Source organism: Panulirus ornatus, chromosome 52 (assembly GCF_036320965.1).
Source record: "Panulirus ornatus isolate Po-2019 chromosome 52, ASM3632096v1, whole genome shotgun sequence".
Classification (NCBI taxonomy): Eukaryota; Metazoa; Arthropoda; class Malacostraca; order Decapoda; family Palinuridae; genus Panulirus; species Panulirus ornatus.
In genome coordinates, this window is record NC_092275.1 from 8858464 (window position 1) to 9002642 (window position 144179).

The 144179-nt window shown below is 40.4% G+C and overlaps 3 protein-coding genes across 4 annotated transcripts in view; 2 read left to right on the forward strand and 1 right to left on the reverse strand.

Moving 5' to 3' along the window:
• Nucleotides 1-9816: 9816 nt before the first annotated feature.
• LOC139765043 (kielin/chordin-like protein) lies at nt 9817-29746 on the forward strand. Its single transcript, XM_071692125.1, has 22 exons — nt 9817-10050; nt 13286-13429; nt 13543-13677; nt 14357-14509; nt 15170-15386; nt 15688-15879; nt 16180-16374; nt 16484-16675; nt 17302-17496; nt 17990-18181; nt 20622-20816; nt 21062-21253; nt 22207-22401; nt 22694-22882; nt 23900-24094; nt 24214-24405; nt 24660-24854; nt 25629-25817; nt 26581-26676; nt 28649-28840; nt 29288-29461; nt 29649-29746. The coding sequence occupies exons 1-21, from the start codon at nt 9924-9926 to the stop codon at nt 29448-29450; spliced, it is 3735 nt and encodes a 1244-aa protein (XP_071548226.1). The 5' UTR covers nt 9817-9923; the 3' UTR covers nt 29451-29461; nt 29649-29746.
• Nucleotides 29747-32660: 2914 nt separating this feature from the next.
• On the forward strand, nt 32661-91205 carry LOC139765045 (kielin/chordin-like protein). Of its 2 annotated transcripts, XM_071692127.1 has the most exons (41): nt 32661-32965; nt 33820-34003; nt 36238-36294; nt 36694-36888; nt 39537-39593; nt 40112-40297; nt 41654-41917; nt 43576-43797; nt 44746-44967; nt 45810-46031; nt 50265-50486; nt 51313-51567; nt 52020-52064; nt 53220-53474; nt 53929-53973; nt 55132-55386; nt 55839-55883; nt 57048-57302; nt 57761-57805; nt 58995-59249; nt 60358-60555; nt 60736-60996; nt 61865-62086; nt 63003-63218; nt 64912-65127; nt 66807-67022; nt 68705-68920; nt 70612-70827; nt 72502-72717; nt 74607-74861; nt 75911-76108; nt 76311-76571; nt 77594-77857; nt 78154-78417; nt 78845-78889; nt 80559-80816; nt 82077-82293; nt 82900-82935; nt 84688-84885; nt 85139-85285; nt 90470-91205. In XM_071692127.1, exons 1-37 carry the CDS (start codon nt 32809-32811, stop codon nt 82291-82293), a joined length of 7182 nt encoding a protein of 2393 aa, XP_071548228.1. In that variant the 5' UTR covers nt 32661-32808; the 3' UTR covers nt 82900-82935; nt 84688-84885; nt 85139-85285; nt 90470-91205. The 2 variants fall into 2 exon arrangements, with proteins under 2 accessions (XP_071548228.1, XP_071548229.1); XM_071692128.1 differs by lacking the exon at nt 78845-78889.
• Nucleotides 91206-142407: 51202 nt separating this feature from the next.
• LOC139764973 (uncharacterized) overlaps nt 142408-144179 on the reverse strand; it is a 7603-nt gene continuing 5831 nt past the window's right edge. The window contains exons 6-8 of the mRNA XM_071692024.1: nt 144033-144179; nt 143187-143351; nt 142408-142970 (exon numbers count right to left, since the gene is read on the reverse strand). The exon at nt 144033-144179 is cut by the window's right edge and continues 2 nt beyond it. Of these exons, the coding sequence (XP_071548125.1) occupies nt 142833-142970; nt 143187-143351; nt 144033-144179 (450 nt within the window). The 3' untranslated portion in view covers nt 142408-142832. The remainder of the gene's footprint in view (nt 142971-143186; nt 143352-144032) is intronic.

Sequence of the window (144179 nt, forward strand, 5' to 3'; positions counted from 1 at the left end):
GTCTGAACTGTGGCCTCCCACACACGTCTGCACTGTGGCCCCCCACACACGTCTGCACTGTGGCCTCCCACACACGTCTGCACTGTGGCCTCCCACACACATCTGCACTGTGGCCTCCCACACACATCTGCACTGTGGTCCTCCACACACATCTGCAGTGTGGCTCTCTACATACAAGTGAAATGTGGCCTTCCATGTGTATCTTCAGTCCAGATAGACAGATATAAACACGCAATGAAACTTTATTCTATTCGTATGCTCTACGAAAACGAATATGTACCCACATATACGGGCATATGTAGATCACATAACAGATATACATCACCGTCTCTATACGTGATTAGAAGTCACACATTAGCAAGCCTTTAAAAGTGAACCATTATTTTGTTCCTACAATGTCTAAATGAAAGATGCTTGCCTCGATCAGGTTTGATCTGTTTCTGGAACTTAAAGGGAGAGTTTTCATTTTGTGAACAGATGCAAATTAAAAGGATTTAGGAAATAGGTTCAGGATATTGAAATCTGTGTAACAAAGGATTAGGTGCGATGATTGAGGGACCCTAGTTTTCTTTAGTGATAAATCTATAGAATCAAATTTCTCTTAAGGTTTTTCACCCTAAAGCCGTTCAGATGACTTTTGTAATATAAACAGTTTATATCGAATTTGGATAAGTTTTGGGAAAGCAGATTATTCCATTGACTACTGGGGTTGGAGGGTAGGTATCATATATGCCTCTATGTATCTCAGCGATGTTGAGTTATATATGTATGTATGGATAAGATTGTGTCTGATACGCATGTGTATTTCAACATATGTAGGTATTAGTGTGTGTGTGTGTGTGTGTGTGTGTGTGTGATTATTATCAGGGTGTTAGGGGAGAGTCTCAAACACGTGTTGCCAAGTGTCTTAATATATGTATCATGTCCTCTAGTGTGTTACACACACACATACACACACACACACACACACACACACACACACACACACACACACACACACACCAACCTGAGTCACATGCGTGTAACTGGTTGTACTTGTGTGTAATCTCCTAACTGCTTACAGTAAGTGGAAAGCGTTTACACTAATAAGGCTTCGTCTCTTTGCCTGTATTTCTGTTTTACAAAATCCTGCACTTCTTAATGCTTTCTACACTCACTGGTCTTTCAATTGGTGTGTCACTCGTTTAATTGCCTTATTACTGAAAAGTAAACCCTTTACCTACACAAGACAAGATAACCTGTTATTGCTGAATCCAAAATAACCAAATGTTTCCAGAAAGCATAATAACCTGGTATTACAGAAAGCATGATAACCTGGGATTAAAGAAAGCAGGATAAACTGAGATTATGAAAACATGATAATTCGGTGTTAGAGAAAGCAAGACAACCATGTAATACAGAAAAAAATGACTTGACATTACAGAAGACAACTTGGTATTACAGAAGACAAGACAACTTGACATTACAGAAGACAAGACAACTTGACATTACAGAAGACAATACAGCAGGTAGTGTGTTCACAGACACATGAATCCCGAGGGGTAAGAATTAGGCTTATCCCTGATGCTGTCATGTCCCTCAGGTTGTTTGAGTGTGATGTCAATTAAATGTTTTATAAGTGCATCCGAGGCCTCAACGTCCTAGCAATAACTTACATCATCGAGATCTTCACGAACTGTACAAGACAAACATATTTTTTTCCAATGTAATCATTGGCTCGTAGAACAACTTCATAACTCTGCCTTTGAAATGATTGATATGTTTCACGTGAAAGGTATGACTTATGATCTTTTCCTTCCCTTAGCTGATGTAATCTTAACCTTACATTTACCTTTGACTGTTGTTATATGATGATACTAATCGATGCTCTTGTGTTCAGAGGAAACAGTCAACTTTGCATTTGACTACACTTTGCCTTCGTTTGTTCATTGATGGCTAAGAATGAATATTCGATCACCATCCTTTTCCTACCTAGTTATATTATCTTTGCTACTTACTAAGAGGCATCAATGGGTACAGAGATAATCTCTCAGGTAGATCTAAAAGAATATCAGTGATTTAAGGTGAATGAATATCCTAAAGGTTATTCTTCAGTGGGGTCATCTACCCACTGCCTCGGTCGCAGTTCGTGGTACCTCCACTGGTGTGAAGCGAGAGAGAAAAGCTGTATCGCGTCTCAGCGTTTCCCCATAAGGACTCTTGGTTCTACGTACATGACCTTTTCTCCGATTTAATCCAGGACTAGATTCTAAGAAAGAGTCCTGGTGTTAAAGGAGGACCTTTCTACAGGTTCCTAAAGCCCATGGCTGCGCTACTTCCAGTAGAATGGAAATGTAAACTCCTTTAGTGTGAAAAGTTATTTGACGAGACTGTACACCCCCTATGACACATCCTCTTCAAAGATGACATTTCACTTGCTGTGTAACCTCTTGCAGGCGGAGTCCGGTAGCACCTACTTATGAACACGTATGGGTTAATAAGCAAGATGGGAAACGCTGGAATTTGTCAAGGAATCTAAAAGTGTAAATATAATAGGATCGAGTTGTGATCCCATCAATGCCTTTCTGGTTAATTGCTGATTTATATACATTGTGTATATGAATCGTGGTAATTACTAAGTCATCTGACTAGGTCTAATGACCAGTCAGCAAGTCTCGGTGCTCGTCTCCAGGTCAAGTCATGTCCAGCCATCAGATACGTCTAGTGTAATATGGAACGACAAGACACCATAACCCATTCCCAGGTCGTAGGTCAAGTGTTATGTCCAATAATCAGATACAGTAGTTTTCCCCCAGGTCGTGTAGGTCAAATAATATATCCAATCAGCTGATACAGTACCTGTTTTCCAGATCATTTAAGATCATACAGTCTGCCCAATTAGATGCAATAGCTCTTTCCCTTATGTACGTTAGGTTCATTTTTCTGAAGTCCAGTCACCTGGCATCGTAGCTCAGCAAAGGTAATTAATAAGCGACTTATGGTACAGAGTATAAGCAAAGTATAAGTTATAGGCATTAATTATTCAGAAATACGACACAAGGAGATTTAGATCACAATATTTAGCACTAGGAGAGAGAGAGAGCGTGTGTGTGTGTGTGTGTGTGTGAGTACTATATACGCTGAAAATCATGAATTACATAAGAACTGTTACTAATGTTCCACATCGATAATAACTTATAGCAAATTCTTGGTAACATTTGTCGTCGAAGTCTAAGAATCCCTCAATAGTTCATACAGTAGCTACCTGAGCCTAGCATAACAAACGCCCGTCAAGGAGTAGTAGGAACTGCTGTCCACTGAGAAAATATATTCTTTTCACACGAGCTTCGGATGAAACTCTGGAAGACATATCGGCGAAAGATAGAATCTACTCACCAAAAGGCAACCTGAACCTTCGCTATGATACGTTTTGTGAATATCAACATAGAAAAGAAAACATGACAGGAGGAAAATATACAAGACTTATGACGAAAGATGATAAGACATGGTTGATGCATGTAAGAGGAAGTTATATCCACCACTCCAGGCAGAATACAGCTCGACACAAGTATAATAAGAAGGTTGTGTAATGTACGACGATTGGCAAAGACGAAGTGTAATGGCTGAATCAATTGCGATCCAGATTTATGGTTTAGGATTGGTGTCTGACCGTGATTACAGCCACTAGTTGTGAGAAAGGAAGGGAAGGAGGTGGTGTAAAGGGTGATGGTGTGGTGGAAGAGGGATGGAGGTGGTGGAAAGGGGAAGGAGGCAGAGAAAGAAGGAAAGGAGATGGTGAAAAAGGGAAAGCGGCAATGGAAAAGGCAAAGGAATAGAGGAGGGAGGCGGAAGGGTGATGGGAAATGAGGCTAGGGTAAAACATGGGGAGAGAAAAATAGAATGGGAGGGGAAGATGCGGAGAACGATGGCTAGGGTCAAGAATATATGATGGGAAAGAGAGAGAGATTAGAGGGGAGAGGAAAGTCGGTTAATAGTTCAATTTTAGCATCGAAGTCTCCTGTCACGGATATATTCCTTTATGTAACTATATGTAACATGTAACATGTGTAACTATATGTAACTTTATGTAACATGTGAGGAAACGGAAAAACAAAGGGAATGAACAGGATAAAACTAGATTAATGTAAGAGGTTTAGAGCTTCAGAGGTGGCCATTAGAAGCCGTTAAGAAAGAGGCAGGTCATATCTGTCTGCAGAGCTCATGTGAAAGCGAAGAGTCCCAAAGAGAAGTGGTGTGAGGAAAGAAACAAATATCACAACGGACCAGGTAGAGGTATATGAACCTTTTTTTTTTTTCATTATTGGTGACCGACACGAAGCTTCATTACTGGGGGTATATGAAGACTGAACATTAGACCTATCAGAATCACATACATAGATCCTGTGGTAAGCGAACAACTTGACACAAAATATTGTAACAAATCCAATTTTAGATTCCTGGGTAAATGTGTAGATTTCCATACCCTAAGGTTATTTTGTCAGAGACCATTACAAAAAAAGCAATCTTGAAGTTGAATAACAGTAATGACACCATTAATGTCCCAATCAATAACTATTCATTGCATGCTTCAAGCGAGTGCATGAAACCAATTCTAGATCCAGTAACTTTATGTTTGGACGAATATAACAAAAAGCAATTTATGTAAATGACCTTAGAATGAAACTATACCATGATAATATATTTTAATGAGGAGTCTGTATTGTAATCGACGGCAATGTTCTCACTGCACACCTCAAAGCAAATACGTGTACATTAAAGATTGAATATATATATATATATATATATATATATATATATATATATATATATATATATATATATATATATATATATATATATTATATATATATACACATCGTTCTTCAAGTATCGGTGAAGCGGCAGATTGCTAGTTAGGGTGGTTGGCCAGCGATGGCAAGAGCAGGTTCGACCCAGCGCCACTCCACCACGACATAACCGATGTGTCCATCTACAAACTTGAGGGCTTATTTGACGACATAATATTACCTTCACGGATGAATATCCTTCTTTAATCGGGGACACCGCGAGTCGTGGGCTGCCGAGCGGGGAGTTGAAGTCGTAGATCAATTCAGCAGAGATTGTAGAAGAGAAAAATGACGACGAGGTTATGTGGTGAGCAGTGGAGATGGATAGAAGGGAGCGCGAGGATAGGTAATGGTGATAGAGTATGTGATGAACCCAACGTGTAGATGGATGAGTGTTTACACCTACTGAAGGATGGGAAGCCGTGAGGCGAGGGTTACGGGAGATTAAAAAGCCTGGCCGCGTAGGTTAATAAAAGTTCCCTGAGGTGAGGGGGAATGTCCAGGTGAGGAAAAAAGTCCAGGTGGGGTGGGGAAAGCGTCCAGGTTGGGGGAGGGGGGGAAGGTCCAGATGTGGGTTGGGGAGGGGAACGCTAAGGTGGGGAGAAAAAAAACGTCCAGACTGGGGGGACACGTCCAGGTGGGGGGTTGGGGGGAAACGTCCAGGTCGGAAAAAATAAAGTCCAGGATGAATACGGGATTAATGAAGCTCTACTACTTACTCCACAACACAGCGACTCAAGTTCGAACATCGAGACGTGGCGAGTGGCTGACGTCGTGGATGGCTGACGTCTCTGGCGGCTGACGCTCACAAGTGGCTGACGGTGCAGGCGGGAGGTGGGAACGTAAGCAACTCACGGAATACTTTACAATTGTAATGTGCGAGTTTATTATGCTAAGAAGATTTAGGCGAGAGCGTTGTGCTTGCAAGCAGGACGGATGACAATGTAAATGGAATTTCGCCATTTTGGAACACAAGGTAGGCTAGCTGGCTGGTGGTGGTGGCGCTGTTGCTTGTGGCCGTCAGGTGATATTAGCGTGTTAGACAAGGCGGATGAGACCCTAAAGTGCATACTCTGAGTATGAGAGATGCTGTTGCATCACTCGCTAATAGCACCATCTTCCTTCTTTGCCTCCTTCCCATCACCTCCATCCCTCTTCAACCACACCTTCACCCCTTACACCATCTCCTTTCCCCTACAAATGACCTTCTTCCCTTCCTTTCCCACAACCAATGGATATAAACAGTTAAAAAAAAACAGCAACATAAGATTTGTACGCGATGGAAATGTACACATTTCGTGTCATATGTTCGTGTACTGTGTTAAATTTCTCTTACGTCATTTGATATCAAGGTTTTACCAGTCCTGACAAACTCGTGTCTCTCAATTCGACATCAATTTGGACATGAATGAATAAAAAAGTTTGAGCTCTTTACTGAACGCGATAACAGAACTGTTCGAGATAACCTGTCGGGGCGCGTCAGGCAGGGTCGTAAATAGTGATAAATGACTAAGATAATAAAAAGCAGATTTTATGCATAATGTTAGTTGAGCCTGATAACACAGGATCACCCATGAGACCTACACGTTTACACGAAATAAAGGCTCATTTATCCTTTTAGATGACTCACAGTCCTCGTAATTGCTAGTCTCTGCGCTTGAGGCTATGAAATTTTTGAGCATTAAGAGCTGATATCATCTTTATCATCTTATATAGGGACTATTTTGTTCTCATCAACTACGAAACAAATTTAAAACTACTTCCAGTAACAATATGGGATGGAATTAGCGTATATCTTCATAAGTCTGAGACCCTCGCTTCATATTCAGTGATTACATCCCCCTAGGAAAGTTATTTAAATGCGAGTTTCAAATGAATTCTTCATACTGCTCCTAACTACCCACCTGAGTTGAAAACTATCCTTATTTGAATCACGTGACTTCAAGCTTGTTTGGTTTGTTTATTCCACCTCGCTATAGAAATTTACCATTTCTGAGGAACTCTCGGTCCATATTCTCCTTCACTACCTGCTTTGAAAGAAGACACGTAGAGATCGATGCCTAATCTTTGCCGCTAAAAGGCCACTAGAGTCATTGCGAGTTTCTCTTCAATGTCCGGGGCATTGGAGCCAGTGTTAAGGTTCAAGCCATCCACAGATCTCCAGCGCCGAGCACGCAAGACAAATATAAGCCAAGCAAAAGTCAATCATGAACACTGTAATGTGACGGACTCTAAAGCCTGAGTGGCAGCAGTTTCGGCTAGAAAACATCTACACCCACCGAGTGAGTATATTGGTTCAAGTACCTCGTATTGGCGTATTAGAGAGCATCAGATGCCATCTAGCGGCCGCTCGGTACACTAACCCTATTCTGATCTGATAGCAGGAATTATGAGAGGATCAAAAGCTGCTGTACTTGTGATTCTAGCTCCTAGTGTGTCTGCGCCCTTAGGCGAAGGATAGTGTTTTATGGTCTATTTAGTGACGCAAGTCCCTCTTCTCCTATAAAGTTAAATGGTGACCCTTTTGATTGACGAAGTAGTGAAACCTGACATGGAAATTTGTGAAGACATCTTCAGGAGAATAGAAGGTCCAACAAACAGAGAAGAAGTCTGTGGGATGTTTGAGATTACAGGAGGGTAATGGTATCACAACGCATGACCCCCTCAGGTCCACCACATGTTTACAAACAAACCAATTAGGGCTAACAATTTGTCCTGCCTGTTAAACAGAGTACACTACCTTCCTGAAACCACTGAAGTAAATTACCAGTCACTGAGCCTCATCACCTCTACCCATCACCTCTGCACGACCCAGAGCCTCACCAACATCAGGAACAATTTCAACAGACTATGTTCAGCACGTCTGTGTTACACAGCTTCGGGAGGGACTCTTTCTTCATCCTCTGCTCCCCGACACCAAGCTATGATCACAATTTCGTACACAAACTTTGTTCATTACCTGACGCTGTCTAACACGTTATTGAACCCACCCAGTCTCTCAGCGTTTCCCTATCACCTCTACATGCTCGATAACCCATCTATAATATTCCTTTTTTCTGGGTCATATCCTCTATTCCCTATCCCCCTCAGCACTCTACCGTTATCACACGTCCTTAGCGCCTATCCATCACCTCTTGCTCTCTACAACACCCTGCTTACATCAGCCTCCTTCTCAACCACCATCTATATCCTAAGCTCTGCCTAACAACACGCTATTTTATCATTATCCTCCAGCAGAATCCATCTATCTAAACCGTTAACGCCCCATCATTATTCACCTCTCCTCCTCACTCCTCACTATGTGCAACACGTCTTGTTCCCTCCCCTCTTCATTGATCCATCCCCACGTTTTCCTATCTCCATCACAACACACGCTCTCCATGTTAACGTAAACTGGTCAGCCATAAAGGGAAAATGTTGCCACGAAAATTGGTTCGACCCGAGGAATAGAGTGATTAATTATATTGTTGTGGTGAGGGCGATCGTCGCTACCACTTGGAAAACCTGCCACCACCACCTCCTCCTGCCACCACCACCGCCTCCTGCCACCACCACCGGCTCTACCACCACCATGCGAGCCCTTCCACCACTACCATCACCAGGCCTTCCTCCACCATCATAAGTTCCCCCTTTCTCAATTATCACCACAAACACCTCTACCATCCCCTACTTTCAACACTATCACCACCAGCACCGATGCCCTCCCACCCCTCACTCGCCATGCTCCCCTCTGTACTATAATCTACACAATGTTATCACGTTCGGTACTACATGTTTTCTCGTTAACCCACCAGCACGAAAATGGAAGTGAGCATTTTGCGTCTTGTGTGTTTAACTGATGATGATACAGTGATGGGCAGTGGAAGATCAAATGTCGTTGTTGTAATGACCACAGTCAATACATCCTGTCTTATCTGTTTTCATAAGTTAGATAAATTAGTGTTTTAACAAGCATCGTCAGCGCCAATATCTCATCAGACAATCTGTGGCCTAAATTGTAGGTCTTTTAAATCTTTTGTTATAGTTTCTATACAAACGTCTCTATAGCTATAACCTTTCCTTTCTTCATAACGCACCCCAGATATGGCCTGGAATAACGTTACAATACCCTCTCATTACTACAGTTTACAGGTGATACAGAGGAAGAATCTAGAAAACGAAACTACTCTTTATTCATTTTCAGATCATTGGATGTCCCCCGTTCGTTCACAAACATGCTACATAAGTCGTGGTAACCTCTGCCTCTTATGTGCTAAATTATACAGAAGACATTATATCGTAATGATCCCCTGAAAAAAATTTTAATGTGCGCAGAAATCGGCCGCTTGGAAAACAGCAAGGGACCAGCACTGTCCACTAGTTTGCCAGCGTTTACGAGGAGTTCCCGCCATGGCGAAGCTGTAGGTGATCACCGTGGTGAACCTCCGTTCGAAACGTCTGAAGCAGCGTTTGAGCACCGTCTCGAGCCCTTACGCAACCCTAACGTTATCTGTCATCATAAACGGAGCCATAAGACTTAGTACACACATGACCACTATTACATCAACGTTAATTTATATCTGTGTAACATTACAGTCCATTTTGAAGAATCTATAGACTGCCAATGTTGAGTAATTGTTAGTATATGATTTGGAACCTCCCATTGCTTAGCAGCAATACATATATTAAACGAAATAACATGAAGAAAAAGAGATTATCCAAAGAGCAAAATCTATGACCCTTGCAGATTTCTTTTCAGCAAAATAAAGACGAAAAACAAGATGATAAACTTCGTAATTCAACCAATGACAACGGCAGGCGTGATGCTTGGGCAATAATAGATACGAAAAGGTTTACTCTGTCTCTTTTTTTGTTCACTTTGAAAACCATTTGACGCCAACTCCCTATGCTGTCGTAGCGAAGCAACTAGCGCCCAGCTCGAGGTGTTGAAACCACTCCTTGGGGTTCGAACCTTAGTGGACATAAGTTCTGTTGTAAGACCACGAGGAAAACGCACCGCCAGTCTTCCTTTACACCGGTGATGGATCGCGCACTTTTAAGCTACCACTGCGCTCCCTTTGGTTAAGTTAATCAAGGTTTAAGTTTAGGTACGTGAAGATGAAGGTAGATATAAAAAACGGGTACATTATGAAGACCTTAGTTAAGAACTATGGAAGTTTGGCCCTGCTAGTTCCTCTGTTTCTGGTGTTTCTCCTTCATGTAGCGGATTCTCTGCCTGTGCCAGGTGAGCTGATGAAGATTACCGTGACATTAACTTGCAAATCTAACTTTAGTGTAGCTCAGTTAGTAGCGCTAGTTCTAATAACTAGTCGATCGTAAATAACATGTCATGTTAGACGGATGTTTGGGAACAGAATAGCTAAACTTTAGGGTATTTTACTGGTTGTAATTCATTCTTTCCTCTTATGATTTTGATGGCTTTAGTTAAAGATTCTAATCTTCCATTTTAGCCCCCGCTGATATTTTAAATGCAGCATCTTGGACCGGGTAATTCACAATTTTAGGGGAAATCTTAGTTTCCGCCCTGCAAATTTTTTAATGGACGATGGTATGTTCTAATTTATCTTGTCTAACCTTGGGAGTCGGGTGTTCCTAGCCAGGGTTTTCAAAATGACTATCAATTGCATACAAGATAGTCATAACTTCCGTGGGGCTGGTAAAATACGCATTTTACTTTTTTCTTTAGCAACATATCGGAACTTTATCTTTAGCTACATAACGAAACTTGCTTTGAATACGGAATATTCTTTGAAGTGTCGGTAACAATTGGAGAGTAGAAGCATTATTAGTAAGACTCGTTCAGCACCAGTAAATACATTTCGAGTTCAGACAGTCCTAACAAGGCTGTTTGTGATGGTGGAAGAGAACGAGCTCGTTAATGTGGTACGATGACTTAGATTTTGCAAAGAGGATAACCTGCATGCTTCTCGTATAGCTAAGGAGGTGGGAATGTCAGTCGAGGATTTGAAAGAAGTATTTAGTCTGTGCTTAAACGTATCTACGATCCAGCTTCCAACTACTGGAACTGATCGACATGCGGTAAGCTAACTGTTTTCATTATACAGCAATTCAAGCGATTCAAAAGAATACTGATGCTATACGATCTTATAGTCTCTCTCTCCTACCAGCTTGTACGGGAACTTGCATACATTTTATAATTCATTTTCATCGTCTATATTTTCCTGATAATTTATATTCACCACTCTCTCCTTGTGATTACATTAAATGTAAAATGCTCAAGCTTAAGTACATTAGCTTAAATTACACGAATCACTGCAGTGGTGTAGCTAAACGGGTATTTTACCTAAATCTGACTCTACTTGGCAGCTGATAACCATTTTTCTACAATAGAAATGACTTGGGTTTTCCCACATAAGACTTTACGTTCCCATAGATGTGTATTGACTCCATAGGATTCGCTTCACCTATTTGACCAAGACGTTACACCGTCTTGTACTAGGACGGTACATGAATTGACGTAGACTGGTATAAAGGTGTGAAGTTAATGTAAAAATTTAGTTATACATCAAAAAACCTACAGAACTTCTAAAACACAGATCAGCCGAAGTTAATATTTACTTTGAAAAATGCTATATTTTTTTCTGGCTGCTTTTATTGAACTGTCTGTTCCTCTCGTGGGGTACCCGAATCTAGCGAACTCTACAAATGAACCATGTGTGAACAAGCCTTCCAAACCTTTGACATACGACAATGTCTCAACTTTGAGATAACTAAAAACTCTCTGCAGAATAAGGAAAATACCTAAGTAAGGTGGTGGGTTTCTTGCATTCTGTTTATAGTTTCACATTTTTTATATTAAATCCACGTTTGTTCGTGTTCATACGGCCCCTGCCGCAATCTGCTTGTGATCCTGTTCAATCTCCCTTAGTCTCGATTTACCACAGTAAATTCAACAAATTTACAGGAAATTCTAATATTTTTGAAGTCGGGACGCTAAAGTAAGTTGTACATGGTATAAAAATTGACGCAGGGAAGATAGCATGAATAGCGACGCGATAATCTGCTTGTTAAAGGAACTACACCAGCAGTAAACACTTTAGGCTGTTGGGTTATTTGCTTTGGTATTGGTTTGTGCGAAAGATGAACATCGACATGAACTGAAGAAAACAACGCTAAGGCAAATACACTTTCATCACTATGTATGATTGCTTTCTAACTGTAAAGAATATATTGGCAGGATTTTCTATATTTTTCTCCGCGCCAGTAAAGTAGAATTTTTTTTAAATAACTGGAGTACTACTAAGAGGGTAATTTTGATGAAAAACGTGACGCATGAAAATACAGAAAATCCAACAGTAACTTTTGAAAAAGTTTACTTACTTTACTGTCGCTCAGCTGCTGGGCTCTGCTGTGTATGTTGCAACGAGATCTTCTCTGTATACTCGCGTGGTCTGTTGTACATGTAGGCAATTTGCTGATTGCGTCACGAAAGTATATAAAGAGTTTAACAACCGCGACGAAAGTTAACACATCGAAAATAGAGTAGACACACACTGATCATACACTTTGCCGCTACTGAATCAAATTTCTGCATGTGACAAGCCTCCAAGGGTCGCCCTGGGCTGAGCATGCGCAAAAGATACTACTATGGCATGAACGCTTATTGAATGATGTCCAGTTTGCCAATACGAAACGAAATGCTTTGCTTTATAGTTAAAACCATATCGACCTTAAATGAGAACTTGGCAAATATTGTCTAAGAAATAGACTTTGAAAAGTTTCGCGGTTACAATTATCCTTTGAAATATTATGGAAACAGTGTTTAAAAGTTTACTTCTAAAAATCTTCTTTGGACTTTGAAAGTCGTCTTGTAAATTTTGATAACTTTTCTGCACGTTAGATTACATATTCTCGAGGAATTTTGATAATTTCTGTAACTTGCGTCGATTGTCGGTACAACCACAGATAAGAATTGCCCAAACACCTACACACCTTCAGGTACAGTGCAGAAATAATGGCTGTTTGAGTAATATATATGTGCGACCCAAATGCAAACACCACAGGGCATTGTGACTGTGGTATTTAATAAAGACTTATTCTAACATCTCGTAATCATGGTTGCAAAGGGAATTAAACATTTGGTCTTTTTCGATATTATATCGACGAAAATTGTACAGCAAAACTTAAAACTACTTGAGTGTCCATTCATGAGGTTTAAACTTCTTAAGTGTCTAGGGTTCGAAATGTGGCTTAAAAATGTGTGACTCCCCGGGGAACATCTACACGTACATATATTTTCAAACTTTGTAATTGCTGCATCCACTTCGTTTTGTAAAATAGTTTTGGGGCCTTTTCAGAACTTTTTTGAAATCCTCTCGACCACAAATACTTTATCTTCCTGAATTTGTAGGATGTTGCAACATATACTAGTCGGTATGCGGAGGTCGTAGTGACCTCGAAGCTAAGATGGACATTAATCTTAACCTTTGATATCCCAGATGGCCTTGTGGAACTTGAGGGCTCCCATAAGTCTTGTGTGAACCCGGAGGAGTGCTGCAAGTTCGGCCTGTTCTCCAAGGAATTCGCCGACTGTTGCCAGAGGAAAGAGTGTTGTCTCATCGACTGCCATGAACACCAAAAAGGTAATGGTGCAGTAGCTATTCCAACTCCCTCAGCGTACCTTTGCATGAATGTTTGTAATGAGACATATGTAGTCAACATTGAAAGTAACGAATCTTTTTCGCTGTTATTCCAGGCATCAATAATGACGTTGTGGACGAATACTGTGACGAAGCCTGGGAGTGTTGTCGCTTCAGGCCCCAGACACAGGAGTTCAACCAGTGTTGCTCTGCCCACGGGTGTTGTCCTCGATGCAGCCAGGTGTCTAGAGGTGGGTGCTGGAGGAATAAGGGCCACTGGTGAGGTTGTCTGTAGGTAGGTACTGCTGGAGAAGATCCACTAGTGAGGTGGCCGGGCGTGTAGAAGTGGCTGCTGGGCACAGTGGAGTGGAAGAGTAGTTATCCAGGCTGGAGTGATGATCTGTAGTCAACAATCTGAAATGAAATTCGACAAATCTACATTCTAGATATGATTATAGTTACACAAGTTTTGCCGTATGAATCCCTAGAATTTGATTAAAATGAGTTCCCCCAAATAATTTTTGGTTTCTAAAATTCTAAATTTCTTCTGTTGTAGATTACATTAGTTCTAGTAACTTTGCACTTTTCAAATATAGCGCTGGAAATCTTGTGGCAATTTGTGGGTTGTCTGTCAAGGAAAGATTTCTTGTCCATTTGATGTTGCGCTATTAGGGGAAACTTTCCTGGAAGAGATTGAGAACATAAACTGAGCTAAACCGAGAATTCGAAACCTTATTATATACCAAGTCAAACTACTTTGGAAATTGCGTCTCCTCTTATACCTCAATATATCATTGAAACTTCAGGGCGTAACGATCGAACTTTAGACCTGGAACTTTACAAACGTTTTATGTATGTAAACCCAACATTGTCACACAGACGAAAGAAGACTTTGTGAGACAATGATGCCAGAAATGTTCCTATTTACAGGCTGTTGCTACAACGGTCTGCGTTACGACTGGGGAAGCATTGCTGAAGGTTTCCCAGACATGTGCCTGAACCTGGTGTGCGCAGCTAAGGTTGCTCTGACTCCGCCATTCTTCACAGCTGTCATCGTGCCTGTGAAGCTACACTACTGCACAGGTAAATAGAATCCTGAACCTTCATATACATATAGTGGAGCGATTAATGCGTTCTGATAGTGTATAAACGTAATGGTAGACGCATGCGTTTTTTTTTTTTTTCGTCCCCATGTACAGATAACTTGGTTTTGCTACATATACACTGTTGGTAAACACCCAGCTACTATCCTTCTTGGCAAAGATTTGTACTGGCAGCTTTCCTTGACTTAAATATATTTTCTGATAACCTTTAATGAATGAATCATTTTGGCAGCACTTACTAACACTAGCTAAACCATCTTTGATGATCTTTAAATGATGCTACTGAAGCACATGAAAACTGTACATGAAGGTATTGTATCTGCGATTCTCGTGATCAGTCGTGTAGTCTTTGTAATGCCCAGTTATAATTGACTGAAAAAGTATGTCCTAATCAAAACATCTAGAAGTATGTAAGTAGACCAGAGTCTGTCTGCCCAGTTTCTTAAACAACCTGTGTCCTTGACTGGGACCATTTTGAATTCGTACTACTATAACGTTATTAGACTAGCCATACAAACTGCATTTGAGTAAAAAAATTTGTGGGTAAGATTAAAATCCCCTTCTACGTGAGCATGATTGTTGCTGCTGCTCAGAAAGATGAAAAGAAAAACTAATAAATCGATAAATCCTCACTTTGAAGGGTCGTGGTGTGAAGATTGCCTCGACTACCACTGTGTGGACGAGACTGGACTGGTTCGTGCTCAGGGTTCCACTTGGTTCCCGGATGAGTGCCGCGAGTGTCGCTGCTCCAACAGTACTTTAACCTGCCAGAAACTGGAAGTGCATTGCCCTCCTCGGCCCTACAGCCACTGTGTCGAGATCCCAGGCCTCTGCTGCCCAGAGTGGGACTGTCCAAAGTGAGTACATAAGCCACTCTACATTTCAGCAGTTTTAAGGAAAAATACAGGTACAGGATTTGATACATTTGTGATTTGTCATAATTGTGGCTTTTGTAATATTATGGGAATGTATGTATATAATTTGGACTTCATGGGTGCCAATAGCTATAAACCAATTGGCCAGAATAGGAACGAAACTTTGGAATACCGTACACTTCATTCTGATACGGAAATTTTTTTGCGTCTAATTTTATAGATTTAAAGATGTGGAATGATTTAGATAACGTTACAAATAAATTTTAATATAAAACTGTTTCAGAGGATGTATCGATGAAGATGGTCAACACAGGGAACTAGGAAGCTCGTGGTTTTCCCATCCTTGTATCTTCCATATATGCGAGGAGGAAGGAATTGTGACCCGCATACAAGACTGCTTCCTGGACGACCCGATACACCCAAGCTGTGAGGTGTACACTCCAGAGGGCGAGTGTTGTCCACATTGGCACTGCAGGTATGGGATCTTGACGAATCTCCACTTTTCTCAAACTTAAAACAAGGCTGGATCTAATGGCTAACGTAAGACCTTTTCATGCTGCTTCATGTAATGTTGAGTGCTTTTCCTTTTCATACATTTTCGTCATAAATATTTCCTCATAATCTATCAATATTTATGAAATTCTTTGGTGTAGTCCTTTATCATGAACACATTTTCTTGATATTACAATTGTCATTTTTAAAGTAATATTCGGAGTATTTGAACCTCTTTGCATCAAGATGGCTGGAACACGGTTCTAATATTTAGCCTTTACAGCGGATGTGTTGACAAGGCAGGAAACTATCGCGAGCCTGGCCATGACTGGAGCTCGGGTGATCCGTGCATCACCTACAGGTGTACTGACGGACAGATTAAGGAAACGCACGTTCAATGTACGAAGACACCAGCTCCTCATCCTGGCTGCTACGAGTACACGCCAGTGGGAGATTGCTGTCCCAAATGGAACTGCAGGTGAGTTTGAATTGTGTGTACATATGCCTTAAAACTACATTAATAATCTTCGTAGATTTTCTCGACAAAAATTCACAATGGATTAATTACAAACTACGACAATTCTCAGTCGGTGTGTAGACTACACTGGTACATACCACCCACTGTACGATGAATGGAAGAGTGATCCGTGCACCACGCACTTCTGCACCGAGAAGGGGACACGAACAAGAAGAGTGGAGTGTCACCTGGGTCCAGCACCCCACACAGACTGTCTCAAGTACACTCCTAAGGGAAGATGTTGTCCCGAGTGGCAGTGTAGGTAAGTGAAGCCAAATCTACTTCAGATTCACGGGAGATGCGCATTTGTTATGCAGTTGACATTGATAGATGTCAAGAGTTGGACTCGCGAAAATATAAAATCCCCCCACAAGTACCTAAGTAATGTCACCGTCACTACACCACACCATAAATCTATACTTTGTAACAGGATCCAGTATTCCACTTGATGCATATACATTGCTCATAGCGCCTTTTTCCTGCCTCTAATCCACAGGACAACTCAAAAATCTTCACCATTGTCCCTTTTATAGAGTATGATTAACACTGCTTATACATCCGCTTGTATTCGGAGGAATATAAATAGCAGTATTCCACTTGTGTTCTCTTAAGTTTTCATAAATGATCGTTTCAAAAGGAGTTTAATTTCGAATAGAAAAGACGATGAAAAACAAACTTTTGTTAACTTGTTTGAGGGTAAAGTCCTTGACGATTATCGCCACCACTAACTTGTAGAAATTCTTTCATTTGCATCTCTCGTACAGCTGTTTGAATGTACTTAATCACAAAAAGCTTTAACACCAATTAATCTTCATGTAGAAGAGCTTCTGTTCTTTGAGGTAACACTGTGCACACAAACTTTGATACGAGCTACAATTACTCTTGCAGTGGATGTTTTGATAACTACGGCAAATACTATGAACTTGGCCACGAGTGGAGCGCAGTCGATCCTTGCAAAGTCTTCTACTGTACTAAGGCAGGGATAAAGACAAGAAAGGTACACTGCGAAAAAACCCATCCTCCCCACGCTGGCTGTTACAAGTATACCCCAGTGGGGGAGTGCTGTCCTAAATGGAACTGTAGGTAGGTTGGAAGTTAAGCGTAAAGCTTCTGTTCAAGATGCTCATGTCAATGAGCACAGTGTTTTATAAAAGCAAATTGCCTGAAATGGAGTCTGTCGGCGCTAAAACGTTGTACATAATCTCAAATATGTTTGTTATATATGATATAAACTATTTGCTATCAAACCTTGAGAATCGAACCCTGGTCCACTTGTGCTGCAGTTTTTCCAGTTTGTAACGAGCGAGGCATTTTGGGATCTATGAAATTGAGAAAAATTTGAGAAATTGCTAGTTGGTGACAGAGTTTGGAAGTGTGTGAAATGAGAAGGTTGAGAATATATGAATAAAAGCAAGGTTATTAGTTAGGTTTATTGTGCATTATAAATAGCTAGAGAATAGATAAGCGAGACATTTCTTCGTCTGCTCCTGGCGCTGCCTCGCAAACACGGGAAACTGCAATGAAGCATGAAGAAACTGTATATAGCATAGTGTTATCTAGTTTCTCTTATTTGCAGTGGTTGTGTCGACTACAGCAACACGCATCACCCAGTCCATGATGTATGGAAGACTGATCCGTGCACCACGCACGTCTGCAAAGAAAACGGTATACACACCTCTCGTGAAGAATGTCATCTGGGTCCCGCACCCCACCACAGTTGTGACAAGGTCGTCTTGCCAGGAAAATGCTGTCCTCGGTGGAAGTGTAGGTGGGTAATACAATGGCATGGCCATCCTCTGGCTACTCATTGACTTCAGTGTTGCACTCGAGTTAATTCAATAGGTTAAATCGTTGGAGTCATCAGATTCGAAAGACGGATGCTGAAAGCTTTGAAGGGGTCCTTAAATACTTTGTGGATCTTCCTCTACATTGCTTTTTTCTTAACGTTATCCATAATGTGATTGATCTAGTACCGAGACAAGTGTCTACCTATCATAAGTTTAACTTGACCACCAATATCGACGTAGAACAATATTGCTGGCTTCCGTTTGTTAGTTACGCTCGTCGAACTAGATGTAATTATTAGGACTGTTTTAAGTTTGAAAGATTGATTGATTTATTTTTCTTCCAAAATTATGTAATTAAACCGGATGGATCCTCCTTCCCTGGGCTCCGGGCTGGGTAAAACTAGATCAAGCCTTGAGAATACATGGACGGCAACCGAGCACTCGAGCGCCGCTTCTCCTTGTTTCTGAGAAAAATCCAAGTAATTAAACTGCACAAAGAGCGTTTACCTTATCCGCAAGTGTAGTCTTATTCTTAATTCCTCTCTTCTTAATTCTGCTTTCACTTGAAATCTAATCCTTTAGAATCATGACTGAATATTTAGGACAAATATACTTTTATGATCTAAAACTAGGAAGTCTAAAAGGTTTGATGTCTTGTTAAAGATGTTCATTTTGACAAGCTGTTCATTTAGCACAAATTGCATTATTCTCCCAGAAATGGAAAAAAGGTTCGTGTAAGCTCGTATCAAAATGGTGCTTTTTACTACAGTGTACATGAAGATGAGATCTGGTCATTGACATCAGTCAAGTTATAAAACTGACGTCAAAAGAGTCTTGTTAAATGGCAGCAATAATGAGATTTCTCTTGTATCAGTTTCTGATTAATTGCTCAAATTCATGTGTATGATAATCGGGAAGTTTATCTAGAGGGGAATGTTGATCTTAAACATCGTGTGATAATGTTGACTTGGATTGTAATTTCTGATGACTGAAAATGGGTTTCAGATTGGCGCTAGATTGTTTTGCAGTAATGATAGTTCACACAAGTACAGTTACATCCTGTAGTAGAGATTATATGATTATCATGTCCACATTTACCCAGTCAGACTCTCCTCTCGCCTTCCACACGGTGTTTGATGCCTCCAAAACCTTTATCTTTCCTCCCGCCTTGTGACCGCCCACTTCAATATTGGTATATAGTTCACGTGACGTACACTTGACACTAGTCTGTGCTTGAGATTTTTCATGCGTGTGTGTAATAAGTTGAAGTACATAAGATATGATGAAAATGTTGTGCAACTGGTAAATTGATAAAAGAATATACCAACTTTAAAGTGGTGAAAAGTTTTTAAGATGGCTGGATTCCAACACTGATACTATTAATGATCACTTATCACAAGAGTTTTCTTAAATTTTGACCATTTTGCTTTAAACAGATTCTTTTTAAGGCGCGGAAAAATTTTAAACTTTTCCAGATTGACCATGAAATAAACTTGTCACTTTTTTTTAATATATTTCCTATACTTGTCATACGAGGGTTAGTCTTGATATCTGGATGTGGATCAGTAAAGATTTTTCTGGGGTTATCTAGCTCTGTTAGATATGAACTACAGTTTCACTAATGCCCTACTGTCGTAGTGAACACTACCATCACATTCTCCTCTTGATCCAGTCACCTTCCGTGTCCTAACCTCGTCTTGTCCTCTCCTCTTCCCAGCCCTTGCCTTAGATTCCTTGCCTCTTTCTTGTCCTCTCCCTTCCGTCACTCCAGTGTTATCAATCTGTAATTTTCACCAGCTGATGCAAGATTGAAAGCCTACAAAAAAAAAAAGGCCAAAATCTGCTTCAACTTTACGACCTTTCGTAATGTCACGTTCTGTGTTTTTATTGGATTTCTGTGGATGAAATTTCTCGTATGCACGTTTGCTGGTAAACTCCACTTGTAGAATGCTCTTATAAATGTATTGAAAAACTTCAAATAAGATTTGGAGAACACTTTTCCCCAGATACAGGCGACCCATACCTATGTACCAATTCCTCCTCCACTAGAACGTATATGAAAATTTCTCTGGACTTTTTTTTTTGTTACAACAGGAACTCGAGACTGTGTTTTCCACCCACTGTCGTAAACTGACCTTGTGTATAGAGATATGTATTTTGTTGAAATGTCTTCCACTCCGATGTGTTGGCAGACGTGTTTCTATGGGTGCTGCTTGTCTTAAGTTAGCTAAAATAATTCTCCATGAAAAGGCACTGTATATTTTTGACTTTGAGCATGAAAAAAAAAATCGTGGCTCTTGAAGCTTCTCCTAAACGATGTAGAAATGTTCACAATCGTACTGAAATTTTCAAATTATATTTACCATTGATATAGCCGATGGTCTTTTACCTTTATGTTGACCAGCCCAATTGTCATTGCAGTGGATGTTTTGACGATTATGGCCACTACCATGAATTAGGTGACAAGTGGAGCACAAGTGACCCCTGCAAATTCTTCGTTTGTACCAAGGGAAAGATTCAGGTGGAACCTGTAATATGTGGGGAGACTAAACCACTTCACTCTGGCTGCTTTGAATACACACCAGTGGGTGAATGTTGCAAGAAATGGAACTGCAGGCAAGTGGCAATTATCTAGCTCAGTGTATATAACCATTGTTAAAGACTATGATACTAAGCAATATTTAAATTTTCTTTAGTATTTCGTGCAAATCTAGGAATTCGTAAACATTCTTGATTTTCCTCATTTTTTTCTTCGTATTCGAGCGCTTCATTGTAGTTTTGATTTGGTATGTTTGTATATATAAACATTTGTAGTAATACAATGTTATCGTTCGTTAAGTGGAACAAGAACTACTTTCCAGTGGTTGCATCGCGCCCGATGGTGCGTTCCACCCTCTCCATGACGTGTGGACGACAGATCCCTGTACCTCTCACGAGTGCACCAGGACCGGGATAGTGACGACACGTAAGGACTGCTACCCAGAACCTGCACCACATCCCAGCTGCGAGGAGTATATCCCTCCTGGCGGATGCTGCTCTAAATGGAGATGCAGGTGAGTTTGTCCACCCAAATGCTTCCCTGTGAAAAGGATGGAAAAAGGAAGAATTTGAGGCAGTGTGAGCTTGTATAAAGGTACGTGAGGTGAATTGAAGTTTAGTGTTTGTAGTAAGCATTTCTCTACCACTTCAGTGTTTGTAGCAAGCATTCTTCTACCACAGTATGTGTAGCAAGCATTTCTCTACCACTTCAATGTTTGTAGCAAGCATCCTTCTACCACGAACAGCATTTGTAGCAAGCATTCTAATACAACTTTCATCTCTCTCTCTCCATGTCACGTACCTTTACCAGTTTCCAATCCCTTCTGTAGCCCCGTCCCTCGAGGCTGACTGCGTCATTGTACAGAGTGAATGGTATAGACACGTGTGCTTCTGATGGCTCGGTTATTTCAATTTTCTTGAAGTATGATATACAAAAACGAGAGTCTAGTCTTGTTTCCTGGTTTTTCTGTATGGCTCGGGTGTGTAAAGCCTGAACCCAGTTTGGCTGGGTTTAACTTCCCTCCTTTACTGCAGGTAAACCAGTTGTTCGAGATAGACCACAGGAACCCTACTATGATTGAGGCAAGGAAAAATGACAGTTCTTTTGGTCATAATTCTTATATCCACACGTTGTATAGCATGCACATGTTGCGCCACTTCGGCGCTTCTCCATTTGTGGCCAAAAGATGACGTAATGTCGTGCAGGGAAATGTAAAGACTTGTCAGTTTTGTATAATTACTTGAATGTACCCAATTTGCATTAATCAACATATCCTGTATATTGGAGATCGCATAGATGTTTTCTCATTAAGGCAATATGTCGATATGACAGAAAAAATTGTCATAATAATGGTACGTAGTTACAGCCCGAATTTCTAGAACTTTGTATGCTTACATCATGCACACAAGTCCATGCCGTTGATTCTTGCCTACTATCATTAATCTACCATGCAGCATAATTTTACAGTGGATGTTTCGACGACTATGGCAACTATTATAAGCTGGGTCGTGAATGGAACACCAATGACCCTTGCATCCTACACGTCTGTACCAAAGGAGGTATCAATCAGAAACATGTCCTGTGTGAGGAGACGAACAGACCCCATACCGGCTGCTATGAATATACTCCAGACGGTGAATGTTGTCCAAAATGGAACTGTAGGTGAGTTTGACTTAAGATACATAGAACTATACCGAAAGTGTTAAGTTAAACAGGGTACATATAAAGTGGTTTGTCTAGACTAAATACATCTGCTAGAATATGTTCAAAGTTCATATCTATCAAATTTATTTTACTAAACTTGTTTTGAATAAATCTATACGCGTTTTTGCGTACTGAAAGTCTCTCTGTAGATTGCGTATATGTGCTTTAAAGATGGAATATATTCCTTAGATTTAGACTTGTCAAAAGTTACCACAAGGTGAGGATTTCGCATTATGATGATCTATTACAGCGGTTGTGTTCACGCTGGTACGTACCATCGCTTACACGATGTCTGGAGGTCTGATCCCTGCACCACACACAAGTGCACGAAAACTGGCGTTGAAACCTCGCATAAGGAGTGTCGTCCTGGACCTGCACCACACCACAGCTGCCACAAATTCACCCCACCAGGAGAGTGCTGTTCTCAGTGGAAATGCAGGTAACTCTGCTTCCCACTCTGACCAAGTGTGTAGTGATGAAATGCAGTATAGTTATTTCCTAGTTTGTTCTACGTTTTGACTGTTAAGATGCCATAGTTTAGCATAGGCAAGCGAAATGTTGATTGATTTGTGGCACTTAATTCTCCCAAAAACTAAAATATATTCTGGCGAGTTGTCCCGTATGAATAGATGAACTGTGTATTTTAGGATGCAATTAAGAGGATTATGAATTGCGAAGATTATCTGAACGGGTTTGGACCTTGATCATTGACGTTACTTTGGCCCAAGTGGTAGTGATCACTTGTTGCTGTTCTCTAGTGTGTGAACAACGTTTCACTCGTTCTTAGTCCACCAGAATACCTTGAGGAGTAACTCCAGGTGAGGAGAAGACTATGCAATACGCCTGACAAACCTATATTGTCTGTTACGCTATAGTGTCGAGAGTACTTCCCATTAATTCGGTTTTTAAATTGACTACATTGTGCAACTCTAGAGATCTGTGTAGGTAACTCTGGATTTAGTTTTGAACTGAAAGCGGTGTCTGCTAAACGTGCAGCTTTTAATGTAAAGAAAAAAGTTTGTCTACATATGCTCTAGCCTACTTTATACAAAGGATGACCCCATGTTCTTCGTAACTCCAGCCATTCAACATTGGCCAGGCCAAACATGCATAATGGTCAAACGACAAACGCATGAAATTAGAATTCTCAAGTACTGTCTGACTTTGGGACGCAGAGACTTTAAGAAATGTGAGGCAGGATTAAATTGCTTGGATTCATTTGGTCGCAGTTAAGGTGTGAATTTAGGTATATAAAACCAGCATGATTTCCATTATACTAGTGACTATGAAAATTAAAAAGATTGACTTTGTTTTACGTAATAAGACGAATGGCAAGTCTCCATGTATGCATGGGTTTGTCTCTATATCCAAAATGCGTTTGTCTAATAGTTCTGTCCTAAACGAGAGAATGCATTGCATCAAAAGTTCACCCCACAAGATAATTATATTTTTCCAGTGGTTGTTTTGATGACTATGGGACTTACTATGAGTTGGGTCATGAGTGGAGTACGAGCGACCCTTGCATTTTCTTCGTGTGTACTGAAGGAGGAATAGACAGAAAACCTGTGGATTGTGAGGAGACTCTCAAACCTCATTCTGGGTGCTACATATATACACCAAAGGGAGAATGCTGTCCAAAATGGAACTGCAGGTGAGGTTTCTGGTCAATCCATGATCGTAACTAGAATCTGAACTCGATCACCAACATGTATGTTTTAAGATTCTTGAAATTAATCGGTCTCTATCCTTATACAAGTTTCCACTTTGCAGTGGCTGCGTTGACGACGCTGGTACGTACCATCCCTTGTACCATGTCTGGAAGAGTGAGCCCTGCATATCTCTCGTCTGCACGAGGACTGGAATACAAAAGAGCCATGAAGACTGCTACCTTGGCCCTGCGCCACACCACACCTGCGAAAAGGTTACTCCTCCTGGCGAATGTTGTCCCGAATGGAAATGCAGGTAAAGAATACAGGCAATCACTATTTGCATATCGTGAAGCCACGACGGCAGCTAGAAAAATAAATTTTGCCTAAGTCTTGAAGATCTGCTATTCTTAAGAGCTAAAGTTCTGTTAACCATCAATTGATAATTATATTTTAGTACAAAATAGATTTGAAAGTATTGAAAAGCAGACATTCAAACTGCTATATCAGCTTCCGTGATAGTGCACACCACTATCCTTATTGTAACCCACATCTCTCCCTACTCTGCAGTGGCTGTTTCGACAAGAAAGACGTTTACCACGAGTTAGGTAGTGAATGGTATTCTGATGATCCTTGTGTCATTCTGGTGTGTAAGAAGGAGGGAATTACCATGAAACACGTCAAGTGTGAGGAGACGAGCCCTCCTTATCCTACCTGTATTGAGTACAGTACAGTGGGAGAATGTTGTCCTAAGTGGAACTGCAGGTGGGTGATGGGTATAGTGTGTGGAAGATACCTTCTCGTGAAAGAGCTCTGCTTTCATTCATCTAGTTTACTTTAAGAATTCTTGCGTATGTTAAGACGTTCAATGATCTACTATCATGTGTAGCAAAAGTAAATTGATAATCTAAAATAACAATGAACGCGGGCAAAGAAATTTCAAATTTATCATATAAACCTGAAATATGTATATAGTTAACTGCTACACTCGTCAATTTGGTTTAGAAGTACTGTGAAATACTTAACCGATGAGTTCAACTTTATAAGTTTTGTAAAATTTTTACCAGTTCTGATGACCGATAAAAAATGTTCTGGTTCATTTGGCTGCTAAGAGCTTGTGTATATACTGGTCGAGTGAATACCTCAAAAGCTCATACTGGCTAAGCTCCTACGTAACGCTCTAACAATCATTCCCCTCGCCCTGGTATTTCAACACGCTTTACACTAAGAATAGTTTTGCGAAAGCGATGACTGAGTGTTGCCTTCACCCAATGAGGCATACATTTAAAGGTGTTGCTTATAACCGAATTGTTTAGTCTTTATCGCATTTTCTTTGTTAGTCTACCTGTTTAGAAATTAGACATAAGGGAAGGAAGCGGGTGAATAAATTTTTCACTTGTTTAACTAGGCAATAAATTGCCTGTACTAATATGTTAAGATAAAGGTTATATATCGAAACTAGAGACCGACCCTTGGTTCTCTTCATTTCATGATCTACACCTACACGCGCATCAATCGAAATTAAAACCATATTTACAGTGGATGCGTCGATACATCTGGCCAGTATCATCAGCTGTACAGCAAGTGGAAGAGTGGCCCTTGCATCAGCCACGAGTGTCGACCAACAGGGATTAGGACGATCCTGGTGAAGTGTATAGACCAACCTCATCCCAACTGCGAGGAACTGCCACCCCAGACTGGCGACTGCTGTGCCAAGTGGAAGTGTGGGTTAGTACAATACATCTCTAGATACGTTTTTCCTAATCTTGTGTACTAACCGATTTCCGGTAGACTCGTTTAACTTTGGGGAAGCTTTAGGTGTCTTCTGTACTAACCAAAGTCCTTAAACTAAAGGAAATGTTGAGATCTGGAAGGTTTTGGATATCTACAACTGTGTATTTACTATTTTTGGTAAACTAAAAGAAATCTTCGAACCCTGCGTGGTGAAGATATTCCTAGTATAATACGTGAACTATAATTTTAATCTAGTCCTTGGAAAAGCTTTTGATAACCACTGCAAACTGGGCAAGACTGATGGTTCATCTGAACGAGACTGTAGTACACAGGCTTGCCATTGAAACTGAAGCGTGGCATTTATCAGTGGTTGTGTATACCTTATTTTCTACCACGACGGGAACAGGAGAAAAATGACAAAAGCCTCCCCACCCTTTTACTGTTCTAAAAGACACTTTATGAAAAGATGAAAACTTCGAACCCCCAACGATTTCTGAAGAAAAATTACCCTGCCATTATGCAATGTTTAATGGTGCTTGTTAAAGGCAATGCCAGTATTGCTGTGCTTGACACGTCTTTTCGTAAAAGAATCTTGTTACTGAAGTGACCACAGCTTCAGGTACTACATAGAACTGTTCTTGGATATATTTCCATGAAAATGTGAATTTGCCTAAACGGTTTGATTTTGAATAACACTTGTTACAAATACGTTCGGACCTGAAACGTTAGATTTTTAATGTAAAGCTGCTTGTTTCAGACCAGACTGCAGGACAGTAAGGTGTAGTGGACCTCCTGCCGAGGACTGTATACCATATAAACTTCCCCTGGCTTGCTGCAACACTTGGAACTGCAGGTGAGTGACGTGTGAAACTTTTATCTGGTCGAACATGTTTGGGGGTTCTCGTCTACAGGCGAGACGGAGATGGTAGCCTCCATTTTCGTTGATGGTTTCTTGTTTACCAATGCCTCGTATCGTTGGACTGCCTTAATTTGATTTTCTGAATCTCTTAAACCTGTTCCAAGAGGTTTGGGAAAATGAAGACTTGATGTTAGCCTAAAAAAAATGCAAGGGAAGTTGTCGTACATCAGAAATTGTTCACTGTAAGTGTGACTAGGGTGTGGTACAGTCTTCAGCACCTCTAATAAGTATTTTATACCAAAGTTTGACCAAGAAGTCTTGTTCCCCAAAGATACTTCATATTTTCTATGGTATCTTAAACTCGCCTAGAAGTAGCCTAGGGTATTCAATCTTGCTACAGTCAAAGCTCACGATATGAGGATTCGTGGGACTGGTTAGTTATTGAAGTACGTAGCAGACTGTAGTCTTTGACAGCTTAGTTTTAATGCGCAATTTCCGGCAAGCTAATTCTAGTAATGATGAGACGTGTTATGCGTGTTCCCTCCTAGAGTACTTGGTTGTCTTATCCCTTTCGATACCTTTACTGGGAACGGAGTCTGATCGCTTCCTACATTTTCGCTTAGAGTTCCAGTTCCTCTTTGTTTCCATAAACACTTTTACTTTCAAATAAGGGATCTTGATTGATAAGAATTTCACTCTTGCTGATATCAAAGCCCATACTTTGAAAATCATTAATTCTATCGCATGGCACTTCCAACGAAGAACCTAATCTAAGAGAATCTCGTACTACACAAGAAGCATTAAACAAGAAAAGGTTGATTTTGCGAACAACTGCTTTGTCTTAATATTTTCATAGACTAGCCTGGAACTAATTTGTCTGGTGGTGGTGCTCCTGTGGTGAATACGGCTATAAGTCTAAACCATATAATCTGCATTGGTCTGCTATGGTTTAATTAAACCACATGGATAGGAGTCTGGTCGAGACCCACCATATCTGTAAACCCTCTTGCTCTGACGTGTTGAACCAGAGTGCTGTTGACCCCGGAGGGGATTTCAATTAAGCAATTCACGTAGTGAGTTGCATATCACAACATGGCTTGCAAAGCCAAATGTATTTATATAGCAAAGTTTTTAAATGGATTGTGCAATTGACAGCGGAGAAATACAGTATTCACACAGTACAAAGTCTGTTACGAAATGATCGGCTATGTCGTCCATATATTCGATTTTTGTATGAAACACTTTGAAACCTTGAAGACTGCACTACCCTTGAATACAATGTTATGATGGCACCCTTGACCAACATTCCAAAGGCAAGGCCTTCATATGCTCAAGGGTCGTACCATGGTGCTCAGTGGGTCGTAACTTGGTGTTCAAGGGTCGTAACATGATCAATGAGCTATAACAGAACACGTACATAACTAAAATGGCGTTTCATTTATCAGTTTCTAAAACTAATTTGTGGACAAACTTTGACTTGCAGATAGTTTGAAAAGTTCTCTATAAAAATACAAAGCCAATTTCCACTAGGGCTAATTCCTGCTTGTTCTCGTGTGAGCCAGAAAGTATTAGGGATTTACAATAACATGTTGTTGTCGCAGTAATTTTTGTAAACGTTGCCACCGATTGTTTCATATTTCTCTGATAGCTTTTGTATATTTGACGATTATGGAATAACGAGTTTTAAAGGTAAAAAGACTCGTCCAATGGTGGGGAAAAATGTCTGATTAGCTTTGTCTGCTTTTCCAACAAAATCTTAGATGAGCATCTATAATCATTGCAGAAGTGGGTCTTCAAACTGATTGAGATGACGGGCTTCATCCTCGTAAGGTCAACATGACGAAGGCTGGAAAGCATTGAGAACTGCTAAAGATTATGCATATTGCTACCATTTCATTATTTATAGGTTGAAAATTTAGCTTTTTTTTTTTTTCTTTTTTTCTTGAAACTTTTTACTACCTTACAGTGGGTGTTTCGATGAGGCAGGAGACTACTACCCGCTAGGAAAGAAATGGCAGCTAGACCTATGCACCAAACTGGTGTGCACTGAGGCAGGCATCAATGTGACTCACGAAGTCTGTACGCATTACCCGCCTCCACACAAGAACTGCGTAGAGTATACACCAGAGGGAGAATGTTGCCCAAGATGGAACTGCAGGTCAGAAGTATTGTAAATTTTGATATATATTTACCATGCGTTATCTTGCCATTTAATGGTTTACCATACAAGTAAGTTTACACTGTGGTAGAGTATATGGTGTTGGTGTACCTTATTACTGTGATAGTCAGGTGTGTTCATCAGGTATGAGGAAATGTGTATGATAAAGGGTCTGGCTGTACAGAAAAAAAATCGTGTTGAAATTGCAACATATGCATAGGTTTTTGTTGCACCTAATTTTTTTGGTTTTTAATTAGTTTGCATAGTTTTCTTTAACCCACAGAAACTGGTTACTTCAAAAGTGAATTAATGCCTCCAAATCAAGAATATAGCTATAATTCAGGGCATCTGAGACAAACTCTTTGCAGTCTACCCAAGCATAAAGTTATAGCAAATATCTACTTTGCCTTCTACCTGACCTGGTACTTATCAGAATATTTCCCACAGTGTCCATATTGAATCCTTATCGTCTGTCGACCTGGAGGTGTGTGTGGACAAGGACGGTGGTAAGCACAAGATAGGAAAGAAGTGGCTAGATCCTTACGACTCCTGCTTCCAGTACGAGTGCACAAAGCTTGGCCACCTCCAGAGATACAACGTCTGCGACTGATCTGTGGCTTGGTAAGGAAGGATTGATCTATTCACGTATGAAATGAATCTAGTCTTTTATACACGTTTGCTTCAAAGTTCAGCTTGAAAATGAAAGATCCCGAAAACTACTTGCAAACTTCTCAACGTTAATTTCTTTGCAAAGTATAATTTCATGACTTATTGTAGTCCGTTTCAAAGATTATTTTTTCTTTTCCAGATGTAAGCAGATATGAAACAGAGGCTTCCAGGTACAAGATATAGATATCTTCCCTCATATGTATCATAACTTTTTAAGATAAAAAAGTTTTAGAACAAGGTATGTTTAATTTATCCCAGATCTTAGATTTCAGCACGAAATGTAAAATCTTTAAATATATCCATTTGAAATAAGACGCTTAAATCATAATAACCTCGGCAATGAATTATCCATACACTAAACAAAGAAATACTATGTAAAGTAAACTTTTCGCCAAAAGTTTACTCAAAATTCAAACCCAATTGATAGTCTGGAGTAACTGAAGTCAGAATATAAATGCATAAAACTAAAGGGTAACAAGCCAGTTTCAATACGGAAGTAGTTGAATGGTCCAAAGCAGCCATTTCTTTGTCAATACTGGTGAAAACCAATTCCAGACGCCCATCACTGTGTACCATACGTTCTACTCGAAGCAAGTATAGCATCCTATTGGCATCTGTTCTATTCGACACTATCAGTTCTAGCCAATAAATTCCATCCAATGGCATTATCAAATCTACCCAGCACCTCTGTAATCACTTCCATCCAGCAGCATTGTCATTTTGGACATCCATATCTTCAAAAGGCAACCCTTGAACCAACCCTGGTGTCACCCCAGGCCTACACCCCTTCGCCCTTCCCCGCACCACACGCTCGCGCGCACGCATCATATCCATCTACATGGTTCAGCCGTGCAAGTAATAGAATATCTCCAAAATAGGACACGATATAGTTGTTGGTTAATGGTGTGAGTTGGGTTGTGGGGAGAGAGAGAGAGGGGGGGCCTAGACCTGTCAGTTATGAGTGGATGTGAAGACTATAAAGGCATTATTTTGGCCAAAACCATTTTCTTTATATCTAACCTTTTTCGAAGCGAGTAATTGGAGAATAACAGGTTTCTTGGAGAAGAGGACACGACCCAACCAAATATTAAGACTAGATTTTGCCTAAAGGTATGGGATGCGCGTAGCGGTCATGGGAAAAAATTCGTTTCATAGCGTAACCGTAAGTTACGTGTTGAGTGATACGTGTGAGACTTTAGTTTTTATGGTTGGAAAACTGAAAGCCATTATCAGACGTGTGTTAGGGAATAAGAGACACCCTGGGACCAAAGAAATGAAACTTTACAGCCACTAAAGTGATGGCTTACTAACGTTTTCGATCCCCCAGCTGTGGTAATCGAGGGAACTCCTTGGCAGGTGGCTGTCTACTACCAAGAGAAAGATCGTAATATATATTAATTGCAGCATCTCTCCAATGGATTACACTTGATGTATACACATTATCTTGCAATTAAGAGCACTCGGAACTTAAGCATGAATAGAAATGCAATCCCGGTAACGTGCAAGCATTTTCAGAGTCTGCAACAGGAGGGAGAAAACATCGTTACATAACTTTTATCACCGTTTACAATGATCATTGGATATTCACAACATGCAAGTTATCTTGCAGTTGTGGACTGTGGATTCCAGAAAGTACGTGTAGATTTGTGTTCTCGCTAAGGTGAATGTTATTTGATGAATGTTAACTACATGCATTAAGTGGTTAGGAATGTAGGTAATACTGTAGTGGGTAGGTATGATGGTGGTTGATCATGTAAGTAGGAAACTCGATTAGTGAGTAGGTAGGTAAGTAGATGGAGACAGGAAAGTTGGTAACAGGGACTCGCACACTGTTCTGATGAGAAATTCGATGCCTTAATTAGATTAGCAAATAGGCAGAGGCGAGATCGAACATGACATCCAATAAACCACTCGCTAGATAGCAATCTCTATGGCAGTAAGGGAATACATCTCGACAATAAAGATCTCATTGGCTGTAATACGGTAAACTATGAAATCATAAGCGAAAAATGGTGTACCTTAAGAATGAAATGGAGCGCGCCAGAGTTTTGAAAGGAACGAAATGATACGGAAAAATAAGTTATGGCAAATCTCATTGTTTTGCAACGGTTCTGGATAGTTGTACAAGCACTTTGTTACAAATGGGAAATATTGCCGTAATGCGCATGTAAACGGCAAGCAACACCCTGTGTATAGTTCATTATACAAGACGTGTCCTTTTGGTACAAAATTATCCCGTTTGTTTACGGATACCTAACATGCGAGTCAGGAAGTTACGTGAGGAATTAAAGCGCACATCTGTGAATATTGACTCTTCTGTTGTGATAAATAGTCTACGATAACACTTTTGTTTCATAATAAGTGAGCTGTGTTGACCGCTCTATAAGTAGGGAGGCAACCAGGGTCGTGATGAGTCGTCATACCTTTTAAGTGGATGTGTAAACCTTCGTTCATATTCATTTTCTAACCACTTCAGTAGCCTGAAGCGTCAATAAGTATTCATAGCAAAGTTTCAGGACGTGAAGTCACATCAGAACGGTTATATAGAATATATATTCTGTGTGTGTGTGCAAGACCAGGAGAAGACTGTTTTAAGGATGACTTAATATATTCGGTGATAATTACTCTCCGTAGGTAGAGTATAGGTGTACTTTCGATGTATTCTACTATTGGTTAGGTAGCCCACGTAAATAGATAAGAATTGATATATATACAATATATATGATATGTATGCAGATTGAGAAATGTCATAATGCCAAAATTTTCCTATAACGAAAGTTAGGTTCTATTCATTCAATATCCTGTGTGGTCTGTTCATTGACCCGTGCCTTAAACATGTAAACAAACAAATAACTGTTTATGCACATTTGAACGTGAGTATGGCGAATAATTTCCCTTTGATATTTGTTTTATTCCCCTAAACCGTGTTTTCCCCCAGAACATTATATAATACCAGTGCCAGGCGCTGTATATGAGGCTGTGTTTGACGTAGCGCGTGCGACCCGTGACCAACACTACCACTTGTTTTGTGCTGAGTGTTGCTATACCCAGGAAGGTGTTGCCAAACACTCCAAGGATCAAGGTCACTCAGGTTCTGTGTCAAGTTGACGGTAACGTCATGTTAGGTTAGTGTCGCCCTGTACGAGTGGTTAGTGATCGCCTTCTCTCCCGCTAAGTGACCTCGGATTGATCCTATTCATTCGTTGGTGAAGGATATTCATCCTTGAAGGCCGTAGGGATTCAAAGGTCATGCAGTAAACCCGTGACCCAGGAGAAGCCAGTGTGTCTACAGCGGGAGGATGAAGGTGGTGAGGGGATGGTGGGGTGCATCTCGACTGTTGCTCAGCTTGACCGTGGTTGTCAGTGGCGGCAGCAGCGCCTTCGCGATCCACGAAGAACTGGACCTCGATCCTCGGGCGTTACCTGCCGTGATTACCGAGGCAGATAGTGGTACAGGTGAGCCGCTGACCCCCACGGCATGACAGCCTGTGGAGGGGAGAAATGACGGGGGATCTGCTCACTTATGACTCCCCTGTATGACTACCTGGATGGCATGACAGGTGAGCAGTCTACCCCTTAGCTCCCGGGCAAGCGTCTGGTCTGGCTAAGCTGGGTCATTATTTGTGTAACAGGTGAATTTTTTGAACACTACTTCACAGGGCATCTTGACTGGATTGGCCCATTAAGACTGTCTGGATATGAACCAACATTTCACTCGGTCTGTTAGGAAAAGACAGACCACCTCGCACTGTTTAATGAACACACGCACTAAGAAATCCGTTAGAAGGGAGACTTGTCTGTAATTTCTTCTGTTCTTGGATATTTCTGTGATTAGTTATTAAGTTCTTTCAGACTGACACATGAAGGACTGGAACCACAAGAACCTCCTCCGACCCTCTTATAAATGCTTACAATCCTTTCCTTCTGCACTCGTTGAGTCTCTCTCTCTCTCTCTCTAAGATCTTTTAATTACTGATTTGTCTCTACAACTTCTTTGCGTTATTTGCTCCCTATTCAGAAGTTGCCGCATGAGACAAACTCCATTCACGCGCGCAGATCACCACCATCTTATCACACGAGAGATTTTTGTCCATGTTATCAGGACAACTGAAGCCAATCCTCTCGAAAAAAAAAAACTCCCCTCCACTATCATTATGCTCCTAAATTCTCTCGTAAAACTGTGGTTATTTATTGGTGTGAACTTTATTACTTTGGAAGCTTCGTTTTCACGTTTTCAAAAGTACGTACAAAAAGTGAAACTCAAGGTCTTTTTTTTTTTATTTCTAAAAAATTCGATTTGTTTCTCTCAGAATCGGGTCATTGTGCTGGAGGATATGGGGAGGGAGAGACGTGGAACAAGGACCCGTGCACCCAGTGTACTTGCTCCGACGGTGAGGAGAAGTGTGAGCCGAAGGAATGTCCACCTCCCACCACCTGGCCCTGTGACCCAGAGACACTGCATGACCCCTGCTGTTCATTCTTCTGTCCCGAAATGTGAGTCCGAAAAGCACACACACACAGTATCAGTAGTACCTCAAAGTAGTTTCACAGAGAAAACTTGTGTATCATCTGTCATGAATTTCTGCTCTTGGAGCGAGATATGTGGATGTTACTCAGGATGATCGCATGACGAATAGGCATTAACATACATCCCCCACCATTACGTCCAGTCGTATGTCGGGACATAAGCACATTCCTCCTGTAGTTAATGGTGCTCATAAAGCAGCCAAAGGTAAGATTGGAGGTGATATCACCAGTGCTGAAGTATCACCTTCAAGTGCCCTACTGTTCCTTTGATAAGGGTAACAAACCACGACGTAACTCTGGCTAACTTCTTGAATACGACGGCACGGTCTTTGACGACGAGGTTACGACCTTTGGGGTGTGATGGACTGGCCTTTAACCTACATCTGAGGTCAAAGGTTAGCCCATCATTCTCAAAGGGTCGAGATTTCATGCTCAAAGATCGTATCGCCGGGCTTTAGTCTGGCACTGTATTGTGATCCGTTGATGTAATGTTTTCTTTACCGCAGCGTAATGGTATGTGCTTCAAGTCTATGTCGACCTGACCTGGGGGTCGTCAGATTACCTTACATGCAGTGGCACTTCAGCGATGATATTAGGAAATCATAGAAAGTTATATGATTTTTACCTATCTTATATTCCTTTTGAAAGTATTTCTCTTCATACTTGACAAACACAACTATTCCTTTCATGTCTATGATCCTTGTCTTACTCCATGCGATGATAGAGGACCTTTCCAGTGACTCCATAACCCAATGTGTAATTCCAGGCCATTCACGTCGTCTTTCGTAGATCATGACTGCTAGAAATTGCACCTTGATCTTTCCCTGTCATAACCACTTGCCACAAACACATGTCTTTGAGTATGTAAGTAATTGCTTCAGACGCATGTTTTGAGCGTGCTCCGGAGTCCATCTACCCTGGAAAGAAACAGCTGAGGTAATAGATATAAATGAATATGATCACTCCTGCCTGACGTATGTATGAGTACTGGAAAGATGTGTTGCGGGGTTTGAAATTTTTCACAAGCTTACATTAGCCCCTCCAGCCTACGCACTTTGGCAAGCCGCTAATGTACCCATAACCAGAGTTGCAATGGGTTTGCTTTGATCACATTACTTGAAAATGACTGTCACTGATTCTCGTTGGGATAACAAGCAAGGAGAGCTAAGACGATACAGATAATTTTTGTCTTTGCATACAATACGTTTCAAAGAGCCACTGACGAAGAACATCAGTAATCGTAAAATGCTATACAATATTAGAATAAAATCTTCTGTATCAATATTTCAAAATTTTCTCTTCATACACAAAGGTATGGGGAAGAAAACAGATATTCGAGCGACCTAGTAAAGTCTTATCACATAACAGTCTGATAAAGGGATTATCCTCCTACCATAACAAGGAGATAAATAGGAGACTAGGAACGGCGCCCACAGAGAGAAGAATTGAACCCCAGACGACGACAACAGAACTCTCGGTGAAATCAGCAGTTCCCAAAAAAGAACAACAGAACTCCCAGAGGAAACAACAGAACCCCAGACAACAACAACAGACCTCCCAGAGGAAATAACGAAACCCAAAACGACAACAAGAGAACTCGCCCAGAGAAAATCGCTACGTGAAATGTTGAGAAAAACAACTCGCGGAAGTAAACCAACAACAGTAAAAGGAAAAGCAACAGTTACATCAAGAGGAACAACAGAACCTCTAAAGATAACAACAGAAGGAATTACAGAAACCCCAGATATAATAACTGTAACCCCCAGAGATAGCAACGGTAACTTTTAGAGAGCGCAACAGTACCTAGAGAGATACACACACAACCGTTTGTGGGCACATCCGAAGTGACACTTGACACCGTAAGGTAAGGACGCTTCTGGTGAGCTGTTGTCTTACTGTGATGATGAATCAAGCTGTCCTGAACACCAGCTTAGATATATGAAGGTCCGAGTCGATATTAAGGTAATGCACGAATACGACGACACATTCGGGTAAGCATGTGAAAACACACACACACACACACACATCATATATATGGAAATGTGTGCTATATGGCATACCAGGTATAGGATCACATCCTATGCTTGTAATCTCGATATTGTCTATAGGAAGCTTGTAAGAGGATGATAACCTGGTTACGAGTATATGAATGTGTCGCTGAGGTGTCTTCCATGTTAACCATATCCTTCTCTTCTCAACAGTGAACAGTCAACACCAGCAATATCACCTACAACGCCGTCTTCGATATTTTGGGGAGGGTAAGGACGATACTCCACCTCTTATGCTAAGGTTTTCCGACGATACTGCAACACTTATACTCGACTCTTCCGTCTTGGTTCACTTTATAAGGCAACAGCTCAGCTTTATGAAGAGATGAAAGTACCTTTCCATCTAAGTAAACTTACGTAATCAGAAACACCATAAGGTTATATCATTTTTTCATATTTGATAAATGTTTTCGTATTTATTACGTGTTTATATGTGATATGTTTATCAACCTAATACTGTATAGATTCATAAAGATATAACCAACTTTTGAATCCTAGCTTTCTAATCAACGAAAATATGATACATGTATGAATTCATTAGTGAAGGTGATGTTCTTGATTAGCAAAGGGTTGTAGTTCTCCCTGGATAACACACACAGTGTTCGCTAGGTGTTGTGTGGACGATGATGGCGAAGTGCACGAGGAAGGTGAGAGCTGGCTGGACTCCCGGGATCCATGCATCCACTGCTCCTGCCTGGAGGATGGGGTGACATGCCTCACTGTGGATTGTGGACCTGCCCCAACCTGGCCATGCGACCCGCCCACACTCCCTGGCCAGTGTTGCCCAACCAACTGTGAACCACTGTTAGTTCCATAGTTCTTTTCTACATACATCCTCCTGTAATATCTCTGGCTAAGGAATATGTGATTGTTTGACTCTCTAGAACGATCGTCGATCGAGCCCTAAGTTTAGATACCCTCAGCTATTCTCCTGATTTCTAATACTGACCCATTCATAAGAAGCTCCCATCAAAATTACTTTCAAATTCTTTAACTCCTAAACCCTATCTTTTCTCAAGACCACTAGGATACAATTCTTCCAAATTTCTAAACTCTCAGAAACCGTCTTTCTAATCACAATTCCAAACAAACCTCCAATAAATTCGCCCTAGATTCTTCAACTCGCCAAAAAAAACACCTGCTTCATGGTGTATCACTCCAAGAAAATCTTACCAAATACTTTCCTTCAAAAATCTTGAAAACTATGAATTAATCTTCAATCACTAGGTCTGACCCGAGAGGCTATTGGAAGGGGACAAGTACACATATCCTCTACTGTATCATCCTAAGGGGAATTATAATTCAGCCACTGTCGGCGTTACCAAACGTTTGTTTGTCTAGGGAAGCAGCTCAGGTATGATGGCTGGTGTCAAGGTAAAACAACACTTGGGATAAAAAGACATTCATTCAGAAATCAAAATGACTTCAATAGCAGGCTGTCGGCACTCTAGGTCAATGGTGTGGCACGATGTGGGCAAACTGCATGTGCTGAGTTGATTTGCACTCGTCCATATCCATTACATTTATATATATATATTTTCTTTCTTTCATACTATTCGCCATTTCCTGCATTAGCAAGGTAGCGTTAAGAACAGAGGACTGGGCCTTTGAGGGAATATCCTCACCTGGCCCCCTTCTCTGTTCCTTCTTTTGGAAAATTAAAAAAATTTTTTGCTTTGTCGCTGTCTCCCGCGTTTGCAAGGTAGCGCAAGGAAACAGACGAAATGGTCCAACCCACTCCCATACACAATGTATATACATACACGACCACACACGCAAATATACATACCTACACATCTCAATGTACACATATATATACACACACAGACACATGCATATATACCCATGCACACAATTCACACTGTCTGCCTTTATTCATTCCCATCGCCACCTCGCCACACATGGAATACCATCCCCCTCCCCCCTCATGTGTGCGAGGTAGCACTAGGAAAAGACAACAAAGGCCCCATTCGTTCACACTCAGTCTCTAGCTGTCATGCAATAATGCCCGAAACCATAGCTCCCTTTCCACTTCCAGGCCCCACACAACTTTCCATGGTTTACCCAGACACTTCACATGCCCTGATTCAATCCACTGACAGCACGTCAACCCCGGTATACCACATCGATCCAATTCACTCTATTCCTTGCCCTCCTTTCACCCTCCTGCATGTTCAGGCCCCGATCACACAAAATCTTTTTCACTCCATCTTTCCACCTCCAATTTGGTCTCCCACTTCTCCTCGTTCCCTCCACTTCCGACACATATATCCTCTTGGTCAATCTTTCCTCACTCATTCTCTCCATGTGCCCAAACCATTTCAAAACACCCTCTTCTGCTACAACCACGCTCTCTTTATTTCCACACATCTCTCGTACCCTTACATTACTTACTCGATCAAACCACCTCACACCACACATTGTCCTCAAACATCTCATTTCCAGCACATCCACCCTCCTGCGCACAACTCTATCCATAGCCCACGCCTCGCAACCATACAACATTGTTGGAACCACTATTCCTTCAAACATACCCATTTTTGCTTTCCGAGATAATGTTCTCGACTTCCACACATTCTTCAAGGCTCCCAGGATTTTCGCCCTCTCCCCCACCCTATGATTCACTTCCGCTTCCATGGTTCCATCCGCTGCCAGATCCACTCCCAGATATCTAAAACACTTTACTTCCTCCAGTTTTTCTCCATTCAAACTTACCTCCCAATTGACTTGACCCTCAACCCTACTGTACCTAATAACCTTGCTCTTATTCACATTTACTCTTAACTTTCTTCTTTCACACACTTTACCAAACTCAGTCACCAGCTTCTGCAGTTTCTCACATGAATAACCCCACCAGCGCTGTATCATCAGCGAACAACAACTGACTCACTTCCAAAGCTCTCTCATCCACAACAGACTTCATACTTGCCCCTCTTTCCAAAACTATTGCATTCATCTCCCTAACAACCCCATCCATAAACAAATTAAACAACCATGGAGACATCACACACCCCTGCCCCAAACCTACATTCACTGAGAACCAATCACTTTCCTCTCTTCCTACACGTACACATGCCTAACGTCCTCGATAAAAACTTTTCACTGCTTCTAACAACTTGCCTCCCACACCATATATTCTTAATACAGTTGGTAATATATATATATATATATATATATATATATATATATATATATATATATATATATATATATATATATATATATATATATAACTTATGGATAATTTGCTATCATGATCAAGATATTTGAGAATGTGTGTTATATCGCGCACCAGGTATATGATTATATCCTATTCTTAAAATCTGGAAAATTGGCTATAGGAGGCTTGTAAAAAAATAATATTCTCAAGCCATTAAGAATACTGGTTACAAGTATATGAATGTGTCGCCGAGGTGTTTCCCATGTTAACCATATCCTTCTCTTCTCAACAGTGAACAGTCAACACCAGCAATATCACCTACAACGCCGTCATCAATGTTTTGGGGAGGGTAAGGACGATACTCCACCACTTATGCTAAGGTTTTCCGACGATACTGCAACACTTGTACTTGATTCTTTTTCACTTCCTTCAAGTTCACTTTATCAGACAACAGAACAGCCTTAGGAGTGCTGATTAACTTGTATATGAAGAAATGAAAGTATCTTTCTAGTTTCAGCATACTTTTCTATAAGGTTATATTATCTTTATATATTTAGGGGATAATTTCGTAAGTTCTTCACAAAAGCCAAATTGATATATGTCTCTCCATCTATTAGCTTTATGTCCAAAGAAATTATTAACTATTGATATGTTCATCAGTGTAATGCACTGTGCAATCTAATTGAAGGTGGACACAATTTTGAATCCTGACTTTCTAATCAACTTTTAATGCCTTAATCAAATCATAATGCAAATTAGTTTCCCTGCAAACGATTCCTTTAGATTTATGAATTCATCAGTGAAGTGATGTTCATGATGAGCAAAGGGTTGTGGTTCTCCCTGGATAACACACACAGTGTTCGCCAGGTGTTGTGTGGACGATGATGGCGAGGTGCACGAGGAAGGTGAGAGCTGGCTGGACTCCCGGGATCCATGCATCAACTGCTCGTGCCTGGAGGATGGGGTGACATGCCTCACTGTGGATTGTGGACCTGCCCCAACCTGGCCATGCGACCCGCCCACACTCCCTGGCCAGTGTTGCTGCGAACCACCGTTAGTTCCTCAAATGTCTTATATATATATATATATATATATATATATATATATATATATATATATATATATATATATTCTTGTAATTTTCTGGCAATGGAATGTTTGACTGTTTGACAGTGTAGAACAATGGTCAAATCCCAAGCTTATCAAATACCCTCATATTTTTCTATATTCTATCCTTCATTTGATTTTTTTTTTTTTTCACGTTGGAGGCTCCAGTCACGGACAAAGTCCCACACCGAGGCTTGGCCTTGGTTATAGAGAGGTTAATGAAAGGGTACAAGAAGGTAGAAGTATTGACGAGTTCTGGCGGAAGTGAAAAACCTGCCTTATACAATGTGACAGGTCATAGTTATTGGGAAAGACATGAGAGGAGAGAGAGTTCCAAAGCTTCGAGGAGCAGGTAAAGACATGAGAGGGGAGAGAGTTCCAAAGCTTCGAGGAGCAGGGAAAGAAGCAGTAATCACAACTGCCTACCCATGAGTTGCCAATGACCACATAGTAATCATGTAACGCAGCAGCTTGCCGAGTTCTGCGTGGTCCAGCCAGTTGAGGGGGTACAATAATTCTATTTTTTCCTCTCTCTCTCTCCATTAGGTCACCATGAACATTAATCACAGCCTTACATCTACCATCGAAGTGGAATTTAGGAATAACTTGTAATACTGAACTCTATTGTTCTACCAAACGTCCTTCAATTACCTTAAAGAATGCCTGTATTTTCTAAATAGATATCCTAAATCTACTATTCAAAAATGTAAGCGTCCACGGATACTGTAGGAGAAGATGTATCTATATGTATAAGACATTAGGTGCTTGGCATTTCATAGATATTCAAAAGAGTAAATTCATTTAAAATGAAACTGAACACATGCTTTCATCCGAACGATATCATAGATTAAGCAATTCAGTAAGTTCTCATCGAACAAAGAGATACAAAAAAGATATAGTTACTTTCGCAGGGAGTCACGTCAAATGCTTATAAGTTTTATGTTACGTTTATGTTGTAGTTATCTCTATAAAGTCTGTACAATGAGGGCTACCAGGCCACTCCAGTTTGTGCTCACACCGTGGGTGAGATGTCACCTTTGGCAACGTTCCCTGGCCAGTGTGGCCATAACTACTGTAATACAACGTTAGTTCCTCTAGAAAACGTTTTTGTCATTACTCCTAAGAACAATGATTCGTATCCTAGAGTCCATGGACCCCTCAGGGGTACATGATCTCATCAGATAGTACGTGATATAAATTTCCAGAGGATAAATGTGTATGGCCAAGGATGTGTTTTCTCAATGGACTTCAGATGGAAAAGGAAAAAAAAAATCAATGTCACTCCTTATTTTCACTTGACAGTGTCACTACCACGACCGAACGTCCACAGCGCAAAGGCCTCCGTCCGACACCTAAACTAATAGGTACTGAGACAGAGTGTCGGGATACGCGTGGTAGAACCCACGCTCTACATTCCACCTGGCAGACGGATCCCTGCACCACCTTTACCTGTACGGAGGACGGTGTCCTGGAGGAGGTGCAGGAGTGTGAATCCACCTCTACAATGGATCCGAGCTGCCAACCGGTCCACACTGAGGGAGAGTGTTGTCCACAGTGGAACTGTAGGTAGGTTTCTCAAACAACTGTGGCCATGGATGTCATCCAGTGTTTACACGCCTTATCTTTAATTTCTTGCATAGAAACACAAAGTCTTAGTAAACGAATTCCTTTTTCTAGCAATGCACAGACAAAATTACTGGTCTTGACATTCACCTTTTCTCAATAATAGTTTTGTATTTCACTTCTTATTTACCTCTCTTCTTGTTACCTATTTTGTATTTCGTATTGAACTTCAGTGATTGTATGTTAATCCCTCCTTCGTTAATTTCACTTATGATTCACTTTACATTCGGCAAGATGATTCGCTCTTCGTTATTTATTGGGCAGTTTGATCGATTGATCAACTACAAAAGAAACTAATAATTTGATTGAGAGATTTGGAGACTTTCTTTTTCATGAGAGAAGTCGTTCACTGTCATAATTGTTCACAGAAGAATAATTAAGATATTTCTCCACATACAAAGAATTGTGAACAACAACAGTACAACCACTAACCCACAGCGCCACCAGCTTAACAAAGATACTGGTTATCTGTCTAAGTTTCTGATAATGTTTTATCCTTCCTACAACTAAATCTATGAACAGAAATGCATGACAGACCCAGACTTTCGTGACCACCTAGTTATCATAAATAGATATGGTGTTTTAACATTTATATGTGATCTATCATACAACTTCCAGTATATACATTGGCACCAGAGCGGATAGATCTGAAAAAGTTGAAAGAGTTGAGTAACTTATCACATACCTCCATATTTCTCCGAGTCAACTGTTCAAGACTGTCAATGTTATCATGTAAGATATAGAGGAGCACCTCAGAATTCGGTTGGTTTCCTACACAAGAGTGAGGGAAATGTCTTGATGCTATGTGTCAGCTTCCGATCTCAGACTTATACATTATCCGTTGCTCCAGTTGTCGGTAAACAGATCAGGCAACAAATGATGCTATGTTTCATTCCTATAACAGCAAAACACGTTCAGATAATTCGACGATACAAATAAGATGTCATTCATAAACGATTAAGCTCAATCAACTTATCTTACTTAACTTTTCCTAAATATTCATGTCGAATAATTTTCATCTATCTTAGATTTTGGTCGCTCCTGCTCATACCACTCGTGTATCAATGTCTTTATACATAACTTTCGCCCAAACATCTCAGTAAAGAAATCACTTCGATTTCATTCAGTATCTCGAGAGATTAATGAACTTTAGTAATCAATATTTTCTCCACACATACTCAAGAATATCTTTACCTTTAAAACTTTACAATGATGTAATTGATGAATATGATCGGAGAAATAGATATCCTTTTGAGAACATTGATCATATTCTACTTCAACATTATATATTGTACTTGCTATGTCACAGTTCCTTGGATGATTTAACAGAAAAATTAAAGGATTGCTTGCTGCTATGGCCACTGCATAAACATTCATATTTTCTTAAGTATCCGAGAATAAATGAGAAGCTAAAGTACATCAGTTCAGTCACTGCATCACCCATCTGTCTGGACGAGTTCCCTTCATGAAGCTGAAGCGGAACTACATACAGTTTTAGCCACTGTGACGTTTGCTAAATCTCAACTGATTATCATACGTAAACACAGAAGACTAGGGTAAAAGAAATAGATTTTATTTCAATATTCATTTCCATTTGACAGCGTTGCTACCACGACCGAACTTCCTGAGACAGAGTGTCTGGATATGCATGGTAAAAGCCACGCCCTACATTCCACCTGGCAGATGGACCCCTGCACCACATCTACCTGTACCAAGGACGGTGTCCTGGTGGAGGTACAGGAGTGCAAATCCATCGCTCCAATGGATCTGAGCTGCCAACCAGTCTACCTTGAGGACGAGTGTTGTCCACGGTGGAACTGTAGGTAGGTTTCTCAGACAACTGTGGCAATGGATGTCATCCAGCGTTTCCTGGATTCTTGTCGATGTCGATTCTTGTTGATGGTTCTATACATAAGAGTGAGGGAAATGTCTTCATGCTATGTGTCAATTTCCTATCTCACACGTATTCCTTATCCGTTGTTTCAATTGTCGGCAAACAGATCAGACACCAAATGATACTATGTTTTATTCCCACAAAAGCAAAACACGTTCAGATAATTCTACGATACAGATGTCATTCATAAACGATTAAGTTCAGCCAAATTATTTCACCTAATTTTTCCCCAATTCTATGTCTAATCTTTTTTATCTGTTTCAGACTCTGGTCACTCATGCTCAGATAAATCATCGTGTATTCATGTCTTTATATATACTTTTTTGAATTTAATTTTGTCCCAAACACCCTACTGAAGAAAGTTACAGCGATTTCACTCATTCTCTGGTGAAGTTAATTAGGTTATTCTATTGATCTATATTTTCTCGGCACATACTCAAGATTAACTTTACCTTTAAAACTTTACAATAATGTAACTTATGAATATGAAAAAAGAAATAATGATCCTTTTGAGAACATTGATTAGATTCTTCTTCAATAGTATATATTATATCTTTTATGCGTTACAGTTCCTTGGATAATTTGATAAAAAATTGAAGGATTGGGCACTGCTAAAGGCCATCGCATAACCAATCGTATTTTCTTAAGTATCCGAGAATAAATGAGAAGCTGAAGTACATCAGTTCAGTCATTGCACCACCCATCTGTCTGGTCGAGTTCCCTTCAAGAAGCTGAAGCAGCACTAGATACAGTTTTAGCAAATGTTTCGTTTGCTTAATCTCAACGATTGCAATACTTAAATGATTTATCATGCGTAAACACAGAAGATCAGGTTAAAAGAAATAGATTCTATTTCAATATTCATTTTTATTACCAGCGTTGCTACCACGACCGAACTTCCTGAGATAGAGTGTTTGGATATGCATGGTAGAAGCCATGCCCTAAATTCTATCTGGCAGACGGACCCCTGTACCACATTCACCTGTACGGAGGACGGTGTCCTGGAGGAGGTACAGGAGTGCGAATTCACAGTTCCAATGGATCAGAGCTGCCAACTGGTCTACCCTGAGGAAGAGTGTTGTCCACGGTGGAACTGTAGGTAGGTTTCTCAGGCAACTGTGGCCATGGATGTCATCCAGCGTTTACCCGACTTTATCTTTGATTTTTTGTTTTACTCAGAAACAACAGCTAAACATATTCAGATAATTCGATGGTACAGATAAGAAGTCCTTGATAAACAATTAACTTCAGCAGCTTATCTAACTTATCTTTCCTAGATCTTTGTCTAATCTTTATCATCTATTTCGGATTTGCTCACTTTAGCTTATATCACATATAGATAAATTACTATAAATATTTTTTTTTTTTTTATATATATTTCGATTTGACTTTGTCCAAAACACCCCAGTGAAGTAAATTACATTGATTTCATCCAGTGTCTAGTAAGATTGATCAGGTTATTTCAGTGACCGATGTTTTTTTTTCACTCGGTGATATCTTTACTTTTGAACATTTTCAAAACTCTATAACGATGTTATTCATTTTTGTGATCGAAGAAATGATATTCCTTTTGAAAACAAAGATTATAGTCAAATTCAATATCATATGTCAATACATTTCTCTTATGCATCACAGATCCTTGAATAAGTTGAACGAGAAATTCAAAGAATTGGTACTGCTAAGGCCATTGCAAAACCAATCATCTTTTCTCAGCATCCAGTATTGAATGAGCAGATAAAGTATATCACTTCAGTCATTGCACCACCCACTTGTCTGGACGACTTCCTTTGAAGAAGCTGAAGCAGCACTAGATATAATTTTAGCCACCGTGTCGTTTGTCAGTTCTCAACGACTACAATGCTTTATTGATTATCATGCATAAACAGAGAAATTCAGGTTAAAGAAATAGATTATATTTCAATCCTAATTTCCATTTGGCAGCGTTGCAACCACGACCGAACTTCCTGAGATACTATGTCTGGATATGAATGGAGAAAGCCACTCCCTAAATTCCAAATGGCAGATGGACGCTTGCACTACCTTCACCTGTACCGAGGACGGTATGCTGATGGAGGTGCAAGAGTGCGAAACCACAGCTCCGATGAATCTGAACTGCCAACTGGTCTACCCAGAGGAAGAGTGTTGTCCACAGTGGGACTGTAGGTAGGATTCTCATACACCTGTGTACATTGATGTCATCCATCGTTTACCAGACTTATCTCTAATTGCTTGTCTTAATCAGAAGCAACACTTAAACACGTTCAAATAATTTGAAGATACAAACAAGAGGTCTTTGATAAACGATTAAGTTCAGCTAACTTTTCTAACTTTCCCTAGCTCTTTATTCCTGATCTTTTTTTTTTACATATTTCGGATTTTGCTTACTTTAGCTGATACTACTTATAGATAAATGACTGCGTATACGAGTTTTATATATACCTTTTCGATCTGTCTTTGTCCAAAACACCTCAGTGAAGTAAATTACTTTGATTTCATTCACTCTCTCGTTAGTAATCATCTTTTTAGTGATCGATATTTTTCTTCACTCAAAAATATCTACTTTTAAAACTTTATAACGATGTTATTCATGAATGTGATCAAAAAAATGATAATCCTTTATAAAACAATGATTATATTCATCTTCAATATTATAAGTTATATTTTTCTTACGCGTCACGGTTCCTTGAATAATTCAAACGATAAATCAAAGGATTGCGCACTGCTGAGGGCCATTGCACAATTAATCATCTTTTCTTAAGTATCCGACAATGAATGAGCAGCTAAAGTACATCAGTTCAGTCATTGCACCACCCACCTGTCTGGGCAAGTTCTCCTCAAGAAGCTGAAGCTGCACTAAATACAGTTTTAACCACTGTATCGTTTGCTATATCTCAACGACTACACTACTTAACTAATGTATCACGTGTTAACAGAGATGTTTAGGATAAAAGAGAGAGAGATTATTTCAATATTCATTTTGATTTGACAGTGTCGGTACCACGACCGAACTTCCTGAGCGCAAAGACCTCCGCCCAAGATGGGTATTATTAGATATGTGTTAATTGATAGGCATGTAAAAGAGACTTTTGGATGTAAATGTGCTGAGGGGGAAACTAGAGGGATGTCTAATTATGGGGTATTCAGTATTGTGAATGGAAATGGTGAAGAGCATGTAGATATGTGTGCTGAAAAAAGACTGGTGATTGGGAATACCTGGTTTAAAAAGAGAGACATACATAAGTATGCATATGTGAGTAGGAGAGATGGTCAGAGGGCATTATTGGATTATGTGTTAATTGATAGGCATATAAAAGAAAGAATTGATGTCAATGTGCTGAAGGGGAAGCTAGAGGGATGTCTGATCACTATCTTGTGGATGCGAGAGTGAATAGTTGTAAAGGCTTTCAAAAAAGAAGAGAAAATGTTGGGGAGAAGAGAGTGGTGATCATAAGTGAGCTTGGAAAGTAGACTTGTGTGAGGAAGTACCAGTAGAGATTGAGTACAGAAAGGCAGAAGGTGAGGGCAAATGAGATAAGGGGAGTGGGTGAGGAATGGGATGTATATACGGGAGCAGTGATGGCAGGTGCAAAAGATTTATGTGGCATGAGAAGGTGGGAGGTAAGCAGATTAGAAAGGGTAGTGAGTGGTGGGATGAAGAAATAAAGTAGTTGGTGAAAGAGAAAAGAGAGGCATTTGGACGATACTTACCAGTAAGGTGTACAAATGACGGAGAGATTTATAAGGAAAAGTGACAGGAGGTCAAGAGGAAATTGCAAGCGTTGAAAAAGAGGACAAATGAGAGCAGAAGTGAGAGGGTATCATTAAACTTTAGGGAAAATAAAAAGATGCTTTTTAAGGTGAATAATGTGTGTAAGACAAAAGAACGAATGGGAACATCGGTGAAGGGGGCAAGGGGGGAAGTAATAACAGGTTATGAAGAAAAGACTGTTTTGAAGGTTTGTTGAATGTGTTTGATGACAGAGTGGCAGATGTAGGGTGTTTTGGTCAGGATGGTGTGCGAAGCGAGAGGATCAGGAAGAATGATTCGGTTAAGAGAGAAGAGGTGGTGAAAGCTTTGCAGAAGATGAAGTACAGCAAGGCGGCAGGTTTGGATGGTATTGCTGTTGAGCCTATTAAGAAAAGAGGTGACTGTGTTGTTGATTGGGTGTTAAAGATATTTATTATATGTATGGATCATAGTGAAGTGCCTGAAAATTGGTGGAATGCATGTTCAGTGCCATTGTGCAAAGGCAAAGGGGATAAAGGTGAATGTTGAACTTGAGAGGCATAAGTTTGCTGAATATTCCTGGGAATTTGTATGGGAGGGTATTGATTGAAAGGGTGAAGGCATGCACAGATTGGGGAAGAGCAGTGTAGTTTCAGAAGTGGCAGAAGATGTGTGGATCAGGTGTTTGCTTTAAAGAACTTGTGTGGGAAATACTTAGAAAAACAGATGTATCTGTATGTAGCATCTATGGGGTCTGAAGAAGTTATATGATAGGGTTGACAGAGAGGTAACTGATTCGAGGGTAAAACTGCAGAAGTTAGTGAATGAGTTTGGAAAAGTGTGCGAAAGGAGAAATTTGAGAGTAAATGTGAAAAAGAGTAAGGTTATTAGGTTCAATTGGGTTGAGGGACAAGTAAATTGGGATGCAAGTTTGAATGGAGAAAAATTTGTAGAAGTGAAGTGTTTTAGACATCTGGGAGTGGACTTAGAAGCAAGTGGAACCATGGAAGCAGAAGTGAGTCACAAGGTGGGGGAAGGGGGCGAAGGTTTTGGGAGGGATAAAGAATGTGTGGAAGGAGAGAACATTATTTCGGAGAGCAAAAATGGGTATGTTTGAAGGAATAGTATTTCCAACAACATTATATAGATGAGAGGTATAGGCTGTGGATAGGTTTGTAAGGAGAAAGGTGGATGTGTTGGAAATGAAATGTTTGAGGACAATATGTGGTGTGAGGTGGTTTGATCGAGTAAGTAATGAAAGGGTAAGAGAGATGCGAGGAGGTAAAAAGAGTGTGGTTGAAAGCCGAAGAAGTTGTGCTGAAATGGTTTGGACACGTGGAGAGAATGAGCAAGGAAAGTTACAAAGAGGATATATGTGTCAAAGGTGGAGGGAACAAGGAGAGGTTGGAGACCAAATTGGAGGTGGAAGGATGGAGTTAAAAAGATTCTGAGCGATCGGGGCCTGAACATGCAGGAGGGTAAGAGGTGTGCAAGGAATAGAGTGAATTGGAACGATGTGGTATACCGGGGGTCGACGTGATAGATGGACTGAACCAGGGCACGTGAAGTGTCTGGAGTATACCATGGAAAGATCTGTAGAGCCTGGATGTTGATAGGGAGCTATGGTTTCAGTGCATCACATAGGTCAGCTAAAGACGGAGTGTGAACGAATGTGGCCTTTTTTATCTGTTTTCCTGGCGCTACCTTGGTGAAGAAGGGATTAGTGATGCTGTTTCCTATGGGGTAGGGTATCCCTAGGATGCATGAAGACAAGCAAGTATGAATATATATATATATATATATATATATATATATATATATATGCATGTCTGTGTATCTGTATGTATATATATGTATATGTTGATTACACATGATAGCTTGAGACAACTGTGGCCATGGATGTCATCCGACGTTCACCAGACTTTGATTTCTTGTCTTACTCAGAAACAACAGCTAAACGCGTTCAGAGAATTCGACGATATAAATAAGAGGTCTTTAATAAATAATTAAGTTCAGCCAACTTTTCTAACTTAACTTTCCCTAGTTCCTTATTTCTTTTTTTTTTATCTATTTCGGATTTTGCTTACTTTAGCTCACACCACTTATAGATAAATTACTGTGTATACGAGTCTTATATATACTTTTTCAATCTGACTTTGTCCAAAATCCCACAATGAATTAAATTTCATTCAGTCCCTAGTAAGATTGATCAGGTCATTTTATTGATATCTATTTTTCCTCGCACAAAAATATCTACCTTTAAAACGTTATAGCTATGTTATATATGAAAGTGATCGAAGAAATGATAATCCTTTTGAAAACAATGATTATAGTCATCTTAATACTTTTTTTGTGTGTCACGGTTCCTTGAATAAGTTAAACGAGAAATTCAAAAGTTGGGTATTGCTAAGGGCTATTGTACAACCAATCATCTTTTCTTAAGTATCCGATATTGAATGAGCAGCTAAAGTACATCAGTTCAGTCAATGCACCACCCATCTATCTGGACGAGTTCCCTTCAAGAAGCTGAAGCAGCGCTAGATACAGTTTTAGCCACTGTGTTGTTTGCAAAATGTCAACGACTACAATACTTAACTGATCTATTTGTGTAAACATAGAAGATCAAGTTAAAAGAAATAATCATTTCAATATTCATTTTCCTTTGAAAGCGTTGCTACCACGACGGAACTTCCTGAAACAGAATGTCTCGATATGCATGGTGGAAGCCGCGCCCTAAATTCCACCTGGCAGACGGACCCCTGCACCACCTTCACCTGTACCGAGGACGGTGTCCTGAAGGAGGTGAAAGAGTGCGAATCCACAGCTCCAAAGAATCTGAGCTGCAAAATGATCTACTCTGAGGAGGAGTGTTGTCCACAGTGGGACTGTAGGTAGGTTTATCAGACAACTGTGGCCATGGATGTCATCCGGCGTTCACCAAACTTATCTTTGATTTCTTGTCTTACTCGGAAACAACAGCTAAACACGTTCACATAATCCGACGATATAAATAAGAGGTCTTTAATAAGCAATTAAGTTGGCAACTTTTCTAACTTTCCCTAGTTCTTTATTTCTAATCTTTTTTTTATCTTTCGGATTTTGCTTACTTTGGCTCATACCACTCATAGATAGATTACTGTGTATAGGAGTTTTATATATACTTTTTTCTTAACTTTGTCCAAAACAACCCAATGAAGTAAATACATTACTTTGATTTCATTCCGTCCCTAGTAAAATCAATTAGGTCATTTTAGTGATCGATATTTTTTCTCGCTCAAAAATATTTACTTTTCAAACTTTATAACTATATTGTATATGAATGTGATCGAAGAAATGATAAACCTTTTGAAAGCAATGAATATAGTCAACTTCAATATTATAAGTTAAAATTTTCTTATGTGTCACGGTTCCTTGAATAAGTCAAACGAGAAATTCAAGGTTTGGGTACTGCAGTGGGCCATTGCACAACCAATCATCTTTTCTTAAGTATCCGATATTGAATGAGCAGCTAAAGTAAATCAGTTCAGTCATTGCACCACCCATCTGTCTGGAGGAGTTCCCTTCATAAAGCTGAAGCTGCACTAGATACAGTTTTAGCCACTGTGTCGTTGGCTAAATCTCAACTACTGCAATACTTAACTGATTTATCATACGTAAGCAAAGAAGATCAGGTTAAAGGAAATAGATTTCATTTCAATATTCATTTCCATTTGACAGCGTTCCTACCACGACCGAACTTCCTGAGCGCGAAGACCTCACGACAACAGAACCACCGGTTACTGAGTGTCTGGATACGTATGGTGGAAGCCACGTCCTGAATTCCACCTGGCAGACGGACCCCTGCACCAACTTCACCTGTACCGAGGAGGGTATCGTGAAGGATCTGAAGGAATGCAAAATTCCCTCTACAGTGGGTCAGATCTGTCAATTGATCTTTCTCGATGACGAGTGTTGTCCACTGTGGGAGTGTGTGTAGGTTTTCAGATACTTGTGGCCGTGGATGCTATGCGTCGTTTCTCCAACTTATCTTGAACGTCTTTTCTTATTCACACACAAGACTTTAGTTAACGAGTCCCTTTATCTATCACTTGATCGACACTTCATTGTATTATCATCAAAGTTTAGCTCTCATTCAAATTTTCTCTCATTGTTTGGTGCTTCACTTTCCAATTCTCTTCCTACAATTCTTTTTTCTTTTGTTTCTTTTCAATGTTTTAGTTTTTTCCTTTTTGTTTACTTCCTTTATAATTCCCCTTCATGTTATATGATTCATTTTTCGTTACCTACAGTGAAGTCTGATCAACTACAAAGAATATATTAACAATTTGATTCAGGGATTTTGTGAGTTACATTACCAGGGATATAGTGGTTTCTGGTTTGTGCTTACTCAAAGACAAAAAGTTAATTTGTTTCTCCGTTTACAGAAAAATACCAACTACAACAACACCGCTGACCACTGTACCATCAGGGTAAGGAAGAAACTGATTATCTGTCCAAGGTTCTATAGGTGTTATTTTCCTCCCGCAGCTCTATATAGAAAACGATAAAAAATTTAAATTTTCATAACCATTCAGCTAACCTAACCTACATAGTGTCTTACTTGTATGTGATTCATCTAACAACTTCCAGTACATACATGGTACCCGTGTAGATGTTTCTGGTAAACTTGATTATATATATATATATATATATATATATATATATATATATATATATATATATATATAAATATGTATATCTTTTTTTTTCTAAGACAACTTTTCACGACTGGTGATGCCATCATATGCGATATATAATAGAACATTTCCAAGGAATTCGGCTGAAGGGTCACTACGCAAGAGTGAGGGAAATATCTTGATGCTGTGTGTCGGCTTCCGATCTCAGATAATACATTTATCTGATGTTCCAGTTGTCGGCTGACAGGCCAGGCAATAACTGATATCATGTTTGATTTCAGGACACCAAAACACACAGATAATTCGACGATACACAAAAGATGTCTTAGATAAACGATTAAGTTCAGCCAACATGTCTAACTTATCTAACTTTCTAATTCTTTTGATTTATTTCATCTTTTGCTCACTCCTGCTCAAACCACTTATAGAAAAATCATTGTGTATTCATATATTCGTATATCTATTGTTGATCTGAAGAAAGGTACTTTGATTTCATTCAGTCTGTAATGAAAATAATTAGTTTATTTTCTTGATCGATATTTCCTCCGCATTTACTGAAGATTATCATTATTTCTGAAATTTTACAATGAGGTTATTGATGACAGTGACCGAAAAAATAATGATCCGATTGAAAACAAAGATCGTAGTCTACTTCACTATCATTAATGTTGATTGGGCACTGCTAGGGGGAGTTACACAACGAAACATCTTTTCGTAATTATCTGATGATAAATGAGAAGCTAAAGTACATCAGTTCAGTCAGTGCTCCACCCATCTGTTTGGACGAGTTCCCTTCATAAAGCTGAAGCAGAACTAGATATAGTTTTAGCCACTTTTTTGTTTATAAAATCTCACCGACTATAATATTTAACGGATTTATCATACATAAACACAGAAGATCAGGTAAAAGAAATAGATTTCATTTCAATATTCATTTCCATTTGACAGCGTTCCTACCACGACCGAACTTCCTGAGCGCGAAGACCTCACGACAACAGAACCACCGTCTACTGAGTGTCTGGATACGAATGGTGGAAGCCACGCCCTGAATTCCACTTGGCAGACGGACCCCTGCACCAACTTCACCTGTACCGAGGAGGGTATCGTGAAGGATCTGAAGGAATGCAAAATTCCCTCTACAGTGGGTCAGATCTGTCAATTGATCTTTCTCGATGACGAGTGTTGTCCACTGTGGGAGTGTGTGTAGGTTTTCAGATACTTGTGGCCATGGATGCTATGCATCGTTTCTCCAACTTATCTTGAACGTCTTTTCTTATTCACACACAAGACTTTAGTTAACGAGTCCCTTTATCTATCACTTCATCGACACTATTCATTGTATTACCATCAAAGTTTACCTCTCATTCAAATTTTCTCTCATTGTTTGGTGCTTCACTTTCCAATTCTCTTCCTACAATTCTTTTTTCTTTTGTTTCTTTTCAATGTTTTAGTTTTTTCCTTTTTGTTTACTTCCTTTATAATTCCCCTTCATGTTATATGATTCATTTTTCGTTACCTACAGTGAAGTCTGATCAACTACAAAGAATATATTAACAATTTGATTCAGGGATTTTGTGAGTTACATTACCAGGGATATAGTGGTTTCTGGTTTGTGCTTACTCAAAGACAAAAAGTTAATTTGTTTCTCCGTTTACAGAAAAATACCAACTACAACAACAACGCTGACCACTGTACCATCAGGGTAAGGAAGAAACTGATTATCTGTCCAAGGTTCAATAGGTGTTATTTTCCTCCCGCAGCTCTATATAGAAAACGATAAAAAAATTAAATTTTCATAACCATTCAGCTAACCTAACCTACATAGTGTCTTACTTGTATGTGATTCATCTAACAACTTCCAGTACATACATGGTACCCGTGTAGATGTTTCTGGTAAACTTGATTATATATATATATATATATATATATATATATATATATATATATATATATATATATATATGTATATGTATATCTTTTTTTTTCTAAGACAACTTTTCACGACTGGTGATGCCATCATATGCGATATATAATAGAACATTTCCAAGGAATTCGGCTGAAGGGTCACTACGCAAGAGTGAGGGAAATATCTTGATGCTGTGTGTCGGCTTCCGATCTCGTATAATACATTTATCTGATGTTCCAGTTGTCGGCTGACAGGCCAGGCAATAACTGATATCATGTTTGATTTCAGGACACAAAACACACAGATAATTCGACGATACACAAAAGATGTCTTAGATAAACGATTAAGTTCAGCCAACATGTCTAACTTATCTAACTTTCTAATTCTTTTGATTTATTTCATCTTTTGCTCACTCCTGCTCAAACCACTTATAGAAAAATCATTGTGTATTCATATATTCGTATATCTATTGTTGATCTGAAGAAAGGTACTTTGATTTCATTCAGTCTGTAATGAAAATAATTGGTTTATTTTCTTGATCGATATTTCCTCCGCATTTACTGAAGATTATCATTATTTCTGAAATTTTACAATGAGGTTATTGATGACAGTGACCGAAAAAATAATGATCCGATTGAAAACAAAGATCGTAGTCTACTTCACTATCATTAATGTTGATTGGGCACTGCTAGGGGGAGTTACACAACGAAACATCTTTTCGTAATTATCTGATGATAAATGAGAAGCTAAAGTACATCAGTTCAGTCAGTGCTCCACCCATCTGTTTGGACGAGTTCCCTTCATAAAGCTGAAGCAGAACTAGATATAGTTTTAGCCACTTTTTTGTTTATTAAATCTCACCGACTATAATACTTAACGGATTTATCATACATAAACACAGAAGATTAGGTAAAAGAAATAGATTTCATTTCAATATTCATTTCCATTTGACAGCGTTCCTACCACGACCGAACTTCCTGAGCGGGAAGACCTCACGACAACAGAACCACCGGTTACTGAGTGTCTGGATACGTATGGTGGAAGCCACGTCCTGAATTCCACCTGGCAGACGGACCCCTGCACCACCTTCACCTGTACCGAGGAGGGTATCGTGAAGGATCTGAAGGAATGCAAAATTCCCTCTACAGTGGGTCAGATCTGTCAATTGATCTTTCTCGATGACGAGTGTTGTCCACTGTGGGAGTGTGTGTAGGTTTTCAGATACTTGTGGCCATGGATGCTATGCATCGTTTCTCCAACTTATCTTGAACGTCTTTTCTTATTCACACACAAGACTTTAGTTAACGAGTCCCTTTATCTATCACTTGATCGACACTTCATTGTATTATCATCAAAGTTTAGCTCTCATTCAAATTTTCTCTCATTGTTTGGTGCTTCACTTTCCAATTCTCTTCCTACAATTCTTTTTTCTTTTGTTTCTTTTCAATGTTTTAGTTTTTTCCTTTTTGTTTACTTCCTTTATAATTCCCCTTCATGTTATATGATTCATTTTTCGTTACCTACAGCGAAGTCTGATCAACTACAAAGAATATATTAACAATTTGATTCAGGGATTTTGTGAGTTACATTACCAGGGATATAGTGGTTTCTGGTTTGTGCTTACTCAAAGACAAAAAGTTAATTTGTTTCTCCGTTTACAGAAAAATACCAACTACAACAACAACGCTGACCACTGTACCATCAGGGTAAGGAAGAAACTGATTATCTGTCCAAGGTTCTATAGGTGTTATTTTCCTCCCGCAGCTCTATATAGAAAACGATAAAAAAATTAAATTTTCATAACCATTCAGCTAACCTAACCTACATAGTGTCTTACTTGTATGTGATTCATCTAACAACTTCCAGTACATACATGGTACCCGTGTAGATGTTTCTGGTAAACTTGATTATATATATATATATATATATATATATATATATATATATATATATATATATATATATATATATATATATATATGTATATCTTTTTTTTTCTAAGACAACTTTTCACGACTGGTGATGCCATCATATGCGATATATAATAGAACATTTCCAAGGAATTCGGCTGAAGGGTCACTACGCAAGAGTGAGGGAAATATCTTGATGCTGTGTGTCGGCTTCCGATCTCAGATAATACATTTATCTGATGTTCCAGTTGTCGGCTGACAGATCAGGCAATAACTGATATCATGTTTGATTTCAGGACACCAAAACACACAGATAATTCGACGATACACAAAAGATGTCTTAGATAAACGATTAAGTTCAGCCAACATGTCTAACTTATCTAACTTTCTAATTCTTTTGATTTATTTCATCTTTTGCTCACTCCTGCTCAAACCACTTATAGAAAAATCATTGTGTATTCATATATTCGTATATCTATTGTTGATCTGAAGAAAGGTACTTTGATTTCATTCAGTCTGTAATGAAAATAATTAGTTTATTTTCTTGATCGATATTTCCTCCGCATTTACTGAAGATTATCATTATTTCTGAAATTTTACAATGAGGTTATTGATGACAGTGACCGAAAAAATAATGATCCGATTGAAAACAAAGATCGTAGTCTACTTCACTATCATTAATGTTGATTGGGCACTGCTAGGGGGAGTTACACAACGAAACATCTTTTCGTAATTATCTGATGATAAATGAGAAGCTAAAGTACATCAGTTCAGTCAGTGCTCCACCCATCTGTTTGGACGAGTTCCCTTCATAAAGCTGAAGCAGAACTAGATATAGTTTTAGCCACTGTTTTGTTTATTAAATCTCACCGACTATAATACTTAACGGATTTATCATACATAAACACAGATCAGGTAAAAGAAATAGATTTCATTTCAATATTCATTTCCATTTGACAGCGTTCCTACCACGACCGAACTTCCTGAGCGGGAAGACCTCACGACAACAGAACCACCGGTTACTGAGTGTCTGGATACGAATGGTGGAAGCCACGCCCTGAATTCCACTTGGCAGACGGACCCCTGCACCAACTTCACCTGTACCGAGGAGGGTATCGTGAAGGATCTGAAGGAATGCAAAATTCCCTCTACAGTGGGTCAGATCTGTCAATTGATCTTTCTCGATGACGAGTGTTGTCCACTGTGGGAGTGTGTGTAGGTTTTCAGATACTTGTGGTCGTGGATGCTATGCATCGTTTCTCCAACTTATCTTGAACGTCTTTTCTTACTCACACACACAAGACTTTGGTTAACGAATCCCTTTATCACTCGATCGATCGACACTATTCATTGTATTACCATCAAAGTTTACCTCTCATTCAAATTTTCTCTCATTGTTTGGTGCTTCACTTTCCAATTCTATTCCTATGATTCTTTTTTCTTTTGTTTCTTTTCAATGTTTTAGTTTACTTTCCTTTACGCTTACTTCCTTTATAATTCCCCTTCATGTTATATGATTCATTTTTCGTGACCTACAGTGAAGTCTGATCAAGTACAAAGAATACATCAACAATTTGATTGAAGGATTTTGTGAGTTACATTACCAGGAATATAGTGGTGTCTGATTTGTGCTTATTCAAAGACAAAAAGTTAATTTGTTTCTCCGTTTACAGAAAAATACCAACTACAACAACACCGCTGACCACTGTACCATCAGGGTAAGGAAGAAACTGATTATCTGTCCAAGGTTCTATAGGTGTTATTTTCCTCCCACAGCTCTATATGGAAAACCATAAGAAAACTAAATTTTCATAACCATTCAGCTAACCTAACCTACATAGTGTCTTATTTGTATGTGCTCCATCTAAAAACTTCCAGCACTTACATGGTACCCCTGTAGATGTTTCTGGTAAACTTGAAAAAGTTTTTTTTGGTACTTTGATTATATATATATATATATATATATATATATATATATATATATATATATATATATATATATATATATATATATATATATCTTTTTTTTTCTAAGACAACTTTTCACGACTGGAGATGCCATCATATGCGATATATAATGGAACATTTCCAAGGAATTCGGCTGAAGGGTCACTACGCAAGAGTGAGGGAAATATCTTGATGCTGTGTGTCAGCTTCCGATCTCAGATATTACATTTATCTGATGTTCCAGTTGTCGGCTGACAGATCAGGCAATAACTGATATCATGTTTGATTTCAGGACACCAAAACACACACATAATTAGACGATACACAAAAGATGTCTTAGATAAACGATTAAGTTCAGCCAACATGTCTAACTTATCTAACTTTCTAATTCTTTTTATTCATTTCATCTTTTGCTCACTCCTGCTCAAACAACTTATAGAAAAAACATTGTGTATTCATATATTCGTATGTCCATTATCGATCTGAAGATAGGTACTTTGATTTCATTCAGTCTGTAATGAAAATAATTAGTTTATTTTCTTGATCGATATTTCCTCGGCATCTACTGAAGATTATCATGATTTCTGAAATTTTACAATGAGGTTATTGATGACAGTGACAGAAGAAATAATGATCCGATTGAAAACAAAGATCGTATTCTACTTCATTATCATTAATGTTGATTGGGCACTGCTAGGGGGAGTTACACAACGAAACATCTTTTCGTAATTATCTGATGATAAATGAGAAGCTAAAGTACGTCAGTTCAGTCAGTGCTCCACCCATCTGTCTCTACGAGTTCCCTTCATAAAGCTCAAGCAGTACTTGGTACAGTTTTAGCCATTGTGTCGTTGGCTAAATCTCAACGACTACAATACTTAACTGATTTATCATACGTGAACACAGAACATCAGGTTAAAAGAAATAGATTTCAATTCAATATTCATTTCCATTTGACAGCGTTCCTACCACGACCGAACTTCCTGAGCTTGAAGACCTCACAACAACAGAACCACCGGTTACTGAGTGTCTGGATACGAATGGTGGAAGCCACGTCCTGAATTCCACCTGGCAAACGAACCCCTGCACCAACTTCACCTGTACCGAGGAGGGTATCGTGGAGGAGGTGCAGGAGTGCAAATCCACCTCTCCAATGAACCCGAGCTGCCAACTGCTCCACCCTGAGGGAGAATGTTGTCCACAGTGGGACTGTAGGTCGGTTTCTCACAGACTTGTGGCCATGGATGTTATCTATAGTTCTTTTTCCCAAATTCAATGTTTTCTTCGTACACATAAGATCTTAGCAGACGATTCTCTTTTATCATCAATCGATTTTCTGATCATCATTGTTTCTTCCTCATTTATAGTTTCTTACTGTTTTATGTTTCACTTCTTACCTCTCTTAATTAACTTTTTCTTTTTGTATTTCGCTTCAATGCTCTACATAAATTTCTTTTTTCTTTATTACTAGCATGATTCCCCTTGACATCAAGTCACATGGTTCATTCTCTGTTATTTTATTGTGCAGTTTCATTTACTGCAAGAATATATTAACAGTCTAACTGAGGGATTTTGTGAATCACTTTAATGGGAGAACAGTGATTCTCAGTTTGCACTTGTTTAAAGGCCAAAAGGTAATTTGTCCCGCCAAGGGTAAGGTCAAAACTTATCTGTCCAAGGTTCTGATCATTTCATTTCCCTCCCACTGCTCCATACACAAACTTATGAAACATAACTAAATTTTCACGACTGTCCAGTTATCATAAGCTAAGTGGTGTATTACCATTTATATGCGAGTCATTCTGCAATTTCCAATGTATATATGAGTATCAGTGTGAATGGTTCTGGTAAGCTTGAAAGAGTTTTTCTTTTTAGTAACTTAGAATTTGTGTCTGTCTTGTGTCCTGAGACGTATATTTACGAGTGTTTCTCATACCATACAGGATGTTATATCAAAGATGTCTCTTTGTATACTATATTTCATACTTTTGTCTCTGCTTATCATCCTATTTGTACATAAATCATATTGGTAAATCTTCATCTTATTTCTTCGCTACTTAGCAATACAAGTTTCGAAATAATGTGCAGATACGTTATCAATGATATTAACACACTAACGATGTATTGAATGATAATGCCTCATCTAGATGACTTCCTCTGCATAATCAGTTTATATAAATATGATCCATTTCTAATGATAAAGTTTATTCAAGTAGAATCGATACTTTATCTTTCATAGCTACCATTGAGATTTTTTCAATATCAAATAGAGTCACTGAAAATTCTTCCACTTGTTATCATACCAAAACTTACTGGTTTCCAGTCGCTGTCTGGACTCAGGAGGAGAACTTCGCGAGCACAAAGAGGTCTGGCGGGATCCAGAGGACCGCTGTATCTTGTGCACGTGCCATTCCGGCCCTGGGATCATCTGTGTACACGAGCAATGTCCTCCACCGCCACCCTGGCCGTGTTATCCACACACCCTCCCTGGCCAGTGCTGCCCCAACCACTGCAAACCACCGTTAGTTCCTTTGCAAAACATCTGTTGTGATTACCCTTTAAATAATGGGGTGCTTCCCAAACTAGTAGGGTCCACGGACCACCAGTTAGGGCGTGAAGCCTCATTAGAGAGTGCGTGAGATACGTTCCAGGGAGGAACACGTAGAAAAGGAGGAAATTTACATTTTTTCCTCTTTGACAGTGTCACTACCACGACCGAACGTCCACAGCGTAAGGGTCTCCGGCCGACACGAAAACCAATAGCTGACAAGTGTCTGGATACGAATGGTAGAAGTCACGCCTTGAATTCCACCTGGCAGACGGACCCCTGCACCACCTTCACTTGTACCAAGGACGGTGTCGTGAAGGAGGTGCAGGAGTGTGTGTCTGGTACTACTACCATGAACCAGAGCTGCCAACTGATCTCTTCCGAGGACGAGTGTTGTGAACGCTGGGACTGTGGGTAGGTTTCGTGTGGCCATGGACGTCATCTTCCAACTTTTCCCAACTTATCTTTAAAGTCTTTTAAAATTCATTAACAAATACATGGTTTTAGTTAGAAAATCCCTATATCTATAATCTATTCACACCGTATAACTTTTTTTTTTTTTTTTTCAAAAAGAAGGAACAGAGGGGGCCAGGTGAGGATATTCCAAAAAAGGCCCAGTCCTCTGTTCTTAACGCTACCTCGCTAACGCGGGAAATGGCCAATAGTTTAAAAGAAGGTAAAAGATATATATATATATATATATATATATATATATATATATATATATATATATATATATTTTTTTTTTTTTTTTTTCATACTATTCGCTATTTCCCGCGATAGCGAGGTAGCGTTAAGAACAGAGGACTGGGCCTTTGAGGGAATATCCTCACCTGGCCCTCTTCTCTGTTCCTTCTTTTGGAAAATTAAAAAAAAAAAAAAAAAAAAAAAAAAAAAAAAGGTGGCTGAGCTTAATAAATTTTCAAGGTATCTTTTAGCATTAGATCAAACAGCATAGTAAATAATGAAGAATACAAAGGAATACAAGGGAAGAATGAAACGTATAACTGGATGGCTAAAGACCATTCCACAACCAATCATCTTTTCTTAAGTATCCGATATTGAATGAGCAGCTAAAGTACATCAGTTCAGTCATTGCACCACCCATCTGTCTGGACGAGTTCCCTTCAAGAAGCAGAAGCTGCACCAGATACAGTTTTAGCCATTGTGTTATTTGCTAAATGTCAACGACTACAATACCTAACTGATCTATTTGTGTAAACACAGATGATCAGGTTAAAAGAAAAAAGGTTTTATTTCAATATTCATTTTCCTTTGAAAGCTTTGCTACCACGACAGAACTTCCTGAGATAGAGTGTCTGGATATGCATGGTGGAAGCCACGCCCTAGATTCCACCTGGCAGACGGACCCCTGCACCACCTTCACCTGTACGAAGGACGGTGTCCTGGAGGAGGTGCAGGAGTGTGAATCCACCACTCTAATGGATCAGACCTGCCAACCAGTCTACACTGAGGGAGAGTGTTGTCCACAGTGGAACTGTAGGTAAGGTTCTCAGACAACTGTTCCCATGGATGTCATCTAGTGTTTACACGACTTAAACTTAATTTCTTCTCTTACTCAGAAACACAAATTCTTAATAAACAAATTCCATTTTCTAGTAATGCACAGATACTGATTATAATCTTTCTAAGTTTTCGATAATGCTATTTCCTTCCTGCAGCTAAATCTCTGCCATGGATTTCATTATCAACCTAGATTTTCAAAACCATCTAGTTATCATAGATTAATATGGTGTTTTATTATTTATCTATGATCCATCATACAACTTCCAATAAATATATAGGTACCAGAGTGGAAGGTTCTGTATATCATACCACTTACAGATGAATGATTGTATATTCATATCTTTATATTTACTTTCTGGTCTGACTTTGTTCCAAACACCGAAGTGGGAAGTCAATCTATAGTGAAATCGATTAGGCTATTTTAGTGATCTATATTTTCTCCTCAATTACTCAAGAATGTTTTTACTCTTAAAACTTTACAATGAAGTCACAGATGAATATTACTGAAGAAATAATTATTTGTTTGAAAATGATTATACTATTCTGTTTGTCTTATAAATAATACTTTTCTTATGAGTCACGGTTCCTTGAATAAGGTAAACGGGAAATCGAAGGTTTGGGCACTGCTAAGGGCCATTGTAAAACTAATTGTCTTCTCTTACATATCAGATGATAAATCAGAAGCCAAAGTATATCAGTTCATTCACTGCACCACCTATCTGTCTGGACGAGTTCCCTTCATATAGCTGAAGCAGCACTTGGTGCAGTTTTAGCCACTGTGTCGTTGGCTAAATTTCAACGACTACAATACTTAACTGATTTATCATACGTAAACAAAGAAGATCAGGTTAAAAGGAATAGATTTCATTTCAATATTCATTTCCATTTGACAGCGTTCCCACCACGACCGAACTTCCTGAGTGTCTGGATACGAATGGCGGAAGCCACGCCCTGAATTCCACCTGGCAGACGGACCCCTGCACCACCTTCACCTGTACCGAGGACGGTGTCCAGGAGGAGGTGCAGGAGTGTGAATCCACCACTCTAATGGATCAGACCTGCCAACCAGTCTACACTGAGGGAGAGTGTTGTCCACAGTGGAACTGTAGGTAGGGTTTACAGACAACTGTTGCCATGGATGTTATCAAGTGTTTACACGACTTAAACTTAATCTCTTGTCTTTCTCAGAAACACAAATTCCTAGTGAACGAATTCCTTTTTCTAGTAATGCACAGATCTATATTCTGGACTTATCATTCACATTTTCTCCAGTAATAGTTTTTTCATATATCTTCTTATTTACCAATCTATTCATAACGCAATTTTATTTTATTTTTCACTTGATGAATGTATTCATCTTTCCTTCGTATATTTCACTCGCGATTCACTATACATCCAGCTAGATGACTCGTTCCTCGTTATTTACTGTGCAGTTTAATCGTTTAATTAACTACAAAAGAGACTAATCTTTTCGTTGAGAAATATGGAAAATTCCTATATCATGAGAACAGTGGTTCTCTATTTGATTATTTAAAGACAAAAGGTTAGAATATTTCTCTTTACAAACATTGTTAATAATAGCACCACCACCGACTGCAGCTCCACCAGGGCAAGAAAGATATTGATTATAATCTTTCTAAGTTTTCGATAATGCTATTTCCTTCCTGCAACTAAATCTCTGTCATTAATTTCATTATTAACCTAGATTTTCAAGATCATCTAGTTATCATAAATTGACAACTTGTTTGATTACTTATCTATGATCCATCATACAACTTCCAATAGAATACATGGGTACCAGAGTGGAGGGTTCTATATATCATGAAGGACTTGTGTTTAGTGACTTAATATATATATATATCTTTCTTTTTCCCTAAGCCAACTGTTCACGACTGTCGATGTTATCATGTTAGATATATTATAGAGCACCTCCACGGAATTCAGCTGAAGGGTCACTACATAAGATTGAGGGAAATGTCTTGATATTGTGTGTCAGCTTCTGATCTCACTATTATTCTTCATCCGTTGATCCAGTTGACGGCAAACAGATCAGACAACAAATGATATGTTTAATTCGTAAACAGCGAAACACGTTTAGATAATGCGACGATACAAATAGGATGAATTTGATAAACGATTATATTCAGCTAACTTATCCAAATTACATTTCCTTAACCTTTTATATCTACTTCAGATTTTGCTCACTGCTGCTCATACCACTTACAGATGAATGATTGTATATCCATATCTTTATATTTATTTTCTGGTCTGACATTGTTCCAAACACCGAAGTGGGAAGTCAATCTGTAGTGAAATCGATTAGGCTTTTTTAGTGATCTATCCTTTCTCCTCAATTACTCAAGAATGTTTTTACTCTTAAAACTTTACAATGAGGTCACGGAGGAATATTACTGAAGAAATAATTATTTGTTTGAAAATGATTATACTATTCTGTTTCAGTCTTATAAATGATACTTTTCTTATGAGCCACGGTTCCTTGAATAAAGTAAACAGGAAATTAAAGGATTGGGCACTGCTAAGGGCCATTGTACAACTAATTGCCTTTTCTTGAATATCAGAAGATAAATGAGAAGCCAAAGTATATCAGTTCAATCTATGCAACACCTATCTGTCTGGACGAGTTCCTTTCATAAAGCTGAAGCAGCACTTGGTACAGTTTTAGCCACTGTGTCGTTGGCTAAATCTCAACGACTACAATCCTTAACTGATTTATCACACGTAAGCAAAGAAGATCAGGTTAAAAGGAATAGATTTATTTCAATATTCATTTCCATTTGACAGCGTTCCTACCACGACCGAACTTCCTGAGTGTCTGGATACGAATGGCGGAAGCCACGCCCTGAATTCCACCTGGCAGACAGACCCCTGCACCACCTTCACCTGTACCGAGGACGGTGTCCAGGAGGAGGTGCAGGAGTGTGAATCCACCACTCTAATGGATCAGACCTGCCAACCAGTCTACACTGAGGGAGAGTGTTGTCCACAGTGGAACTGTAGGTAGGGTTCTCAGACAACTGTTGCCATGGATGTCATCTAGTGTTTATACGACTCAAACTTAATTTCTTCTCTTACTCAGAAACACAAATTCTTAGTAAACAAATTCCATTTTCTAATAATGCACAGATATAATTTCTGGACTTACCATTCACATTTTCTCCAGTAATAGTTTTTTCATATATGTTCTTATTTACCAATCTATTCATAACGCACTTCCTATTTTCTTTTTCACTTGAATGATTGTATTCATCTTTCCTTCGTATATTTCACTCGCGATTCACTTTACACCCAGCTAGATGACTCGTTCCTCGTTATTTACTGTGCAGTTTGATCGCTTGATTAACTACAAAAGAGACTAATCTTTTCGTTGAGAAATATGGAAAATTCCTATATCATGAGAACAGTATTTCTCTATTTGATTATTGAAAGACAAAAGGTTAGAATATTTCTCTTTGCAAACATTGTTAAAAATAGCAAAATCACCGACTGCAGCTCCACCAGGGCAAGAAAGATATTGATTTTAATCGTTCTAAGTTTTCGATAATGCTATTTCCTTCCTAGAACTAAATCTCTGTCATGAATTTCATTACTAACCTAGATTTTCAAGACCATCTAGTTATCATAGATTGATAAGGTGTTTTATTATTCATCTATGATCCATCATACAACTTCTAATAAAAACGAGTTCCAGAGTGGAGGGTTCTATATATCATGAAGGACTTGTGTTTAGTGACTAAATATATATCTTTCTTTTTTTCCTCAGCCAACTGTTCACGACTGTCGATGTTATCATGTTAGATATATTATAGAGCACCTCCACGGAATTCACCTGAAGGGTCACTACATAAGATTGAGGGAAATGTCTTGATGTTGTGTGTCAGCTTCTGATCTCACCATTATTCTTCATCCGTTGCTCCAGTTGACGGCAAACAGATCAGGCAACAAACGATATGTTTAATTCGTAAACAGTGAAGCACGTTTAGATAATTCGACGATACAAATAGGATGAATTGATAAACGTTTATGTTCAGCTAGCTAATCCAAATTACATTTCCTTAATTTTTTATGTCTACTTCAGATTTTGTTCACTGCAGCTCATACCACTTACAGATGAATGATTGTATATTCATATCTTTATTTTCTGGGTCTGACCTTGTTCCAATTCACCCAAGTGGGAAGTCAAACTATAGTAAAATTGATTAGGCTATTATAGTGATCTATCTTTTCTCCTCAATTACTCAAGAATGTTTTTACTCTTAAATCTTTACAAAGAGGTCACGGATGAATATTACTGAAGAAATAATTGTTTGAAAACGATTATACTATTTTATCTCAGTCTTATAAATGATACTTTTCTTATGAGTCACGGTTCCTTGAATAAAGTAAACAGGAAATTGAAGGATTGGGCACTGATATGGGCCATTGTACAACCAATTGTCTTTTCTTAGATATCAGATGGTAAATGAGAAGCCAAAGTATATCAGTTCAGTCATTGCAACACCCATCTGTCTGGAGGAGTTCCCTTCATAAAGCTCAAGCAGCACTTGGTACAGTTTTAGCCACTGTGTCGTTGGCTAAATCTCAACGACTACAACACTTAACTGATTTAACACAGGTAAGCAAAGAAGATCAGGTTAAAAGGAATAGATTTCATTTCAATATTCATTTCCTTTTGACAGCGTTCCTACCACGACCGAACTTCCTGAGTGTCTGGATACGATTGGCGGAAGCCACGCCCTGAATTCCACCTGGCAGACGGACCCCTGCACCACCTTCACCTGTACAGAGGACGGTGTCCAGGAGGAGGTGCAGGAGTGTGAATCCACCACTCTAATGGATCAGACCTGCCAACCAGTCTACACTGAGGGAGAGTGTTGTCCACAGTGGAACTGTAGGTAGGGTTTTCAGACAACTGTTGCCATGGATGTCATCTAGTGTCTACACGACTTAAACTTAATTCTTCTCTTACTCAGAAACACAAATTCCTAGTAAACGAATTCCTTTTTCTAGTAATGCACAGATATAATTTCTGGACTTACTATTCACATTTTCTCCAGTAATAGTTTTTTCATATCTCTTCTTATTTACCAATCTATTCATAACGCAATTTTATTTTCTTTGTCACTTGAATGATTGTATTCATCTTTCCTTCGTATATTTCACTCGCGATTCACTTTACATCCAGCTAGATGACTCGTTCCTCGTTATTTACTGTGCAGTTTGATCGTTTAATTAAATTGCAAAAGAGACTAATATTTTCATTGAGAAATATGGAAAATTCCTATATCATGAGAACAGTGGTTCTCTATTTGATTATTGAAAGACAAGAGGTTAGAATGTTTCTCTTTACAAACATTGTTAACAATAGCACCACCACCGATTGCAGTTCCACCAGGGCAAGAAACATATTGATTATAATCTTTCTAAGTTTTCGATAATGTTATTTCCTTCCTGTAACTAAATCTGTCATGAATTTCATTATTAACCTAGATTTTCAAGACCATCTAGTTATCATAAATTGATAAGGTGGTTTATTATTTATCTATGATCCATCATACAACTTACAATGAATACATGGGTACCAGAGTGGAGGTTACCATATATCATGAAGGAGTTGTGTTTAGTGACTTAATATATATTTTTCTTTTTTCCTGAACCAACTGTTCACGACTGTCGATGGTATCACGTACGATATATTATAGACCACCTCCAAGGAATTCAGCTGAAGGGTCACTACATAAGATTGAGGGAAATTTGTTGATGTTGTGTGTCAGCTTCTGATCTCACCATTATTCTTCATCCGTTGCTCTAGTTGTCGTCAACCAGATCAGACAACAAATCATATGTTCAATTCGTAAACAGCGAAATGCGTTTAGATAATGCGAGGATGCAAATAGGATGAATTTGGTGAACGATTATGTTCAAGTAACTTATCCAAATTACATTTCCTTAATCTTTTATATATACTTCAGATTTTGCTCACTGCTGCTCATACCACTTACAGATGAATGATTGTATATTCATATCTTTATATTTACTTTCTGGTCTGACATTGTTCCTAACACCCAAGTGGGAAGTCAATCTGTAGTGAAATCGATTAGGCTATTTTAGTGATCTTTTTTCCTCAATTACTCAAGAATGTTTTTACTCTTAAAACTTTACAATGAGGTCACGGATGAATATTATTGAAGAAATAATTATTTGTTTGAAAATGATTATACTATTCTGTTTCAGTCTTATAAATGATACTTTTCTTATGAGTCATGGTTCCTTGAATAAAGTAAACAGGAAATTGAAGGATTGGGCACTGCTAAGGGCCATTGTAAAACCAATTGTCTTTTCTTAGATATCAGATGATAAATACGAAGCCAAAGTATGTCAGTTCAGTCATTGCAACAACCATCCGTCTGCACGAGTTCCCCTTATGAAGCTGAAGCAGCACTTGGTACAGTTTTAGCCACTGTGTCTTTGGCTGAATCTCAACGACTACAATACTTAACTGATTTATCACACGTAAGCAAAGAAGATCAGGCTAAAAGGAATAGATTTCATTTCAATATTCATTTCCATTTGACAGCGTTCCTACCACGACCGAACTTCCTGAGTGTCTGGATACGAATGGCGGAAGCCACGCCCTTAATTCTACCTGGCAGACGGACCCCTGTACCACCTTCACCTGTACAGAGGACGGTGTCCAGGAGGAGGTGCAGGAGTGTGAATCCACCACTCTAATGGATCAGACCTGCCAACCAGTCTACACTGAGGGAGAGTGTTGTCCACAGTGGAACTGTAGGTAGGGTTCTCACACAACTGTTGCCATGGATGTCATCTAGTGTTTATACGACTTAAACTTAATTTCTTCTCTTACTCAGAAAAAAAAATTCTTAGTAAACAAATTCCATTTTCTAGTAATGCACATATATAATTTCTGGACTTACCATTCACATTTTCTCCAGTAATAGTTTTTTCATATCTCTTCTTATTTACCAATCTATTCATAACGCACTTTTTATTTTCTTTTTCACTTGAATGATTGTATTCATCTTTCCTTCGTATATTTCACTCGCGATTCACTTTACACCCAGCTAGATGACTCGTTCCTCGTTATATACTGTGCAGTTTGATCGCTTGATTAACTACAAAAGAGACTAATCTTTTCGTTGAGAAATATGGAAAATTCCTATATCATGAGAACAGTATTTCTCTATTTGATTATTGAAAGACAAAAGGTTAGAATATTTCTCTTTGCAAACATTGTTAAAAATAGCAACACCACCGACTGCAGCTCCACCAGGGCAAGAAAGATATTGATTATAATCTTTCTAAGTTTTCGATAATGCTATTTCCTTCCTAGAACTAAATCTCTGTCATGAATTTCATTACTAACCTAGATTTTCAAGACCATCTAGTTATCATAAATTGATAAGGTGTTTTATTATTTATCTATGATCCATCATACAACTTCTAATAAAAACATGAGTTCCAGAGTGGAGGGTTCTATATATCACGAAGGACTTTTGTTTAGTGACTTAATATATATATATATCTTTCTTTTTTCCTGAGCCAACTGTTCACGACTGTCGATGTTATCATGTTAGATATATTATAGAGCACCTCCACGGAATTCAGCTGAAGGGTCACTACATAAGATTGAGGGAAATGTCTTGATGTTGTGTGTCAGCTTCTGATCTCACCATTATTCTTCATCCGTTGCTCCAGTTGACGGCAAACAGATCAGGCAGCAAACGATATGTTTAATTCGTAAACAGTGAAGCACTTTTAGATAATGCGACGATGCAAGTAGAATGAATTTGATAAACGATTATGTTCAGGTAACTTATCCAAATTACATTTCCTTAATCTTTTATATCTACTTCAGACTTTGCTCACTGCTGCTCATACCATTTACAGATGAATAATTGTATATTCATATCTTTATATTTACTTTCTGGTTCTGACTTTGTTCCTAACACCCAAGTGGGAAGTCAATCTATAGTGAAATTGATTAGGCTATTTTAGTGATCTATCTTTTCTCCTCAATTACTCAAGAATGTTTTTACTCTTAAAACTTTACAATGAGGTCACGGATGAATATTACCGAAGAAATAATTATTTGTTTGAAAACGATTATACTATTCTATTTCAGTCTTATAAATGATACTTTTCTTATGAGTCACTGTTCCTTGAATAAGGTAAACGGGAAATTGAAGGTTTGGGCACTGCTGAGGGACTTTGTACAACCAATCGTCTTAGATATCAGATGATAAATGAGAAGCCAAAGTATATCAGTTCAATCATTGCAACACCCATCTGTCTGGAGGAGTTCCCTTCGTAAACCTCAAGAAGCATTTGGTACAGTTTTAGCCACTGTGTCGTTGGCTAAATCTCAACGACTACAACACTTAACTGATTTATCACACGTAAGCAAAGAAGATCGGGTTAAAAGGAATAGATTTCATTTTAATATTCATTTCCTTTTGACAGCGTTCCTACCACGACCGAACTTCCTGAGTGTCTGGATACGAATGGCGGAAGCCACGCCCTGAATTCCACCTGGCAGACGGACCCCTGCACCACCTTCACCTGTACCGAGGACGGTGTCCAGAAGGAGGTGCAGGAGTGTGAATCCACTACTCTAATGGATCAGACCTGCCAACCGGTCTACACTGAGGGAGAGTGTTGTCCACAGTGGAACTGTAGGTAGGGTTTACAGACAACTGTTGCCATGGATGTTATCTAGTGTTTACACGACTTAAACTTAATCTCTTCTCTTTCTCAGAAACACAAATTCCTAGTAAACGAATCTCTTTTTCTAGTAATGCATAGATATAAATTCTGGACTTGCCATTCACATTTTCGCCAGTAATAGTTTTTCATATCTCTTCCTATTTACCAATCTATTCATAACGCACTTTTTATTTTCTTTTTCACTTGATCAATGTATTCATCTTCGTATATTTCACTCGCGATTCACTATACATCCAGCTAGATGACTCGTTCCTCGTTATTTACTGTGCAGTTTAATCGTTTAATTAACTACAAAAGAGACTAATCTTTTCGTTGAGAAATATGGAAAATTCCTATATCATGAGAACAGTGGTTCTCTATTTGATTATTTAAAGACAACAGGTTAGAATATTTCTCTTTACAAACATTGTTGATAATAGCACCACCACCGACTGCAGCTCCACCAGGGCAAGAAAGATATTGATTATAATCTTTCTAAGCTTTCGATAATGCTATTTCCTTCCTGTAACTAAATCTCTGTCATGAATTTCATTATTAACCTAGATTTTGAAGACCATCTAGTTACCATAAATTGATAAGGTGTTTTATTGCTTATCTATGATCCATCATACAACTTCCAATAAATACATGGGTACCAGAGTGGAGGGTTCTATATATCATGAAGGACTTGTGTTTAGTGACTTAATATATATATAACTTTCTTTTATTCCTGAGCCAACTGTTCACGAATGTCTATTTTATCATGTAAGATATAGAGCACCTCCACGGAATTCAGCTGAAGGGTCACTACATAAGATTGAGGGAAATGTCTTGATGTTGTGTGTCAGCTTCTGATCTCACCATTATTTTTCATCCGTTGATCCAGTTGACGGCAAACAGATCAGGCAACAAATGATATATTTAATTCGTAAACAGCGAAACACTTTTAGATAATGCGACGATGCAAGTAGGATGAATTTGATAAACGATTATGTTCAGGTAACTTATCCAAATTACATTTCCTTAATCTTTTATATCTACTTCAGATTTTGCTCACTGCTGCTCATACCACTTACAGATGAATGATTGTATATTCATATCTTTATATTTACTTTCTGGTTCTGACTTTGTTCCTAACACCCAAGTGGGAAGTCAATCTATAGTGAAATTGATTAGGCTATTTTAGTGATCTATCTTTTCTCCTCAATTACTCAAGAATGATTTTACTCTTAAAACTTTACAATGAGGTCAGGGATGAATATTACTGAAGAAATAATTATTTGCTTGAAAACGATTATACTATTCTATTTCAGTCTTATAAATGATACTTTTCTTATGAGTCACTGTTCCTTGAATAAGGTAAACGGGAAATTGAAGGTTTGGGCACTACTAAGGTACATTGTACAACCAATCGTCTTAGATATCAGATGATAAATGAGAAGCCAAAGTATATCAGTTCTATGTACCACCTATCTGTCTGGAGGAGTTCCCTTCATAAAGCTGAAGCAGCACTTGGTACAGTTTTAGCCACTGTGTCGTTGGCTAAATCTCAACGACTACAATCCTTAACTAACTTATCACACGTAAGCAAAGAAGATCAGGTTAAAAGGAATAGATTTCATTTCAATATTCATTTCCATTTGACAGCGTTCCTACCACGACCGAACTTCCTGAGTGTCTGGATACGAATGGCGGAAGCCACGCCCTGAATTCCACCTGGCAGACGGACCCCTGCACCACCTTCACCTGTACCGAGGACGGTGTCCTGGAGGAGGTGCAGGAGTGTGAATCCACCACTCTAATGGATCAGACCTGCCAACCAGTCTACACTGAGGGAGAGTGTTGTCCACAGTGGAACTGTAGGTAGGGTTCTCATACAACTGTTGCCATGGATGTCATCTAGTGTTTATACGACTTATACTTAATTTCTTCTCTTACTCAGAAACACAAATTCTTAGTAAACGAATTCCTTTTTCTAGTAATGCACAGATATAATCTCTGGACTTACCATTCACATTTTCTCCTGTAATAGTTTTTTCATATCTCTCCTTATTTACCAATCTATTCATAACGCACTTTTTATTTTCTTTGTCACTTGAATGATTGTATTCATCTTTCCATCGTATATTTCACTCGCGATTCCCTTTACACCCAGCTAGATGACTCGTTCCTCGTTATATACTGTGCAGTTTGATCGCTTGATTAACTACAAAAGAGACTAATCTTTTCGTTGAGAAATATGGAAAATTCCTATATCATGAGAACAGTGGTTCTCTATTTGATTATTTAAAGACAAAAGGTTAGAATATTTCTCTTTACAAACATTTTTACCAATAGCAACACCACCGACTGCAGCTCCACCAGGGCAAGAAAGACATTAATCATAAACTTTCTAAGTTTTTGATAATGCTATTTCCTTCCTGCAACTAAATCTTTGTCATGAATTTCATTATTAACTTAGATTTTCAAGACCATCTAGTAATTATAAATTGATAAGGTGTTTTATTATTTATCTTTGATTCATCATACAACTTCCAAAAAATACATGGGTACCAGAGTGGAGGGTTCTATATATCATGAAGGACTTGTGTTTAGTGACTTAATATATATATATATCTTTCTTTTTTTCTGAGCCAACTGTTCACGACTGTCGATGTTATCATGTAAGATATATTATAGAGCACCTCCACGGAATTCAGCTGAAGGGTCACTACATAAGAATGAGGGAAATGTCTTGATGTTGTGTGTCAGCTTCTGATCTCACCATTATTCTTCATCCGTTGCTCCAGTTGTCGGCAAACAGATCAGGCAACAAATGACATACTTAATTCGTAAACAGCGAAATACTTTTAGATAATACGACGATGCAAATAGGATGAATTTGATAAACGATTATGTTCAGCTAACTTATCCAAATTACATTTCCTTAATCTTTTATATCTACTTCAGAGTTTGCTCACTGCAGCTCATACTACTTACAGATGAATGATTGTATATTCATATCTTTATATTTACTTTCTGGTTCTGACTTTGTTCCTAACACCCAAGTGGGAAGTCAATCTATAGTGAAATTGATTAGGCTATTTTAGTGATCTATCTTTTCTCCTCAATTACTCAAGAATGTTTTTACTCTTAAATCTTTACAATGAGGTCATGGATGAATATTACTGCAGAAATAATTATTTGTTTGAAAACGATTATACTAATACTTATGCGTTACGGTTCCTTGAATAAGATAAACATGAGATTGAAGGTTTGGGCACTGCTAAGGGTCATTGTACAACCTGGGGATAGGGGAGAAAGAATACTTCCCACGTATTCCCTGCGTGTCGTAGAAGGCGACTAAAAGGGGAGGGAGCGGGGGGCTGGAAATCCTCCCCTCTCACTTTTTTTTTTTTTTTTTTTTTTTTTTTTTTTTTTTTTTTTTCCAAAAGAGGGAACAGAGAAGGGGCCCAGGTGAGGATATTCCCTCAAGGGCCTAGTCCTCTGTTCTCAACGCTACCTCGCTAATGCGGGAAATGGCGAATAGTATGAAAGAAAGAGAAGCCAAAGTATATCACTACAGTCATTGCACCACCCATCTGTCTGGACGAGTTCCCTTCATAAAGCTGAAGCAGCACTTGGTACAGTTTTAGCCACTGTGTCGTTCGCTAAATCTCAACGGCTACAATACTTAACTGATTTATCACACGTAAATAAAGATGATCAGGTTAAAAGAAATTTTCATTTCAATATTCATTTCCATTTGACAGCGTTCCTACCACAACCGAACTTCCTGAGCGCGAAGACCTCACAACAACAGAACCACCGGTTACTGAGTGTCTGGATACGAATGGTGGAAGCCACGCCCTAAATTCCACCTGGCAGACGGACCCCTGCACCAACTTCACCTGTACTAATTACGGTATCGTGGAGGAGGTGCAGGAGTGCAAATCCACTTCTCCAAAGAACCCGAGCTGCCGACTGGTCCACCCTGAGGGAGAATGTTGTCCACAGTGGGACTGTAGGTAGGTTTCTCACAGACTTGTGGCCATGGATGTTGTCCATAGTTTTCCCAACTTCAACGTTGCTCTCTTCTTCGTACACATAAGATTTTAGCAGACGATTCTCTTTTTCCATCAATCGATTTTCTGATCATCAATATTTCTTTCTCATTTATAGTTTCTCTCTTACTGTTTTATGTTTCACTTCTTAACTCTCTTCTCATAATTCACTTATTCTTTTTGTATTTCGCTTCGATGCCCTTCATACTTTCTTTTTTCTTTATTACTAGCATGATTCCCCTTTACATCAAGTCATATGGTTCATTCCTCGTTATTTACTGTGCAGTTTGATCTACTGCAAGAATATATTAACAATCTAACTGAGGCTTTTATGAATCACTTTAATGGGAGAACAGTGATTCTCAGTTTACACTTGTTTAAAGGCCAAAAGGTAATTTGTCCCGCCAAGGGTAAGGTCAAAACTTATCTGTCCAAGGTTCTGATCATTTCATTTCCTCCCACTGCTCCATACACAAACTCATGAAACAAAACTAAATTTTCACGACTGTCCAGTTATCATAAGCTAAGTGGTGTATTACCATTTATATGCGAGTCATTCTACATTTTCCAATGTAAATATGGATATCAGTGTGAATGGTTCTGGTAAGCTTGAAAGAGTTTTTTTTTAGTAATTTGATATAAGTCTGTCTTCTTTGTATAATATATTTCATACTTTTGTCTCTGCTTACCATCCTACTTATACATAAATCATATTGGTAAAGCTTCAGCTTATTTGTTCGCTACATAGCAATACAAGTTTCGTAATAATGCACAAGGACAACGTCATCAATGATGATATTAACACACTAACAATGAATTGAATGATGATACCGCATCTAATTGACTTCCTCTGCATAATCAATTTATATAAATATGATCCATTTCTAATGATAAAGTTTATTCAAGCAGAATCGATACTTCATCTTTCATAGCTACCATTGAGACTTTTTGAATATCAAATACAGTCACTGAAAATTCTTCCACTTATCATACCAAAACTTACTGGTTCCCAGTCGCTGTCTGGACTCAGGAGGAGAATTTCGCGAGCACAAAGAGGTCTGGCGGAATCCAGAGGACCCCTGTATCTTGTGCACGTGCCATTCCGGCCCTGGGATCATCTGTGTACACGAGCAATGTCCTCCACCGCCACCCTGGCCGTGTTATCCACACACCCTCCCTGGCCAGTGCTGCCCCAACCACTGCAAACCACCGTTAGTTCCTTTGCAAAACATCTGTTGTGATTACCCTTTAAATAATGGGGTGCTTCCCAAACTAGTAGGGTCCACGGACCACCAGTTAGGGCGTGAAGCCTCATTAGAGAGTGCGTGAGATACGTTCCAGGGAGGAACACGAATAATGCCATTGGGATTCAGGTAGAAAAGGAGGAAATTTACATTTTTTCCTCTTTGACAGTGTCAATACCACGACCGAACGTCCACAGCGTAAGGGTCTCCGGCCGACACGAAAACCAATAGCTGACAAGTGTCTGGATACGAACGGTAGAAGTCACGCCTTGAATTCCACCTGGCAGACGGACCCCTGCACCACCTTCACTTGTACCAAGGACGGTGTCGTGAAGGAGGTGCAGGAGTGTGTGTCTGGTACTACTACCATGAACCAGAGCTGCCAACTGATCTCTTCCGAGGACGAGTGTTGTGAACGCTGGGACTGTGGGTAGGTTTCGTGTGGCCATGTACGTCATCTTCCAACTTATCTTTAAAGTCTTTTAAAATTCACTAACAAATACATGGTTTTAGTTAGAAAATCCCTATATCTATAATCTATTCACACCGTATAATGACCTAATATCACGGTGGATCTCATTGATATTTTCTTTTTATATTTCATTTCTTATTTCGCTTTCTTCTTGTACCTTACTTTCTTTATCTATGTGAATTTCAGAGGTTCTATATCAACTTAACTTTCATTTTTTTAAATATATTCACGATTCACTTCACATCCGGTTATACGTTTCATTTTTCCCTTGTATTCCTTTGTATTCTTCATTATTTACTCTGCTGTTTGATCTACTGCGAAAAGATCCCTTGAAAATTTATTAAGCTCAGCCAGCTTGAACTTTCTCTAAATTTTCATTTCTAATTAAATCTATATATATATATATATATATATATATATATATATATATATATATATATATATATATATATATTGTACACTTTTGCATTGGTTTTGTCTCGATCGTCCCAGTTAGGTAAATGACTTTAATTTCATTTAGTCTGTACTGAAAGTTCTCGCGTTATTTTCGTCATCGATTATTTTTTCCTTGGATTTATTAATTCTTTTGAAATTTGACGACAATGATGATGTTGATCGAAGAAAACAATGACCTTATATAAAACAATATTTTTCTTATGGGTCACAATGCTTTAAATAAAATAAACGAGCGAATGAAGGATTAGGTACTTGTTACAATACGTTACAGAACCAGTCATCTTCCTTCAAGCATCTGATGGCAAATAAGAAGCTGAACTACATCGATATAGCCATAGCCTCATCCACTTGTCTGGACGAGTTCGATTTAAGAAACTGAAATTGTACGATACAGTTGTGACCACTGTGTCGTTTGATAAATTCCAACGAAGATTTCAATGCATAGATCATTTATCATGCGTAAAGCAGACGACCTCGGGTGAATTGGAATATATTTCGTTTCCTTCTTCATTTCCGTTTGGCAGTTTCGCTACCACGACCGAACTTCCGGAGCGGGAGGACCTCCGCACGACGACAGAAGCGACGCACGCTGAGTTAGAGTGCCCGGATACCGAACACAGCGACCAAGACCTGATTTCCACCTGGCAGGATGACCCCTGCACCACCTTCACCTGCACCAAGTACGGCATCGTGAAGGAAGTGAAGGCGTGTGTGTCCTCATTCCCTGTCAATCCGAGCTGCCAACTTATCTTTCCAGAGGACGAATGTTGTCCCTACTGGAACTGCAGGTTGGTTTACCCAGACATCCGCAACCATGGATGTCATCCAGTGCCTTTCTGACTTATCTTTAACTTGCTTTCTTGTTCAGTAACACAAGGGTTTTAGTTTGGGCTCAGGAGGTGAACTTCTCTAAGACTACAAGGTCTAGCGGGATCCAGAGAACCCCTGTATCCTGTGTACGTGTCAATACTACCATGGGATCATCTGTGTGAGATACAATTCCAGAAGCATAACACATTTTGCCATTTGGGCATCAGGTAAAGAGGGAAAAAAATCAATATTACTGTTTATTTCTACTTGACAGCGACTCTGGCACTACTGAATATCCAGAGCTCAATCATCTTAGCACGACAACTGAACTGACCGTTGCTGAAACACAGTGTCTGGATATGAACGGTGGAAGCCACGTCTTGAATTCCAGCTGGCAGACGGACCCATGCACCACCTTCACCTGTACTAAGGATGGTATCATGAAGGAGGTGCAGGAGTGCGTGTCTGCTCTTCCCATAGATCCAAGCTGTCGACAGGTCTATCCTGAGGTGGAGTGTTGTCCACAGTGGGACTGTGGGTAAGGTTTTGACATACCAGTAGCCATGAATGTCATCCAAGGTTTTTTTTCGACATATCTTTAATGCCTTTTCCTTACTCATAAACACAAGGTTCCGGTGAACGAATGCCTTTTTACCCAGCAATGCAATGATTGCTTATTGAATTACCATTATAGTTTAGCTCTGTCATTTTCTCCTTAATGTTTTGTATCTCACGTCTGATTTAGAACTTCTTATATCTTACTTTCTGTTTTGTACCTCAATGATTCTATACTTATTTCTACTTTGTTTCAGTCAATCATGATTCACTTCACATCAAGGTAGGTGATTCATTTTTCGTGATTCACTGTGCAGTTTGATCTACCACAAAGAAGGCAGTCACAATTGAGTGCTTCACCTCCTCACATTGCTTCAAGACCAAAAGTTAACCTAATTCCCTATTTACAGAAATTTGTCAACATCATCATCACCGCTGACCACAACACCGCAAGGGTAAGATACTGGTCATCTGTTTAAGCTTCTGATAACATTATCTACATCCCACAAGTCTACATAGAGAAATCCACGACAGAACTGAATTATCTTGACCATCCAGTAAACGTAACACTGTGTCTCGTTTATGAGTGCGTCAGATGAGATGTATCAGATAAATGATTATATTCAACCAACGTATACTTTCCCTAGATTTTCATGTCTTTTCTTTTTATTATATATTTGCTACTTTCTACTGTCCAAACCACTTATAGATACACTATCTTGATGCATCTTAAAACAGCTCTTCGCCAGAGAGTTAAATAAGTTAAGAAAAGAGTAACATACCAAGCGTTTCTAAATCATAATGTTAACACATTAAACATGTCTTGATAGAAAATTTGGGATCGAAATGACTTCCTGATATACAATTAAAGTATACAGTTATTATTCACTTACAATGAAAAAGTTTCTTAAAAAAGATATGATAATTTCTCATTTATCACAAGTGGATACTATAACTATCACTGACGTTAATGAATTTTCAAATGTATTTACTGAGAATTCTTCCACTTGTTATCCTACCAATACATACTGGCTTTCCAGTCGCTGTCTGGACTCAGAGGTAGAACTTCGTGAGCACAAAGAGATCTAGTGGGATCCAGAGGACCCTTGTATCTTGTGCACGTGCCATTCCGGCCCTGGGATCATCTGTGTACACTAGCAATGTCCTCCACCGCCACCCTGGCCATGTTATCCACACACCCTCCCTGGCCAGTGCTGCTCCAACCACTGCAAACCCCCGTTAGTTCCTTTAATATAAGTTGTGATTATCCTTCAAATAAGGAGGTAGTTCACAACATAGGGTCCACGGACCACCAGGTGGTACGTCAAGGCTCATTAGAGGGTACGTGAGATACATTTCCAGAAGAAAAACGTATATAGCAGTTCAGCCTCAAGTAAAAAGGGAAAAACATTAATTTCGGTCTATTTCTATTCGATAGTGTGGCTACCATGACCGAACTTCCAGAGCGCAAAGGCCACTTATATCTAAATCATCATGCATATATATATATATATATATATATATATATATATATATATATATATATATATATATCATTGTATGCTTTGTGGCTATACCTGCGTTTCAGCCACTCCTGTAGAGAGAAGTATATCAATTTCACTCATTCGTGTAGTGAAAGTACGTTATTTTCGTGATTGATATTTACTTCTCATCTGAACATTGTCTCTCTAGAAAACTGAAAAAGACGTTACTGATGATATTGATCGAAGAAAATAATGATCCTGTTTACAACAATGATCATAGTCTACTTCGATATTAATGATGATATTTTTCTTATGCGTCGTAGCACCTTAGATAAGATAATCGAGCGATTGAAGGATTAGGCACTGCTACAAACCACTGTACAACCAATCATCTTTTCTCATGTACCTGGTGATAAATGACAAGCTAAAGTATTTAGATTCAGATACTGCACCACCCACCTTCCGTCTGATGCTAATTCCCTTCAGGAAGTCGAAAACTGCATCAGATACTATTTCTGCCACTGTCCTTCGCTAGATCATAAGGAAAAACGTATTGCTTTACTGATATATCATACGCAAAATAGGGGACTGAAGGTGAGAAGGAATGAATTTCACCTGACCGTTCATTTCTCTCTGACAGTGTCACTACCACGACCGAACGTCCACAGCGTAAGGGCCTCCGGCCGACACGAAAACCAATAGCTGACAAGTGTCTGGATACGAACGGTAGAAGTCACGCCTTGAATTCCACCTGGCAGACGGACCCCTGCACCACCTTCACTTGTACCAAGGATGGTGTCGTGAAGGAGGTGCAGGAGTGTGAGTCTACTACCACAGCGAATCCTGGCTGCCAGCTGGTCTTTCCTAAGGACGAGTGTTGTCCACACTGGGACTGTGGGTAGGTTTATCATGGACGTCATCTAATACTATCCTGGTTTATCTTCGAGTTCTTTTCTCGTTCAAAAAACACACTTATGATAAACGAATCTCTTTTTCTAGTGATGGACTGACTCTATTTCTTTACCATCGTTGTGAACCAATGTTTTCTTGACACATCTTCAATTTTTCCTCTTTCAAGAAACACAGACTTATGATAAACGAATCCGTATTCCTCGAGATCGATTAACTCTGTTTATCTTTCACTGATATTTTCTCCACGTCTTAGTTTGTATATCTCCTCTTATTTAGCCATCTTCCACAATTCACTTTCTTCTTTCAACTCGCTTCACTTGCATTACTTTTTCTTTCAATCATGATGCACCTCACTTATACACCTATATGATTTGTATGTGTTATACACTTCAGTCTGGTATCACTTACACTTTTAAGTCTGTAACTGTTGACCTACAGAACTCTTGTTTTATAGATCAATGTCCATGTATATGTAAGCTGTATCTTACTTAATCCAGGATATTATTCTGAGGTTTCTGACAACACTTTGAGGTTTGATTGTCACTATGAGCAACTATAAACTGAATCGTTTATATATCTAACAGTTTAAAGTAATTCCCTTATGGTAGTTAATACCTTGGAGTTGTCTGATGGGAATATGAGTACAAGTTACAAGCAGATTAACATATGAGATATTGTATCATCAGTTATTACAGTTGGTATCTGTATACAACTGAGCATGGAAGGCAGACATACTTTTCCTGATTTTTTTTCCTTTTCCCCCTCTCTAACCTGTCATGTTACCTAGCTCAAGTATCTTGACCAGGAAGCTTTGAATTGCTTAGCAGTCTACAACATTGGAAAATTGGCCTTTTTACTGCAGCTTAGCATTGACCTATGTTGAAGAATTGGCCTTTTGTTACCACTTAACAATTAACTAAGCAGAAAATTTAGGTTATGCTACTTCATAGAAGTCTATTAGATAGGAAAATCAGCTTTATGCATTAGCTTAACAATTTGCTATGGTGGAAAATTAGCATTTTACTCCCACTCAGCGTTCAGCCGTGTTTGAAAATTGGCCTTTTAGCACCGTGCAACATTGCGCTATACTGGTAAACTGGTCTCTTGCTGTACTAAATCTTTGAGCATTCGTGTGGCATGTTTTTCTGTCTGTCATAAAATTTTTCTATTTTCTTTACTGATTCATCATGCGTAAAACATGTAGAATAGCAAAAGAATTATGAAACTTCTTCGTTTCATTTCACAGAGTCGAGAGTACAACACTTGCTGTGATGTGTGTGGACAAGGAGGGGAAGAGCCACCCTCTGGGTTCCATATGGCGGAGTGACCATTGCATCAAACAACACCTGTACCGAAGATGGTATCGAAGAGCTTATGGAGGAGTGCGAATCCCATCCTCCAAGAGATCCTGGCTGCCTGCTGGTCTTCCCCGAGGGGAAGTGCTGCCCATACTGGGACTGTAGGTAAAGTCTTAAGACAATTGTGATGGTAGATGTCATCTTTAAATTTTTGCTATGGTTGCTTCCTCATTTTGAATAACACATGTTTGGTGAAGGTATTCCTTTACTAAGTAATTACAATTGTTTATTTGAATACCATCATCGTCCATCTCCTTGATATTTACATTTTGTTTGGTTCTTCATTCTTATGATTCATTTTGCTTCATCTCATTTTTTTCAAATCAATCGTGATTCACATCACTTCCAGGTTCGTATGTCATTTTCCGTCATTTAATTCACCCTGCTATGTTATTCACATTTCCTAGGTTTGCGACAGTTTACCTGCAAAAAATCTTGCTATGTACAGCAATCCGTGTGTGTACAATATGCGAGATAGCTACACATATAACCCAGGAAATTACTGTGAAGTTATTTATACCATTCCCAGAAACGATAGACACTACGAGCCATTTTGTTTCAGGGTTTGAAGGAAACTTCTTTTTCTGTCAGGGGAAACCAGAGAAAGGTCTGAGGTGCTTGGCTGTGGAGAGGGTTGGCTCTGGTATCGGGTTATTATATGCATGACAGCTAAAGAGCGGATATATTAAAGACTTTATTCCCTCTTTCCAGCCATCTGCCAACGACAACAGTGGCTCCGGCTCCTGGGTAAGACCATGTGTGTATGGCTGAGGATTGTATGTACTCATGTAAATGTCCGCTTTTTGTATTCCTGTTACTGAATTACGTCAATATTGACGGATCTAAGGTATTCATCAGTTCTCCACCTGTGTCCTTTTTTCCCTTGGTTTGACTAAGAGTCAGTAGCCCCCTACTTTGAGCCCCATGTACACCATTGCTCTTTCTAAAGCAACATCTCACTGATTGTGGCCTATCTTGGGTTCTTCACTCCTTTTCAGTCATGTTCGACTCCCATCCACGAAAACCTGATCCACCATTGACGTTCCACTGTTCCCCCTCATCCAACATTGATGTTCCATTGTTCCCTTATATGATATTTGTGTTTCAGTGTTCCCCTGATCCAACATTGATGTTCCATTGTTCCCTGATCCAACCCACCAACAGCACCACACACAATCTTTACTTTTACTAAGCTCCCCTATAGCCAGGCCATTTTTATGGTCTGTTTTAGTCTCATAAAGAAAAGAGAAACAGTTTCCAGCTGGTGTGAGGAAGATCGCAGTGACCCCATGCGGTTTAAAAGCAATTTAAAGTCGACTAGTCAGAAAAAAAAATGGGAAATTTTTTATGCCTCTTTTTCGCCCCCTTCCCGCCCTCGCACCACGCATATTGCCATTTCTCTGGCAATACTTGTTTGCTGGAACCAACGAAAAAAATGAACACAATAAAAGTTTTATGAAAACCGTTCTTATCACTTCGACGAGTGAAGCACCACCGCACATACAGCCCCAACACCCACTCAAACTTCACGATTGAATCACTTTCCACCAAGACCATACACCTGGAAAACAAAAAGGGGGAATTTTAAAGCCCTACACGAGATCCTTTTTTTAATTTTTTGCCTGTTCTAACCTGCTATAGTCGAACTCGTCAACGACAGAGGGAAAACAATACGAAGCTGTACAGCAGATGCGTTTGTGTTTGTATATATGCATGCATTTGTGTGTCTGTATATGTATGTAGAGTATATCTTCGCATTTATGTGTGTGTCCCTGTGTGTGAGTATGTCTTTGTGTATGTGTGTACAAATGCTTGTATGTGTTTGAATATATTCCTGAGCATTTCTCTTTGTACATTTAGCAACTAAAGATTATACTTGAATTTGAACAAAAGCAAACTTTCAAAACATCCATTCATCTCTTGTTATGCTCCAAGTACAGTTTCAAGTATAAATCTGTGATCCCTTAACACCAATGTTTACTTCCCTTCATTCATGACTGTTTAATGAAAGTTAGATTATACATAATGGGTATATTCATGTTCAATTTCCTTACAAAGACGTGACAAATTACTAACAAAACACCAAAGATAAATCCTTAACTGCTATCTTAAAGTTTTGTCCTATTCTTCTGTCTTACATTTAAAACACAGCTCAGTTCAAGGCTGCACACCAAGGATATCCTGTTACCATTGGAGGATATCCTAGTATCATCGAAGGATATTCTGATATCATCCTTGGGCACAGCAATACGATCCGTCGGTATGATAGCTTGGCCTCTGACCAACTCCTTTGGCTTCATGTAAACCCATCCATCTCTGATAGTCTACCACAGTTAGTCTACTCATCACTCCGTGAGCTATATAGTTTACAGAATACGACTTCATAACATGAAGCTCAGTTTACCCCAAGACTGAATCATGAGTATACCAAACGTAGACCCAGAGATATATCTACTGAATAAATCTTTTCCGTCACCTGTATTTTTTTGGTTTTCCTAGCGACTGTGTGGCCGCTGACGGCGCCCTCCATAGGAATGGAAGTCTGTGGGAGGATCCTGAGGATCCTTGCTCCCACCTGTGGTGTCTCAATTCCAAGATCCTTCCCAGTATCAAGTGGTGCCCCAAACTTCCCCAGCCCCATCCAAAATGTGAGCTGGTGTTGGAGAAAGGAGAATGTTGTAAGAAGTGGAAGTGCCCGTGAGTTATATCTTTATATCTCTTTGTGTGTATATATATATATATATATATATATATATATATATATATATATATATATATATATATATATACATATATAATATGAGTACCTGGGACAACATTTTGCTCCATGGTAGATTATCGCGTTGTATTCACGATATATTAAAAAAGCGAAACTGTCTTACGAATCACAAAAGCTGTGAACACCTCCCCATCAGCGCTCATAAGCCTGTCCGGTTCCTCTACCTCGCAGGGATTGTCTTGGTAAAGACGGGGTCCTCCACCTAGACGGGGAGGTGTGGCACGACAAGGAGGATCCATGTATCAGCTACTGGTGTCGGGCGTCCCAGGTCTTCTCCAGCACCAGTGGCTGCCACACAACCACTATGCCACTCCCATGGTGAGTGTTGCCACCCACTGTACTAGTATATGTGGGAGTACAGTGTGCACCCACTGCAGTATATGTGGGAGTACATGGGATAGGCAGATAACGGGAGAACAGTATTGCGAGGAGTAATAGTGTACGGATATATTCTTGTTTAGGATTAGAATGACTTCGACATCACGGTTGTGAGAGCATTATTATTATCATTATTATTATTATTATTATTATTATTATTATTATTATCATTATTATTATGATCATTATTATCATTATTATTATCATCATTTATCCTGGTAATGTTTGGAAAACATTCTTAACTTATGGTTTGTGTTATTTCAGTGAAGTGTAAATGATTATTAGGTATATGATGTGATATAACTACATCCAAAGACAGCCTGGATATGTTACTAAACAGGACATAGAAAAGACATTTATCTGGAATGATGAAGGAAGAGGAAATGTGCAAATTTCATCATAGTAGGAATTATAATGAAAGAAAGGTTGGCAGTCTATTAGTACCTATGACAATGGAATTTAAGGTACAAAGTCATATATCATCTTTATCCAAGTAAAATATGAAGGAATTCTGTACAGAATGACACATTCAGTGCACGCACATACACACAGACACACACAAACTCACACACACACACATATATATATATATATATATATATATATGGAGAGAATGAGTGAGGAAAGATTGACCAAGAGGATATATGTGTCGGAGGTGGAGGGAACGAGAAGTGGGAGACCAAATTGGAGTGGAAAGATGAGTGAAGAAGATTTTGTGTGATCGGGGCCTGAACATGCAGGAGGGTGAAAGGAGGGCAAGGAATAGAGTGAATTGGATCGATGTGGTATACCGGGGTTGACGTGCTGTCAGTGGATTGAATCAGGGCATGTGAAGCGTCTGGGGTAAACCATGGAAAGTTGTGTGGGGCCTGGATGTGGAAAGGGAGCTGTGGTTTCGGGCATTATTGCATGGCAGCTAGAGACTGAGTGTGAACGAATGGGGCCTTTGTTGTCTTTTCCTAGTGCTACCTCGCACACATGAGGGGGGAGGGGGAAGGTATTCCATGTGTGGCGAGGTGGCGATGGGAGTGAATGGGGGCAGACAGTGTGAATTGTGTGCATGGGTATATATGTATGTGTCTGTGTATGTATATATATGTGTACATTGAGATGTATAGGTATGTATATTTGCGTGTGTGGACGTGTGTGTGTATACATTGTCTATGGGGGTGGGTTGGGCCATTTCTTTCGTCTGTTTCCTTGCGCTACCTCGCAAACGCGGGAGACAGCGACAAAGCAAAATGAAAATAATATATATATATATATATATATATATATATATATATATATATATATATATATGTGTGTGTGTGTGTGTATGTATGTGCGTGCACCGAATGTGTCATTCTGTACAGAATTCCTTCATATTTTACTTGGATAAAGATGATATATGACTTTGTACCTTAAACTCCATTGTCATAGGCACTATTGTACTGTCTATCTTTCCTCCGTTATATTCAAACTATGATGAAATCTACAGAACTCCTCTACCTTCACCGATTTAGATAAATATCATTTCCATATCTTCTTAAGTGATATATATATATATATATATATATATATATATATATATATATATATATATATATATATTTTTTTTATACTTTGTCGCTGTCTCCCGCGTTTGCGAGGTAGCGCAAGGAAACAGACGAAAGAAATGGCCCAACCCCCCCCCCCCCCATACACATGTACATACACACGTCCACACACGCAAATATACATACCTACACAGCTTTCCATGGTTTACCCCAGACGCTTCACATGCCTTGATTCACTCCACTGACAGCACGTCAACCCCTGTATACCACATTGCTCCAATTCACTCTATTCCTTGCCCTCCTTTCACCCTCCTGCATGTTCAGGCCCCGATCACACAAAATCTTTTTCACTCCATCTTTCCACCTCCAATTTGGTCTCCCTCTTCTCCTCGTTCCCTCCACCTCCGACACATATATCCTCTTGGTCAATCTTTCCTCACTCATTCTCTCCATGTGCCCAAACCATTTCAAAACACCCTCTTCTGCTCTCTCAACCACGCTCTTTTTATTTCCACACATCTCTCTTACCCTTACGTTACTTACTCGATCAAACCACCTCACACCACACATTGTCCTCAAACATCTCATTTCCAGCACATCCATCCTCCTGCGCACAACTCTATCCATAGCCCACGCCTCGCAACCATACAACATTGTTGGAACCACTATTCCTTCAAACATACCCATTTTTGCTTTCCGAGATACTGTTCTCGACTTCCACACATTTTTCAAGGCTCCCAAAATTTTCGCCCCCTCCCCCACCCTATGATCCACTTCCGCTTCCATGGTTCCATCCGCTGACAGATCCACTCCCAGATATCTAAAACACTTCACTTCCTCCAGTTTTTCTCCATTCAAACTCACCTCCCAATTGACTTGACCCTCAACCCTACTGTACCTAATAACCTTGCTCTTATTCATATTTACTCTTAACTTTCTTCTTCCACACACTTTACCAAACTCAGTCACCAGCTTCTGCAGTTTCTCACATGAATCAGCCACCAGCGCTGTATCATCAGCGAACAACAACTGACTCACTTCCCAAGCTCTCTCATCCCCAACAGACTTCATACTTGCCCCTCTTTCCAGGACTCTTGCATTTACCTCCCTAACAACCCCATCCATAAACAAATTAAACAACCATGGAGACATCACACACCCCTGCCGCAAACCTACATTCACTGAGAACCAATCACTTTCCTCTCTTCCTACACGTACACATGCCTTACATCCTCGATAAAAACTTTTCACTGCTTCTAACAACTTGCCTCCCACACCATATATTCTTAATACCTTCCACAGAGCATCTCTATCAACTCTATCATATGCCTTCTCCAGATCCATAAATGCTACATACAAATCCATTTGCTTTTCTAAGTATTTCTCACATACATTCTTCAAAGCAAACACCTGATCCACACATCCTCTACCACTTCTGAAACCACACTGCTCTTCCCCAATCTGATGCTCTGTACATGCCTTCACCCTCTCAATCAATACCCTCCCATATAATTTACCAGGAATACTCAACAAACTTATACCTCTGTAATTTGAGCACTCACTCTTATCCCCTTTGCCTTTGTACAATGGCACTATGCACGCATTCCGCCAATCCTCAGGCACCTCACCATGAGTCATACATACATTAAATAACCTCACCAACCAGTCAACAATACAGTCACCCCCTTTTTTAATAAATTCCACTGCAATACCATCCAAACCTGCTGCCTTGCCGGCTTTCATCTTCCGCAAAGCTTTTACTACCTCTTCTCTGTTTACCAAATCATTTTCCCTAACCCTCTCACTTTGCACACCACCTCGACCAAAACACCCTATATCTGCCACTCTGTCATCAGACACATTCAACAAACCTTCAAAATACTCATTCCATCTCCTTCTCACATCACCACTACTTGTTATCACCTCCCCATTTACGCCCTTCACTGAAGTTCCCATTTGCTCCCTTGTCTTACGCACCCTATTTACCTCCTTCCAGAACATCTTTTTATTCTCCCTAAAATTTAATGATACTCTCTCACCCCAACTCTCATTTGCCCTTTTTTTCACCTCTTGCACCTTTCTCTTGACCTCCTGTCTCTTTCTTTTATACTTCTCCCACTCAATTGCATTTTTTCCCTGCAAAAATCGTCCAAATGCCTCTCTCTTCTCTTTCACTAATACTCTTACTTCTTCATCCCACCACTCACTACCCTTTCTAAACAGCCCACCTCCCACTCTTCTCATGCCATATATATATATATATTAAAGCAAAATCATAACTTTATATGTGATTCAAAATTGGACCAGTTATGTTCTGTTTCCTTTTAAACATTTCTTCTTTATCTCGAATCTTGCCTCAATTCACTGGGCTAAATATGACTGTAATTCTTCGCTGAGGCAACTCTATGGATTACAAAGCAAATCCATGATTACCAGTTGATCTTAGTAGTCACAGTTGGCATGTTTCAGTGTGGATCTTCATCTTCCATATCCAGTACGTTATCTTCAGCAAGGTCCCTCAGCCTTGGTAAGGTTCCTTAATCTAGAGTAAGGCTTCTTTCGTCACGCCAAGATCACTCTGCCTTGCTAATGTGAAGAAGGGTAGACACAGGTGATCTCTGGCCAAATTAATCGTCTCATTTATCTTACTTTCTCCTTAAGTCAATACCTTTACTACCGTTGACAGATGGCCTCGAGAAATAAAGATAGATTACCCTCAGTGTAAGCCTTCTTAATTCTTTCGTGCCTCCTTGTTTCTCTTCCGCCTTCTTTCTCCTCTCCACTCACTGTCTTCCTTTCCATCACTCCATTTCTACGACTTCATCTTGTTTTTCTTACCTTCCCTCCTATGCCTCCTACATCTCCACTCCGTCCAGACACCTCCTCCTTCAGGGCTCCAGGAGAACTCGTCAACAAGTAATTACTTTAGGGCAGTGACCTCCACTTTTCTTCATGCCGTCGCCTCGAGCATTGACTTTATATCAAGTTATTCCCTTCCTGCAGATGTCCTTCCTCTGCATGTACATTAAATATGGATTATATCAAGTTATTCACTTCCTGCAGATGTTCTTTTCTCTGCATATACATTAAATATGGATCTTGATGAGTGAATTGATTAAGACCTTTAATACTACATTTTTGAATAACCAAAGTAAATAGATGTAAAGATCCTAAATGTTTGAACCTTAATTCAAAATGGCCTTTGACCCTTTAGGGTCAATCATGGATGTACTTTTTCTTATTTGAAATTCTTTGATCAACTTAGTTTATAATATGTATATGAATTGCTTCAAGCGTTTACACACACACGTACGTCATGCAAACGTGCTGGACATATTACTTCTCCAGGATGACTTCCAGCACCTGGACAACTGGAAAAGTCTGCAGCTACTTTACATTAATGATGATTATTGTTCTGAAACCACAAACTGCTAAAGATCCACAAAGCTGCTTGGACTAGTAAATCACTATGGAAAACCCTTCACAAAAATGTAATATCACTAATAGCAAAATCATGACACCAGCTGACTCTTGAATTAAATAGGAATGAAGTATTAATCTCAAACTTTTTCTCACTTCATTCCAGAGTTCCCAACTGAGACTAGTTGGATGAAGCGAGAATCTGACTGTGTGGGAGACTATCACTGTGCAATGATGACTGGCTCAGCCACAACGATACAGTCCATTGAGGAAATGTTCTTCAACTGCCCTCAGTGTTCCTGGCGTTGGTCTTCTGTTGTGATTATACAGTGTATGTCAGAGACATATGGAAGTTTTAGTCTTAAGTCAGAGCCTCAACTTGTAACATCTGGTATATTTCTTGCAATACTGAGTATTGTAACATTTAAACCTTTTATTGACTATGACAGAGATTACCGTCTTTACCTTCTACAGTTTCCTGGACAGTCTTTACCTCTTACAGTTTCCTGACACCATGGATTACTGATCACTTAAGTTACAACACTTACGTTAATCATGCGAACCTCACTACTAATGGAATAATAAATGTGATTATTCTAGCACTATAATATAGGGTGTATAACAGCGATGACACTAGTGTCTTGTAATCCTATTAATCTGAACAAAACAAGTTATTCCAAGTACATCGCTCTTTTGATCAGACACGAAAGTTTACCCTTTTTGAAACAGATGTTTCATCTAACTTATACGAGGGGTTTCTACTTACTCTCGTTGCTTATATGCTGTACAGCATTGTATACGTGTATCTACTAGATTCACTTTCTTTTTATTTTTCAGTAAACATTTTTCTGCTATCCAAAATGTCATATGTTGTAATAAAGTATAAAGGAAAGTTCTTTGTAGATGTTCTTTTGTTTACCATCACAATGAACACTGGGAAATAATCATCGTTGCATCTTGACATATCTTAATCTTACTCAGTCCAAGCTATCTTCAGGTCCACTGCTCCAAACTTTGAACAGTGCAAATATAATTGAAAAAAAGATTCCCCGAACGAAACGGAAACCATTGAGAAGTATGAATAGCACTAAGAAAAACAAATACCACAAATACCAATATGAAAAAATTACATATCACTAAAAAGTACAGTTATGACTGGAAAAAAATACCACTGGGAATATAGATGCCTCTAACACGTACAATTATCACTGGGAAAACAAATTCCATAAAGGATGATAGCTTTTGACTGGTGGCTGGAAGGGAGATCATCAGCTTGAAAAGATGTGGTACCTTTTGGCTAGTGACTTTAAGGGTAATCTGCTGGGAGAGATATGGTGACCCTTTTCTGGTGGCTGGAGGCTAATTATCTTCTGGACGACATGTGGAACCTTTTAGCAGGTGGCTGAAAGGAAGATGATTTACTGGAAGAGATGTAATACCTTTTGGCTGATGGGCTGTAGTGAGACCAGCAACTGGGGTACTTGTATCATCTGATTGCTGGATAACATAGTGACCAGCTGCTGGAATAGGAGTGATACCTCTTAGACGATGGCTGGAATTATGACCGGCAACTGGAGGAGTCGTGACATCCTTTCTTCTGTGGTTGGAATTGTGATCAGCAATTGGAAGAGGATCACCACCTTCTGGCGGAGAGTTGATGAATTTGTCAGATGGAAGACGGGCATCACAGAAACCATCTTAGATTAAGCACATCAGCAAGAAGGCAACTACACTGAGGCTAAGGCGCGAGAAGGACTGGCACGCTTTGAAGAAAAAAACATCAAAATTACACTTAGTTTTGACTGAGAATGAGAAAGGCTTTTCATTTAACTTTCAATCTTTTTTTCTGTATAAAATGTGTCAGGATAATCATGAAAATAACAATATAGGACATATTACAAATCTTATCACTAAACGGAGTAGAGGTGCATGTCAGACATATGAATAAAAATTCTTATAGATCTTATATCATACAGGAATATGATGCTTAGCACCTAACAGTTCTATGATGATGGCGCTAAGGAAATTCAACATATATCTATGATCTGTACATAGATAACAACAAGGTTCAGTAATAACACACATGGAGGTCAGTGAATATATGTTACGTTATTGTAATGAAATGTTTTAATGAGTATAAAAGCTCATGTACAGTTTCATTCCCTAGTTGATAATTACTGTGAATGTGATGTGTATGTTAACAATTGTTGCTGAATTAAACCAACACAGTCGTTAATCGCTGAAACCAAAATGTGCAATACATGCATACTATTGTTCTGTTTATCCCCCATCGCCATCATGAGAGACAATGATGCGAAACAAAGTGTAAAAGCAGACCAGGACTGAAGAGCTGCAAGATGAGTGAGTACTTATGACCCGGGAAAAATGATCATATCTCGACATGTATCAGTCTTGGGTGTATCTGCTCAATCTGTTATCTTCCGCTCCAAGATAACGAGCTGCCTTTTGCGTAATCAGTGTTCTAAGATTCTTTCAATTGTATGCTTAAATTATTAAAATGTTCTCTCCTGATCAAATACCTTGTTAACACCTCTCTGATGAAAACGTCAGAATAGCGGCAATGTCTCGGGCATTATACGGAAAAGCTATCACAGAAGAATTCATGGTTACAGGGATTTTGTATCTGGATACACTGAGGAATTTGTGGTATTAAGAATGATCTATGGGAAAGCATGGTAGTGAAGTGGTTTGGCTCACTGGCTCTTTAAGTGACTGTGTCTCATGATGGAGAATTTGAAAAAGGGATGAGTTAGGTCAGTGGAGGGTTGAAATGTAAGATCCAATAAGGAACACGTTCACAAGGGTGAGATCCAACAAAGGCAGGATCCTAAGGGTGAGATCTAACGAAAGCAAGATCCCAAGGGTGAGATTGAACACTGTTAGGATCCCACTCTGAATATAGGTCGGCAAACAGTCTCAAAAAGTGACGAAAACAAAACCTGTCTTCATTTCAAGATCAGGGATTTAGAGGTGCGTAGGGTTGGGACTGCTGTGTGGCTTGACTCGTAGAATTGACCATAAATAAAGAGAAGGGACAACACAATCATAAAAGAGTGTTGTTCTTAAAAGATGGTAGAATGAATAGCATAGTGTGGCTACAATATTCTGTTGTAGAACATTTGCAATGATTCTCCTCATCCGTGTATCACTTAAGTCTATATCAACCTTGTCAGTATATAATCAGACCAGAACCCTGCGTTCACTGATGCTATACATCTACACTAGACTCCACTGCATGGGAAACACTATTGTGTGTCCTGTCGAAACTAAATACTTTCAAGATGCATCAGGAGGAGTTACAAGGTATGTGAACACCTACTTTTGGACACAGGAAATTAAAGTACGATCCTGGAACAAAATGAAGTTGTTTCCTACCCATCTCGAGGGTCGTAGTAGAACTGCTGTTTTCTCTTTACCAACAGCTTGCTGACGTGATCATACCAACAGCTTGCTGACGTCATCACTTCAACAGCTTGCTGACGTCAACACATAACTGCAGTTACCGCCATACTACCCAGGAACTCGAACTGTGAAGTGCAAAAAAGAGAGAAAAGAAAAACCGTTCCTAACTTTGTGTATCATGGCTTTGATAACGACGTCGAACAATTTCGTGGAAAACTATTTCGGGGGATGATTCGTGCCGCCACCTCGGTATCTACTTCCTATACGGAAATGATCGTTCGTCATGGCCATCAGATGGACGACATGGCGCCAGCGGTGGCGTAGTTCACACACACACACACACACACACTGAAGCAGGATGTGTCTACCTCTCACACATTGGTATGATTGATTTGTTTAATGTCTGTTGTTAATTCCGAAACAATGTTGTTTAAGCGTAAAAAGACAGACTCAAGGGATTGGCTAGTGGCCAAAGTCTCCTTGAGCACGGCGGACCGACACCTGACCGCCAGACTACGTTCCCTGGGCACGACGGTACGACCCTTGAGCACGACGGTACGTTCCTTGAGCACGACGGTACGATCCTTGAGCACGACGGTACGATCCTTGAGCACGACGGTACGATCCTTGAGCACGACGGTACGATCCTTTGAACATTACTGTACGATCCTTGAGCAAGGCAGTAAACCCCTTCAAGCACGACGTTACGACCATTGACCATGCCTATACGACCCTTTGGTATGATGGCGTGACCTCTGACCTAACCTTTAAGACTTGGGTTTTAAAGGCTAAGGAATCACGTCCAAGGGCGGCAGAGTCGTGCTTAACAGCCGCTCAATCGTGATGGTGATAAAACAAGTCTTCAGACATTGTTTTCCTAACCATCTCTTTGCGTGGAGCATGGTGTTTGTGCTCTCTCTCTCTCTCTCTCTCCATGATAAGATATCACTTCCCGGACGCCAGGGGCGCGGGAGAGAGAGAGAGAGAGAGAGAGAGAGAGAGAGAGGGGTAGCTCTTCAAGGCATGGTTCACTACCCGGACGTTCAGAGATTACAGGGCAGGAGAGGCTACAACAGAGAGTGTACAGTGATGGTTACGTGTCCGCCTGGGGATACCTGCTTGTAAAAAAAGATATGAACATGCTTCTTACACCCTCACGTAACTGTAAAGTCATCAGTCCTTACTTCACTATCTGATCCTTTCCAATATATATATATATATATATATATATATATATGCACGTTGCATCTGTACTTGAGAGACGATGACAGGGGAGAGGGTGTTACTGTACTTTTGTAAGTGATGTTGATTGTAGTACCACTTGGCTGACTTTATACAAGCAGGTAATACTTGACCTTCCCTCAAGTGACAGTTGTCTTGTACCTCGCCTCCCGCCTCTACACGCAGCTACTGGGTTCATCATATGACGAAATCAGTCCAGGATCTCGAGTGGGCACGGAGAATGAGGTGTCACACAGTTAAGATAACGACCGAACTGAAGTACTTCCATTATGGCATCAAGCACTACCGGGTCTGGGTGGTGGGAATGGAGGGAGGAGTGGAGCCGGCAGCCTCACAGAGGAACATGTCTCCGGATGTGATGCTCAGAAGACAACTCTTAACATTACTGATTTCTTCGTCTCTCATTTTTTTCACTCGTACCTTGAAGAAAACTCGGCTGAGGTTCTTTTTTCCTACCCTAGTGGTGATTAAAATGTATTTTCCTGGGTACTGACCTCTTGAAAAAAGCCAGTCTCACGGGAAATCATGGACTGTGGGTATAAAAGTGACATCTTACGTCACTGGCAAGGTTAAGAGTTAACTATGACGTCAGCCGGGGATGTCTAGCAGGACGTGAGAAGACGTCATCACTGTGTAGGTAGTGAGGGTCCACATGGCTTGAGTTCATGACCCTCTGACATACGACAGTATCATAAGTGATGCTAATTTCTTACGTTACGGGTTCGAACAGAAGCCAGAGCCATGTTGAAGACTGACCTCATGTATGTGCAAAATCCGTCCGTTTTCATCTGGGTGCCACAGAATTCATCACCTTTGCATTTCCACTTTTTTTCTTATCTTTTCAAGAGACGTGGCCTCATTTTGGCAAGGCTTTGACCGTACCGCTTTAGCCACTACTTAAAGGGAAATTCTCCGGCAACTGATAGGCAGAGTAATTTGCAAAGTCGACTACAGAACATGAAATGGTCCAAAGAATCCCCTGGAGGCTGCAGTCCAGGTTTCTTTTTTCTTTTTTTCTCGAAAGGAAATCTACAAATCCTCCAATACTCTGTTTGTGTAAAGTCATCTACTTAAAAGAAAGGTTTATGGCAATAAACACCGGTCTAGTCGACTGCAGAACGTGGAAAGGACCATAGAATCCCTTGGCAGCTGTGGTCTTGCTTTTCTTTCGGGAGAAAACCTATAAATCCTCGGCGAGGAAGGGAGTGGAATAGCCTCATAATCAATGAGAGATACAACCCCATAGAAGATTGGAACCTATTGTTGCAGGTAATGAAATCGTATTGATCAGAATACGAATGAAATCGAATACCGCCATTCTCTTAAGAAATGACTTTTATTGAAAAGACGTTTCCACCACGATATCCAGCGTACAGTGAGACCTGTGTATTCATTAAGCCATCCTGAGTGTTAAGACACAACTGATCATGAAGATTATTATAAGAATATCTCACAAATGAGTCCATCTAATCGTCTCTAGTCTTTGTGACGAAAAGTTTTCTACAATCAATGCTTGTATAAATGGAGAACTTCGAGACTCTTCGTATCTTAAATCACTCTTCTTCACTTAGAACGTTCGTGTTTCTGAGCCTCCGGATTCTATTCGTTTGTCCAAAAAGAGAGAAGATCGTAATGATAAAGCAGTGGCCTCGTATTTCATCATTTATTGAAAATGAGGATTCGAGTCGTACTCTGAACATACATTCCTAAGAATTACCATCTTTAGTAAGAGGGTTAAAACCTTCTGTTGGGCAGTGGGGGTAACAAGATCTAATTGCATTTACGTCATAGTCGATATTCATGTAGGTAAGTGACGTGAGATCCTCTTAGGTGTTGCATCAGTTGAACGCCTCCTTCAGGACCGTACAGCCACATATCCTTCTCTCTCTCCACACAATGGCCATAGACCGAGAGATGAGTTTATCATCCACTCCACCAGCCACTTGAGCAAAGTCCCCATAACCACCCTACTTGACACTTGAATGACAGGGTGTCAGTTCTCAAGAGTGGACTATTCTCGGTCTTCAAAGCACCATTGTTGTCATAGAGGACTTTAAACTGTGAGGCAATAGCAGACGGCTCGGATATGAGATACTTTCAAGAGATCAAAGTTCAACTTCGTCTCCTTCATTCCACATATTAAAGCTGTGAATGCTTCAATATATGTCATGCTACTCATCAGCCTTTGTGTATTATTTGGCTTCTTTCATCACCTTTGCATCGATTTGGTTACATTCAATGTGTATGTAGTGATTGCTCTTATCAATGAGTGTGTTTGTGATCTTTAAAATTCAAGGGTTTAACATTAAAGACTGATAGATGAGATGATGGTATAAGATGAATTAATGATCAAATAAAAGGTCTCTTCCGGATATCTTTACCCACCTCCAGTTCAAAAGGTCTCTTCCGGATACCTTTACCCACCTCCAGCTCACCTACACACAACCTCATTCATACCACGTGCCCAGGTGCTGTTCCAAATCTCTCACAGACAACCTCACACTCCGCCAGCTTCCACACACTGCTCCAGCCCTCCTACAGGTAACCTTATTCTCCGACAGTGTCCTTGACGCTCCTCCTAGTTTATGAAGAGACAACTTGACATTTCACCAATACCCAGACTCTTCTCCGGTTCCCTCGTTCACAACTTCACTTACCTTCACTTACCTCCAGCGTCCAGGTAGTGTCCCAGATGGCCTAAAGGACAACACCATCGTCACCTAGTGTCCAGCAATTACCTTGTACAAGGATGGTGCCATGCCAGATGTAGACCCCAGCAACAATAACTCGCTATTGTAAGTTTACATTCCCATTAGTGCGACGTCTGTGCGTTTGCCCTCAAGAGATTGGATGATCTTTCTCAGACGTAAAAGTATTGAGCTTTGTTATGAGGAAAACAGATTAAAGGATTTTGTTCCAGCGGCAAATGAATTTAATAAAGCTCTGACCTCGTTTCAGGATACTAGTATTATTCTCCTTCACAAAACAAGTGTATTTATGGATTAATACAGAACTTTAATGGCCAAGAAATTCATGTTTATTCAGGCCTTCCTATTGTACCAACAGGTGCCACAAACCCATTCTCTCTCTCTCTCTCTCTCTCTCTCTCTCTCTCTCTCTCTCTCTCTCTCTCTCTCTCTCTCTCTCTCTCTCTCTCTCTCTCTCTCTCTCTCTCTCTCTCTCTCAGTTTTTCACCAAATGTTGTTTTCTTTGATAACAACGCTGCCAACTTGAACTTTTACCGTCTCCTTATCATCCCACCCCCCCAAAAAAAAAGAAATGCAAAGCCTCCATCCAGGTGTGTGTGCGAAGGTGTGTGTAATTCCCTATTTCTACGACATGGTGAGAGAGATCTGCACGTGTGGAGCCACATTTCATGAGTTTTATTGTCATACAACTTATTTATCTTTTGTATACTATAAGTATTCATAGTTTCAGCACTTAACAATTTTCATTTCTTCACTTCCTTGTTACTACAGCATTACTCCTCTCCAGATTCTCTTACAAGAAAATTTCATCTATTTTCCTCAGATGCTTCGATCATTTGCATTTTTCGAAGGAAATGTTCATTCGCCCAAGTGAATCCTGTAACACTCTCTCTCTGAACCCCGTCGCCTAATTAACATTTGCCTGATGAGTTCTGTGTGCGCAATCATCTGTTTCTGATCACCTGCATTTGTGCAGTCCAAGGAGGGAGTTGTGCACTCTTGGCGGCCCCATCTGCTGAACTTTCTGAACCTCTGACGAGATTTTTTTCCATTAGGCAGGGCAAAGATTAGGGCATGGCGCTTACCTAGGAAAACTCACAGGCAAAGAATCAAAACTCGTGTGAGATACATACCGAGTGTTGTGTATGGACTACATGACACCAACCTACGTATATGTAAGAGGGGAAGAAAGGACCACAACCTGGCGTCATGGAGGGGAGCATGACAGCCACTGTAGTGCAGGTTCATTGCGATGTCGTCCCTTACGCTCCTAATACCTACGCAGTTGCACCTCCATAGTCGTTGGCTTGACCTGGTTTCCATGTTCACAAGTCGCCCTCTACCTCCGCCTGGTATCCAATGCTCATTAATAATCCTCGACCTCTTCCTCCGCCTAATTCCCGGGTTCATTAATCTACCTCCGTCTGTCGTCTCGCGCCCTACTCATCTCACCGAGTCTATAAATCCTTTCTCCATTTACTCGTCAGTTTCGTGACTGTTGTGTACCTCCTCTCTCTTCTCTCTCCATAGCCTCACTCTCTCATACCTTTCCAAAGCACTTTACCCCCTTTGCTGGTTCTGCCGTCTGTTTCGCTATCTTGATTCTACTTCAGTTTAAAGCATGAGTGCAGATATGTATGTATGTATGTATGTATGTATGTATGTATGTATACCGGTATGAATACCTATTGACTAGCTAGTGGTAGTCAACAGAATCTGTATTGGATGCATCACACATTCATAATATATATGCCGATGTAATGGCTCCAGGCATTTCTCAGTTACATTAATCGTCTGCTTTCGTGCAAAATAGTCACAAATAACGTACCGCCGACCTTCGGTGCAAGCACAGGAAAGGCTTTATGCCTGAAAGCATCGTGGGTTTCCTTTGGTGTTTATGAGCACAATTATCTTCCTGACATAGTTATGGTCGTGGGGATAAGCTATTGGATAAAATCCCGGGTAAATAAAACAAAATAATGACAGCTGTTAAGAATGCCCCAACTGCAGCTGTTTCCAGACGCCCCTGTGATCTATTTTCCAATTAGATTTCATCTGGGTCAGAGAAACTCGAGTTACCATTGGTTCCCAAATTCTTTCTGATACGTGAAGGTCATAGTTGATTATACAGGCCACGTCGCCCCTCCTATTCTTCACAGTCCACCAGGAAAACTCTGCAACACGTTTTATATATACATAAGTTTTCTCTTTCCGCAAACACCTGTGTTAACTATTTTTAAGGTAACATTACGTTTATACTAAAGCCTCTACTATTGATAGCACTGCTATGAAATTTACGCCACTTAATTCCAAAGTTGTATGAGAACGATTGTAAAACACTAGCCAGCTCACAAATAAAAGTCCTTAACGTAGTATCAAAACGCTGGAAAGATAACCTTCATTCCACTATTTTTTTCCTTTCTGTAGAGAAATACGAAAGTCTGACACTTGCTCCAGCCAAGAGTATGCAGTATATTCACATCAGACACTAAAACAGTAGTATAATGCATAGCAACAGGATACAATAGAGCAACAGACGTATATTTTGCGCGCCCATTACAATACCACCAAGAGATTAATACAGAAGAACTTTGCTACACAAAATTACTTTGTACCATTTTAGGCTAAATTTGGCCTTAATCATAGGTTGATTTGTGTACGTTAATAGATATACTGTTATATTACAAATACCCTAATTACATTTTTTATCACAAAACTTAATTAGATGATTAAATCTGAAACACCCTGCTGTACTTGCTGTAACCAGATCCCGCACACTTATATGCTGAGACTCATGTAATTAAGTAATTAAGTGATATGCTTCCGTGGGTTGCTACTTAGCTTCGCTGACTATGATCACACTAGGATTCTCTAGCCTTGGTGAAGTGAACTCAGGAGCAATTTTACTATGCTCCCTACCACACCTTTCTCTCTGCACTGTCATACCTTGAGTGATTAACCCATCTCATCTCAACATGCTGCCCTCAGGCATTCCATTCTTCTTTCCTGCTTTTTCGTTTAAGCGCCAAGACTCACATCCATATTCGACACTGTCGGAACATACTTCAAACTTTTCTATCTTTTCTCTAACAAACTTACACCCCTCCTTTACTACACCCGGAACCTTCGCCTCACTCTCTTCTCCCCTCCTACGACCCACTTAAGGCCCTATGATTCCACCTGCTGCCACATCCACTCCCTGGTGTACCTTAAAGCACCCCACTTCTTCCAGTTCTTCCCTACCCAAACTTACACTCATACCATCCTGTGTCATCTCCCCCGAAGCACCTCAGTAACTTCTTCTCTTCATTGTTTCACGCAATATTCTTCTTTTGCACTCCAACAACCTCTCAACAATATCCAGAGTTTCTTCCTGGAGTCTACCGACAAAACTGTATCATCTGCAAACACTTTCCGTAGCTCGTCCACCCCCAACACACTCCCTTGCTCTAGGACTCACGCATTTACCTCCTTCACCTCTCCGTCCACGAACAGTTTAAATAACCTCGGTAAAACCACATGTCCTTAACGCAGACTCACCTTCACCGGAGACCACTCACCTTCCTCCTTCACAACTCCCTCTCATTTAGAAATTCTATTTGTTTTATGGTCTGTGTTGATGATGACTGGTATGGTTGCACGACGTTAGAGTTCTATTTGCTGTTTATGTCTATGTGGTATGTGTTCATTGCTGGAATGGTCAGCGTTGTTGAAAATGGAAATGCCTTAGCTGTAGGAATGGAAACTTATTCAATGTGAAGAATTCTAGTTACTATGCAAATATTAGTCAGTTTGCTTTCTTCCAGTTTATTTTTCTCATATATATTGATATGTGATCTGGCTGCGTTCGGTTCCTTGTGACCAAATGTAGGAAACGATCGGAGGAAAGTTCACCTAGTGTCCGCTAGGTGGTTTCTGTATACAGTGATGGTGGTGTATGCCTGGAGAAGACTGGATGTTAGAGAGGGCGGGTTGACTAACTGGGTAGATGTTTCGAAAAAAAAAAATGCCGTTGATTTGTTAATGTTTTACCTTGGGATCTGGGGTTGTGTGTGTTGAAGTACGTATATTGGCGAGATTTGAAATCTCTACATAGATATGACTGGGTACATGTATGTACAAATACAGAATATTCATACAAATACAATACGTACGTGATACTGTGTCCCTGTAACTGTCACTCTGAGAGGGTTATAACGTACGACAGTAAAACACCAGACGTTTTCTTTCATACTACCTCCTCAAGTCCTCGTAGATTATACACCCAACACAGGAAGTCCAGCACCAATCAACGGGTCGTTATGATTTCGCGTAGTTACGGACGTTCGGCCAATCATCTGCCGTATCGCTTTCATACGATAACCTAGACGACCGCCCGTCTTGCATATACACGTCCAGCTCCTCTGACGTATACTTTAACACACACACGCACACACACACACACACACGCACAAACGATAACGAAAACAAATCAATTCATATCTGAAACAACCTTGCTATCCATCATTTTTATGTCCTTTAGGTTAACACAGGTTTTCGATATATTCTGTATTACTATACACATCAGTCCTACGTCATCATACGTGTAAAAAGGCTATCGACTATATTGTCATCATTAGACCAAAGGTCTAACAATACAGCTCAAACAAGCAGCACAGAAATTGTGTGTGGATTGGCAGTGTTGATTGTATGGGGTCGAAGCTAGTAGCTACCAAAAACTGGAGGGTAAATAACTGAAAAGCCATAACTTCCATGGCAAATATGTAGGAAAAAAAATTCATTTTCCAGGCAGTTGTAAATATCTTGTTTACATATAACAAATGTTGTTTTATTACTCATCCGGCCGGAATAGGCTCAGAGAGAGAGAAATAAATTCATCCTGTAAAAAAAAGAATGGCAAATACGAATGACTTTTAATAAACAATTTACTTTAATAAGATGGTAGAATATCTCAATGAACAGCTGCTGAGGAATGATTTATCATGTTCACATGTGAGCAGTCATTTACTCTTCAGGATGATGAATAGTTGCATCTCCTGTGCTGTTGTATAGTACATGTATAGTGTATAGTTAGGGTGTACTAGTGAAGTGTGTGGATGTGTGTATTGGCACAGTCTACTGACAGTGTGTACTATTGATACAGTATAGTGGCACGGTACAGCAATACCCTGGTCTAAAGCGCAGATTCATATCAATGATAATTACTTCATTTAGGCAGCAAATCACATGCGTTAATTAGTGTGTTATGATCATTGTCTGATGTTCAGGTAATTAATGGAAGCACTTAGCTTCGGGTTGATTCTAGCAGAGTGACTGATTCTGTTTGCATTGGCTGTGTGATGAAGGGGGTGCTAGATTTCAGTGCTCAGAGCCCATTACTAATTGACCTTCGTTCAGTGGTATGTGGTATATCTATAATGTATAGTTGACGTATATTGCACGAGTGTGTGTGTGTGTGTGTGTGTGTGTGTGTGTGTGTGTGTAGTGAAGAATTTTCATGTATCGGTATCATTTGTATAAAAGAATTTGGCTAAAAGGTCAAACATCGTTACCTAACTGTTACATGATATAAAGCAATGGATGGCCATTACGCTCAGCACTCTGGCATTGTGTAATCCAGGGAATGTCTGTACAGAAGTGATGGAGGTTGATGAACCACATCAAAATCCGTCGAGGAGTTTTGCCACTGCATTGCAGACTAACTGACGTATGAAGAGGATTATGTTAGGTAAATGACTTTGGATAAGCAAGAATATATTTTAGAGAACAAATCAGCCTATTAAAGGTTATAAAGAAATCGTATTTAAAAACGCAGAATGAAATTACAAGTTGTGTTTGATTTGTGGATAACTTACAGATGCAAAATGTAATCTTTCGTATGACTGACGTAAATTACATTTTGGCATCTATCTTTTACAGTCATATATTTCCGTTTTATGGGAATGTTTTGAGCTTGTGTGCATAAGAATGAAGAAAGAAATGAAAAACCGACTTGAAGATAGAGAACGTTTCTTAAATGGTAGATATTTGGATTTATTCATTGCATGTTATCAAAATCAAAGAACGTTTTGAATCTATATACTATCTTAGTGCTGCTGTAGTGTTCAGTGTTGAAGATGTGGAGTTCGATATAGGTGACGTAGTTTATCACTGACCATTTTTATACATATTTACAATTTACAGTAACGTCGGTTATCTTCGGAACGGATTTAAGCTTTGATAAAATGGTACGACCCTCCAGTATGATGGCTTGATCTTTGACCTAATCATTAAGTCATGACACTTCAGGACTAAACCATGTCGTCGTTTTCAAGGGCCACTCTGTCTTACTCAGAGATCGTAATTTACATCACGTTTGATTACTGATGACCTAACCCACACACTTTACCCAGAATGTTAATTTTGCACAGATGATTGCGTCTGAAAGACTACCGGGGGCTTAACCAGTCCAGTGTACATGCTCGTCCACTCACATTATAACACAGATCCTGGTCAGTATGCATCTCTGTGAGGATTGCCATGAGCGACATCGTACTCGTACAACGTTGTTATTATACCCCGTGTAGAAATTGTCACCATTGACTTATACACGACTAACAAGCATGTTAACCCTCAATCATCTGCTAGTTAGTTATATAATAGTTAGTACACATGACCTTCATATCTGTATTATGAGACTTATGGACACTAACCGTTATACGACTAAGAAGATAGTCACGTCTTTAGGCTTGTTAGACGTAAGTTAACTATTGATATGAGGCTTATATACTGTTATATGACGAACTAGCAGATGGTCGACTCTAACAGGCTTGTTAGACTTGTATAAGTTAACAGTGACGACTTCTACACGGGGTAAATGAGCAACTGTTGTATAAGTAGGAGGTTGTAGATGAATTTTTATCTGTTTAAGAATAAAAAAAAACTTATGTGCGCCTGGTATAACTAGTTACCAGTTGTGGTGTATTATTCATTTACTTGATTTATATGATTTATATGAAATGTATAATCTGAAGGATTTACACAAAATTTACTTATTCAGTGTAGGTATTCAAACCCACAACAAAGCTAACCAACCACACACTTATTGTACGAGTGTCCCATATCTTCCTATGTCCCTTCTGACCTCAAGATTGTATGTTCACAAGTCTCGTATCTTCAAAGATAGCATATGTGGAGTTCAACTTCAAAAAGGATTTCAGTTTAAGCACTGAAATGAGCATTAGCATTCGATACTCTTAACACGTACGTCAGTAGACCACAAACCCAATACAGAAATGATCGCAAAGTCTTTCATTTCAGCGGTAAACCCTTGTGTGAATCACGCAAATCTCGTATAGCCTTTATTTTGCCAAGTATCTCATTTTCCAGACCAAAACTCAAGCTGATTTTTCATGAATTATTCATCATCCTCTCTAGGAAATAAGCTGAGTTGCTTCCTCTGCAGGAGAGAAAAGCCTGGGTGTTTTGACCCTGTGTGACACGAAGTTAAAGAGGATGGGCAAAGTCCTTAGTTTCCAGTTTTCATAATCTATTTTGAAAAGAAAAAGAAATTCATCCACAATAAAGTTAGGTGAATATATATATATATATATATATATATATATATATATATATATATATATATATATATATATATATATATATATATATATATATATATATATATATATTATATAGGTAGCAAGTGATGATATTATCATTGCTGTTAAAATCTAACAGCTTTATCAGTGTGTAATAATGAACATACTGGAGGGTGAAAGGCGTGCAAGGAACAGAGTGAATTGGAATGATGTGGTAAACCGGGGTCGACGTGCTGTCAGCGGATTGAACCAGGGCATGTGAAGCGTCTGGGGTAAACCATAGAAAGTTTTGTAGGACGTGGATGTGGAAAGGGAGCTGTGGTTTTGGTGTTCTACACATGACAGGTAGAGACTGAGTGTGAACGAGTGTAGCCTTTGTTGTCTTTTCTTAACGGTACCTCGCGCGCACGCGGGGGAAGAGAGGTGTCATTTCATGTGTGGCGGGGTGGCGGCAGGAATGGGTGAAGGCAGCATGTATGAATATTTACATGTGTATATATGTATATGTGTATATACGTTGAAATGTATAGGTATGTATATGTGCGTGTGTGGCGTTTATGTGTATACATGTGTATGTGGGTGGGTTGGGCCATTCTTTCGTGTGTTTCCTTGCACTACCTCGCTAACGCGGAAGGCAACGTAAAAGTATGATATATATATATATATATATATATATATATATATATATATATATATATATATATATATATATATATATATATGCTTTGTTTTCATTTTATGTTTCTTTGCATAAGTTCACAAATGCCTTAGGACGCCCTTAAGAGCCCACACACACATACATGCTAACGAGTACATTCTTATGTAAACCTCTTTGAAGAGGATCTGCAAGAACTTTGAAACTATAAAGGATTACCCTCTATGGCGTGGCGTAGAAGGATAACATGACACGTGATCTAATTAACAGTGTGAGAGCGGTGGATGTAGAATGGTGTGGACCTGTAGCGTTACGTGATAATACCCGTGGAGGAGGCTATACATAGGTGTCCTCTCTCTCTCTCTCTCTCTCTCTCTCTCTCTCTCTCTCTCTCTCTCTCTCTCTCTCTCTCTCTCTCTCTCTCTCAAAATCGCCTCCCTTCCCGCTTTTTTACTGCTTTACCTCTGGTCTCGCCATGCTATCATCTCTCCTCGTATGACCCTACGTAAATGTAACCCCAAGTGTGGAAAATGTTCACGAGTGTATACAAACAAGTTTATGCACAGCACTCTCATTTAAAGGTAATCTTCGTAAGTATCTCTGGGGTCTTGTTCCCGCCATATCATTCTCTAAATAGGTTCATAATTTTCGTTTAACGAGGCCCGTGGGTGTGTAAAGGATTCAAATATATATATATATATATATATATATATATATATATATATATATATATATATATATATATATATATATATATATGAATATATATATATACATATATATATATATATATATATATATATATATATATATATATATATATATATATATATATATATATATATATATATATATGTGTGTGTGTGTGTGTGTGTGACTGTGTGTGTGTGTGTGGTTTCGGTGCATTACACATGACAGCTAGAGAGACTGAGAGTGAACGAATGTGGCCTTTGATGTCTTTTTCCAGCGCTACTTCGGCGCGCGGGGGTAGGGGAGTGCCAATTTCATGTGTGGTGGGATGGCGATGGGAATGGATGAAGGTAGCAAGTATGGATATGTATATGTGTATATATGGATATGTTTGTGTATGTATATACGTTGAAATGTACAGGTATGTATATGTGCGTGCGTGGGGGCGTTTATGTATATACATGTGTATGTGGGTGGGTTGGGCCATTCCTTCGTCTGTTTCCTTGCTCTACTTCGCTAACGCGCTAGCCAGCGATTAAGTATCATATATATTCCAATGAGTCCACGGGGAAATAAAACACGATAAGTTCCCAAGTGCGCTTTCGTGTAATAATCACATCAGGGGAGATACATGAAAGAAATATAATGGTCATCTGATATACAACGAAGAGACGTAGCTGGGATGCCATTTGGTAAACGAGTGACTGCCCGATTGGAGATCGAGTGTGTTCGAGTCTGGTCACAAGAGTATCATAATATGTGGACAAGAAGGGGAACTGTTTGCCAATTCTCTAAGCGATGTATTTTCTCTCACCCATCCTTGCTATGTTTACATCATTCTGTGTCAAAGACTAGAGGGATTGATGTTGTCCATCTCCATAGTTGTATAAAGCCGTATGCCTATTCGCTTCATCACAACAGAGTACATGAAATAAGTCATCGTACGCCAGGCAGCTCCCTCCCTTGGTGACCAAATGTTGTGTGAAAGTTGCGAGTGGCGGAGATTCCGTTAAAACTATCGAACGGCAGTGAGCGAGGCAATTAAAGACTCGTTTTTGAAGTATTTTATGAAGATTTCCGGACTACCTTGATAAACAACGCTTACTTTATATGTATATGATCTTTCGTTACAAAAGGTCGTATCCCCTTAACATTAATAACATAAAAGATTCACCCGACCACCGAAACTTTTATGAAAAAAGTGTTGAATGAGATGCATCGTAGCCGTATCGCGAGGACCAGGTAATTTCCATTTTGGTAAATGCATTTTTCATTTGGAATTTGGGAGTGAAATGACAGACATTGTCACACAATGGAGCGTCATCAATAAATACGGAAGCATTAATTCCCCTTTTGTTACTTTGGAAATGGTGAACAAAAAACACATCAAGAATCTCTCACTCTCTCTCTCACACACACACATACACACACACACACACACACACACACACACACATTTAGGTTTCTGCACAACATATGTGGATATTGAATAATGATCTGATGGAGCAATGATAAAACTATCATAAAGGAAAATCAAGGACTTACACCAGTTATATATTGAGAGGTTAAGCGAGGTTACCTGTACGGGTAATCATGATTACTACTGTACATGAGACCTTTTGAGAAACAATAGAGCTGATTGGCCGATTAGGACTGAATGACTGGATGGCCATATATAAACACACCCTCAAAGTCCACTTTCCATTGATTATCTATATCCTTCTGGAGACTATTGGCTTCTCTCACGTCCCGGTCTACTTTGCAGTGATTGTATGCACCCGTTTGTGGGTTATCAACTTGTCTCATGTTCCAGTCAGCTTTCCAATGATTGTCTACATCACTTTGGGGGTTATGAACTTGTTTCACAATCCCTTTTATGAGTCATCACCCCGTCCATGGGTAAAGAGGGCTTCACTAATGAGGAAAAACCATTGAACATAAAGGTAGTCTTACTGAGTCACCGCTTAACCCCTTACACACAGGGAGGCAGTGTTATCAATGGAAAGGACAATGAATGAAACCTCAAAAAAACGGATTTTCGAATGAAGTTTGTGTAATGCGCGTACAAAGGATTTTACCCATCTTGCTTCATCCTTTTAGCGTTTACATCCTTGATATGAACTACCGGAAGATGCTGATAACGAAGAAGTAGTCTACCCTCCTCTATATGAGTATATTGCTAATTCTAACCACCTTACCACCACCCAATCAGATGCCGCGTCAGCGCCAGCCAATTACTAGACCCATGACCTGTGATGTCAACACACAGACAGTTCTAATTTGACGTTTTTGCATAGCTGTGCGTCCGAGGTTTTCCCGTTTTCCCCAAATTGGCAATTGTAAGCAGGTAAATCGAGTTTCCTAATTGGCAATTTGCTAATTGGCTCGTCCCTGGGGCTTGTTAACCAGGACGAGCCTGAGCACCCGACAAATATGAGTCTCGAACCATCCGACTCAACCAACCGGAAATGATTCATTATCTCAATCAAGCGACGTGCCTGACGATGGTCGTGACTCCCTTGGCAACCTGGTCAACGCCTGTTTATGTAATATATATATATATATATATATATATATATATATATATATATATATATATATATATATATATATATATATATATATTACATTTACCGAATGGCGTCATACCTACGCCTCTTCGTTGTATATCAACTGACTATTATGTTTCTTTCTTGTATCTCTCCTGATGATGTGGTTATTACACGAAAGTGCACTTGGGAACTTATCTTGCATGTATATGCAGGATAACTGAGGTCCATCTCGGACATAGAACAGCTGTGAGTATCTATATCATCATGACACAGGTAAACACCACCAACTTTCACGAGTGCATGGAGACTTGTGTGTCCTGCTTCCTCGTCGTCCCTTGTCTATCCTGGTGGGGAGTTACTGTGTTAGTAGCTCCTCTTGAACTCGACCGCCACAGACATTTCAGTTCATAGCTTCTGACTTCTGGGAATTCGAGTAAAAGTCTTATATCGGAAAAAATGAAAGGTGTTTCTTTGAAAAGTCGAGTAAAAGGTTCGTATTGTGTGAAATGAAAGATGTGTATTTGGAAACCACAAGTCAAAGGCTCATATTAGCAGGTACGACCAATTTTTCTTTGTGTGCTCGACTAAGCTACTGCGTGCCGGGCAAATTCTAGTCGAAACGCCATTGAATTAGAGAGACAAGACGAAGCTGTAACCTTCCACAAAGGAGGAAAAAAAGGAAATATGAATAAGTAGAAAATAAGGAAAAGATCCGTCTCCACTAACTCAGAGTAACGGATCTTCGATTTTTGACAATATTCCTCAGCTGCGAGGGAAGAGCTGAGGCCAAATGGACGTAATAAATAACGTATACGTTATTCAGCCGCTGGAAGTTAGGATGCAAAGTGGGAGAAATGTCTAAAAATCTACATGTCATATCATTCGTACGCTGGGGATGCCAGAAACCAACAGATGAGAACTATATTGAATTCTACAGCACACCGACGGTTCTTGTGTGTGTTTGTGTGTGTGTGTGTGTGTGTGTGTGTGTGTGTATGTGTGTATGCTGCTGGTTGCTCTCTAGCGCCTAGCATAAGTAGAGCTCGTATGTTAGATATCATTATCTCTCATTCTGTTTCCATAGCATTTCTAAGCATTTTGCTCTTGGTATATAATAATATATCACTCACTAGTCACATATAGATTCAAGAAAAAAGGTGACGATCATTCATATAGGATATTTCTAATTTTATACATCTCTTGCTCTGTCTTCAATATCTCCATACATTCATTTATGTAGGTTTCAGGTTTTTACACGACATTTGGTCTCTGCTCTTCATAAAGATTTCTCAGTAAGTCTCTTTTTCCTCCCGCCTCAGTGACTGATTGATGATTCCCTATTGTATGTACATACTCATGCACACGCTCATCCTCACGATCATGCACACACTCATGCACACTCTCATGTACACACTCTCATGCACACACTCATGCACACGCTCATGCACACGCTCATGCTCACGATCATGCACACACTCATGCACACTCTCATGTACACACTCTCATGCACACACTCATGCACACTCTCATGTACACACTCATGCACACGCTCATGCACACGCTCATGCTCACGATCATGCACACACTCATACACACTCTCATGTACACACTCACACTCTCATGCACACATTTATGCACACTCTCATGCACACACTCATGCACACGATCATGCATACACTCATTCACACTCTCATGCACACACTCATGCACACACTCATGCACACACAGTCATAAATATGCCCACGAAAACATACTCTGACAGACACAGTGATCGAGCTTAATATTCCCACCTCACAGGAGAGGAAAGTGGAGCCAGGTTATGAATGAGGGGTTGTGACTTCGATGCGTTACGCATGACAGCTAGAGAATGAATTTGAAAGAAAGAAAGCCCTTTCTTCGTCCGTTCCTGGCGCTTCGTTACTATCGCGAGAAACGGCAAATAAGTATGAAAATAGTATATATATATATATATATATATATATATATATATATATATATATATATATATATATATATATATATATGTATATATATATCTACGATTCTGTGTGAAAATCTCACCTTTCGTTATACATTACCCATCATGCACCTCTCTCTCTCTCTCTCTCTCTCTCTCTCTCTCTCTCTCTCTCTCTCTCTCTCTCTCTCTCTCTCTCTCTCTCTCTCTCTCTCTCTCTCTCTCTCTCAGTCCACAGGGCGAGTGACGGTGGAACCCCCACACATTACCCCCTCTTACATCATCACCTTTAATACCCGAGAACCTCTTGTTACATTGTGTCGAGGCTCAAGACTTCACACACACAGGTGACAGCTCTGGACGTAGGTGCTGCCCAGGTTGCTGTGAGTGGGTTTCAGTCTCCACAATATCATCAGTTGGGTGTCCAGATCTCTCCATCTCCAGACATGGATGCCACTGCCTCTCCTGCCAACTATACGCCAAGACGTTACCTCAAGAGTTTTCCACTGTCTTTTTTTTTCGACTCACAACTTTTCCTCTCTCGTAAGTTGATGTGTTTCCTCCATGTTCAAGAGATGGCAAGTCTTCCCCCTCTCGTGTTATTTGATTGAAGAAGATTACGCATGAATATCCACACAAAAGGCAATATTCTCTCTGTACATTACACAATAGCATATGAACCGTCACCTTCATCACACGAAAATCCAAGTAGCTAGACTGCAAATTCTTCAGTTTTCTTGAATGTAACAACCGTTTTCTTTGATAACCAAAACTCACGTAAGGATGATCTGTCTACAGATAGCCATATCACTCCTATTCTTGTTTGCATACTTTATGTCACTTTCATCCTTACATCATCTTAGTTTTATGATACGTTGTTTTCATGCATGGACATTATGCATCACTATGCAAAAGATCACGGAAAAAAATCATAAAGAAAGAGGCGGAGGCTGCAACCTCGCCTTCTCCGGTTGACAATCCTCTCGCCTTCCCCGGCTGACCACCGACTCATCAGCTACGAGTAGAGACAATCTCAAAATCCAGCTGGAACTCTCGATTTATGATGAACCTAGATCACAATGGACTTCTAATGATAAGCCTAGAGCATAGTGCACAAGTCACGGGTATAAACGTCGATGAGATATCGTTGGAAACGAAGGAGTCCATCTTTTGTCTCCTAGTATCATGTCCAATAGATTATATCATGTGAGTCCTTCCTTCGTCCTCCAGGACACATTTCAGGATTATGTTTTCCTTGGAAGACGTCAGCTGTTTAGTTCGCGTGCACACCCTCTCCCTTGTGTCATTAATCTTCATATCTTTTATTAGCCTCTTCGTTCTTCCTCAGGTTCTGTGAGCTATATTCCATTTGTCCCCTTCCTTTACTGTTAGTGTGAATGTCTTCTTGCTTTCTCAAGTAATTACTTCGCTAAGTATTTATTTCTCTCGTCTCTTTACTTTCCATCTTGTAAGGGAAGTAGAGAGTTGCAAGAGGGATGATGTTTGTGGCAAAGTGTAATAGGTGAAGGTTTGAACATGGTGTGACGGCGTTCATATGTCACACGAGAATTCATTCTCTCTGTCAGTCTGAAACTCTCTCTCTCTCTCTCTCTCTCTCTCTCTCTCTCTCTCTCTCTCTCTCTCTCTCTCTCTCTCTCTCTCTCTCTCTCTCTCTCTCTCTCTACCCCCCCCCCTCAGAGCCGATCGTTACTCAGCAAACATCCATCACTCCACGTACAATATTTGACGCCTTTGCCATTGTGTACATAACACGTTCACCCTTCACAAGTCTCTGTATTCTTTTAGCCTCAAACGTCTACCAGTGGGCTCAGGCAATGTTGACGGCTGAGGGGAGAGTGAGCTCTACATATGAAAGGCGAGGGTTCGAAGGGTGAAGTGGAACTTGTTCTTTGTAACGGGCAAAGTTTCAACGCGTAGAAGATGAGACTGTAAAGAAAGATGAAACTTGATCAGTGAAACAGCTAAAGTTTCAGTAGAGACTTGGGTATTGACTGGAGAGAAAGAGGTAAAGACTATTTAAGTAAACTTAAGACTTTAACTGGTGAAAGACCCGACGTTAGTTTGAGGTACGCTAAAGACGCCGTTCTCATTACGGAGTTCGAGTGTGACTGGTGAGAAAGAAATGAGAGACTCTTTGGCACCAGTTACCTCCATCTGGTGGACCCGATGTGAACTGATGTGAGAGGTTGTATCAGGGAAGTCAAGCCTTCCAAGGGACGATAAGGTCGCATCACAAGCGCCTCAGAAAAGGGGTATTAGCCTTTCTTGCTCGCGCTGGGAGAGAGGTGGTGTCAAAGGTTAGCATACCGTAGAGTTCACCCAGAACGTCCGTCTTGTTCTGGGTTTATTGACGTCGTTTGTGTGTGTGTGTGTGTGTGTGTGTGTGTATTTCTACATTCATGTTGACCTCTCGTGTACCCTCGGCCGGTACCCGTACCCGGGACGCTGATCTCCTATGTACCGTCAGCCAGTACCAACTCCAGGAGGCTCAAGTTAATATGTTCGTGAAGTACATAGCAACGCATTGTTTATTTCCCCCTCTTATATAATCTCAACATACGACGAATCATCTAATTTGAATAGTTCAATATGAATGCTATTGCATTATCATAATATTGTTCTTAGTCTAGAATAATTCCGGTAATTCCCGTATAACGTGATTATTCGGTAGGTGTTGAGGTAAACGTAATTAGTGCCTTTGATCACTCAGTGACCCAATTTGCAGCTTCTCTTCCAACCATCAATCAAACATTGATCAGTGGATTATGGCGATTAAAATTCTGTATTACGACGACTAATCAATAAGAGAAGTGATCTGTTAGCCAGAGATCGAATGGTTTTTGTGTAGGATTCGACTACATCTTCGCTAAGTAACAGATTAATCTGTCCAGCTAATGGGGTCACAGCTTTAAGATACGACACATGTTGTCTCTGACTGCAGAGAGAGAGAGAGAGAGAGAGAGAGAGAGAGAGAGAGAGAGAGAGAGAGTAGAGTGGGTAAAATGATCACCTGTTCCTTGATCAGGTTAAACACCAAAGTTACCTCATTCAACCGTCGTTCCTTCGTGCTCCAAGGTCGTGCCTTTGTGACGAAGGTGACGGTACCACGTCGTGTTCAGGGGTCGAACCGTTGCAGTTTAGAAGCAGCAAATCCAGTGACAACTTTCCCACACTACCACCAGCACCTATCATGCGCGTATAGGACCAGCGTTTGGCATCCTCCCTCTGGTCTAGGTATGATGTACGAGTGATAGATGCATCTCAATGGTGTCCTCTGTTTCGCCTATCTACGATACTGTGCGCCTTCAGCTGAATTTATGCAAATCATGTTTAATTGCTTAATGTATTCGTACACAACGCTATAATGCAACTTTGATCATTCTGTGAGGCATAGTTACATTTCAAGTGAATTATTTTTTCTTTTTACGTGTACATGATTTAGTGAATAACTGACTGGTATGAATGATTGAATAAACTTATGAATGAATATCAAAACATTTGGAAATGAAATTCTCGAAACCCTAGGGTGAATGAATATAACCCACGTGTGCAAAACAGTGAATAATTGAATGAATAATTGGTTGAATAAACGGATGAATAAACATCATGGCATTCAAAGGTGAAATTTATGAAACTTTGCATATCAAACATAGTTTCAAATCAAGGGGACGTAACGCTGAACTGAGTTTCTATATTCTCATCAGCTCCACTGGCTCAGACCATTCAGGTGTGGCTGACTTGGGGGAGGACGCTTTCAATGTGCATAACGACTCGACACAATCTTGAAGGTACAGTGAGCATCGAATCTCGAGTTGTCTAACTGTAACGAGCACAGTAACTGATTGGGCATTGACAGATGCCTTTGGTGTCATGAATGTGAGGTGAGTTGAAAAGTGTGTGTGTGTGTGTGTGTGTGTGTGTGTGTGTGTGTGTGTGTGTGTGTGTGTGTGTGTGTGTGTGTAGAGTTTTGCTTTGTATGCGTATGTGCATCTGTGTCTCTTTGCCTATACCTGTTTGTGTGTGTGTGTGTGTGTGTGTGTGTGTGTGTGTGTGTGTCTTTGCCCGTGTCTGAGTGTGTATATGTAGGTGTTTTGGTGACTGTGTCTGCGGCCTGTGTGTATGCATATATTGGTAGGTCAACATAAGAGTAGAAACATATGTACGCTGTGGAAACAGAACTTCACTATTAATGAATACCACAAAATAAACCCTAAACTTTTGCTGTGTCCTGAACTCTCAGACCCCATCTGAAGCTCCCCGTTGCCCCCTGAAGTCTGAAGTGGTCACCCCCTCTGAAACCCCACGTTATGCCCTGCCACTTTCATCATATCCTGTAAAGTCAAAAGTTACCCCATAAATTCCCCATATTCTCTGGAGTCCCACATCATCACTAGAAACCTAATCTGCCTCCGGAGATACCAATCCTGGTGCCTCATCCTTGAAACCTCCAAGTTCTCTACCCACAACCCTGTCTCTTTAACCCCCCATCTGAAACCTCTAACATCCCCTGAAGCTAACATCGACCCTAAACTCTAACACGGCCTCCAATGCCCCTCGGACTTTGTCATAACCTTGATACATGATACATGGGAGCCATTACTTTTCTAAGAGCCTCATATACCTCCTAAAACCTGTACCTCTCAACACAGACCGACGCTCCCGCTCCTCCCACAGGTCCCCAAACAGCTCGTTGAATCCCAACAACCGTGAGCCAATTCGTTCATCAGTTTTTAAGTCAGTCACTTTGAGAGCTCGGCTCATTTGATGTTTTCACCGTGTTCCTCCCGCTTTAGGGATATAAATGTATGTTCAAAACACACACACACACACACACACACTTACACACACATACACACACACACACACACACACACACACACACACACACACACACACACTTACACATACATACACACACACTAAACAAACAAGGTGGTTGCCACTCCGTATATAACTTTAGTTCAAATAGTTGAACTCTTAATTAACATTTCAGCCAAAGTTCAGAACATGGTTGGCTGCCGTTCTAATTTAGGTTTACTGAATATTAATGGCATCATGCTTTGGTGGCCACAAGCTGAAGCTCGTCAAACAAGCGACAAGTTTGGTCGCTACAAACAAGCCGAGCTCTCCTGCCTGACCAATGAAAGTATTATGGAATCTGATATTCAGGGAACACCAGCTGTGTCCCAGACTTGACCTGGTGCTGCTGCCGACGGAGAGAGAGAGAGAGAGAGAGAGAGAGAGAGAGAGAGAGAGAGAGAGAGAGAGAGAGAGAGAGAGAGACTACGACAAGATTTTGTTATTAGCCTGGCGAGTTCGTAGCATTTACTGCAAGAGAAAATAACTGAAGAACAGAGTTGTGTGAGTTATAAGTTGTTGTGTTGTGAGTGACGTGGAGAAAGTGTTTCTTTAAAGACTGAAAGCATATATATATATATATATATATATATATATATATATATATATATATATACTTCATAAACAGCACGTCAATCCCTCGCCCACTCTTGACAACAGATGCAGGTACAATACAGTATTTACATCAAACTGCTCATAACTCCCACTCATTAACCTCTAATTACCCCTGTTCATCTATGCAGGCGTAGAGACTGAAAACTCAGTAATTACAGTAATTCATTTAATGATACTGGTCGTTAACCGTTGTGGAGTATTTGCTTGTTTACCCCTATCCTTACCCTGTGGTAAGCAAAGCGTAAAAAGTAATGTTTTACGCTATGTGTTTACGTATTATATGAGGGTGTACCAACAACGCTTCGGTGGCGGAGGAGAGCCTAGTGATACTGATATTCTGTACGTTTATCACGCGGACGTGATGGTAGGTTGTGGGAGAGGAGGAGAGAGGAGGAGAGATTCCCCTCTTCAGAGAAGCAAGCATCATTCACTTTCAGCTCATGAATAGGAAAAATGAAAATGTTTGATGATGATGCCTGTTCTTTAGCGATCACCTTTATGTGTGTGAGCATTGGTTATCATAACACATATCCAAATTGACGTAGATTATTTCTTCGTTTTATTTGGGATGTGGAATGCTTTACTATCGATAGATAGGTAGATAGATAGATTATAGAAAGATAGATAGATAGATGATAGATAGATAGATAGATAGATAGATTGATTGACAGAGAGAGAGAGAGAGAGAGAGAGAGAGAGAGAGAGAGAGAGAGAGAGAGAGAGAGAGAGAGAGTATCATTAAATCTTAAATCTTGAAACCTGAGAGTAAAATAATTGTGAATTTACTCATTAAAGAGACCAGAAAATGTACCTTATTTTTCACAGAAGAGTCGAAACTAATTTCTCGTTTCTGTTCTTTTTCATGCCAGTCATAATTCTTTTCCTGATGTGCAGTCCCGAAAATCTGGAGAGCTGAACCTAATGTGAGTTGCAGAGAAAGTTCTAATTTCTCAGCTGGCCAGAAACATTACCTCGAAGCCTTTCAAGAAAGGAAGACATTCCTTTTTTTCTCTCTCTCTTCTCTTTGTCTTATCATGATCAGATTATACATATACATATGTTTTCGGCTACGGTATCAAATATCGTCCAAATACAGTCCAGTATTCATCGACTGTCGTCTTCTGTTCTGCTCTAGCAACGAGCAAAATGGATTCTATCTCCTTGCTTGGATACGGCTAACGGCAGCAGCTGCGTCTCATTCCATAGTGAACAACAATTCTACGAAATCTCCACTGTTGAGAATCGTGAGGAGAAAACAGAATATTTTTGTTTATAATTTCGCGTCGAAAATAGCTGGCGCCACTCGAGTTATGATGGCAAATGCATTCCCCGTGAATTTCAGCTTTGGCTTTTGTATTTATATCACTGTAAATACCGACCGGAGCAAAAGATTTGAAAAAAAAAGGTGATATGTTCGTATATGAAACATATTCATTTGTATTTGCAATATCCTGCTGGAAAAAAAAAGAAGAGCAGATCTATTTATGATACATCAATGTGATCTAGTTGGCCATATCCAGCTCCTCGTAGAGCATTTTTTGTTATTAAGAAAAATGAAGAATTATGTTAAAAAGAAAACTTGTATCATCAATTCATAAATATTCATAGGTTGGACACACAACCAAAACATTTTACCATTATCATCTATGCAGGAAATATTCATAGGTTGGACACACAACCAAAACATTTTACCATTATCATCTATGCAGGAAATATGGACACGTCTCATACTGATAGTCAATAAGATGCATCACCTTACTAACGTCATACGAATCATTAGTGCACGTTTCACATCCACTGACAATAGGCAACATAAACGTGTTTTCGCATATGTACATCTTATGGCTAGCTGACCTCAGCTTGATGTTTTGGTTTCATGATGTAATGTACATGATGTACTTATGTATGTGTGTTTAGGGAAAAGCGAATAGGCCTCTCCTGTTCCCATCTGCTCTTTAGCTATCAAGTATGTTACCAATGACCCTATCCAGAGGCAAGCCTTACAGACTTTTATCTACTTTTCCCTTGCCGCTTCATATGCCCTGGTTCAGCCCATTGACAGCGTCGCTCCCTGTATACCACATTACTCCAACTCGTTTTATCTTATGTATGCCTCCCGTATGCTCAAGTAATGATCACTCAAAGTAGCTTTCACTTATCCATTCATATATACTCTCTTAGTCAGCCTCTCCTCACTCATCCTTCCTATATTTCCAAACTATTTCAGCATACACTCTTCAGCTCTCTCCATCAAATATTCTCTTACCTTTTCATGTCACGTCTATACCCAACTGACTTCTGACTCGCCCCTCTCCCTGGGATCTTTGCAATTACTTCCTTCACCACCAGAATCCATAAACAGATCAAACAGCCATGGTTCCATCATACACCTTCGCTGCACACCCACCTTCACCTGGAACCACTCTCTCTTCTCTCTTCCTACTCGCACACACGCCACACTCTCTTGATGGAAACCTCTCATTGCATATAACGGCTTTTCTCTCACACAATATATTCCTAACAACATCCAAGAATCATCTCCATCATTCTTATCATACCCTTTCACCAGATCCATAAATGCCACATACAAATCTCTGTTTCTCTGAGCATTTTTCACACACATTCTTCAAATCAAATACCTGATCCATACATCTTCTGCCACTCCTGGAGATATGTCTAACAGTTTCTCAAATACAAAGGCAAATCTTTTCTCATTTATGATGGAAAATTATTCAAAAATATTTATTTGCTCCACACCCGTTTCACCTGCCGGTCTATAATGGGAATGTTATACAGACCAATTCATTTTCACATCGCCTTTACTGGGAGCGTTTTTCAAAGGATTTATGTCCTGCGTTTTCTTTCAGATTTTTTCTCGCAGATATCTTGGAGAAAAATATGATGCTATAAATTGAAATCATGAGCAGACTGGAGTCTTTTCAGATCTAATATCAGAATTCAGCTCCTGATTCATGATGGTGTGAACCTTGAGCAACACGATACGACTCATGAGCACGACGGTACGACCCATGATCATGACGGTACGACTCATGAGCACGACGGTACGACCCATGAGCACGGCGGTGCGACCCTTGAGTACGACGGTGCGACCCATGAGTACGACGGTACGACTCATGAGAACGACGGAACGATCCATGAGCACGACGGAACGACCCATGAGCACGGCGGTACGACCCATGATCACGACGGTACGACTCTTGAGCACGACAGTATGACTCTCGAGAAAGGGGTCATGCAACACGGTAGGACCCATGAGCACGACGGTACGACCATTGAGCACGACGGTACGACCCTTGAGCAAGACGATATGATCCTTGAGCACGACGATACGATCATTAACCGCAACGGTACGACCCTCGAGAACGAGGGTACGACCATCAAGTACAATGGAGCGGCCTTTGAGCTAAACCATACGTATCGGGTCAAAGGTTACGCCATCAGACCCAGGGGCCGTACAATCATCCTCAAGCGTCGAACCTATATCTGCCAGGTACCTTCAGAAACAGATGAATCAGCCTTGGAAGACAAAGGGAAATATCCTCACCTGGCTCTTTCCTCCATTCCTTCTTGTACAAAGTGATGCTTGTGTGAAAATCTGATTATCTTGTTCACGAAGACAAAAATGACAAGAATAAGAAACGATAGAGACTTGTAATTATTGAAAAATATCTTTATCTGACTCATGAGCACCTTCACTGTCACTAGCCAACAAAAACCAGACAAACATCCATCTTAGGTGCAAACAAAAACATGTGTTTACATCCAGGAGGGAAAACATTCCAAGAAATACATCTGTAGAGGTTTTCACGTGAAAAATGCAAGTAACTGAAAGACACACAAAGTGAAACTATACACACTATGTACATCTAGACCCATGCATACAGACATGAACAGAAAAACAATCAAATTCAGAAATACATATATATGATCAAGTGGAGTTCCTCAGAAATAGTTGATATAGGGATCATATATGAATTTAAGTTGTTTGATGATATACATTGTTCAAGAGATGGAGCCACACGAGTGCAATACACCCTCTCCGTACAGAAGAAATAGGTAATTACACTTGCACAGGCGCAGGGTGTACATACATAAGAGTATAGGCATGGTACATATGTGCGAGACGGGGCAACACGAGTGTAAAACTCTCTCTCTCTCCCCGTAACACGCAATTAGTAATCACACAAGGCAACAACCGTCCCCCTGCTGTAATCCCTGTTTCCCTCCTCCTGCCACACTTGTCTCCCTCCTCCTGCCACACTTGTCTCCCTCCTCCTGCCACACTTGTCTTCCTCCTCCTTCCTTAACTTGTCTTCCTCCCTCTTGCCATACCTTGTCTTCCTCTCACTCCCATACCAGATCTCCCTCTCCACACCCTAACTTGTCATCCTCCCTCTATCACACCTTGTCCTCCTCCCCCTGGCATACCCTTTCGTCCTCCCTCCTGCCACACCCTCTCATCCATCCATCCATCCCCCCCTGCAGCCTGCCTCTGGTCTCTGACCACAATCCATCGTCTTGAAACTGACTTCGGTGGACGTTGCGTCACACTGCGTCCTCGCTCCCCCAGCTCACACGCTGCACCAAGCGACCTGAGTCAAGTTAGTTTACTGGTGGTAACATCGCGTGGGGTTCAACCTATCCACGTCCACACAATGATATCTCATCCAATCAGCTCCCAGCGTGGGCAGAGGGTAATGGCGTAAACAAGGGCGAACCTACCTGAGACACGTACAGAGATGTAGTTCTAATAGAGGGACGTGTGTGATTATTTTGCCGCCATCCCTATTCTTAACACACACAGACGCACACGTACACACCCACACAACCTTCTTAATCATGTAAGGGCATAACCTCAGCACACCTTCTATAGGGCTCCTGCTACTACGACGCTGCGCTCCAGACGAACGCACGGTAAGGGGAACGCCTTTAAGATGGTCCTCGATTTTTTACATTCCACTGATAATGATACATTCTTCTGGATGGTAACGTTACTCATAGGGTTGCCATTTACAGCCGGAGTACGGTAACACCCGTCAACCTTATAAAGACAGATGAATAGTTATATATATATATATATATATATATATATATATATATATATATATATATATATATATATATATATTCTTCCTTATTTACTGACTGTCTTAGGAATGTCCTTCTATCTTTACGAGGCTCCTTCACCGCCCAGGAAGCCGACCGCGTACTCCAGGAGGGACCTAAGACCATCAAATATAGTGGTGTTGTCTACGCCTCTGTGTAGTGACTGTGTAGAACGACTGGGTAGTATTTACATATAATGCTGGTGAAAGAAGCTTGTCTATTGTATAAGATTAAAACAAAGCAATTAATCTATGATTAATCAAACACCTCTGCTGTATTACTTTAGAAAGCATGGATGATGCTATGACCTGCAGAATTCTTTGTGTTTACATTAGATAATCAATCAATTATAAAAGTTAATAAATGAATTGAAAAAAAACATGTTTTGCACATATGGTCAACATGTTGGAGACAGGAGGGGGTTAACATCACTGTCTTGTGGCTCTTAGTTAATCAAGAAAGGTTGGGGCTGTGCCTTCCTAACTCCTGTAGCCCTGATGGCTCCTTCCACCATCCACGCCACCACCACCAACCACACCCAGGGGCCTCCGTCAGCAAGGAAAACAAACAGCACACACCTCTCTCTCTCTCTCTCTCTCTCTCTCTCTCTCTCTCTCTCTCTCTCTCTCTCTCTCTCTCTCTCTCTCTCTCTCTCTCTCTCTCTCTTTCTCTCTGAAGTGTTTCGCAATGAGACTGGGTGATTCTGCGGTGTCTGCAGACTGGTCCCTCACCATCAGAGCAACAGTGTTCTGAAGGAGGTGATTAAGGACAGTTTCAGGATTCAGGTAATGGTGTCCTCTGAAGTCAGCCCCTCCAGCAGGTCCTCCTGAAGCAGGTGATGGCCGTGGATTTCAGTGCCTTAGTTCATGGAAAGTCCTTACTGATTATTACATGACGCGAGCGTTCCATAATGATAATGATAATAATGATAATAATAGTAATAATAGTAATAGTGATAGTGATAGTAATATGTTAGTAATGTTGATTGAAATCATCATCACTCATTTTCCCCATTACCATTATCATCATTATTATTATTATTATTATCATTATTATTATTATTATTATTATTATTATCATTATTATTTGTATTATTATTGTATTACTATCATATCAGTATTTTCATAATTATGATTATTATTACAAAGAAGAAGAAGAAGAAGAAGAAGAAGAAGAAGAAGAAGAAAAAGAAGCCCAAAAGATGACAATGAAAATGATAATAGAAGAATAATGATAACAATAACATTTATAAGGTAAATCATCTGGTTCCAATAATATCCTTTGCCCATTACCTCTGGATGCTCACTGTTGCATTAAACGGAAATAGCCTCTTTACCGACCCACACAAAAAACGGCACAATATCCTGGAGACGGGGATCCCTTGCATCCGACTTTAAACGCTCACATTTGGCAAATCTCAGTTCTCTGACGTCAAAGGCTGTGACGTCACAGGGAAGGTATTCAGGGGCGTGAATCAGCTTGTCGAACTCCCAACAAGACTTGGCTTTCTTCAGACGAGGTTCCTCTAAGTGCTGGCACATCACGAGGTACAATGACTATCAGTGGAGGACGAAATTTGTCTTCGGGGTCGGTCTAGGTACGCTTACTGCACCTCATGGTACAATGCCTAACATCAGTGTACGATATCTCCACTCTAGAAAACTCTCGGAGAGTCTAATGCATCTCATGGTGCAATGAGTATCATCAGCGTACGATATCAACCTCTAAAGTAGTTCTAGGAATTGCTAGTATATCTTATATTATGATGAATATCATCAGTATACGATATATCCCACCAAGATGGGATCCGGAGAAATCCGTTGAATCTCAGTGTAAAATGCCTATCATCAGCGTACGATATCTCCAGAGCAGATAAGCCCCGGAGTGTCTAAAGCATCTCATGGTACAATAGCTATCATAAGGATACGATACCTCCCTCCGGAGTGGTATTGGATGAGCCTGTTATAAATCGAGGTACAATGACTACCGCCAGCGTACGATAACTGGCCCCTCAGTTATGGCCGGTTGGTTGGGTATTTCGGCTTTAGGCCTATCGACTGGCAGGGTCGTTAAGGCCGACAGCGTCGTTTGTAACCACCAGTCGAATCAAAGGAAAAAGAAATTGAACACTCTCCTCTGGTGCTCAAGCGAGATCTGATCCACCGCTTTCCGTAAGGTATACAAGTGTCTTGGTGTTTCATTGGTTTGGCTAAACTTATTCACTGTTACTCAGTACTTGAGAATACTTGACAAAGGTTGATTGGTTGTTTGGGCGTCAGGGCCGTCCACTACCAGGGTCATTAAGCCATCTACGTCAACCTACTCATTCCACAAACTAAAAGATCCAGTTATTTAATGTACAAATTTTTTCTAATATTGTCCACTAGCATGTGTGAAGTATGATTGCTCGGTATTCATCTAAAACTTGGGAAATAAAGAACAAAACACAGTCTACTGGTATTTTGAATTAGATGTGTCATACAAAATGTTTTGGTCAAAAAGAAGGTATAATCATTTCCTTTACATAATCTTGGGCTAAGGTATCGAACTAACTCTTAAAGGGGAGTGTTTGCAGATCTTGCAGTGTCGTGACTATTATCGTACAACTTGCTATAACCTTCACGTAAATAGTAGATTGTGTTATACATATAGTTTTAACTGTGTCTAGCAGTACTTACAGGGTTCAATCTTTAAAGGTATTTCTACACCGGGGGTAGATACAGTAGTGCCTGTAAGGGGGGAAGGAGAAGGGGTGTGCCTAAGCTATGTATAATGGCCAAAGGATATAGCAGTATGTATATATACACAGCGAGTGAAAACCACTTGAGTGGAGGCTGTTTCATTGGAAGTACAGTCTCGTTAAAGAAATTCCCTCTCCAAAAGATTCTACATTTCCCTGCTTCTGAGTATAAGTAGCTCTGGGATGAAGTAGCCTTTAGAGAGGTTATAGATAACAACAGGACTCTTTCAGAGAAGTTAGTCCTGTGGTGGTAATCATAAGTGAATGACAGAACATTGACATCAAAACTGTCGGTGAAGTACAGATATGAACTCACTAGTGCACTTTGCGTCAGTATGCCGCACCATTTTAATCTGTCGAGCATTTCCTCCCTGTCTGTCAGATCTCTCTCTCTCTCTCTCTCTCTCTCTCTCTCTCTCTCTCTCTCTCTCTCTCTCTCTCTCTCTCTCTCTCTCTCTCTCCTCACCGCGGTGGCGTGCGGCACGGATGGATTTGGACCATCAGGGAGTCGATGAGAAGAGACACAACTCCTCTACCAACATCGTTTCCAGGCGATGTGGGTGGAGGTCCGAGCTCTCTCTCTCTCTCTCTCTCTCTCTCTCTCTCTCTCTCTCTCTCTCTCTCTCTCTCTCTCTCTCTCTCTCTCTCTCCCTGATGCAGATCTGACGATCATCCTCTCCATTCCGACCAAATAAACTGGAATAGAAAAATGCTAATTCCTGAAGCTCGTTCCCCTAAGAACAAATAGGAAAGCGAAATCCCCACATAACGACTAACTGGAAATGTACGAAGCCTCCATTCCTCCCTCCAAATTTCCCTTTACACTTATAAATCAAGGACGCCCTTGACTATATGTGGTCTTTCAAGCTTTGAATTTAGATCTGTGATGATTCCAAAAGGCCGCTGCAAGTTCTTATATTGACGAAGGAGTGATTGATACAAATCTTTCAAGGTCTAACGATCAATAATCTGGAGGAACAGCACTCCAGTAGTACTTTACAGCATGAGAGTAGCACGACTCTCCACGCCATCTATTGAGTGTTGAGAGGTACAGGATTAAACATGCTTCAACTCCATCTCTCGACTCGGAAGATCCCCAGTGCCATCTATTGAGGATGAGTAACATGAATATTAATTACTCTCGATAAACTCTCGAGTTTATCGTGTAAACGTTTATTGTTTTATGTGTGGCTCAGAATAACCACGCGAGAGAATGATGAAGACAAGCTCATGATGATAAATATTCCACGAGAGTAGAAAGACTGTAAGGAAGAATATGATAAAGGAAGGAAAGAAAGAGGGTAAAAAGCATTGAAGAGGAGGATGTAGAGGATGAGAGGAATGGATGAAAGGAGAGTAGAGACCGCGTGCAAGGAGGATAAGACTTGAGAAACCCCCTCCTAGTGAGGATTGACTGTAATGGCTACAGCTTCAGTAGTGCTGGATACGATCATGGCTCCTCGCTGCACATAGAGAGAGAGAGAGAGAGAGAGAGAGAGAGAGAGAGAGAGAGAGAGAATAGGGAAAAATATTTTTTGTGAGGTTTCCACTTCTTGTTGACATCATTCGTAGATGAACCAAGAATCGATGATTAAGTTGTGCAGTTGGCAGTTACGAACAGTCTCATGCATCATGCAAGACGTGCGGTGAGTGCTTGGGGCTAACCCTGCCACTGTGGCTAAATCTCGTCGTACGTCCTCGTAGGTAGTTTTGGTACTCTCTCTCTCTCTCTCTCTCTCTCTCTCTCTCTCTCTCTCTCTCTCTCTCTCTCTCTCTCTCTCTCTCTCTTTAATTCGACTTCTTAAATATCTGTTCGAGAATTCTGTTCTACTCTCACCTTCTCCGTATTCCTAACACTTAAACACACCCCAGCCAGACTCAGGACATACAACATCTACCAACACTTCCCACTCCTCTATCACCCGAACCAGCTCCACCACGCATACCACCGAACACCACCTACCTCTCCAACACTCCATCACCACCAACCAACCACCACCACACCCATCATGCTAACCTCTAGTCCCCTAGTTTACCCTCAACCACACCTCCCTGTACCCCACCACCCCTAGCCGATCATCCATCACACACCTGTCTACAGCCATCAATAAGATCCTCGTGCACCCAGGGCAGGTCAAGGCCAGAGTGCCATCAATATACCAGTAATATCCAATCAATCACGAGATAACGAGGTATAACCAATCATAATTACTGTCTCAAACGTTCATAACGGAGGAAAAGATGTGTTTCTGATGGATTCGTGAAAAGGAACCATAGTGATATCATTAATTATGTAATTACAACGAATTTCGTTACGGTACAGCTTCGTTCACCTCGCTGATATGTGATATACTCATTACCCACAGAGCAGTACCAGTATAAGGAGGTATAATCCATGAAAGTATGTTAGATGAAGGAAATATATCAGCAAATCAATCATAGATAAGTTTGACTACTGAAGATATCAGTCCATCAAGTCTTGGGGGACATTAATGTGCTGTTGGTAAATGTAGATAGATTCTAAGTCTTACATTTGTTGTTACAACTAATAAAGGTTTCCTTCCATCGCTTGTGTCTGGTCAAGTCTTCTGCCACTTACGTCTGGCTATGTCTGTCTTTTTTCTGCGTCTAGTGACATCACAAGAAGGATGTGTGAGTGTATGGGATAGTGGAACCGTGCAAAATTTACTCATTTGATTCTTTTTGATCCATGGTTGAGAAAGCACTTTGACACACATAATCAAAAGACTTCTACTAGACGTTCCTTTAATTAGAAAAAAACCCAGATCAATAAGGTACAGATTCTTTTACGAAGTCTTGCTTACGAAATATAAAAGCACGAGTTATAGACACGCAAAAAATCAGTCGTTTTAAACAAAAAAATGAAAAATTACAGCAGAGTTCTAACCCAAAACTAATCTTTCTAAACACTGCTGAAACTGATTTTTGTTTCTAATTCTAGCCACAATCGCCCCTGCCTTTGGTAGGGAGACAATCCCTTTTAAACAAACGCTGAGTCCACATCACTCCTGACTCAAGAACGTTATAAACGTTCAGTGAATTTGATTTGATACGTTACCCTCGCCAGAACCAGTTGATGAACTATGTGCTCTTGAACAGAAAGGACACACACACACACACACACACACACACACACACACACACACACATACACCTCCAACAAATAGGTTAAAGAAATCAATTTCTCATATCCAGTATTTTCGTCATCTTTCTTCTCTTTTCGTCCATCCTCCGAAAAACACTTATTTTCCGTCGGTCGTGGGAATTCAAGCAATATCTATTTTGGTATTCGTGCCTGACACAGATCCTTATCCTCCTCAGTACGACCGTACGACCCTTGAACGTCACACCATCATTATACACCCAGTGTCGTACCGTCGTACCAAGGATCATACTGTCGTCCTCAAGGGTCTTTCCGTCGTACCTAAGGGTCGTATTGTCGTACCTCAGGGTTGTACCCTCGTACCTTAGGGTTGTATCGTCGTACCCAAGAATCGTACCGTCGTACTCGAGGATCGTCGTACCGTCGTACTCAAGGATCGTCATACCGTCGTACTCAAGGATCGTCGTACCGTCGTACTCAAGGGCCATGTCATCACATTCAATGCCCCAGCGCCAACAGTCTCATGATTCGAGGGGAACCATCTTGGACTTCAGGGCTTCCCTGAGGTTAACTCAAGAGTAGTCAAGAATAATGTTTGATCAGCGAAATGATGTTGGTTAGCGCTATCTGTTGCCTCCCACCTGATGTGTTTGTGTGCGAAAATTCTTTAGTATTACCTCTTCATAACTCTGATATGAAGATCTACAATAACACCCTAAGATCTTTCAATGCTGCATCACTGATCCAGTTCAAGATCTGTGTAGAGAACAGATGAACAAACTGAAGAACATTTTGTTGAGACCTTGTGATGCAGTGGTGAGAAACGAAATGGTAATACCTTTATATTAAACTGGCGAGACTAGTTTTCAGTCGCATACTAAGAAGAGCAATGAAGAAAATATAGATGACACTTTCTTCATGTTTACGGTAAGGTAAATATTGTTCAGTACAAGTATATATCTTGGTGTTATTGGTGAGATTCAAGACACAATATATTGATGTACTAGCAGAGATGATACTAGAATACATACAATTTTCAGATATATAAGCATATGTAAGTCTGTACACACGAAACTTGTCCAAGACCATTACTGGATATCAATAACTATTCTTATGTTACATTACAAATGGTACTTCCAGCATGAAGACATGAATCACAATAGCGCAGGAAGAAAATCAATATATTTATTTCTTCTTTTGAAACGTCGATTTGATGACAGATGGTCGCAGGTGGCCTCTTGATCCTGGTCACCACTACCTGTGGTCACACAGAACGAGTGGCATTGGTGCTCTCTGGGAAAGGAGCAGCAGTGCCAGACAGACTCTCTCTCTCTCTCTCTCTCTCTCTCTCTCTCTCTCTCTCTCTCTCTCTCTCTCTCTCTCTCTCTCTCACCTCCCCGCCCCTCTCACCACAAGCCACCTTACCCTCGACTGTCCCCTCCAAAGTCCCAGATGAAAGGAGGAAAAATGTGTATATATGTTGACGTCGTCAGGCGTGTCATTAGCACTGGTGAGTCTGGCTATATTTCCTGCTGGTAATATGGCATCCCCAGGGAACACACACACACACACACACACACACCCCTCCGGCTCCAGGCTGGATGCATAGAGCATGACGGCTAAAGCTCCCACATGCTCACTATCGCACGCTTGCTCTCACACATCCACCCTCACTCTTTCGCCCTTACATGCTAAATACCACACGCGCACTTTCGCATGTTCATATCCAACACCATCATTTGGTCTCATGCGCCCACTCACACTCGCTCTCTTCCAGTCACACCTTATACGCTCAGAGAGAGAGAGAGAGAGAGAGAGAGAGAGAGAGAGAGAGAGAGAGAGAGAGAGAGAGAGAGAGAACTATCGGTACTCCCAGCAGACAGCTTGTAGAAGACCCCTGATAGAGGAGGCACTGTGTTGTACCTGGGTATAATGGTGGTAGTGGTTGTAGTTGTGGTTGTGCTAGTGGTGCTTGGGTTGGTTGGGTAAGGTGGTTGTGACGGTTGTGGTGATGTGAGTGGTTGTAGTCTTGGTTCTGATTATATTTTCTAGGTAATGATAGTTGTGATTGTGGTTGTCGTGGTGGTGCTATCATTGATGGTAGTAATGGTGGCAGGGTTGGTGTTGGTGATGGTGAGTTATGATGGCGTTGGTGTTGGTGATGGTGAGTTATGATGGCGTTGGTGTTGGTGATGATGAGTTATGATGGCGTTGGTGTTGGTGATGGTGAGTTATGATGGCGTTGGTGTTGGTGATGGTGAGTTATGATGACGTTGGTGTTGGTGATGGTGAGTTATGATGGCGTTGGTGTTGGTGATGATGAGTTATGATGGCGTTGGTGTTGGTGATGGGGAGTTATGATGGCGTTGGTGTTGGTGATGATGAGTTATGATGGCGTTGGTGTTGGTGATGATGAGTTATGATGGCGTTGGTGTTGGTGATGGGGAGTTATGATGACGTTGGTGTTGGTGATGGGGAGTTATGATGACGTTGGAGTTGGTGATGGTGAGTTATGATGGCGTTGGTGTTGGTGATGGGGAGTTATGATGACGTTGGTGTTGGTGATGGTGAGTTATGATGACGTTGGTGTTGGTGATGGTGAGTTATGATGACGTTGGTGTTGGTGATGATGAGTTATGATGACGTTGGTGTTGGTGATGGTGAGTTATGATGACGTTGGTGTTGGTGATGGGGAGTTATGATGACGTTGGTGTTGGTGATGGTGAGTTATGATGACGTTGGTGTTGGTGATGATGAGTTATGATGACGTTGGTGTTGGTGATGGTGAGTTATGATGACGTTGGTGTTGGTGATGGTGAGTTATGATGACGTTGGTGTTGGTGATGGTGAGTTATGATGACGTTGGTGTTGGTGATGATGAGTTATGATGACGTTGGTGTTGGTGATGGTGAGTTATGATGACGTTGGTGTTGGTGATGGGGAGTTATGATGACGTTGGTGTTGGTGATGGTGAGTTATGATGACGTTGGTGTTGGTGATGATGAGTGTGACTGTTGTCGTTATGGTGATAATCCGTGATGGTTATTGATGGTGATGATTGGCTGTGATGGTTGGTGGTAGGATGGTGTGGGGTAATTGATGGTGCCTGGTGGTGGCAAGGTCTGAGACTGTTGATGGTGGCTGGTGGCAGCGTCTTCTGTAGTTGTCGATGGTGGCAGAGCTTGGGGTCAGGTCGGGACCTGCCAACACTGCGTAAGACCCTCGCTGCCTGAATGAGTGCCTCACTTTGATGTGTAGACGAGTTCCAGATGCAAGAGAGAGGGAGAGAAAGAGAGAGAAAGAGACGGAGACGCGCAGGGGGGACGTCCTCCTCTTTGAAGCTTTTCATGACCTTGGTACAACGGATGGCCTCTATCATGATGTGTGCTGACGATCTCTCTCAGCAGCTGCTGCCTGCCTACGGTGGCCGAGATCACAACGGCGACCTGTTCAGTCCTGTGCCTTTGTGTTGCATCCCCCTATCCCCCTCGGTGAGGGAAGTGGAGGCTGAAACAATCTTCACTTACCAACAACGGAAAACTTCCAGGCTGATTAAGAATGCAACTATTTTCATGAAACTATTAAACAGGGAAATATTCCCCAGGTCGTGTATCTCCGACGATAGCAAAATACCGGGGGAGCCATGAATGAAACCCGGGTAATGGAAAATGTACCCGCTTTTCAGTTGCATAAATATTTGCTTTGAACATGAGCAGGCAAGTAAAAAATTTCCTGCTTTGGCGGAGGAATAGCTTGTTGGACGCCGGGTGGCGCAGTGAGGCGAGGCAGGTGCATCACCAACGGCACACACCACCAAACACAGGAACCGGGAACGGTAACCCGTTACCTCACAGCACCACCTCACAACACCACCTCACAGCACCACCTCACAACACCACCTCACAGCACCATCTCAAAGCACCACGGAAATGCACGTTCAACGGCAACTGCAATGAGTGACATCTGTGGTATTTCTAACATACATGGATTGAGAAGTTACCTCGACATCTCATTACGTGAGGGTCAGGGCTGCCTTGCCCAACCTTACCTGGCCACTGGGGTGGAACTGTGGCTCTCCATCTCCCTGGCCCTATCGTCTAAATCCTCCAGATATGAATATCTGATCCTGTACGTCATCGAGGCGACAGAGTAATATATTGATGGATCTAGTCAAGCCAGCAGGAGCAGGATGGAGGCGGAGGAGCAGCAGGACGAACAACAGAAGCAGGAAGAGACAGGAGGACGTCGGGAGGAGCTAAGATGAATCCCTGAACTCCCAAGGCTTCGTCTCCCATTACGTCGACAGAGAGGCTTCCACCAGAGGAAGATCCTCATATCTCATGTTGTGTTTAGTGTGAGGTAAATGATGAGGTAACGTACTTGCTTTCCCTCTTCCTCTCAGTCTATCCAGCTTCCTCTTAGTCTTTTTACTTATCTCTGTATTTGTTTGATTCAATCCATTTACTAAGATTAAGCAACGAAAACAAACATCAAAAACTCTTGCAGAATTAATCAACTGTCATTTCCTTTTCCCAGTGGCGTTGTGAAATTGTAGATATTCTTCAGAATGGTAGAAAGAAAGAGAATCTTTTATATTTCTTTTCACAGAAACGTCAAGAGATTCCCAAAATGTTGTAGCATGTTCGTCTTACTTAAGAAAGAGTTAATCTGTTAAAGAGACAATGCCTTAAACATAACACTAAATAGAAGTGAGAATAAGGTAAAGAAATGAAAAATATTGAGCTCTCAAACAAATTCTATATCTTCTTGTGTCCATTCGGCACGAGCATATCTCCTCAGATCTTCTCCACATTTCCCTAGTTCTCAGTCCCCACTCTCCTCAAGTTTCAATCCTCAGTCCCAACTCTCCTAAAGTTTCAATCCTCAGTCACCACTCTCCTCAAGTTTCAATCCTCAGTCCCCACTCTCCTCAAGTTTCAATCCTCAGTCACCACTCTCCTCAAGTTTCAATCCTCAGTCACCACTCGCCTCAAGTTTCAATCCTCAGTCCCCACTCTCCTCAAGTTTCAATCCTCAGTCCCCACTCTCCTCAAGTTTCAATCCTCAGTCCCCATTCTCCTCAAGTTTCAATCTTCCCTAATTTCTTCAAGTTTTCAAATTACAGTTCCCTTTCCTCTCATGACCCCAAGGCTATTCTCCCTCCAAGCTCAGCCGTTACGCAGGACCCTTCTTCCCCCTTCACCTAAGTCGTCCTCCAAAACTAACCTTCCGCAGCTTCCAGGCGTACCTTCTCCTTATCCTTGATGAGTATCTTCTCTCCCGCACGTCCAAGCGTCCCTCCCAGTATATCGTAGTGGTCAGGTAATCTGGGAATCACAGGGACGGACGGCCCAGCAGTGCAACCTCCCAGTTTAGTTAATGTATGACTTCTGGTTGCTGTTCGGGCCGCGTTCATTCTTCAGGGGCGGTGGTGTGCTCGGCGTAGCGGAACTGTGAGCACAGCGCTACCGTTCCATCAGACGAGCAACGGTAAAGATGCTGGCTGTCATGGGGTAAAGGGGGGAAGCTTCTGTGGGGGTGGGACTGGTTCAGTTAGCGAAGCCGAGAGCGAGGTATTCCCTCAGGAATGAAAGCTATACGTACTCTCTCTCTCTCTCTCTCTCTCTCTCTCTCTCTCTCTCTCTCTCTCTCTCTCTCTCTCTCTCTCTCTCTCTCTCTCTCTCTCTCTCTCTCTCTCTCTCTCTCCTTCGCAGTTTTATGTTTCACTTTCTCCTTCAGTATCACTTTCTCTTTACCTTTTTGCCGCGTCTTTCACCATCTACCCTCCTCCTCCTCTTCCTCTTTACCTTCTCTTCTCGCTATCTGAGGCGCCCCCCAGCCAACCCATCCATCCACCTTCTACAGTAACGACTCTCGGGGCTTCTGCCGGCGTATATGTGTCGGAGGGGCGTCTTACGGTGTCGCATTTCACCACCGCCGCTACCTCACCGATCTCGACAATGGCAGCGTTACTCCATCTTCCCTTTGTAGGTTTTCTCCCTGGCTCACACAAAGGCTTGATAAAGCCTTCCAACAGGCGGCAGTGGAATCATGGATTAGTTAAACAAACCTTACGTCGGTTTATCTTCCTAAGGAGGGTGGAGAATTCTGTGCTCACAAAGGGACTTAAAGTCTGAGTTCCCGGAAGAACGGGGTAACTGCTTTTTGATTCTGTTTGTGAGACGAATATGTGTTTTTGAGGAAACATGTCTGTTATCCTCCATGAGGACCAAAAGTCTCTCTGAAGCTCTGCAAGCACACGAGTATTAAGAGATTCTGTAAAGTTTTTTTTTTTTTCACCGTCCGATATTCACTTGTTTCACTGCGCGTATGTAAACAAAGCCAGCAGTGACTTGTTTCTTCGAGAACTCTTTAAGTAAGGGAGGCTTGTGGACTGGTGGAACGGTGAGGGGACAGTAGGGTGATAGAGGCTAGTCTGGGTAACAGACTGGGTATGTGGGGATTGATGATAGTCCTTTGAATGATGGTTGTTGACTCCGTGTTTACCTGTCGGTAGCTGTATGAGCTGTGGTTGGCTGAGAGAGTAAGCAGCTTTTCGCTGATTTCCTGGTAACGTTCTAGCTTACACCCGACAACACATTTTGCAATTGCATATCCCAGGCCCACGGTGGCTGATCGTGGCTCCAGCTGATATTCAATGTTAGGTAGAGAGTGTACTTACGTAAATGTAACATCAATATGGAGAGTTTGATATCACCATAAACTAAATATGAAGAGACTAGACTCTGTATACCTTTGATGATTATATCAATAATCTGGGTCAGTCACGTCCCTGAGCTTTCAGAGAAATTCTCAATAATCGCAAAATAAAAAGACAAAGTCTATGAAAGTCAGAGACACATAATTCTCATACAGTGGGATCAGATACGGTGAGACCATGAAAAGCAATTCCTTAAAATCACTTACGTGGCATTTAATAATGGTAATCAAGAGAAGGAAATATTTACCCGTGAGTTTAAATTACGCGTCCTTTGTGGCCCAGAGTATTTGAGAAAATTTTAGACCGGCAAAATGAAATTCAGGACCAGAGAAAAGATGGCTAAACTCAGATCCATTGAAGTGTCTAATTACACTCGGGTCAGCACGACAGAAATTTATGAGTGGTGACTGAAGAGGTTTCCTGATTGCCTTAGCCTTAGCAGTGCCTTGGAGAAAGCAAGATAACAGAAGACCTGATGGCCTATGACGAGTCTTATCTTCTGTTGGAGACAGTCATACTGTTCTAAACTCCAGGTGTATATAGACGAAGACAGGGTAGTACAGCAGAAGGCTCCTCCACTCAGACATGTCAACTAAGTGGCAATTAGCCATGGAAGAAAACCGTGCTAGATGACAAAAAGATGCATACATCTCCGTCCCTGTATAGTCATACGGTCGTTATCTGGTCATTGCGTCTCTACCTAACGCGAAAGTAAGACAATCATTGATCTATATTATCAAAATCATTTAGTATTTTGAAAACCTCTTTTAGTTGTCGTAGCCTCACTTGTGCAAAGAAAAAACACTTCTACATCTCTGACTTTTTTGCCATGGTTGATTACTCCTGGGTGTCGGAATTAGCTTTGTTGTTCCGTTTTGGGTTTGTTTTAGTTTTTCTTCGTCCTCGATAAATGTTGGTGACCAGTAGAGAATCAAAAGTATTCTGAAGATGTTATATGAAACCTGATGATATAATTCTTTTATCATGTGCGGCTAGATGTTGCTGTAAGTGTTTTATCAACACTTGTTCATTGCTATCATGCATATCATATAGACAGATAGGTCGATAAATAAATGGACAGAGGATGATAGATTGAGAGAGAGAGAGAGAGAGAGAGAGAGAGAGAGAGAGAGAGAGAGAGAGAGAGAGAGAGAGAGAGAGAGAGAGAGAGAGAGAGAGACCTTTCCCATGGTGCCCATTTCTGTCTCTTTACACACACACACACACACACACACACACACACACACACACACACACACACCCTCCTACACTCCTCATATCATACCTTCCTCATCGAACACCCTTCCCTTACCACACTCTCCTCCTCATCTGACACCTTCCTTGTATGAAACCCTTCTTGACCTTGTGACCTCTCCTCCCTTCCTTCCCTCGCCTGGACACGCATCATGACCCCTTCGTCTGACACGTTCCTCTTGCCATCCTCCTCCTTGTTCCCTCTCCTGTCCCAGCCATCACCACCACCTCTCCACTGGGGATAGACGTCCAATAACCTCTGACCCCGGGGATGACCTTTTACGACCTCATAAGACAACAGAGTGGCACCTTCCTCCTGCCATGTTTCTCCCTCCTTTTACACGCCTGCCTCATAAAGACTCAGCTGGGTATATCCTTCCAGTACCCGAACGTTGGAATCCCCAGGTACTGAGACTTGACTTTCGACCATCCTACGAAGGGTAGTCATCACTCTATCCTCCCTAGGCGATAGAAGTGAGTGAAGATACGTTGATGTGGGTCACAGATGAGGCCACAGTGAGGGACATCGTGAGGGCCACAGGCTGAGCCATCTCACCACACACCAAGCACTCACTAAATCCCAGGGTTAAAGACTGGCCAGAACACAAGCCTGGGCCAGGGGCGGCTTGGGTGGTGGCAGGCTGCCTTCATCTCAGACGGTAAGACTCGACCGCTTTACCTCGTCATGGCTCCAGTGTCAACATCTTTATCACATTCCTCAATTTTCTTTTATTTAGTGTGAATATAGAAACATGAGAAGTATTTTTCAACCAAATTATCTTAAGATCACACTAGTTATTTCTATGACGCTATCTCTTGTATACGTGTACGGACATTGCAGGGGATTAAATGCTTTCTTGGGCAGAAATTTTACCAACTAGGATAGATAATTTATTACACTGGATAAGATAATGTGCTAAAGATAATATAAGACATTGGGTAGATATTTTACAATAGATGATATAACCCATTGGATGGATATTGTACTCTGTTCAAAACATATGAAAAGCAGTCATAAAGACACCAGTGTAAACGAGATGATGACCCGATCTAAATAACCAATTTGTTTTCAGTGAAAGATTGGCTCATCCATCAACTGGCCACTTTAAAAGTGAAGCACTCAATCAACCAATCAGTACAGCACCCTCTCACGTTCAACTAATCACAGTGAAACGCTAATCCCGTTAACCAATCCGCTGCGATAATGAGCAGACTATCGGTAAATGACAGCTGAGGATTAGGATCTACGACTGTTACTGCCCATCCACCAACAAAAAAAAGAGGAATAGAAATAGGACTCCTATCCGTCATTGCCCTAGAGAGGATAGGCTATCAACTCACCAATGACTCAACAACCAAACACCACAGTTCTCGCGAGCCAAGACACCGGCCAAGCCAGAGAAAGCAACGCTGGTAAATATGCCACTTAATCTTGGGACCTGACCACTGCTGGCGAAGCTCGTTTGGTCAGGCGTAGAAGCTTAGACGCTTATCAGCGGTGTGGTGGACGTTAAGTTCCCAACAAATCCTGCTGTGCTGCAGGCTCAGCAATTAACTTAGTTCTTCCCGAGGGGATCTTGTGGCAAGCACGTAAAAACGGAGAAGCTTATGCTGAAGATTGTGTATGATTGCCTGTCACGAATTCACATTACTAATGTCTACATTTCTTATATCAAACTGATTTTACTCTTTTTGCTATGCTTTAATAAGGTTTCTGGCATAACGTTAATCAATATATAAAACTGCACGTACACACGGACACACACATGCACATACATATGTATACAGGTACATATATAAAAATACACATGTACACCTCCCTTCTCAACACCCTGCTGCACACCCTCACAAAACAACATACGACCAAGTGAGAGAACTACACCCCTGACTCAGCAAGTAAGGCAGCCAGTGGTCGCAAGACAACGGGAAAACTTGTGAGAATTATCCTTTTATGAGAGGAGTTCCCCAGGGCATGTTCTGCGATGATGATCTCACTGCAGCACCACCCTAGACGAGTTGTTATCCTGCCCAGGTAAGGACAACCTGTTTCATTGTCATCACGGGATGGGTGATACACACATGGTACTTGATGGTTGTGGTTTATCACGGCATAAGGTGGGTATAACGACAATATACGTTCATGTGTGTGTTGAGGAGTGAGGTAAGGAGGGAGTAGAGGAAACGGGAAGTAGTGAGCAATGGGGTATTTGAGGGAGGAGGGAGGGTGTTATTGTCACAGGAAAGAATGCCTCTCTCTCTCTCTCTCTCTCTCTCTCTCTCTCTCTCTCTCTCTCTCTCTCTCTCTCTCTCTCTCTCTCTCTCTCTAAGAACTGATATTCGAGATCCATCTTATCTTCTGCAATAAGATCATCAATTTATAACTCCAAGGTTGTTTTAGTTTTCCTTAGAGTGTCAATTTCTCTGTATATGTTTCTAGATGGCTATAGAATGAGAGACAGATAGATAAATAGATAGATATATAGATGAATAGATAGATAGATGCACCATGGATGAACAAACACTAGACTAACAGTCATATGCCCAGTGCGAGAACGGCGAGACATATACAGCGGAATACAGGTGTGGCTATATACCCCAGCTGGGCCAACGATATATAGAGATCGCTTACATAGTATATTGGGAGCTATCTCACCCAGACCACCAATACACAGGGCTCGCCCACACAGTATTGCACTCAAGCCGTAATCGGGCTGTGGGGATTATCTGTGCCATCAATCCAGACTTCATTAGGCTGAAGCTGAAACAAGATTATTCATAGAACACTCACCCATCTCTGCTAATTGCCATAGTTCAGCTTTCAAGTAGATTACCAGCTTTGACAAGTAGACATTACCATGTCACAGTATGAAGTGATGTACGATTTTCTCTTGTCAGTATATATATATATATATATATATATATATATATATATATATATATATATATATATATATATATATATATATATATATATATATATATATATATATATATATATATATATGTGTGTGTGTGTGTATGTGTGTATGTGTGCGTGTGTGCGTGTGTGTAACACTAAGAATATTCATACATGCCTCACACAGAGCAGAATGGAGGAAATGGCAATGAATTCGTGAGATGATTCAATGAAACGCTGTTTAACATATTACAGTGAGGAAATACATATATGAATTATTGCACTTCGAAAAGTTATCTATATAGTTTGCCCCACCTCAGCACCCCAGTTTCCCTCAGTGCTGATAATATAATTCCTCCTTCCTCAGCACCCCAGTACCCTTCAGTGGTTGGATTTCTTCAACGAACCAATGTTTCTTCGTATCCCTAACTGGGCAAAACCTTACCAAACCGTTTGATACATTTCAAGCAACTACAGGGTCTTAGCTTTACCGATGTCCTTCATGACCCGCGTTCTCCCCCAGGAGCAGCCAACCCCAGCAATTAGTTGCTCCTGGGGGTGTGAGGTTGTGACGTCATAAGTAGTACGTGGGAGCTGTGAACAATGAGGAAGGATAATGGAACTCTGCACTGTAATTCTTTTTTTTTCTTCTCATCCAGGTTCGCTTTGTCCAGGCTACCTGTAGCCGTGAGTCCATCATCACGAGGACAATGGCAAGGAGAGAGGCGCTTGCGAGTCTCCCGCGCCATTGTTTCGGAAGTTGCCCTTGAGTGAGGACCGCCGAGCCCCTCCTCCTGCTCCTCCTCCTCCTCCTCCTCCTCCTCCTGCTTCTGTTGGTGGTGGTGATGGAGTCCCCTGAGTTAAGACGTGTCTCAGTGGGTCTACAGTAAGGCCTCATATGGCTCGCGTTATCCCTCCCTTTTTTTTTGAACCCAAGATTGTAAAGTTCCTCATATGTGTCATGTATTCGTCCTCAAATGTATCGTGAGGTTCGTTCTTCATGTATCATGAGGTTCTCTCTCCTCAGGCATCATGAATCTCCTTTCCCTCATAACTCTTGGAGCGCCCTACCATAAAATTCAAGGTACAAAATGTCACACTGAGACCCCCATCAGTATACGACTAACTTTAATGCGTGCTTTATACTGACGAAGGCACGAGACACTTCGTTCCACTTACTCACTCACGTATTGGCTGTTCTCTGAACCGAACCACCTTCTTGCGTCTCTATTCACCAATCAGCGGACGAGCCTCGTCATTCAGTCGTCACCACAGTAAAAGTAGGTAACCAGCCGGCGCTCCCACCAGTCCCGTCGTTAGGCCACGATGTCGCGAGTAACAGCTGGTCTGACAAGAACCTTAACACAGGAATCCTCCACTTCATTAAGGACACGACCACCAAACAACACCAAAGAAACGCCTCTGGAATTCTTGCTTCTAAGTTCGTTTCATCTTTGTTTATCATATTTCTTAAATATCATTTTTTTTATCATTATTATACTTAGCCGCCGTCTCCCGCGTTAGCGAGGTAGCGCAAGGAAACAGACGAGGAATGGCCCAACCCACCCACATACACATGTATATACATAAACGTTCACACGCACATGTAAATACATATACATTTCAACGTATACATACATGTACATACATATGCATGCATACATATCCCTGGGGATAGGGGAGATAGAATACTTCCCACGTATTTCCTGCGTGTCGTAGAAGGCGACTAAAAGGGGAGGGAGCGGGGGGCTGGAAAATGACCCCCCACCCCACCCCCCTTTTCTATATATAAATTTCTTAATATCAAGCTTTTTTTTTTTTTTTTACAACCTCAAATATTCCAATTTTTTCAAGACACATTCTAGTCAGATTACCTACAAGGATCTGACCTCTATTGTAGTTCACTCACGACCATTTTGAAGCACTTGAATGTTTTCCCCAGAATTACAGGTCAATATGGCAGGGTGTTGTTTATGATGCTTCCGTCGTTTAGCGGATCTCCGATGCCTGCTTCCCATAGTGATGTAGAGGATCGTATCGTGCACCCACCAGCTGACACTAAGCCATCCTCAAAATGAACTTATTTTCCAGTGTTGAAATCGATAGATCTGGGTTGTTTGAAGGTAATAAACCTCTGCATTCTTAATCGATAGATCTGGGTTGTTTAAAGGTACTAAACCTCTGCATTCTTAACCTTACTTTTTGTCTCGTTTTCATCTGAAGTTCAGTTTTAAGATCTCATAAAAGACGAGAATAAAGCCAGTTAGTCGTCAGGACGGTCCAAGTGTGGCACACATCCAAGGATGGTTGTTCGTCTCTAGCTAACAGCCAGGGAGTGGCAGAGAAGGATGTGTGGAAGGGTCGAGAAAGAGAGGGAGAGAAAGAGGTTGAGAGAGAGTGAGAAACAGAGAGAGGAGGTGAGAAAGAGATAGAAAGGAAAGAAAGAAAAAGAGAGGAAAAGAAAGAAATAAAGAAGAAAGAAAGAAAAAAACAATATAACATAATAAGTTAGGGCGAATTACCGACAGATACATAGACACATAGACGCAGGCCAGACACACTCGTCCTACCCTGGACTTACATATCCTAACTAACTAATGTTCTCATGAGTTGTTTACATGTGCTGTCCCTACCACCATAGCTTGGACCCGAGGCACACGTTTATCTGCTGCTTCCTTCAGTTTTTGTGTTGGGATCGGCCACTCGAGGATCGACCGTTATGATGCCTCCTTCTTCCCTAGAACAACAAACCTGTGGAATTCTCTTCCTTCTTATGTCTTTCCCTCTTCCTATAACCTTTCTAAATCTACGGGCCAGGTGTACAGCTGCGGAGCCCTGATAAATTTCTTCATTTATTTTTCTCTTTCAACTTTTTTTTGTTGTTCACTCGAGATGGCCTTGATTGGTCACCCATGGAAATAAAAATCAAACTTTAAATACGTATAACAAATAGTCATATAAACCACAGTCATTGGCCGCGATAAAATCGATAAAATCTGCATTTCCGATTTATTTTGCAGAGTTATTGTTCGATTTTCTTTTAATATATATTGTAAATATGAGTGCGTAGAATGACCTCAATAACAGTACATATAAAAATACCTAAATTCAAACACTGGAGAAAAATAGGAACGATTTGCCACTGAGTTGCCAATTCTCTGATCACTTTTTAGGGAATAGTTTGATAAGGATTTGTTTGATAATTGCAATTTTGATGAATTGGTATGGTACATGTATACCAACACCCGAAACACATGTCGTGTGTCTGAATGTTTGTAATTGTGTTGGTGTGGGTATACGACTACTGTTGATGAGTTATGGAAAGAGAGTTTTATATTCGTGTGCCCTATGTGTGTGTGTGTGTGTGTCTATGTGTGTGTGTGTGTGTGTGTGTGTGTGATTCACGCACATTAGTTTTTGGGGAAAATGCCTCTGAACATACTGTTGATATCAGAAATATTGTTTTGATGATCACACATTTCGAGAGGCCTCAGCCAACGTACAAAAATTACACGAGTGGGCACAATTGTCCCTCGAAAACCTCATAAGCCAGATGTAGTATTCCTTCATCCACTCATTTTTATATTTACCTTATTCACTTATCATTCTCACATTATCCTGTTCACTACCATCTTTTCACTCAGCTATCATCTATTGATTTTCTACTCCTAGATTCTCATACTACCATCTATGCAATCAAAGCCGTTCCTTTAGCTTTTATTTTCTTATTATTGATTGCAGTATTTTGTGGCAATGTTTATCAATCTGTTTTTCTTTTGCGTGGGATGTTGCTGTGGCGTCCATTGATTTGCTCTGCGTGCGCAGACTTTCATCTAACATGCATTTATTACAATAACAATAGACGCGGTTAGGAATATGATAAATTGTCTCATTATACAATAGGAAACAACGTGAAATAAAACAGTTTGTAAAGACGTCAGATTTGTAAGATAAACAAAGCAATGATAGTCAGTGGATGAAATCCTACATATTGCAAACTGCTATCGAAGTGCGGTTCTCTGATAACCTACGCTCGTGGGACTCTTGCAGAGTACACAGTGATACAGATGATATTAAAATTACATTAAACTTCAAGAGTACACAGTGCTACAAATAACAGTTAAAATTACATTAAACTCCAAAAGTACACAGTGCTACAAATAACAGTTAAAATTACATTAAACTCCAACAAGAGTCACCGAGGGAAGGGAATTTTAAGTCACACATCAAAGACAGTGAACAGTGGTAAGAATAATTATCAATTTTAGATCCCGTTCACAGTAGCGGCAGGACTCTCTCTCTCTCTCTCTCTCTCTCTCTCTCTCTCTCTCTCTCTCTCTCTCTCTCTCTCTCTCTCTCTCTCTCTCTCAGCAACTGTTTGCCTCCCAGTCGAAGTCGAACCCTGAGTACTGGGTAACGAACTGATTGCGGTTTTCGACGTTGTCCACCAGCGTCCGAACCGTCACGTAGAACGGAGCCGCAGTGTGGGTCGAAGTTATGGAATCCTGCAGGGATACGAACACACTCGAATTAGCCCATTAGCTAAGATACGTCGAGCAAGATATCTAAGATACATAGAGAGGGAGGGTCATAACCAGGTAGAGTTAGTGATCAGGATGAACTTACTTGGTAGAGTTAGTGTTCAAGATGGACTCAACAGGTAGAGTTAGTGCTCGAGGACGAAGTCACCGGGTAGAGTTAGTGCTCAAGGAGGAACTCACCGCGTAGAAGCAGTAGTCGAGGGTGAAGTAGAGTGTGGACCTGGCGACGGATGGGTCAGGACAGATGAAAGTGGAGCCGAAGACGTTCGGGTTTGGCAGTACTGAGACCCCTGACCCCACCATGAGACGCAGCGTGTCCGGCGTACCTATGAACTGGTTGTCGGTCTGAGGATACACACGTACATATACATACATATTCATATACAAATCAATATATACACATAGACATACACATACACCGATATTTACATGTATACACATGTACATATTCATACTTGTGCTTCATCCATTCTCGGCGCCACCCCGCTCCACAGAAAACAGCGTCGACACCTCCTGTGTCATTGACTAAGTGCCAGGAAAGCAGACAACAAAGGCCACATTCGTTCACACTCAGTCTCTAGCTGTCATGTGTAATGCACCGAAACCACAGCTCCCTCTCCACATCCAGGCCCCACAAAACTTTCCATGGTTTACCACAGACGCTTCACTTGCCCTGGTTCAGTCCATTGACAGCACGTCGACCCCGGTATACCATATCGTTCCAATTCACTCTATTCCTTGCACGCCTCTCACCCTCCTGTATGTTCAGGCTCCGATCGCTCAAAATCTTTTCACTCCAGCCTTCCACCTCCAATTTGGTCTCCCACTTCTCCTTGTCCCGTCCTTGTTTTATGCTATGAAAGAAAGTAATATTTCTGCTCATGGGTGTACAAAACTACGTCAATTATGAGGTAAAAGTGTTTACAATGAATGACACATTCACGTTCGTCCTGCTTTATTAACCTTCGACCAAGTTAGAACGTAAGGATATCTTCCTACAGGCATCCTGAGCTACATCGTACTGACCTTTTTCTTTAGCGTGTATGTACAGTAGTCAACTTCCTTCCTGAAGCAGATTGAGTACCTCAGACCAGCCAGATAAACCCCGTTGTTGTAGTTGTAGGAGGTGATGGTTCCACTGGTTCCAGTGTAGTACTGCCCACAGTATGTCGG

Coding starts and splice junctions, on each gene's coding strand:
- LOC139765043 (XM_071692125.1), top strand. CDS start 9,924: ATGAAGGTAGATATAAAAAACGGGTACATTATGAAGACCTTAGTTAAG. Junction 10,051..13,285: donor GGATTCTCTGCCTGTGCCAG/GTGAGCTGATGA, acceptor TTGATATCCCAG/ATGGCCTTGTGGAACTTGAG. Junction 25,818..26,580: donor TGTGCCAAGTGGAAGTGTGG/GTTAGTACAATA, acceptor TGCTTGTTTCAG/ACCAGACTGCAGGACAGTAA.
- LOC139765045 (XM_071692127.1), top strand. CDS start 32,809: ATGAAGGTGGTGAGGGGATGGTGGGGTGCATCTCGACTGTTGCTCAGC. Junction 68,921..70,611: donor TGTCCACAGTGGAACTGTAG/GTAGGGTTCTCA, acceptor TCCTTTTGACAG/CGTTCCTACCACGACCGAAC. Junction 70,828..72,501: donor TGTCCACAGTGGAACTGTAG/GTAGGGTTTACA, acceptor TCCATTTGACAG/CGTTCCTACCACGACCGAAC.